Genomic DNA, 144,179 nt, shown 5'->3' on the forward strand with positions numbered 1-144,179 from the left:
TACAAATATATATATATATATATACATATATATATATATATATGTATATGATAAGTAGGTATATATATATACCTACTTATATATATATATATATATATATAAAGCCCTATAAAGATGTGTCCTCACTCCCTATAATATACAGTCTATGTTTTATGGTCCTCACAATTTCATTTTCATTTTCCTTTATTTAACCAGGTAAAAAAAAACTCATTGAGATTTAAAACCTCTTTTCCAAGAGTGACCTGTCCAAGACAGCAGCACAAACACAGAAATATAGTTACAACAAGTACAACAAGTAGAATACGATCACACACTACAGATAAAACAAGAGTGGGATTTCACTTTCTCTGGCTTTTATAATTGACTTGAATTCCCCCAGAGCTACGAGATGCGTCAATTTCAAGTCCTTCTGCACAACGTTTCCAGGTGGACGGGGCGGAAAATTTAAAAAGACTTTTTGCCCAGTTCAGTTTTGACTCTTGGAACCTGCATTTGTATAATGTCCTGAGAACGCAGGCCATATCGGTTTCTGTGGTTTCTACACATATGTAAACACAAATATGTAGGCAGAAGTCCAAGAATGGATTTATAAATAAAAGTCAGCCAGTGAGAGAGTCTGCGGACATACAAAGATGGACAATGTGCATCTAAGGCATATAAGGAACCATGATGTACACGATAGCTGCAGCCAGTCATAAAACGCAGAGCACAGTGGTAAACAGAATCCAATTTCTTTAAAAACTGATCAGGAGCAACAACGAGCATTTTAACAGACCCAATTTACTCATCTGCACGCAAATACATGCCGATTCATGTAATTAAACCAATTTTATTGATGCGTTTGTGTCATTAAGGATTAGACAAGATGTTGATCTTTAAGTAACACGTGCGTTGTTGTTGTGAGGAGCTGTAACGGAGTGTGTGCTGCGTGACTGTGTTTTAAATGTGGTGATAATTCAATGATGAAATAAATGAATTCTCCGATAGCTAAGCTGTCCCTGCTCACTTTAATAATAATAACAATAACTACTTGACTAATCCTCTTTGAGAACACGTGTTGTTTGAATTTTTCCCCCGTTTTAACTCCTTTCAACACTCAAAAATCGACTTCTCCCCATTGAGATGCGACGTGTTACTTAATCACCGTTGAGTGTCGTCTCCTTGGATCCAGATACAAGCACAAAATTGAATTTGACACTTATCCACTCGTCCATTTCTCGACCGATTTATCCTCCACCGAGGATCAGCTGACAATGTGAAAGGCAGGGTGAGCCGGGAGCCACTTATATATATATAAAAAAAAAAATGTCTTCACACTTAAATCTTCAATCAGACTGGTAATAGCTGCTGGAAAGACAAAGTGAACACTGTCAGCACTACATTTATTGAAAGAAATCAGAATCAGGAACTTGTAAACATTAAATACTGAAAACGAGAAGGTACAGACAAACAGAAGTGGAATAATGATAACCAGCGTTTTTATTAAAAGTAAAATTTTACAGAAAAGTAGCTCAAACCTATGCCAAGGCTGTTCAGTTTCCCAAAGTGTCAGTACAGACAAAAGATCTAATCATTTCTTCTACAAAACTACATCCCCAAAAACATTCATCAAAATCTGACTTTTACTTTTTAAGATGCGCAGCTCACAAACAGACACATGCTGACAAAAACAGAACCTGAACCTGAACCTGAAGTGTGATCAGAGGAAAACTGACGACTGAACATCAGCCTGCAGTCGAAGAAAGTGGTTCAACGTGAGAGGAAATAAACTCACAGTTTATTGTTTACAGGGATAAAACGGTTCAATGTAAGACGATTTTAGGAAAACATGAAATGACCAAAAAACCAGTAAAGACTTTATGGCTTGGAATTATCGTTGTGTTCACATTTGTACCACGTTTTTAATCCTTTATAGCTCCATAGTTCTATTCAGGGCTGCAACTGGCGATTACTTTCACAATCTATTTAATCTGTCCATTAATTTCTCGAGCAATCGAGCAATTTTTTGGTCCATAAAATGTCAGAAAATGTAGATCAGTGTTTACCAAACCTGGATCTCATGATGTTCTCAAATGTCTTGTTTTGTCCACGAAACCAAAATGACTCAGTTTGAATGATTTCTTTGTTATATTATATTGTTTCAATTATTGAAAAAAACACCCAAAACCGATGAATCAATTCATTTAGTAATCAACTATAAAAGCACTCGGAGAACGCAGACCTTCCGCCAAGCCAGCTCAGTTCCTTCAAAATACACCCTGCCGGAACGCAGCGTCTAACGGATCACACCCAAAATTGAATCACTTGTCCCTGGTCCCACTGCGGACATTTCCTGAAAATTTCATCCAAATCCGTCCGTGACTGCGCTCTCCAAGTGCTTTTTTAGTTGATTAATAGAATAATCCCTGCAGCCCTACGTCTAACAATATTGTGAAATAATCATTAGAAATATCCTGGACCTGAAAAAGCAGCAGGAAACTGATGGATAAATAGCGTAGATGGATTAATCAGTTAAAAATGTATTTGAGTTGGCGTATCTGAAACAACGGCACTAGTGGTTTTTCTCGACAATGAGCATCAGTAAACATTAAACTTCTCCATTAAAGGTGTTTCTATTATTTTGTCTCTGGGAGAAAAGATGGTTAACAGAAACACCTCTATGTAACGGTGCTTTCATACCTGTCTTTCGTTCTGATTCAGGGAGTAATACGGTACATTTTTGTTTTCGCACTGCAGCCTGGACTCTGCTACGCGCTTATAAGCAGAAAATAGGTTACCACGAGCGAGTGTGGGCAATAGCATTTATTTCCGTTCTCTGGATGACGATACATCAGTGATCAGTATATGGACATTTCCAATTTGACTAGAGAAAAGAATATATCTGATGATGATAACAAGAAGACGCACTGCTGCTGCTGCTGCTGCATCAACACACCTCCAAAGGAGAAGACGTGTTCTGGAGGCACATAATGACCTATTCACCAGACTGTTTGTATTCTGAAGACGCATCAGGTGTAAAGGTGTTTGGTCTGTGTGTAAACGAACATCTCCGGGGAGCGGCTGCAAAAGAGCTGGTTGATTTGTTTCCTGGAACGATCGCTGTATGCACACAAACACCCCCGGTTTCAAATCAACAAGGTAGGTATGAAAGCACCCTGAAACACAGCTGAAGCCTCTGAAACCATCTAAAAATGGTTTTAACTGAACATTAGATTTAACCAACTGCTATTAAAGTATTAAATGAGCGCATTTCATTGAACTGCTGTAATGGCACGCGACGAAACACGGCGCCTTCACTTGTAAAGCTTCATCCAACATAAAAAACATTCAGACAGAAAAGAAAATATAAGATAATATAAAAAGACATGTATGGGATTTATAAATGTAAATAAAAACAGAAGTAATAAACACTCCACAGAGTAGCTGCTAAAAGACATCACATCAGATCCCAAACATCTGTAAACAAAGTTTCTAAACTACACTTTAAATATGGCATTAGCACTTCCATGATTTATTAAGGTTACTGAGATTAACTGGCGAGTTAGAACTCATGTTGTAAACACACATTTAAAGACGTGAAGCTAAAAAAAAAATTGTCATCACTTCCTGCTGCAGGACGTGAAGCTTTGTATAAAACGAGCGAACTCTCCGTTCTGTTCAGAGTTGCAAAGTGGTCATTTAAGAAAGTTTCTGGAGGAAACGTCTGCCTCAGATGTTGGTGAGCACCGAGCTGGTCACTATGGCAACAGACAGAGTACCGGGGAGATCGTTGTCGCGGCGATCGCCCTTGTCCCTCAGGTGCAGCGTCTGCTGGAACTCACCTTGCTCCGCTGGCAACGTCACCTGACCCAGGAAGGAGTCCATCAGCGCGTTGTGGTTGTAGATCTGAGCGACAACGAGCAGAGAGAGAAAGAGCTTTTAAACCACGCTCTAACCAGCCAAAAGACAGGTTTGTGTACATATACTGTGTACATATACACAGAGACTTACTCTAACCTTAACCAAAATGACTACTGGCCTAATCTTAACCCTAACCCTAACTTTAAAACACGTCTTCATCTTCATATTTACCACATAAGGGATACCAGGTAAACACACACACACACCTCAATGCTGATTGACTTGTTGGCTTTCTTCCTGTAGAACAGCCCCTTGGTGTTGAAGACGGGGCTGCGCGTGTTTTTATGGACCGCAGAGCGAACTTTCTCTCCTTCGCAGCGAATGATCACGTACGGGTCCGACACTGAAGACAAGACGAGGACATGATCATGTACATATCACTGTCAAGTTTCTTTTGAGTCATTGTTGAAAAACTCAAAAGAATAAATAAGTGAAAGTAGATAAGTTTACCTCCATCTGAGTCTTGTCCTGCCAGTCCATTTGCCTGCAGCACGTGGACCTGAGTGACCAGAGAGGGGTAACCACACAGGCCGGACCAGCAGGTCTGCGGAGGCTGATGCTGGGTCAGCTCTCTGCAGGAGAGAGGGATGTGAACTTTTATTAGTTCTTCTAATTATCAAGACATATAATTTATAAATGTGTTTAAAAAAAAAAAATTTTTGGTAACACTTTAGATTAGGGAACACATATTCACCATTAAGTAGCTGCATACTAACATGCATAAAAGTAGCATACTAGCTCTTAATTAGTACATATTAAACGCATATTAACACCTTATGTAGGAAAAATCTTAATTCATGTTGTAATTGAGGTAGAATAAGGTTAAAATACATGATTACTTATAAAGGGCTAGTATGCTACTTATAGCCCCTAGTTAATGGTGAATATACGTTCCAAATATTGCTTTAAAAATTGCTGTTTTAAATGTCGTAAATGCGGACTGACTCACGGGGTTGTAAAATGTTTTACAAGTACATACACAAGTCTTTACTGGGCGTGACTGTAAAATACTACTACATCAAATTAAACTAATTAAATAAAATAAATTGTCCCTCTAACACAGGGGTGTCAAACTCAAATACAGAGTGGGCCAAAATTTAAAAACTGAACAAAGCCGCGGGCCAAGGTTGAACAAATTAACCTTTTAATAGGGACCCAAACAAGTTTTGCATTGAATATTGAACAAGCAAGGCTTATATAACTTTATAGTGACATGCAAAATCGAGTTTCAAATAATAATAATAATAATTAAAAATGATCAATGGCATATCAAATAAAATTTAAATAAAAATTGAATGCACCCTAAATACAGGATAAGCGGTAGATAATGGATGGATAAAAATGTAATGCCTCTTTTCTATTTGCAGCCTTCTGAGGTAAATATCAAAATGAACTTTTTCCACAGGCTAATAATACATTTGAAAATAAAATAACAATAATGAATGAATCAAACATTCAAGCCTTGAAGTAGCAAGAGAAAGTGCATGAATAAAACGTTAATTATTGCTCAGTTTGCTACACTGATTTGCTTTAACACTGAATATGGAACAAGCAACGCTTATATAACTTAAAAGTGCAAAATCAACTTTCAAAAATGGAATGCCTCTTTTCTATTTGCAGCCTTCTGAGGTAAATATCAACATTAACTTTTTCCACAAGCTAATACATTTGAAAATAAAATAACAATGAATAAATCAACCATTCAGGCCTTTTTACTGCTCAGTTTGCGACACAGTGATCTAATCTGATGTGCCCAAGACAGATACCTGGCATCTTTTCTTGGATGCTAGTTCATAAATGTCGGGGGTTCAGGCTTTGAGCTGAGGCAACCTTCATTATCGAACGAAGGTGTTCATCAGTCAGACGTTTCCTGTGAGACGTTTTCGTCATCTTCATTGAGGAGAAAAGTTGCTCACATAGATAAGTGTATAATAATACCGACGGGCCAGCTCTAATGTTAATTTGATATTGCCTCAAGGGCCAAATGAAATTACACGGCGGGCCAAATTTGGCCCGCGGGCCAGAGTTTGACACCCATGCTCTAACATGTCCTGATGCTCTTTCAGATGAATCAGTCCGACATTCGCGCCTATAACATCGCGTTTACACACAAATAGAACAGACAAAACAAAAACAAAATAACACTGATTTGTCAATGGTACTTAAAAAGAGCGCTCCTACGTGCAATCCGCAGACACGTCGGTGAAGATGCGGAGCAGGAATTCTCCCTCCAGGCCGGGGTCAAAGGTCGTCGGTATGACAACGTAGCGCCCCTCTGTCAGTTCGATGCGCAAGAACACGGACCTGGAGTTGATGTAGACGCTGCCGCCGACCTTCTGCTGGGTCACATGCATACGGTACGTCCTGTTTAACTCCACCTGGACACACAGAGAGGCAGCGGCACGTTTCACCACGTATCGGTCAGACTGGTGACAACCTACTGTCAGTGATGCGAGCTGGAAATCAGCTGACTCTGTGTATTTCGAAGCCCATGGCCAGGTTTTCTCCTCTGCCCTCTCTCAGTCTGGCTCTGCGGTCCTGCTGCAGCAAACAGATCAACGCCTCGTCCTCTGGCTTCTTCACATCAAACACGTACTAATAACAACACACAGCACACACACACACACACATAGATAAATATCAGTCTTTCTTCCACTGTTTCAAAACAACACCAAATCGGAGCAATCGCAAATGAACACCTGTGGGTTTTGGAGGAAGCTGTGCTTGTTGTTAGTGCACCCTCCGGCTCGGTTCAGAAGCGGGTCGTCATGGCGACGCCAGGAGCCGCGCTTCACATCCTCTTCCCAGGTTTTATGGAAACTCAGGTAAGAGGTGTTAATGAGACGACACAGGATGATGTCGGTGAAGTTAGCGATGAAATCATCAAAGGTCATCCTGCAGAGAGGGAAACGGAGAGGAAGGGTGAGAGGGAACTCGGGTTTATACACACTGACAGTCATTTTACAGTGTGACCAGTGATATTTGTGATAAAACAAAAAGAGTTAAATTTAACATGTAAAACAGATGCTCGTCAGTCTACAACTGCAGTTGCTGAAGTCACCTGTGCCACATGCTGGCACCTCTAATCTGCCAACAGAGGGCAGCGTTGCTCCAAAACTCACCAGAACTCTCCATCATCCTGCACAACTACGCCGATGCTCTCCCGCTCGCTCTTACTGACCTTGTTCCACTCTTCAGAGCTGGTAGAAGAGCAGACGCAGGTCAACAACTTCAACAACGTCAGTGAAAAGTCAAAAAGGAACATATCAGTAACATATAAGTATTTCCACCAAGAGTAGCATAAACTACAATTATTACAAGAGATTCTGTCATCAGTTTTAGACTGTGAAGAAAATAAATGATCTGAGATTAATAGTGATTTTTGTTTTTTAAATGTGAAGGTTGTTTATAGACTACTTCAGACATGACTGGATATTAACAAGTTGAAACCAGCTCCAGAAGTAAAAACAAAACAGTATTTTCTTGCTCCTGAACTTTCCACAATATTTTGCAGCCACTATTTTATATCATATATCAAGTATCAAGTATTTTACATGGTTTTACTGCGTTTGACATTGTGCATGAGTCAAATGTAAATAATCAAAACAGCAAACAAACAAACAAGACAGTCTGCTTCCTCCCCTTCCTCACCCGTCGCTCCAGGGCCCGTTCCACTCTCTCTGTCCCCAGGGGTTCCTCATGCGGATCATGGTGAGTTTGTCTGACCTGAAATAGGCCAACAGCCCGTGGCCGAGTCTCACCCTGCGGACGTCGGTCACAGCGTAGGCGTGACCCTTCACCAGTCCACAGGCCAGCCTGGCCTCCATGTCTGCTGCAGTGGTCGCCTGGAATGACACAGCGGAGGATTTGAGTGGTTCTGTTCAGTCTAAGGATCATTTGGTCATTTTACTCACTTAGCAGTTGTGAGTTTTGAGCGTTTGAGCGTTCCTCACCCGGATGGAGCAGCTGATGAGGCCTCCTCTGTTGTGGACCTTCAGGACTCTCTCAAAAAACTCATTCCGTTTATCTTCGTCCTCTTTGAATCCATTTTCTAGCAGGTCCATCGGCTCGGACACGCCCCCAGTGAAATCCACGAGAGCGTCGGCTGTGTTGCCCCCGTCCAGGCCCTCGTAGCATCCACACATTCTAGAAGATGCATTGTGATTCAAGTGTTTGTTGTGTTGCAACCATAGACCACACATAAAAAGTGAACATAGTCTTCCAGGAAGTTTGTTGACTGGAGCCAACTGAGAAAAGAGAATATATTAGACAGCCACAAGAGGGCGTCTTCACAGATTGAAAAAAGAACCCCGTCTCAGTCTATGGGGAAACTAGCTTACTTATCACTCGATTTATGTCAGTGAATGTTTTCCCGAGAAGTTAAAGGCGCCATATGTAAGAATGTGGCCAAAAACAGTTACTACATTCAAATTCAAAATACAGAGGTCTTTTAGGTTTCGTTTTCTGACGTAACTGGCAACCCGTGGTTGCTCGGCAGCTGAGACTCTACTGACTGCAATGATTGGTAGAAGGCGGTAGGTGGCGCCACATGCCAAAACATGATTTCAAAACATAAACATGATTTGCAGTCTGCAAAATATTTTTTTTAATGCAAATATTTTGTCTGTACTGTTGTTGTTGGTGAGTTCAGTTTGTTATATGAACATTATTCCTGAGTCTCTGTGACATATTAGGAGGATTCTAGGGCCAGTTGCATTAGATTTATTACATAATGCACCTTTAATGTCTCAATTGGTAGTTTGGGGTCTTTGTTAATAGCACATGATGCCAATTTTGTAAATGATAATCCCATTTAGAGCAAAGTAAGTCAAATATGGACACCAGTATAACTGTATAACAGGGCCTGGTTGCAGGTGACATCTGTGAACTTCCAGTCAACATGCTGCTGACAAATACAAGAATCTAGAGTTCAGGTTCCCTTTTCCAAGGTTTTGTAAGTGCTTACTTGGCGTATGCCTTCTCCACCAGCGCACTCCAGAACTCATTGCTGTCCTTGGAATGGCAGTACACCAACGTTCCGTTGGCGGTGGGCAGCCGGTCGTCGATCACCACGTCCACCCACTCACCAAACCTCCAAAAACGGAAGTGGAAGATCCCAGCGTACAGCTCGGGTTTGTCTTCCTCCCACTCCTGGTCCTTCCAGTCAGGGATCACCTGGGAAACACAACGAGAACGTCATCAAAACAAACATAAAAGTTTTGTTTACCGCGTTTGCTCACGATGAGAGTAGTAACGTGCAATGAAGGTTTTAGACGTGTTGGCTTGTTAGGAGAGGAGGTGCCCTCAGAACTGCCGAGTCTTCAAGAGATTCTTACTAGGACGCTCCTGCTCTGATATGATTTGGCAACTTGTTCCTCTGTCAAGGAACCACAAATTAGCGTGGCACGTGACTGATGTGAGCAAGGACGATAACAACAAGGTTATGTTCCTCAGAGAAAGGAAGAAAGAAGGAGCAAAATGATAAGCCCGTATGATGCAGACCAAGAAGTGTCTCTGAAGGCAAATATTAGCGACGCAGATTTGATCCTGGTGATCATGGAGAGTCAGTGGAGGTCGATGAACAGCGTCTGCAACAAATGAGAAGACATGCGGCAAAGATCTATAACCTGGGTCAGTGCAGGAAGGATCCAGCCTTCAAGCGTGTGCTCTACCAGCGAGTCCAAGCTGGTTCACAAGCTAATCATCAGATTCTGCAACACAATACACAGACGTCTTTGACATCTAACAGCCAAACTGTTATTTATTCACATCCTACCAATTATCTTGAGCATTTACAGTGTTATAAACTAAAGAATGTACATATCGCCTCATTAAGAAGAATAAATTCCCAGAGAAACTTCACATCAATAAACTGTTGAACAGTATTATAGAAAGTACAATGTGGAAAAACAAGTATAAATCACCAAAGCACTAACCAGCAGACAAAATAACCATAATAACACCAAGCTCTTACTGTTGTATATGTCGCTTACTAATGTTCAAAAACAACCGGTTTGTTTCCCCTTAATTAACCTTAAGAGGCTAAAATTAACACAAGCATGTAACGTTTTAACAAGGGAAAGTTGTCACCTATATCCTGTCCCAAGATCCCCGCTGTGACACAAACACACACACACACGATTTTATATCTTAATGAGGACACATCGTTGACATGATGCATTCCCTAGCCCCTTATCCTGACCCTAACCATCACAGCTAGTGTCTAACCCTTAAACCTAGACCCAGTTGTGTGGACCAGTCAAAATGTCCCCACAAAGACAGGTTCTTGTGGCTGTTTTTGGACCTCACAAAGATACAAATACAATACAGATCCTCAGTGAATGATATAAATAAATAACTGATCCATTGAGCTAAGACCAGCTGAGCTCCCAGAAGCCCTCAGGAAACTCCCAGAGTTCCCTCTCCTTCGTCATCAGCACCTTCTGTTGCTAAGCATCCTCACACATCACCCACCTGTTTAACACTTAACAAAAAAAAAAGGGGAAAAAAAATTAAAAAAAACACTCTGCAGTTTTTCATTTGATATTCAGACATTTCAGACACGTTGTGTACTTTACACCTCGGTTACTGCTGCTGATGGTTTCAGTCGTGTTCAGAATGAGGGTTAAACAAATGCAAGAGCACAGTATGTGTTAATGTGGAAATCTCCATAATCCAGTCTGGTGCAGAAATGTCACAGTGCAGGTTTTTAAAGGACTGATACTGTTTTCACATCAATACAAACTCCCGGTCCTCTCTCTCTCACTTTATGTAGCACACCACACCGATCAATGTGTCCTAACCAAACCGCCCCGTGGGCAAAAGTGAGACACCACTACACTGTGATGGAAAGAGTTGTAGAGGGGAGGCGAGACAGAGAAGCCTATTAGTGGAGAGGGAAAGAGAGCGAGGGAGGGAGGGATTAAAAGAGAGAGAGGATGAATCAAAGAGAAACTCTTGCAGAGCTCCATCTCTCAGAGCATCCTTGCAGACAAGCGACTTCTCTCTTTAACCCAGGATTAGCCACTCGACATCGGACATGAACAAGACCGAGGCTCCCTCCACAACCATAGTCCTGCCGTTCAAAGAAGACAGAGCGCTGACAGAGGTGAGATTACAACTTTGAAATGACAACTTCTTGCAATTTTTTTTTTAAATCTGTCGCTCTGTCTGTGACGGTTTGAGAGGTTGTAGCCAATCAGCCACGGTGAGGTGATCAAGTGCAAATTTGCACCTCGTTTGTTGTCCAGAGAAGGATCATTTACAGCAATAATAATCCAGTGAGTAACAGATTATTGAATCTTAAGAAGACGAATGAGTAGACTGGCTAAATGAAGTCTGACAGGGACCCGTGATTGGACTGGAATGACAGTAAAGCGAAGAAGTCTGGGTGAGAAACACCCAGTGTCCACGCTGTCCTACAGGCTGAGCTACATTTTTCCTGACTTGAAAATATTTGACCATGTGTGCCACTTTAACGGAAAGTGCACCAAATACTCACATCAAATACAAAGCAAATGTATGTAAGCGATGTTTATAATTTCAAGGTTCGTGAAAAAAATTAATTAAAATAAGTTTTTTTCTGTTTTTCCAGATTATCAGACGTCACCTTGTGTTCTCGAATATTGCGATATTACCGTTTGTTGTCTTTGCATTTTACACACTAAAGTGATCAAACATGGATTTGGTCAAGGAAAATGTCAATTAATTAAGAAAATGATAATTAGTTCCTGTGCAATGTACAGCCCTGAAATCGTTCAAGTGTCATTGTCTCAATGCTTTCTCCTTCATCCAATCCCGTTTGCTTCTCCTGTTACTCTCTAATCACCTTAGAGGCGAGTTTATCAAAAGAAAACAGAAACCATTCAGGTCACGATCTTGACCCAATGACCTATTAAGGTTTTATGAAATTGTCATTGCATAATCTAAATTGCACAATGAGATTTCGAGGTCAAGTGGTGATCAGAGCAGCTGGGGCTGAGCGTGCCGCCACGAGGGACCAGCCTGACCAAATGTGTCTGACATTAGAACACGTTTTGATGGTAGAAGCTTGGAAGAAACCCACACAGGCACGGGGAGAACGCGCAAACTCCACATAGACAGGTCCCAGACCGGGAATCGGAGGCAGCATCTTGTTGCCGTGAGGCAACAGTGCTACTGCTAGCCACTGCTAACAAGTACGCCACGCCAGAAGAGAAGTTATTGGAGTGGGCAATCGAATTTACACTCCATTTAACAATAATACACTTAATCACAATCTCACTCAGATGTGTGACGGATGAGTGTGTGAAACGTATTCGTCACCAGATCACATCATTCACCTCTCACTTGCAGTGTGAAGTTTTCTGTCTCTGGTCACCAAATCTTCAAATCAGTTGTTGTGTGGATATGACCGTCGGACTGATTTCACCACGTTTCTTTCTGTGGACTGTCGTTAAAATAGAAGCCGACCCTTCTCAAATCTCTTTCCTGTCGTTCTTTATTTCCGCTGCAGATGATGCGCCTACGCGTGTCGTCTCTCCAGCGGTCGGGCCAGAAGCGTCAGGATGGCGAGCGCCTGCTTCTTCCCCACGAGGCCGTATATCGGCTGGACTTCCACAACCAGCAGCTGAACTTCTCCCGCTGGTATTTCCCCCTCTCTGGCCACGGTCGCGTCACCATCACTGGCATTTGCCAGCTCTGGACACCCGACCTCACCCACCTGATGACGCGCCAGTTGATGGAACCCATCGGAACGTTCTGGCGCAACGCCGGCGACCCGGAGGACTCTCCGCTCAAATACCTGGAGGCGGACATGCAGGAGTTCGGCGAAAGGATTGCCGAGCTGGCAAAGGTCAGGAAGGTCATGTATTTCCTGTTTGCGTTCAAGGACGGAGCGGAGGCAGCAAATCTCAGCTGCTCAGTGGAGTTCACGCCAGAGAAATGACAGAAACGCAAGTGCAATAGTTGGTTCATCAACACCACACTAGAGCAGGAAGCAGCAAAAAAACACTAAATCTTAACAAAAACAACAACAAAGAACAATTTCATTTAGTAGAAAACAAACAAAAACACCATTGGAAGAACAATGTTAAAGAAATGTATGAATGCACTTTAACTTGATTTATACTTTAACAAATACATGCATCATCAGTGTGAATCATTCATGTACAAAAATATCTAAAATCCATACAGAAACATGCACATTCGTAAAAAAGTTCAATTTTTTACGAATCACGATGAAATCCTCAGACAACAAAACATTAAAACATGTAAATAAAACAAATCTTAACTGATCAGCCGATGACTGGGATCATGTGAAATGAGTGTCTTTGATGTTGTTTCTTTTCTTTTTTATTATTATTATATTAATTTTATTTTTGCTCACTGAATATCAAATATTCACATTGTATGACATGACATGATGCTACTGACACAACGCAGAGATCAATGGAGTGACATTAAAAATCGACTCAAATCTGTCTGTGTGTTCTCATTGACTGTGATTATCACTGGAGTTACTCGACAGAGGGGGATAGAAGGAGAGTGGAGCCAAAAAATCACAAAATTGCGAATAGACTTAGACTGAGGAGAGAAAAGGTAAAGACTTCAGTCCAGATGAGAGATTCAGTCTGTGTTTGAGCTCTTGATAAGTTTTCTGATATACTGCCGTTCAAAAGTTTGGGGTCACCTATACTAATTGTTTTCGGTTTATCCATTTTTGTGATTTGTGTTTTCCAAGTCACACTCAAAAGAGTTGCAAAATGAATAGAAAACATAGTCAAGACATTGACAAGATTAGAAATTATTTTTTTTAATTTTGCCCTTTCGTCAAAGAACCAGCAAAACTGTTTTCAGCTGTGCTAACATCATTGCACAAGGGTTTTCTCATCATTCAATAGCCTTCTAATGCCATTATCAAACACAATGTACCATTAGAACACTGGAAATGGGCCTCTATACACCTATGTGCATATTGCATTAAAAACCAGACGTTTGCAGCTAGAATAGTCGTTTACCACATTATCGATGTATAGAGTGTATTTCTGATTTATTTTTTTTTTTCATTAAACTTCAAAAATAAGGAATTTGGAATTTCTAAGTGACCCCAAACCTTTGAATGGTATGTATATGATGTCAAAAATGTGTTGTTTCCTTCCCATGCAATGACGGATGCAATGAGAAGACCCTTCCTATCCCAAACTACTATAGGTCCTTTGAGGGATGTGGCCCATGAAATATGACACAGCTATGACCAGTCACCAACATACATTACCTCCATAACATGTTTAATTTTGACACTTTGTTTTGTATTTTTCCCTTAATCTGGGCAAAAATGCATAGACACGGTTGTAACGTTGATGACCAGTGGGTGTCAGTGTCCGCATGCACAACTTGCACGGGCGTCAGTAACCGATTTTCAAGGCAGCACAGAGATTTAACAGCCATAGAACGTCAAGTTATGGACATTAAATATACGCAAAAACAAACCAAACAAACACAACGTCAAACAGCCTGTGCAGTTTTCCTCCATCACACCTGAGGCTCAGTCAGTGTTTGAGAACCAGTGTGTTTGTGTTTTAACATTTGACTACTGTCAAGACAACTGTCTGCTCCACTGAGGCAATGACATCTAAAGCAGACATTAGTTCTCCTCCAGCTGATGGAAAACTGAGCTGCAGAGGACCTTGGAGACCAGAGAGGAGGAATGAAGTAACCGACAGTGGAAAAAGAAAAACACTGTGGAAACACAGAATGCTCACTCACACACATACACTTGCCGTGACTCCAGTTAAGACTCTCTTATCATGTTTGTAATACATACATGTAACTGAATACTAGAAACTGTTCACTCACTTAAAGGTGACATAGAGTGGTCCTGTTGCACATAAATGTTAGTTATGGAGGTCTACTTACATATATGAACTTGTTTTTATGGTCAAAAACCTCTAGTTGCTGTAAACGAGCCGATAGAAATCCTCTTTTCTGACTGTGTTTTTCTGCTGCGAGATTTCAGAGTGAACTTTCACCCCCAGAAGACAGAGTCTTGTGATTGGCCAGTACTATCCAGCACATCCGTTCTCAGAAGCGCAGCGCCCCCCTCTGGAACGGTGGATGCACTGCTCCTCATTATCAAAACATTGTTTTAACAGTGTTTAAAAATAGCTTCTTCACGACTCCCCGCCGCAGTCCCTTTTATGACTTTAAACCGGAGTCAGACCCAGAGTCAGAAGACACTGTTGCTTGTGAAACACCTCCACAACGGACGTTATTCTTCTTCTGCGGTTCAATGTACGCAACCGGATGTGCCCGGACTACCGCCCGGAGCAGGATGATCGGTTGTTCAGGAGAACCGCTGTTTACGTAACTATTACGGGATTTTCAGTGATCTCGTTGAGCCCCGAGATTACAATAAAACACAACGTTCTCAGCAATGGCTGAACTGTTTGTTTCGAACCGTCAGGGCTTCATAAACAAGGTAATGACGCAGATATACAATAGGAACTTCCGGTCTAGTTCCGCTTTAAGATGATCAATAATCATTTCACGGTCCAGTGTGCTGATATTAGCAGAAATTAAATTCACTCCCCATAAGTACGTTTTTTTTAAGTGTATAAACGCTTTAAAATAATAACTGTTTTGGTGTCTTAGCCTTGTATAAGTAAACAAAGGTCATGCTTGAAGGCCGCTGTAGTTCACTGACACACTTTAAAAGACAGTGATGAGAGGAGTCCACTGTTTATTACAATCTGCTGTAACGCTATTAGCTGTCGCCAGTGTTTACACACTGATCCTTTAATGGACCACTACCACGACAACACCGTGTAAGAGAGGCCTGTTATGACCACACGCACTCACATTTACTGTTGTTAAAGTAGAAGTGAGTTGTCAGGTTGTTTATTACCACAGTAAACTCTCACTTTAAACAATTTATGAAGCCTCACAATATTAAGATTATTTTTCCATGATGCTGGACCATCGAGGAGGAGCCTGGTTGGCCTCAATTCATTCTGCAGCATAAGACGGCAACTCTTTGAGAGGAAAGAGTTTTCCTCTCGATCAACTTTGAGAGGAAAGAAGAACATGGAGCAAAGAAAAATGTGGTCAGACCCACACACACAGATCCTGGAATGTAAAATCAAATCCAAGACAATAACTGTGTGCAGACGAAGAAGCCCAGAACAACCAAATACCTTTAACAGAGTGGAGTACGAGCAGTGAATATTGATTCCACTGACTGCACTTTTAACCAACCCTACATCATACACAGAGCTGAGTCATATCTGAATAATGGGGTTGTGAAGGTTAATGGTGCCACCTTATGGATAAAAGATGTTATTTACTGGCGGCTTCAGTCATCAGTTCAAACATGACATTTTTAACCTTACAGATTACCTGTGTGTGTGTGCTAATCTAAAGTAAATACACACCCAGTCACACACTGAAAACCAGATACTTGCCCACACCCATCTATGGTCTTACACAAACACAAGCACACACTCCTGCACAGCTATTTTAGTGAGGGTACTGCTACTCATAATGTATTCCTTAGTCCCTAATCCTAATCCATCACAAAACATGCTTAAAATCCTAACCTTGACTGTCAACTGCAAGCTCACTGTGTGAACAGGAGCCTCTATAGATAAAGGTGCTAAAGGTGGTCTGGTCCGATGATGGATTCTGATACTGGAAAAAACAGTGTTTTCTCTAATGCAGCCAAGTTTCCAAACTTATTACACAGCTGCCACAAAAATGAAAATAAAACATAAAACGTGTGTCTTTGTCTCACCTTCTGCCACAGCGCCTCTCTGGAGGCCAGACTGGAGCAGGCAGCGACGAACCAGCAGTTTCCCAGCTGGCCTTGGTGCAGGTCATGGGCGCTGATGCCGTCCACAAACAGATGGGGGTCGCTGCATAATTCCTAGAGGGATTAAGACAATTAAAAATCAGCGTTAAGGTTTTCAGTTTAATTTAAAGGTGACATAGAGTGGTCCTGTTGCACATAAATGTTAGTTATGGAGGTCTACTTACATATATTAACTTGTTTTTATGCTCAAAAACCTCCTAGTTGCTGTAAACGAGCCGATAGAAATCCTCTTTTCTGACGGTGTTTTTCTGCTGCGAGATTTCAGAGTGAACTTTCACCCCCAGAAGACAGAGTCTTGTGATTGGCCAGTACTATCCAGCACATCCGTTCTCAGAAGCGCAGCGCCCCCCTCTGGAACGGTGGATGCACTGCTCCTCATTATCAAAACATTGTTTTAACAGTGTTTAAAAATAGCTTCTTCACGACTCCCCGCCGCAGTCCCTTTATGACTTTAAACCGGAGTCAGACCCAGAGTCAGAAGACACTGTTGCTCGTGAAACACCTCCACAACGGACGTTATTCTTCTTCTGCGGTTCAATGTACGCAACCGGATGTGCCCGGACTAGTGCCCGGAGTAGGATGATCGGTTGTTCAGGAGAACCGCTGCTTACGTAACTATTACGGGATTTTCAGTGATCTCGTTGAGCCCCGAGATTACAATAAAACACAACGTTCTCAGCAATGGCTGAACTGTTTGTTTAGAACCGTCAGGGCTTCATAAACAAGGTAATGACGCAGATACACACCAAAAAAACAGAGTTAATAGGAACTTCCGGTCTAGTTCCGCTTTAAAATTAGCTGTATTATTTTAACCGCTGGTATAGTCAGGGTCATTATCTACTGTATTTCTATCATACTTCTATTGGACAAATCTACAAGCGTTCAGTGGCCAACTGTCGTAACAGGGTGTGTTCTTACTCGGCAGCAGTCAGGTGTAGATGAACATGAATCAGGGCGTGACTGGAGCACTCCGTCAACCATTTTAAGGTAAGTGCTGGTTAGAGATACTTTACATTTAAGTAGAAGTCACTTTTAAAAGTTCAAAGTCGGAACAAGAGGCGGAATGAAAGGATGGCGGCCAAATGATAGAGCTGGAGTTGAACCAGAGGCACGCACACATGCAGCATGACCACGAATTACAGACAGACATAATGTATAGATTTGATTTTGTTACTTTTACACGTGTCAGTTTTTATCCTAAAGCAATCACCACACTGAACTCTGCATTAAAAACACATGCATCCCATCCATAACCCATGTAACCCCATCTACAGTACATTATGTCCTATATATAGATATATAGATATATACACAAATATACTGTATATAGCCGTGTGCTGATGTGTTTATGTTATGGACGTGTCTGTTTTCTACTGAATTTCATTGCATATACAATGACAACTAAGTTATTTTGAGTACATGTGTCTTTCATATTCAGTAGTTATACATTAAAAATATGAAGTATACAGAACAATAGTGGAACTGCAACAAAACAATCATACTATATACATATATACACAGTGGTAAACTAAGTACATAATCAAACTGTTATGCACTGTATGTTATGTAGTGTTTTTCTAGTGTTAATTCACTTGCATCTGTATAGAAGTCCTCATTCATAAACTGCCAGCACAGATTTCAGAGCAATTTGTGTTTCAGTGTCGTGTCGAAGGCACAGGACGCTGAAACACTCTCGAGCAGGTAAAACAGACAGTCTCTGTAAAGTACATGTGTTCTGCTTCCTGCTGTAAAGTCACATGACAAAATGACTGACGTATATAAAAAGACACTGGAGAGAACTTCAAATGCTCTCAAATTAGACGCCACTATTTTAAGTGTACATACTGTATTTATACACATACACTCCAACCTCAGAACACACGCGTCAGATCCGGTCTGGGTGGTGCTCGTCAAGCCACATCTTTTCTTTCTCTGAAGTGATCGTTCAGGGAACAAACCTGAGACACTGACACTCGCTCTCACTGAAAACATGGCTGCCAGAGAACGGACACAATGGAAAGTGATAGAACTCAGAATCTTAAGATCGTGTTCACTTCTAAATCTCACTGTTAAGACCGTTTTCTGACTGGTAAGTGACATTTGTAAACCACTCACTCTCCCACACCAAAGTCCATAGAGATGCTGGTTTACTCTGCCGCCACACTTGCTAAGTTTGTGTCACTTGGGTAAAACCAAACAAAGTGACAAAATAACAAACATGTTCTAAACAACACTCCTGTGTGCCATGATGTAAAATCACAGATGTTATCTCTGGACTTTGGTGCAGTGGGCGTGTGCAATTTGTAAAACAACACGAACCTCACATTCTTAAGATATTATAGTTTTAAGCAGCTTTTGTCAAGTGACTAAAATCAGTTAGTTATTCTTTATGTCGTCACGGCAGCAGAGACTGTATGCATCAGGACAAACTATCCTTTTAACACAAACACACACACACACACACACCGTGGATGCTAACCGCTAATCACTGTGTTTGTTGTGTACTGACAGCATTTCACAATGACTGTTACTGCCATTATGTGCAGATCAACAGAATAATTACAGGCTATTACGAACCAACCATCTCCTCTCCCTCCTTCCCTCCTTCCCTCTATCTATCTATCTATCTATCTATCTATCTATCTATCTATCTATCTATCTATCTATCTATCTATCTATCTATCTATCTATCTATCTATCTATCTATCTATCTATCTATCTATCTATCTCTGACAGAGTCAATCTGTATTGTGATAAACTCTCCCACCAAATATTATCAGCGACTACTTCGCTCTGTGGTTGTGTTTAATTGTATCTGTGACAAAATGCCACAAATGCCTCACTGAGAATTGAGAAACAATGTCCTTACATTTTAAAAGTAAGAGAACAAATGTTGTATCTGTTTTACATGAAGATACTGTGTGCCTCAATCGTTAAGGAGAAGTTCAAATGTTTTCAAGTCTGTACAAATGCAATATTCAACACACCCTCACTGTTGTGAAGTCATTGCTCACAGTAATTCCTCTTTTCATTGTGATAAAAATGAATCAGTGAGAGATAATGGACACAGTCCACTCTGTCTTAAAATACAGATCATTTATGCAGAAGTTCACACATACACTCTTAAGGCCACATTATACTTCTCCGACTGCGTAATGCGTTATCCGTCTGCGTCACCACGGAGACGCCTCGAGCCTTTATACTTCTGCGTCGTGGTGACGGACAAGCGCTGCAATTTCCCGCCCGATCAGTAGGGGTCGCTACGCAAGGTTGTTGTGCTTCTGGCTACAGTGAGCAATGGCATCCGAGAGAGAAAGAGAGAGAAAGACTGTTGTTGTTGAAACAGTGGCCGTTTCTCACTTTTCTGTGTGACGGAACGCAGTTTTAAGATAATTTGAGGCGAGAAATGGGCCATTTAGAGTCCAAACATGTGCTGTGTGTGTTAAGATATGACGTATTTATAGTTTGGCAGCGGCGTTATCGGCGGGGATCAGCTCCGCCACTGTGGACGCTCGGGTGCTCACTGTGAGCCGGCACAGAGCAGCTTCGCTCGGCCTGTCCTAAGGACCAATCGCAGCTCTTGCCGTCTCCGTTGTCCCTTGACGGAGTGACGGACACTTAAAAAATATTTCGTGCAGTCGGAGACGACGCAGAGACTCTTCGACAGGCTCTACGTCGACGCAGAGTCTCTGCGTAACCTACGCAGAGCACTTTACGCAGAAGTATAAATTGGGCTTAAGAAATAAAAGTGCTAGTATAGAACCATATAAGGTTCTCCGGCTTATCCTCATAGGAGAACCCTTTTTGGCTCCAGGTAGAACCATTTTATAAAGGTTCGACCAAGAACCCTTTTAAAACCCTTTATTCAGGAAAGGGGTTTTAAAGGGTTCTTTGGATCAAAGTGGTTCTTACTGGAACCATTAGTGTAACCAAGAACCCTTGAAAAACAATTTCTTCAGGAAAGGGTTTTTCAGAAGCAAATGGTTCCAGGTAGAACCTCAGCCCTTGTAGAAGGACACTTTTGGAACCCTTATTTCTAAGAGTGTATCTGCATTACTGCATACTGAATACAATTTAAGACCCATTTCAAATCCATACTGGCAAAAATTGGAGCCACAAATCGTGAACTTGCAATTCAGCTTAGCTGTGGGCTTTCATTAAGTTTACTCCGCTGCTATGCTAAGCTGTAACACACCGCGGCGCGCGCACAATACACTAGCTAGTGGTGCTCGATGAATTCTCACCGGGCAGCACAGGTGGACTACTTTATTTCCGTGTTGTAGTTATTGTTGTTATCACATCCTCAAAAATAGAAACATTTCAAAGCGAGACTGAAGTTAATGCATGTTTTACATAATAGTAACGTTCATAGATTTTTAAGACCTTTCAAAATTGTATTTAAGAACTTTTATGAGATTTCTGGAGAATTTAAAGGGGAAATAAGTAGTTTATAGTGCCATCTAGAGGAGAGGCTGAAATTTACAACAAAGACCTGCTGCTCTGCTCACCCCCTCCCTTCCCTGAGAGCTACGGTATCCTCAGCCGGTCAAATGTCGTCCTCGTCGTCTTTCTCCGTGTCAGCAGATGAGGTTCGTGAGGCGAGGGAGAGGGCGGAGCTACCGCGGCCGTAGCAGACGAAGCGGAGAGAGAGGAGGCGGGACTTCAGCTACAAGTAAAGAGACGCTTGATTTGTTCTCTCGCGTTTGTCCTTACAGGCTCCTGTAGAAACATGGCGTCTCTCTGCTAACAGTGGCTATGCAACCGCGGTCCGCGGTCATGTTATTTTACATGACTTTTTGAAACACTACGAAAATGAAACAAAAACTATTATACGGCACTAGACAATGCAGGAGCACATAATATGTATAAAAAAGTGGATTTTGGGTCATATAAACCCATAAATACTACACATTGTACCTTTAAGACATTTAAAGGCCTTAAATTCAAATTATTGGATTTAAGACTTTTTAAGACCCCGCAGATACATTGTAATATAAGTGTGATAAATCAAGTGGATTTTTTTTCAGAGATTTCACAGACATTTGGCTTCAAATCAAACAAAGCTTTTGTTTGTGGAAACAGAAAGAACTAACATCAGCACCAGCTCAACTCTGTGGTTCCATGAATCCACAGGCATTCAGTTTTCACATGTCATCCTTACTCTCCAGTAAACAAAGTATCCCATTGCTTTTGCACAACAAGACCAACAATAACGTCCCACAGCCATTCAACTGTATGAGTGTCAAGTTTGACGAGTAGCGTAAGGTTATCTGCACTTTTTTAGCCTATCAAAGATACATTTGATGCCCACTTTATTAGGTAAACCTGTTGCAGTGCTTACCAATGCAAAAAAGATATAACAAGTCAATCAGATGGAAGCTACTTAGAGCATTTAGATCATTAGGGTTAAAACTGAGCATAAGAGTCAGTGGGACATTCCCTTGGTGTCCATCCATCCGTCCATCCATGGTCATGTGGACAGGATGTCTCTGCCATCCCTTTATGTCTGATCCAACACTTATTGACCTAAATGTTGGTTAAATATTTGACACGGTGAATCTGACACACCTTTATTTTAACAAGCCGTTTGAGCCGCCTGACTTTTATAAATCAAAGATTAACCTGGAGGAAGCGAGTCCTGAAACTGACAAGAAACACTCTACAGCCTAATAATAATAATAAGAATACAGCTACTTTATGCTACTGTTAGTTGTTTGATGGGGAGGCTGGAGCGACTTCATTCTGTCACTGATCCACTGCGGTGTTAAAGAATGATGATAAGTGCAAGTTGTAAAACATGTTATCAGCCTGCGGTAACCTAATTTCCCCTCTCCCCACCTGCACTCACTGTACGAATCAATATGATATTGATTCATCGGAGTGCTCTCAGTTTCCTGTTTAATTATTTAGCAGCTCAGATCATCAATGACTGAGAGTAAAAAGTGAACTAGATACAGCGACAGGGAGTTTTCAAACTGAGACGCAACTTTTCACAGGATTTGTTGAGTCGGACATTTTTTGAGTGAGTGAGTCTGTCTTTGATGTCCACACCTGCAATGAATACCTGAGTGGGAGAGGCTGCGTAGGCTCAGAACGGGAGGAACAAGAACGCAGTAACACTAAGCTGCAGAGTGGAATAAAGACAGTGGGTGGCAGCAGAGGCTCAACTGACATGATGCAGCGGTGCATATCACACATACTTCCACTAACAAAGTTTAGTAAAGCAGCTGTTGTTAGTCCTGTGTAAGATATCAGTTTTGCAATATGTATTTTATTGTACAACAGCCTTAGTCCTTAGGCCTCAAGGACCGACTGTGAGAGCTCCTCAAGGTCTGTGAATGTGGACACCGGGATTGAACCAGTCAGTATTATCACACCCCTTTAGTCAATTATTATTTTTTTTAAAAAGCACCTGGACTCTCAGGACACACCTTTGCTACTATGCATTGAGGAGTGAGTCACAGCAGGTGTTGTTGTTTGAGTGAGAGCCTCACCGTCAGTGTTCACACACTGTGTGTGAGAGACAGACGCAAAGCTGCACACTTTTGCAGACAGACGTCATCAGAGAAGCTGAATGTAAGAATGTTTAAAGGTGACATAGAGTGGTCCTGTTGCACATAAATGTTAGTTATGGAGGTCTACTTACATATATTAACTTGTTTTTATGGTCAAAAACCTCCTAGTTTCTGTAAACTAGCCGATAGAAATCCTCTTTTCTGACGGTGTTTTTCTGCTGCGAGATTTCAGAGTGAACTTTCACCCCCAGAAGACAGAGTCTTGTGATTGGCCAGTACTATCCAGCACATCCGTTCTCAGAAGCGCAGCGCCCCCCTCTGGAACGGCGGATGCACTGCTCCTCATTATCAAAACATTGTTTTAACAGTGTTTAAAAATAGCTTCTTCACGACTCCCCGCCGCAGTCCCTTTTATGACTTTAAACCAGAGTCAGACCCAGAGTCAGAAGACACAGTTGCTCGTGAAACACCTCCACAACGGACGTTATTCTTCTTCTGTGGTTCAATGTACGCAACCGGATGTGCCCGGACTAGTGCCCGGAGCAGGACGATCTGCTGTTCAGGAGAACCGCTGCTTACGTAACTATTACGGGTTTTTCAGTGATCTCGTTGAGCCCCGAGATTACAATAAAACACAACGTTCTCAGCAGTGGCTGAACTGTTTGTTTTCGAACCGTCAGGGCTTCATAAACAAGGTAATGACGCAGATACACACCAAAAAAACAAACTGCGATAATAGGAACTTCCGGTCTAGTTCCGCTTTAAAGTTGAACTAGTCATAAATGACTTAATTCTGTCAACTGCTTTGTACAAAGTCCATGTCAAGTCTTACTAAGCTGATGTGCAAACAGATAGCTGTCCACAGGTAGAAAGTAAATACAATGACATCATGAGAGAGTTCATGTGTTCTGTGCACACACTTACTTGTATTTGCTACCTCTTTAGGGACAGTTTCACAGAGATGACCATTCAAATAAAAACCTAAAAGCCAGGTTTTAACACTCAAAAAGCTGTTCCTAAAAACAATGTTTCAGAACCATTATGTGGAGTTGTTCAGTCTTTACCACAGGAGGTTCAGCCTAAATCACAGGGTAACACACGCATTAAATAACAAACGTCTGTAAAAGTCCTGCTTCCCGGTTACTCTCTCACCTTGGGCCTTTTCCAGGTGACGCGGCCAATGGTGTTTGACTGGTAGAACAGAGACTGGTCGGACGCAGGAAACAGAGGGTCTTCAAACAGTTGTCCGTTCTGACGGCACTTTGTCCGCAGTGCAGAGAAAGACTGGCCCTCGTACGGAACAGCCATCCCTATAAAATAGACAGACACAGATTAACAGGGATTTTCATAAAGCATCATCCACAACAAGTTTATAATGGTTATCATTTTTCTATAGATGTCTGAAATGTGTTTCATCTAAGAATCACGATTATCCTAAGCAAAACACTGAGATATTGTGATATCAGGTTCTTTTTTGGTCTTCATGAGGACTACTAGTCGTGATGAGGTAACACACACACACACACACACACACACAGAGGCATGCACGGGTTCATCATGTGTTTGCTCTGCACATGATCTGTAGTCAAACACTGTCCGTGTGTCTGTTTGTCATCCTGTCACATGGTGCTTTGAACCTCTATCATGTATCGTTTACTTTTATCTTTTATATAACCAGGACATCTGAAAAAGAGTTTCCTCTTACTCTTTCACTTCACAGTATTTAAACTGTTATGGCATCAAAAAAAAAAGGATTTGTGTCTTAAGCAAGGGTGCAACCAACAATTCATTTCATTATTGATAAATCTGTCAGTTATTTCCACCAATGATTGATTGGTTGACGGAAATATTGATCAGTATTTTAGTTATATTTACTGTTTTAGTATTAACTAATGTCTATTTAGGAGTTTAAACATCTTCAAACTGCATATAAACCTGCCTGCAAGCACGTTCGTTTCACAGCGGTACATAATTACCATGGCAACTAACTCAGAGTTTAGGTCATCACAGTTTCTGACACAGAACACCGTCATCTTAATGTTATTATCAGAGGACAAAAAAGTCCAAACAGGGATTTCCTGAGATGACCACAGAAAGAGGAACTGGTGCATTTGTGTGTGTTTATGATGGAAACGTGGGACGTCTGTCCTGGACTACGGTTTACGCAAAAACACAACAAAAGCAGTTTTGTTTTATCTGAAGTGTGGTCTGTGCAACTCTCTGAGGTCAGGGACGATTTCCTGTTTAAAAACGACAACAAAACAGTGTTTTTGTTAAGAGATTGAAGCCTTTATTAAGATTTTGGCTTTACTTCAGTGTGAAGAAAACATCAGTGAAGTTGAAAACAATAAAACGTTCCTACACATCTTTCGCAATGAAACTGAAACTAACAAACATAAACTGATTATCAATAATGCATAGGCCTTGTTATGTACAGTGTTTTACCTAAAGTGGTGGGTGTGACGGGCAAATATCTGAAAAAGCTGAACAAATGAGATGATGACTTCAAATAAAACCACAGTATGTTGCTTTGTAATGGAGGGAAATGAGCCGTTATTGTGGGTTAATAAGGAAAAGAAAAGGAGACTCTACAGAAGGGAAGAGACTGAATTATTCAGCACTTCTTCGGTCATTTGTCAAATGTTACGTAGAGAAAAGTTGACCGTTCGTGCAGAGAAAATTAGTGCAAATTTTAACTTTTGCGAAGAAAAACAATGGAGTCAGAATCTGAACAAACAGGCTGGTTAAAGGAGGGCCGTCTTCAGAAAAACCAGCACGGCTGGGAAATGACTCATCAGACAGGGGGGAGGGGGGAGACAATGGGTTGGTGTGCTGTTAAGTGCACACAAAACCGTAGTGCTTATAACATTTAATATAAACAAACGTCCATTACATTAAAATCATTGTCATATTAGTTCACGCGATGCCGATTAAGCTTACTGGCTCCACATGACGCTCTGCACACAGTCAGTGATTCATTGTATGTAAACACAAAGGGAAGCAACAGCAACATTGCTAATGCAAACAGGTTGCATGTCAGAGTCGCGTCCAAACTGAGCGTGTAGCCGACGCATCGACCGTCCATCGAACGCGTCACGCGAGTGTGTCAAAGGTGGCCATGGACGGAAAATATAGTTGGACATTATGAGAGAGGCAGGTAACACCTGGACAAGTCACAAGAGCAGAGGTTCTCAAACCGTTTATACCAAGTAGAACCTGAGAAAATACTGAGCTCTTGTAAGTAAAACCAACCGCCAACGGCGTCAACGTTAACGCAAGGAAAAAGACGCGCGTGACGTCATGTTTACGTGACTCCGTAAAGTCTCTAAAGTAACGCTAAACTTTAAAGCGGAACTAGACAGGAAGTTCCTATTAACGCTGTTTTTTTGGTGTGTATCTGCGTCATTACCTTGTTTATGAAGCCCTGACGGTTCGAAACAAACAGTTCAGCCACTGCTGAGAACGTTGTGTTTTATAATAATCTCGGAGCTCAACGAGATCTCTGAAAATCCCGTAATAGTTACGTAAGCAGCGGTTCTCCTGAACAACCGATCGTCCTGCTCCGGGCACTAGTCCGGGCACATCCGGTTGCGTACATAGAACCGCAGAAGAAGAATAACGTCCGTTGTGGAGGTGTTTCACGAGCGACAGTGTCTTCTGACTCTGGGTCTGACTCCGGTTTAAAGTCATAAAAGGGACTGCGGCGGGGAGTCGTGACGAAGCTATTTTTAAACACTGTTAAAACAATGTTTTGATAATGAGGAGCAGTGCATCCACCGTTCCAGAGGGGGGCGCTGCGCTTCTGAGAACGAATGTGCTGGATAGTACTGGCCAATCACAAGACTCTGTCTTCTGAGGGTGAAAGTTCACTCTGAAATCTCGCAGCAGAAAAACACCGTCAGAAAAGAGGATTTCTATCGGCTCATTTACAGCAACTAGGAGGTTTTTGACCATAAAAACAAGTTAATATATGTAAGTAGACCTCCATAACTAACATTTATGTGCAACAGGACCACTCTATGTCACCTTTATAAAACAGCGGCACACATACGCAGTACACAGATACGCTGGTTACTTGTAGCGCTGCCCTTTTCGTTTAATAAACAGACCGCTCCAGTTCGACTGTAGGCGCGCTAACGGCGCTAAAGGAGCTAATGCAGCTAACAGAGCTAACCGGTTCCTGGACGCCAGTGTCGTCGTGCGTAAAAACATGATATCGCGTGTGTCTTTTTGCGGTCAGTCGTCATGGAAACACGCCGTGCGTTAACGCGCATTATTTGTATGTGTTTGTATATCTGTATTTTTTGTTATACGTTTAATTTTCCACGCACTACAGTCAAATTCCTCAGCTCCACTCCGATCACATACCCTAGTATACTGTATATGCAGTAAAGCAGTATTTCTGATTTTCCACCAAGTACCACTAGAGGAAGCTCCCGTACCACTGGTGGTACACGTACCACAGTTTGAGAACCATGGCACTAGACAATTACAGAGCTGACATACTGAGAATAAACAACCGTTCACACTCACAGTCAGATCTACAGGCAGTTTAGAGTCAGAGAAAATGTACACAGACGGGAGCAATACAAGCAAACTACACACAGTATGTCAACCAGGATCCTCTTACAGTGAGACACAAACCGCTGCACCACCACGCCGCCGCCCCCCCCGTGTGGCAACATCTGGTTTAAATTCCTTCTCCGTTATCGGATGTCAACACATCCCACTTTACGTTCATGTCGCATGTGAATATTCAGAGTCCCAAAGGAAAACAAAAGACAAGTGAATTAAAAGTGACATCTACAGGCACAGAGATTAGTCTGTGTGGAACAAGTAAAAACAGATGAACACCAGCCAAAACATGGGTGTGGCTTCATGTGGGCATCAATAAGCAGACAAATACCAGCCTGCACATGTGACACCCAGAGAGAACAAACCCATGCAGATGTCAGGACGGATCATGTGTTCACGTTTTAAGCGACGTGTGGTATAAAAGTGTCGCACAGTGACTCGGCCTTGAAGAAGCAGCAGACCCTAATACAGCTGAGGAGAACTTTAAAAAAATCACAATTTGATGGAAACGCTTCAAGCACTTTTCAGCTGTGTAAAGACGCCCACATTGCACCCACAAAACCACAAAGGAAATGAGCAAAATGTACCTTCAAAATAAAACAGAAATGCAGTACAATCGTGTAGAAGACACACAGCTGCTTCCACAACAAATATGTACGAGGAAGTTTTCAATTAATAAATAAAATGCCAACTATTTTTGATAATCCATTAATCATCTAAGTGGGATTATGGTCAGGTGATTTATTTTTTCATCTTAGACTTTGAACTGAATATATTTACTTGGTGGACAAAACAAGACATGACACAATGTCGTCATTTTGAGGTTTGGACAATACTTTTTCTGTAAATGTTATGACCCAAACAAACAAAAAAGAAAATAATCTAAAAATAAAGTATAAATAAAGTTACCTTAGATAGATAGATCCTTTAATAATCCTTACAGGAAATTACATTACAGAGGTACCTTGACCTTTTCATAAGGATTAAGGATAAAACAAAAAGAAGTTTAGAGATCTAACAATTTTTGGATTAATAAATTAATGAATTAAAAACATAACTTGCCAATTGTATAAATGAGGCATTATTTTAGTAATTTTTCATAGGAAAAGTCAAACATTTGCTAGTTTGAACTTCCCCGAAACAACAAGGTGCAACATACTTTATCAAAACTGTAGAATAATTTTATGGAGCATTTTTAACAAATAAAAAAAAAAACACATGCACCAATTTAAACTTTGAACTTGGGTATGGTTTTACTTCATGACACTATACTGTCTTAGATATTAGGTTAGAGTCTGAATTTACTCGTGAATGTTTATTTTGAAGGCTAGAGGCGGAAGTGTGTTTGTTTTAAAAGACTTTAGCTTGAAAACAAAACTTTATTTTTTTTTTCCAGATTCTTATCCAAAGTCGATGAAAGCGCAAAAAAGAACTGCTGCCAAAAATCGTCCTGCGTCACAAACACAGGATGTTCGGGTTATACGTAAAGTACGTAAAATGACAACAGCGATTCAATTTTAACTTAGTGAACGTTTATGAGTGTAAACATGAACGGAGCAGAGATTAAATGTCATCAAGCTTCAGTGAAAACAGTTTCACTTTGAAGAGAATGAAACTTAAACTAAAGCTAAAGTTCAGTTAAACAAATTCAGACTTTACCTGTGTATGTTATCTGTTAGTTCTGGTTTTAACGGCAGCTCCGTGACTCGCACACACGCCGCTGCTCCGTCTCCGTCTCCGGCTCTGTCCGGGTTGTTTCTCGCTGTTTTCCCGGCGTTTCTCCTCTTCTTCTTCTTCTTCCCTCTGACGGAACTCGGTTGTGAGAAGCACTACAGACTTATCTGTGTTTCCCAGGAGAAAAACACGGAGGAGGCGGGAGGCGGGGGGGGGGGGGAGCAGGAGAAGCTGCGGCTTCTTCTCTCCTCTGAAGCGGCCACCAACACTGGAGCCTGGTGACGCCTTCACGTGCGGCTCGGACAAACCGACATCACATCACATCACATCACCGAGTTCAGCGCACTTTTATCAGAACCGCGAACAGGTGTTCTGGCAATCCGTGCTGCCGATCTAAAGCTGCTACGTTTCTGTTCTGCACATGCGCAGAACCACAGCCCCCCCCGTCTCTTATCGCCACGCCCACACACACTCGGGATATGTTTTCATGTGATAACACTTTTCAGCACCCGATTTACATGACATTTGTTTATCGAATGACCCACACTAACAAACTCACTCGCGTTTCCTACTGCACTCAAACGTCTCAGAGAAGTTATTTCCAGGTTGTTATGATCAGGTTTCTGAAACCTGAAAATGTGTTGCACATGTGAACACAATCATTCCAGTTTAATAACCTGACTTAATATTATTATTATTTTATTTATTTATTTTTATTATTGTGTTATTATTATTTGTGACCAAATTCACTTGGGATCCAACATCATTGAATTATGCATAATCTGTTATAACCTGTTAACCCTGTATTATATGTAAATGTCTCACTAAGCACAGGAAAACTATGTTGTGAAGAGAGACGTGTCCGTCCATCACCGCTGTCATGTGACCAGGATGTGAGCGAGATCTGTCACAAAGCTGAAGCATCATGTTATAGCGAGGGGGTAAATGCACAGGCACAGATGTCTTATTATTAACAATTAATTAATTTAATAGAAGTAAAAAAAAGAAGGACAATATCAGACTGATATCAATGAGAATTCAAGGAAGTGACACAAAAGTGGTGACAAAGTACAATATTATTAAATGTAATGAGTCACTTGAATGGTGCACATTTCTAATAAATGTATCATCTGTCAAAATTGATCACGACAGTATTTAAGGAGAAATATGTCATGTAACTGATTCAACAGTAAAACATAGGATGTGGAATCTTAACATCAAAGAACAAGTTGAAGAAATTCCCACAATAATCTCATTTTTGTTCACTTGAGTGAACTTTGACCCTCTATCGCTCCAAAAGTACAGAGTAAAGGTTCTCTATGCTACTTGTCCATGAAGTATGTAAAGTGCAATGACATTTGAATCATAGACTACTAATAGAAAAAATTGAGATATCATACCATGTCAAAGATTTTGACCCTGGATTACTAAAAGCTACTTGTTTGAAATGAATTAAAATCGTCAACTACTAATTAGAATTCTAAAAATTAAAACCACTTCAAAATTTTAAAAAACAAACTATTTTCAACCTATTTTGTTTACACAGTTAAAATACTCCATAAATTGTATGCATTAAGTCCAATAAAATGTTTCTAATAAACCTTTTAGATTCAAAACCCCTTAAAATATTTTCTTTTCAATACATTTTGATGGATATTTGCCAAAACATACATCTATAGAGAGCCTCGTGTGGAGGGTAAAGACACAGGTCTTTGTGAAACACCACTGACCTCTGCTGGACTCTCGAGTCATTACAGGAATATCACACTGTTCACACTGCTTCATTATTAACGTTCATATTTCAGTAAAATGTAAATTAATTAAAATTAAAATTAAACTCATTCAGAATGCTGAAGATGAAGTTTTAACCACTTTTAAAGTCTTTACACTGGCTTTGAGTCACGTATAGAACAGGCTGCTATTTATAGTTATAATTGGGTTTTGATCAAATTGTAAATGTTAATGTTTCCAAATTGTGAATGTTATTTTGTTTTTAAGTGACATTGTATGTGAAATGTGCCAAGCTGGATTGGGGAGAAGGTCCTAGCAGAATGGCCAGATTGCCTGTTACATCCAAGAAGAGCATCAGAAGGTGCCAGCTGCAACTGGCTGATCACAAAGGCCTGATTTCAGGTCCATGTTCAGCGTCAGGTGAAGCAGGGATCACTTTGTGAATTTGAAGTTCTGTACTGACTTATGTACGGTGCACGCGTTAAAAAAACCCCGGGGGCGATTATGAAACAGCGCCTCTGTCTGTGTGATGCTATTAATCTTTAACATCATCACAGCAGAAGACATCCACAGTGTCATGTGAGGAGCTGCACTTTACACTTTACCAGAGGAGACAGTTACACAGACGCCGACACGTCCATCGAACATGTTCGTCCACACATGAACAAGGGAGAACAAGGCTGCGTTCACCTGTCACAGGTAAATATCACAGAGTTTGTCAGATTATTACAGATGATCACTCATGCACTTTAACATCTTGGTCACTGTTGGACTTTGTCTCCTACTACTCTGCACTTTAAACGCCTTTAACTTCACCTCTTATTATTCTGCACTTACATTATTTAACAGTGCCTCTTATCATTCTACACTTTCATTTTCACTGTTATTGTCACATGGTGTTTTGTTGTGTTATTATTATTGTCTGCTGAGGGACTGAAGAATCCACACATATTCCTGTGTCGCCTGCATCCTGGACTGTTTACTGTCTCTCATATTTACTGTGGTACATTATGACAGAGTGTGCTTCAACAGTGCAAACCACATGGTTAAAGCGTAAACCTGCACTGTTAAGTTAGGGAGTTTATTTCCTGACAGATCACATGGTACTTGCATGGTAATGGAGAGGTAATATCATAGTATTTACTAACCAGGAGCTTGGTAATAACAATGACAAATGTGTGTGAGAGGATGAATTCCAACTTTAACTTTTAAGGTACGCACCAAGAAAAAAGCAAAGGAAAAAATATTTATTTGCATTTTTTGTTATTTTATCATTTTTACTTATGATGACAATAACAACAAACAATATATAACGACAATCAATATATATATTAGACCCTAGAGCAGGGGTCACCAACCTTTTTGAGATGAGAGCTACCTTAAGGGTAAAAAATAATATGGAGGGCTACCATATAATATTTTTTTGTTTGTTTACCATTTAAATGATTAATATTATGCATTCAACTGCATACACATTCATTCCAGTGCTTACTCCTAACGATTACCAGTTTTTATAAACAATATCAAAGATATTTTACTGAGCGATCATACGGATACATGCAAGTGAAGTGAAGTAAAGTGAGCCCGCGGGCACCGTATTGGCTGCCTGCGGGCTACCAGGTGCCCGCAGGCACCACGTTGGTGACCCCTGCCCTAGAGTATTTCAGATACAGGACTCTACCAAACGGTTGAGATGTGTGTTTATAATAAACCTGGTTTGCATAATTCATAAAGTACAGTGAGATATAGTGACTTAAAGTGTGGTTGACCAAATGGTTGAGTAGTACCTTAAAGGGTTAATATGGTAATTATCAGTTTTTCATTTTCAGGTGAAGATATTACACTAATTGTGAAAGTAATTGTCATTACCAAGCTCTTACTTTGAAAATAACATCGTATTACAGTTACATTATCTACGTATCACCACACTATTGCACTGTTGTATTACGAATAAGATGAAATTACTATAATCTCACTTACCTTTTATAGAAATAGTATTACCATACTATGACTATGCTGTTCCTGTACTGTTGTGTTGTCGTGTGTCTCCGCCTCCAGCATCCAGAGCGGAGCTCATCGTCTGCCCCGAGATGTTAACCCGGTGGTTAACGTTCACCGCTCTTCTGGCTGCTTCGGAGAGTCTCCTCACTGTTGCGCCGACCTGCAGGGTCAAAGGTCATGCAGAGGTGGAGCTGACTTTATACTGTGGAGATGGAGAGAACAGAGGTCAGTGATCCGTCACAGTCACTTTGTACAACAGCTGGACAGTTATGTGTTGGCAAACATTTGTCACTTCTTTATGTCTAAAAAACAGAGTATTTGGTAACGCTTTCTTTTACAGTCCCCTAATTACCTGGTATTTAGCTGGTAAATTCATGGTAACACTAAAGTGTTGCTAGGTAATTACCAATGGTAATAAGATAAGTAAATACAGTGAAACCGTTGCCAAAATACTGGGTAATGCACGGTAATGTACTCGGTAAGTAAAGTAAAACTGTACTGTAAAAGAAAGCCAAGCTTGTTTCCATGTAATTACACACATTTTTAGGGTTAGGTTTGTTAGATTACCCCTTGGGTAAATAGCTAGTAATTAGGGGACTGTAGGTACCTGCTTATTACCAGTTTATAACCCAATAATAACTTACATTTACCATAGTTTTGCCATAGTTTAGCTGTACATACCTTCTTATTAACAGCAGTAATAACACGCTATAATTAACTATATAGTTACCAGGTAAATGCCCAGTATTTTGGCAACATTTTCACTGTATTTACTTTCTTATTACCATTGGTAATTACCTAGTAACACTTTGGTGTTACCATGAATTTACCAGGTAAATACCTGGTAATTAGGGGACTGTAAAAGAAAGCGTTACCGAGTATTTGATACTTATTCTTTCTTCGTAGTCACAGAAGTGGCTCTCACATTTCCAGAAAGCATTCCAGGTTCATCCAATAAAATAGTAAAAAATAGTGTGGCTATATGAGCGGGAGGAGAGGAAGGAAGGAAGGAAGACGAGGTCTGAGGGAAAGGGTGTGAAGAAGAGAAGGAAAGAGATTCTATCATCAGAGACGATAGAAGGAGTGAAAGTGAAAGAGAAGAGGAGAGGGAGAGTGAGGATGGAGAGAGAAGGGAGGAGATGAAGTTGTGTGGACAGGAGGAGGAAGAGGAGGCAGATGAGCAGGAGGAGAGGAGAAGGGAGGTTAGAGAAGAGGAACAGAGCAGGAAGAAGAAGGAGAAATTGAGAGATTATGAGGAGAAGGAGGAAGAAGTTGGTGAAAACGGGAGACAGCGAGTCCTTGGCTAAGGATAAAACAAGAAGCTCTGATGTCGTGTGTGTACTCTCATGTGCAGGCCTGGTCCAGTACTGGCACACTCCCTTTGGACACCTGCAGACTCCAGGCTTCCAGAGTGAACTGGACCCAGTCTTCATGCACCAGGACGGAAGCCTGGTGGTCCCCAACAGCAGCGAGCTCCACAGCGGCCTGTACTACTGCCTCCTGCAGCACAGCGAGGGCGCCACACTGTGGCCATATGAGCTCCACATCATCTCTGAAGGTCAACAAAACCAAGACCATGATGATGAATACGAGCAGTGTCACCAGCTCAGGGTCAGGAGAGATGCTGAGTCTGAGTCTGAGGAGGAGGAGACAGCTGTTACAGAGCAGCAGTTTGCAGGAGCTGTAGCAGCATCAGTGCTGCTCACCTTTGTGGTGGGATTCAGCGCCGGAGCTCTGACCAGAACTCGTGTTCTCAGGTGAGGAATGTAACGTAAGAAATGACGGAAAAGTGACATTTAGAAGCAAAATTCACGGCAAATTACAAACTAATTAATCTCCAGGAGAAAATAGACAATGTCTTCAACAAAGGTAAAATCTCAAGACTAAGTTTGCCAGTCAATACAGCTTTATCCTGACAGGAAACGGAAGTTTTGTCACTTCCAAAGTCCACAGAAGCTCACACCGAGCAGTCACTGCTACTTATGCGTTAGGTCCTCGCAAAGTCACTTAAAAAAAACCCAAACTAAACAGCGAGTAGCTTTCTGTGGTGTCTCGGGGAAAAGTTGCATATGCTTTTGCAAACAAACCATGAAGAGGAACCTTTTTATATAACATAATGAAAAAATATCCCTTTTATGTTCATTTCCCTCTAAATTAGAGAGACTACTCCTTTAATGTTTGGAAAAGAATGCTCATTTTCTGCAGGGATAAATAATAGAAATATAAAATCATCTTTAAAGGAAACTAACTATAATTAACTATAAGCACAATAATGTTAATGTTTGTGTCAAACCTCTTGCTTCACTCAGGTGTTTCAGGGCAGTCGCTGCTAAGGTGCGATCAACTCGACGACAACCGGGCACACCAGACCACTGCTCAGAGGTCTCCATGGCAACGCTGCCATCCACGTACGACAACAAGGCCTTGGCAACGGGACAGGAGCAGAACGATGTAACCACGGAGGCGACTCCGACTCCGTCAACATCCCCAAATCCCCCTGATAAACCTCGGAGAAGCTTCAGGCTTAAGCGAGACGAGCAGGAATCGGCAGCCTATCTGGAGGGATGCGACTATGAGGAGGTGGAGACGAGGAAGAAGGAAGAGGAGGAGAAGGAGGAGGAAAGAGGAAGACAAAGGCTGAGGGAAATGGGACGTGAAGACGAGGAGGACAGGGAGGTCAGGGGTTTCTATCCGGTAGAAGATGATGGAGGGAGTCAAAGTGAAAGAGAAGAGGAGAGGGACAGTGAGGACGGAAAGAGCAGGGAGGAGATGAAGGAGTGTGGACAGGAAGGAGGAAGAAGTCTGGAGGAAAATCAAAAATGGTATGAAGAAGAAAAAGAAAGAGAAGTCAGGGGTTTCTATCTATTAGAAGACGATGGAGGGAGTCAAAGTGAAAGAGAGAGCAGGGTGTGTAGACAGGAGGAGGAAGAGGAGGCAAATGAGCAGGAGAGGAGAAGGGAGGATGGAGGAGAGAGCAGAGGAAAAGAGCAGGAGGAAGGAAACGAGGAGAAAGTGAGAGATTATGAGGAGGAAGATGTTGGTGAAAAGGGGAGCAGACGGTCATCAGACGTGGACGATGAAGAGTCAGGGACTAAACATGACGTCGTGAAAGGAAGAGGAGGAGGAGCATCTTCATCTCCCGGTTCAGCCCGTCGCAGCCGCGTCATACGCTTGTACCAGTACGACGAAGAAGGCCAGAGATACTCCCACCTTCCGGACCCCTCCTCCTCCTCCTCCGACGATCCAGCTCCGGCCCCGAGACTGAAGCAGCGCTCCCTCTCTCTGACACGCCTCAACGCAATCATGGCTGCTGCCTCAGCAGGGCCACTGGACAGGGGGGAGACAGAGGGGGAGGAAGGAGAGGGGAGGCCGCACTTCCACATGGAGATATAACAGAGAGCCACATCTTCAGCCACAGAGCAGAGAGACAAAACCAGGGTTTCATTTCACAACCAGATACAGCGTCACGATAACACGAGTAGTAATTAAGAAACAGCTCGTTACATTTCCATTTTTCTTTATTATTACTGTGAAACATCAATAAACAATACACAAAATTGAGGGGGGGGGGGGGGGGGGGAAGTAATCATCAAGACAACAGATTCCACAGCATCGTTTTTCTCTCAGTCCTTTTCTCCCAGAAACGTTTCCTGTCTTTGTGATTCTTAACTGCAAATTAAAACTATTAAAAAAAAAAAAAAAAAAAAAGTCCAGTCGGTGAGAGAAAAGCCTCCTGACAACAGTTGGCTGACGTGCTCAGATGCATAGAAACGATGTCTGATGTGATGGGTCTGTATTCTGTGTGAGCGTCATTTTCCCTTTTTCTCTCCTTCCTTCTCATGTTTGGTGTTGTGACGTTCTCTGCTCAAATGCCGACCGCGTTTTTAGCCATTCCACAAACTCGTCCAGCAGCACAGGCCCTGCAGACGGACAGATGGTCAGAACTTTACAAATACTCAATGAAATTAAAAGTAATTTGAAAAACCTAAGTCGATGTGTGTTTGTGATTCAGGTTGTTTGGTATTTGCTTCCATTTTCCTTTAATCTTTCACAATCACTCACATTATTTATTCTGATTGTAATATGTCTGAACTGTTTGGTAAAGTTGAGACATTATGTGATGAAATATTTTGTATTTTTTTTACTTAAAAATCACTTGTAAAAATTGGCAACAATCCATACTCACTCAAAGGCCTACCCAGGTGCATTCTGGTCCCTTTCAATTAATTAACAAAAACATGAAAATATGCTAAACAAAACTAGAAATTCATTAAACAACATACAGCTAAAGAATGTTCTATAAAATACTGATAATCGAAAATCTAACCAACTAACCTAATAACACTATGAAATCAATATCTAAATACCAAAAAACCTAACAGCTTTCACAACAAAGAGAGACGTGTCCATCGTAACAGCAGAGTTCACAGACAACATCAGTGTATATAGGTATGTAGCAATGTCATTTGTTTTCAAGGTGCAAATCTTCACAGTTTACTGTTAAAATGACAAATGATCACACATCAGCTACTGTCCATGATTGCGTCACCAGTAAACGCTTTCCTCAACTCCTTGTCTAACCAGCACGAGGGTCAATTTGTGTGCAAACCTCACGTAAACCACTCACGGCCTTTTCTTACAATAGCTTGATTCCATCATTGACGTGTATAAAGTGTAACATGGACAGTACAAATCCAGGTTTAGTCACGGGAGTCTTCGAGCTCCATCTGTTTGTCAGGAGGCGTGAATTCAGCAGCTTGTGTGACAGAGCAGCCAGAATACTCACAAGCTCCGTCTTCATCGTAGTTACTGAGGTCTGTCGTGATGGTTCTGCTGAACTCCAGAACGTTGTACCACTGGTCCTTATTCATCCCCTTGTACTTGGACTGCTGTGTGTGGGGGGGGGGGGGGGGGGAGACAAAACATATAGGGGTCAGGCAGTGAGACAGTAACAGAGAAACAGAGTGTGAGGTGAGGAGAAGATAACTTTGCTTTACAAGAACAAGAATAAAGAGTTTTACCTCCAGGAATTGATGAAAGACTGGGAAGAGAGGCCACGTTCTGCCCAGCAGTAAAGCCAGCATGGATTTAGCCGTGTCCATGTCCAAACTCCTCTGGTCCTTATCCTGATCACAAGACGGTCACAAACAAAGTGATTCCTCATGCCTCATGGTTGTGGTTTACATCCACCTGTCCAGGCTCATGTCTCATGAACAAACCAAATCTTAGTTACTTCAATTTTATTTCATTCCTTCAGTGTGTGGAGTAAACTAGAGAAGAGATTTAACTGAAAAATAAAGGCCACATTACACTTCTCTGACTGCGTAATGTGTTATCCGACTGCGTCACCACGGAGACCCCTCCAGCCTTCATAGTTCTCCGTTGTGATGACGGATACGCGCCGCAATTTCCCGCCCGATCAGTAGGGGTCGCTACGCAGGGTTGTTGTGCTTTTGGTTACAGTGAGCAATAGCGTCCGAGAGAGAAAGACAGTTTTTGAAACAGTGGCCGTTTCTCACTTTTCTGTGTCACAGAATGGAGTTTAAAGATAATTTGAGGCAAAAAAAAAATTCCATTTAGAGTCTAAACATGTGCTGTGTGTGTTAAGATATGACGCATTTATAGTTTGGCAGCGACGTTGTCGGCGGTGACCAGCTCCGCCTCTGTGGACGCTCAGCACGCACTGTGGCTGGCACAGAGCAGCGTTAGCTCGGCCTGAGGACCAATCGCAGCCCTTGCTGTCTCCGTTGTCCCTTGACGGAGTGACGGACACTTAAAAAATATTTAGTGCAGCCAGAGACGCAGGTAGGAGTAGAGTCCTCTGCGTAACCTACCTACCCAATTTTACGCAGGAGTATAAATTGGGCTTAAGTCAGTAGGTCCACAATAATTTTTCTTTACGTGCATATAATGACTCATTCTTGGGCCACCAATAACAACTATTTTTCCTACGAGTCTGAAGCAGGCCTCAAAACACGGCACAGGCTGTTTGTTAATAAAACGACCAGATTTAAAGGATTTAACAACAGAGGTGCTGCTTTTTACGGTGTTGCTTGTATCGTTGGCAACAGTCAACAAATAAAAAGCAGAAAAACAATAGTACAAAGTGGACACATTCCAGCTTTTACAGAGAAACTTTACCACAGGCTGTAAAAAGGTTTCATTGACGTCTCTGGTTCAAAATGACAACAACCTTGTTTCTTCTCTTATGACACACTCGACATCAGCAGTGGATTAAAACCGCAGCCAGCAGTGATGTCAAGGGGTTTCTGCAACAATCCATCACTGCAGAGAGGGCAACAGACTAAACTGCTGCACGGTCAGCCAGTGTTTTCACCTGTTCTTTATACAAACAAATGAAGGACAGAAGAAAAAAAAAAAAAAAAAGCAAACTCACTCTGGAAAAGTCGAAGGCGTATCTGTAGACATTTTTGAAGACCACAGAGTCGTTGAGTTCACCGCGCAGGTAATCCAGTTTGCTCCGCAACCGTTCTGTGCTGTCACACCTGCAGGTGGGAGAAGAAATATTCACACAGTTCAGCAGTTTTTAACAACACATCTATGACCTGAAAGTGGAAGATTAGAAATGACAAAGACTCTTTCCTAATCAAAATTAAATGAACTTACTGTAATACTGTCATTCCCCTGAGCCATTCTTCTTTGGTGAAGAAGCCCATACTTGCTGCTTCTAGATGCCACGCTAAAACTAACATGATAATCTGAAAGAAAGGGTTTCATCATGTTAGCATCATACTCTATTGCTCAAGTGAAGCTCACAAGATTTCAAGCTTTTTATATTTAAATTAATTATAATTTACAATGATCTCAAAACATTACAATACTTAATTTAAAGATTGAGGAAATTAAAACTTCACTATAAATATGGAGTGACTCTTGGACTAGTTCAGTACATGCAGCCACTCACATTCTCTGGTTCTACACCAATGTCTTCACAGAATTTCTCCATGGCCTCCGGACCGACAATCTTGTCAATGCCGGCGTACTCGTGGAACCAGGCTAGGCACTTCTTACTGGAGAAAACTTTCTCACCACTGATCGGCCTCGCACCACGGATCTGAGGTCGAGCGAAACTGCAACATAGTGCCCAACAGACGAAGGAAGAAAGTCAGTCACTAAATGGGGTCACATTAAAACATCTTGGCATTTAGAGCAAACATGTGGTGGCACATATACAGCACTGTGGAAAAGCCACCATTAGATTTGTTGTTTTTTTCATTCATCATCTCCTGCTTTATCCTCCACATAATCGTCGGTTTGTTGTTTTAACAACGCTATAATGGCCATACGATGATTATTTCATTGTGTTCCAATCACAGGAAACACGTATGCAGTTTTAAAATAATTAAAAACAAAACACAAAACAGGTACTTTTACAGACTAGAGGGTAACGATGCAGCAAAGGGCTGCAGCGACAGGGGAACCCAGCTCTACCTACAGAGCTATCCAGCGCTCCCAAGAGGTAATGTATGTTTCCATGTCCAAAAATAGGTGAACCCAGTAAACCCAAACCAGAAGGCGTGTTTGCCTGGACTTGGACTCTTCTCCTTCCCTCAACACACACTCAAACACATTGCAGAGGAAAATGAGAAGGTGAGGGGTTCTGCGAATCTACTGCCAGATGAAACGCAACACTGCCAGTCCTTTTTCAAGAAACTGCAGGTTCAGCTCCAAGCTGTCCTCTCCACTCTCCAGCAAAGAGCTTATGACTCATAAGCCAGTCATTAGGAGTTGGACTCATGTGTTGCAAAGAGCCAACCAGGAGCTAAACTGAGCTGTACACTACAAAACAACTGACAAACATGGAGGACAAATGGACAGCTCTACAGCGAGTGAATGTGTGTGTGGTTTTCTTTTTACCTTGTAATTTTACATTTTGGCTCATGATCATCTGCATCAGGGAGTTTCCTCTTCTTTTTCACAGGCATCACTGAACCTTTAATGGGCTTTACTAGCTGGGCTGCACAGGGAAAAACATTTATTTTACAAATCACACGTTAAATCAATAATCATCTACTTAAGAATGACATGAAATGCAGATCATACCGAAAGTACAGAAAAACACACATTCACTACATTTTTAAGGCAAAATCAACAAAATAACAAAAGCTTGCAAAAAATAAATCAAAATCTCCCAGTATTTCATTTGATATAGTAATATTTTTAGAACAGGGCTCTTCCTCAGAGTTGCCATGTTAAGAAAAACACTGGTAGCATCATAAATATGATAATAAATATACACAAAAGTATTTTAATGAAGATCATACCTGTGTATTTATGCCTGCCTCCATTCAGATCTAAGATATTCTAGGGAAAAAAAGTAAAAAAAAAAAAAAAAACAGCATTAAAACATCAGTGTAGTGCACACATATTGTATATTTATGCTGGAGGCAAGTTACTGAATTTAATTATGTTCAAAAATTAACACAACACTACTTACGAGCTTGTCCAGTGTTTCTGTTAAAGTTAAAGTCTGTAGAGACATAAGGGAGCGAGTTATTTCTTAACATGTCAAGTCAAAGAAGAGTCCCTAACACACGAGCTACACCTAACTTAGTGTATTCGTATGTGGCTGCTGTTTCCTTCAATATTATATTTAAAAAAATAATTTAGAAAAATAACTAGCCTACGCTGTCGGGGGCCGATAGCAAGGGGTATATCCGCGAACTTGTCCAATCCTCAACTTTCCAATATACCCAAAGTATACACACTCGCACCTGCCACTAACTGTTTTAATTAATTATTAATAGATTCAACAAAATAACTGTTAAATATTATGATATAATGCTGACTACACTTTATACATGTTCAAAGTATCCATATAAACTCGAAGTGTCCAAATGTCATGAAAAAGCATACACTATGTTTATTAAATTTCATGAAAAAGCATACAATATGTTCAAACTTTCCATTCAATGCATTAATAAAGAAATGGAGGCTTAACTATTTTTTTATATGATAATTAATACATTTATATTATAATGTAATAAATATTATGAATAAGTGCTAAATAAACCCATGATATCCTCAATGTGTCCAAATGAGCTCAATAATAAAGAAAAAATGCCTTAACTATTTTTTCTGTGTTCACTAATAAGTGCACCAGTTAACTTATTATGTAAATATTACCAATCATAGCCAAAGTAATAATGATTGTACTTGTAGATAGTTGTTACATGAATAATTGCACAACATTTGAAGGCAATATCTCCATCAGTCTGGAAGATAAAGCCGAAAATGTGTTTTTAGCATAATAAATAATTTAATTTGCTTATTAATAATAAAGCTACAAAGATAGGGATAATTCTCAGGTGGTATATGGTTTGTTGCGGCTTCCAAACACAAACCTTTTAGCCGCTGAGAGTTTATGAGGTTTGGGTCCTCAGGTACGTAGATTTGTGACGCGCTATAATAGATTATGATAAAGATACGCTGAGATCCAAATATGCTTAGGTGCATTTATTGTAACAAAACAGCACAGATCTATCACAGCGCAGCAAGGATGGATAAACGTGAAAATGAGACTGGCGGATTAAACAGGAAAAAAGGGTGATAAATGAATGAATGAGTAGCGGTAGCGGTCAACAAAAATTACGGCTACTCCCAACCCTGACTCTCTCTCTCTCTCTATCATCTGCGTCACCGGTGAGTGCCCACCTTTACGCACACACACTTCCGCACGCACACACGCCCACTCCCAGGTGAACCACCCCCTCTGCAACACACACACACTCTAACACACCGTGCTGCTCATCTTCAGCCTGTATGTCTCTTACATGGTTTTTATATCATTAATTAATTAATTATTTAATTAATTAATCAATAATAATGGTAGACAGCTCTAAATCAATAGGGATCATCTAAAGGGGGTATGTGACCCATAAAAAAAAATAAGAAAATTCAATCTCAAACGACTTTCCAGTTATCGCGTTAACGGCTAAAATCTGCGGACGCGCGAGACCTATTCCATAATATCCGCGCGCGTTTCTCGCGGATATAATAATCAGAATATTGTTGAACGCCACTGAAAATGCAGGAGACCACTTACTAAGTATCAACAAATGCTTGCTTTTTGTTTTTTCATTCAATAACATTTGCTGAATTATGACGTGAACCAGTGACAAACTACACAGACATCCTGCAGGAGGAGCCAACAACCACGTACATGGCCACAGGAGAGAATAAAGGAGATTTCATCCCAAACAGGCTTGGTTATTAAAACCACTCTTTAGAGGCATATCCATACCCAGAGGTCTAACCGGACTATTTAACCCCTAAATACATGTCCCGTTTTATTCTCTATGGTCCCCATATCGTAATCGTGACCCGCCCATGAGTAGTTTGGAAGATTACAATAACTACGCCACTGTTAAAATGGATCATGCAAATGACCAACCACATACAAATTCAGCCCAAAAACCCCATCACGTTTACACATTAAACTAAAATACAATACAATACATAAACAGTAAATGGGTTAAAGTCGGTTGGTCCTTTATAATGCTAGTAAGCGTTAAATATTATATACCAATAACGTCACCGCTAACCAGGTTAGCATGACGAACATAGCATTGATGAGCATAGCTTCCATCCGTTGGTGGATAGTTGGGCACATTAACTTAAGTTGAACGATATAACGCGGTTTGTTAATTTAATTTAGTACCAGTCTTCACTGCGGGGACTCTTCTTTTGTTTGTTCGATCGGCGGGTGTACGGTCAGAGCTAGGCTGCTAACGTTAGCTAATATGTCAACATACACTCGTCGTATCCACAGTTCTCACTCGGTCGATGATAAAATAAAAAAAAGTACTTTTCGTTGTTATAATCGACTCTGGCTTAAGCCCAACTAATTGTTAAAACACTTACTTTAGTGAAATTCTTCTTTTCAACGCCTGCGAAATCACTTCCACCTGCTTCTGCGCCGGGTTTAGGGCTGTCTGTCGCCGGCACTTCCGGGGTAGTGGAAGGTACCATTAATTTATGGGAATTGTTTTTTAAAGCAACGTTCTCATGGAGAAGCAAATGTTTGCGGATACGTTTTTTGTTTACAAACCTAAACATATAGATATATTTTTGACATATTAAATGGAATGTATTTGCTAGCGAATACTGAATCACGTGGGTAACATGACGAAATATTATAAGACTCCCCCCGAAAAAAGTGACAATGAGGTAACTCGTATATACCGGCGTACGTGTGTGTGGTTTTAAATGTTGATCGCTGTTCAAGTAGTGCACCAAACAGACATCTCAGTTTTTACGTTTGTCTTTATTTTTTGCCAAGAAATAACTTATTCAAACGAAAAAAATATTTGAAAACAAAACAATGCAGTCCACGGAAGCATCTGCAACTCTTCTCCCACTCCAACAACACAACGTGTAAACGTCACACACAGACATTCAGCTGAATGGGGCTGTTACCCCCATTACGTTATATTATAAAGGTGTTTCTAATATTCTGCCTCCATCATGTAAGTTGAGTATATAAACACACTTCTCACTGTAATGTTTACCAGCTGACACTCACATTCCATTGTTGTTAATCATTGTACAAAAAGTGCTTTTAAACAAACAAACAAAAAAACAGATGTGTAAATAAATGTGCCTTCTGAGGTTGAATAAGAGTCAGAGGAAGGGATGGAATGATACATCATTTTATTGTGTATTGCGATAACAAAGCACTCACACAAGTCAATCATGGTGAAATTCAATTATGAGGATAATCTCGAATTAGGAAATTGCCAATATTCCATGTGAGTGGAATCCTAGTTTATTTTTGAAGTGCTACAAGAGGGAGCCTCCGTCTTTACAGTCATTCAAGGATCTCCTGCCTAAAACAGATGTTAATTGAGATTTACTTGTGTTTCAGAGCCATTTTAAGAATTTTAAAAAGATATTTTTACAATTATCGCAATTCTATGGTCATGAATAACATCTTTTATGGGCAGTATAATCTTGACAAATTTTCATATTGTGTTGCCTCTTATCAGAGGTCGTGAGATGAGGTTTGGCTAACACGCCTGAGCCAAGTCTGTGCATAAGGAGATACATAATAGTGTCTCATTTACAATGAATATTCCCAAGAGGACAAAAAGAGATCATGATAACAATACAACTCTTGTGGCTCTGTTTTTGCAAGTAAACGTGTTAAATGTAAAGGAGATAATTAGCCACAGCCTGATGTGCAGTCACAGAAAATAAAAAGCTTTTTCAGCATTTTGACAAACAGCAGATAAGAATCAAATCATTAGCCAAAGTTTCTTTTATGTGAATAAATAAGGGGGAAAAAAAGTAGCAGCTCATTCACATCATTGTCTCTTAGATTGTGTTTGTGCATAATGACATTTTACCAGGATGAGACTGTGCAAAGGATCACACGCGCAATCTGTGTTTGTGTTTCGATTTTTACTGCCGCACTTCAACAAAAGACAAAATAAATAGAACAAACACCTGATCATGATGTTAGGAACAACATCCCTCTTTGATTCATTCTGTTGATTTTTAACTCAGGATTTTGCACACTGAATAAATAGCAGTTTGAGAATAGTCTCTCTCTCTCTCTCTCTCTCTCTCTCTCTCTCTCACACACACACACACGCACGCACATGAACACCCACAAACCTGAAACACAAGGGTCAAAAAGAAAACATCTGCATTTAAAAATTTTTCAAAGTGTGACAGATTCTCCACGGAACAAAAAGAAAACATCATAGAGCAGCATGCTGTTGAAAGTGCACACACATACACATGTAAAAGACACACTATGCACTCAAACTCCAAACACACACACACACACAGACCATGACTCACGCACACTCAGAAAATTTGGCAAAATACTCGTCGGTAGTTTGAACTAGTCTCTCCAACATGTCCACTCGTCGTAAATGGCAGGTTTCACTTGCAGCTTGATGCATCCTTTGTTCAAACATTAAGATCAGTGTAAGATAACAGGAGCGATGCAAAATGGCTGCCGCTAAGATGACAGCTGTAGCATCAAGGGAAAGCAAAGGATTGATATCAGCTTGCAAGATTTTTCCTCCTCCTCTTCGTCTGCAGTCCATTGCTGATGAAAGTAAGGCAGGAAGTAGTTGATTCCGTATCACTATTTATTTTCTTCTGAACTGCTGGCAATCAGCACACACCATTGTTCTTCTCCAAGGACCTGACACAAGGGGGCAGCAGAGACGAGCTCAGCCCAATGACTCAATGCTATTATGCCTTGAAATTAATAACACACTGGTGTCCCCAAAAAAATACAAAAAATTAACCACACCGTCTTGTCCTTCAACACACACACACACGCTCCTCAGCATCATCCCTCTCTTCTTCTTCAAAGACTTCCTCACCAACTCTCGTCTTGCAGTCTTTTTGTAAGTGCCAGTCGCAGGTCAGGAGTAAAAAACAGAGCATGAATCACAGCCCAAATCGCTGCCTAGGCCATGTAGAGGAAGGTGTTGATGTCTGTCTCATCCCTCTTTATGTACTTGTGTTCGATGAGCCACTCGATCTGCTCCTTGATCATCTTCTTCTGAGGCAGGAACATGTTCTTCAGGATCTCCACCAGCTCCGTCTGTAGCTGGGCGTTGCTGATCCTCTTCCTCATCTTCATGATTTGGATGATGGCCTCCTGAGCAGGGGGAAAAAGTTACATTCATTCACTATTGTGAAACCAGAAACCACAACTTCAATTAAAAAAAGTCAAAGATCATATGATGGCTCCCACACGAACAGTAACGTACAGTGTTATTAGTATTCAGTGTGTGGGATTTAGGGGGATCTCCTGGCAAAAATCAATAATTGCATTCATGATAATGTTTAACCTGGTATTAAATCACTACATTAAACTACATGAGTCTTAAATAACTGCATCAGGAGCAGTTAATTTTAACACAGTCCACCATATTGTTCCTCTAAATGGGACCATAATTAACTCGAGCCAAATAGACTATAAGAAGGGCGTGGCTTGGGTATGATTGACAGACGGGAACGTCAAATACGTGCATGGTTGCAGGTGGATCTGTAAGGGATGACATGATCGTTGAAATGATTACTTTCCTAATGAGCATTTGTTCAAGGTATTTTTTTTTCTAAACCTGAAACGAGAAATAAACGGAGTGTTTTCCATTTCGAGACAGTTTGACAGTTACGTCCTCGACAACCCGACATCAGTCGACAGTCAAAAACGATGTTGACTGTTGTTTTTTTCTAACCTGAGTCCTGAGTATTCTGAGCTGGACAATTCCTTCGTTTTCCTCCTCCTTCATTCGCTCAGTGGTTAGCTGCAGCCGACCGATCAGATTGATCTTTCCCCGCTTCTGGACCTTGGAGTTTTTGCTGAGAAAATAAGAGATGCAAAAAAAAAAACACAGAACATCACTCTCCTTTCCAGATTTACAGTTTAACAGATGGTCTTGGAAGAGAGAGAACATGCATATTATGTGACTGCGCTCTCACTTCGACACTTTCTGGTAATTTAATTAGGGAGTTCTCACATACAGCTTCACTGGACTCATTAAGGTAAAGATCAAAACAGGACTGACCACAGTTAGAACTTACACATTCTTCCATATCAATGTAATCTTTGGGGAACTGTATATATTTTCAAACAATATTTCTAGAATCACTGTAACATACATGAGGGAGAAGTCCTGGTTGACGTAGAAGAGTGTGCTGTCAGTGAAGTCCTTGGGCGAGTTCACTGGAGGCTCATATGACAACACCTGTCTCTTCAGTTTGGGGAAGGCAACGAGCGACTGCAGGAGCAGAAAACAGCAATAAATACAATAACAATAAATAAATGAAAAAATGACAATACTTGAGCCATTAAGTTTTACCAATGTGCGACTTCCATTAATAAAGATATCTACAGCTATGATATCTGAATTTAAAAAAATGACTGAATATCAGGAACAAACAATGCTTTTAAAGACTATTGACACAAAGAAAGCTGATTATTTCACACTTTTGCCTCTGGGGATGTGCTGCGGTTACTTTTCCCACAGATTACCTGTGTTTTCTTGTCTGTACATGGAAGAAGCCTCTGCTTACAAATGTATATCAGTGACTCCGACTGCTCTAAACAGGGCCAGCTAGTTTCAGAGTCCTGCCAAACTACGATGTCAAACATCTGCTTGCACCGTGGCATGTTTATCAAGCAACGACACCATTTTTTGCAGCTAAAGTAAAGTCTGACCCAGAGTGTGCGGCGCAGCTCGGCGTCTGGCAGCTCTGTGGCCAGTTTGAGGTTCTCGAAGCTGATTCTCTCTCGGGGTCTCTGGTTCCAGGCGAACAACACAGCGAGCTGGAACGTCGTCACCTCCAGGTCGTACTGACCCACCTCGTTTTTAAAGGTGATCTGAGCAGAGAATGTTATTATCATGAGGAGACAATGAAACGTTTTAGAGGGAGATAAAAACAAACAAAAAAAAGAGTATGGCCCAGAGATTAAAGGGACACAACACACATTTGAGAGTCAGTGCTGTCAGTGGCCCGTACAACCACAAAAACCTGAGATATTATTATTATTTAGGTTTTGGGAGAAAAGCGTGTTGGCTCTCCTTCTACAATCGACGTATATAATTACAATGCCGTTGGACATCAGGTGATGCCAGTGGAGTTTGCGGCCGCTGTGGTTCCTCTTGTAGAAGTCCTCCACCTCAGGGATCAGGTCCTCCAGCTCCGTGGGCAGCGAGACAAATACCTTCTCGCTGCTTCGTGACCACGCTCCTGCGTTCAGGATCTTGATGTTCACGCTGTCGGCTGCAGAGAAATCAAGAAGAAAACAAGTTGGATAAAAAGCAACCAAATACATTCTTTCATCAGGGGAACCAGTGTTATTAGAGGAAAATAACCCACATATTATAGACCTGTAAGATTGTACTGTTAAGTTTAGCGATGTAAATACATGTGTGTGTGTGTGTTACCTGGCAGTGCCAGCCTGTTGTGTTTGTGCATCTCTTTGAAGACCTGATTCAGGTCGTCTGATACTTTGATGTCCTGGAACATCCGGGCCAGTTTATTCACGTAATCTGCCGGCATTCCTACTTCCTACATCAACAACAAACACACAGAAGATTTGGTTGTTAAACTGAAATGTTTTTTGTTTTTTTTGTAAAAAATATAAGAAAAATGCAACTCACTCTCAGCCATTCCACCATGTTCTCCTCAATCTCACTGTCAGCTGAAATGTCCAGAATCAGGCGCCTGGTCAGGTGAGCTTTGTGGTAACGCATGAAAACGTCTTTGTTCTGGACATACTTCAACACTAAGAGCTGAAAACATGGAAAAAGGAGTCGAGCGTGAGAAGAGAAGGACCTAAATCCAAGAGTCAGAATGAGGGGTTCAGAGACGTACCACTTCTTTGAGTTTGAGCTCGATTTCCTCTGAGGTGAGTTTCTTGCTGAGAGGAGTTTTCCTGAGCAGCATGTCGCAGTAGTTTGCCAGCAGCTCTGGACACTTTGACTCTGGCTGAGTCTTCATACCCACACTGAGTGAATGGACACACATTCACACACACACACACACAGACACAGTTTGATGTTGCTCTCTCATTTGGGACAAAGGCACCCAGAAACAGGAGCAGATGAGAACAGGTTGGACTCACCCTTTCTGTTTCAAAGGCAGCTCCAGTTTAAAGATTGTGGCATCATTCACAACAGCTTTGTAAGCCTGTGGTGACAAAATGACAAAATCCCTTAACCACAGATGTCATCTGAATGATTCTCTTTTTGATTTAGCCGTTTCTTCAGGTCAAATAAACTTTAACAGTCGAAAAAAAACACAGACCTTATCTCTCGCTGTGAGGAAGCGAGGGTCATCCTGGAAGGCTTCCTTCACCAGCTTACTGAAGCGGTTGAACAACGTCAGCAGCTGGTCCACATACTTCTCAGAGTCCTGGACAAAAAAAAAAAGTCAGTGTATTTCCAACTCTAATCACATCCAACAATACAACGTGTACTGCCAACATTTCTGGGATTAGAGGAAGGAAAACGCACACCACCATCCCTGTAAAAACCAATTAAAAAACCCCACTAAAATTACAGCAGAAACACATGACATATGTATAAAGTGAATGTGTAGGAAGTGTGTACTGGTGCACATACAGTAGTGATAGTCTCTGCAGCGGCCACCATATCTGCAAGTCCAGCATTGACGATGTGTTCTTCCAGGTCTTTCAGCATTGGCTCAATCCCACTGGGAACTTTGTCCATGAGTGAAAACATGAGGTGCAGCTCTATTCAATGGAGATGTTATACAAAAGGTCAGGGAGCAAATGGACTGAATCCAGAGCATGGTGCACACATTGGAAGGTTAAAACTGCTTTCAAACATGTACTGAAGTCTGAACATTTTCTGGAGATTGCTATAAGGCTATACGTAGGAGCCAGTATTGAGTTCATTTAGATTAGGATTTAGTTAAAATGATTAATGCAGGGTTACTTGGACAGTGTAATATGTTAACAGTTATAGTAGTTGACTGTTGGTCTTAAGCCCTTGAGTAAAACCCTTAGAAGGAATGTGGCATTTTGGACCTGGACGTTATTAGATAAAGGGTACCGTGGACCCTTGATACCTTTGGTAGCTATATCTCGTAAATTTGCTTCTGAAGCTGTGCTAGGTTTGGTGTCTATCTACATCTATAAATTGTCATTCATAACCTAGATCATCATTGACTATTTCTATGTATTGTTGATCTGAGCGAGGCTTGGATATAATGTATGTATGCATTATGTATGCATATGTGTCCTAAACCCAGTCTTTGTGAATCACAATCATAATTAGCTTGTGAATTCTACATTTATACACATTTCTGGTGGATTCCCTCAGTGACAGGACAGATGGATGAACAGGAACATATACAGTGTAAACGTTTTAATTCACATGACTCACTGTCTGTCTCGTTGCGTTTGATCATCCCTGGACATTCAGCCAAGATGGTCTCTTTGAACGAGGTCACCAGAGCATTCACACAACATTCCATAAGCTGCGAGGACAAAAAGACTCACTGTTAAGAGCATCTTGGATATGAATAGAGACACCACATTTCTGAGAAATAGGCTTGAAAGAGATTTTAAAAAGTCAAGTCGAGTCAGTGAAAGAAAACCCAGTCTGATCTTACAACATGTAAGTTCATGTGACTCTTCACACACCGTAAATTGAAAGAAAAACAAACACCAAAAATGTATGAAACAAGCAAATGGACAAAATCCTTAAAGGAATATATCATAGACATGTAAAGAGTAATGCATCATCTGCATAGAAGGTTAAGTTAGAAATGACTATTATGCGTTTGAGTTAATTATAAACCATATTTAATTTTTGACAACTTCCTGCTAACTACAAATCTGAATGTCCTTCGTCAAAATGTTAAAGCTGCTGCTAACTTCCTCCTCCCCGAGTCACTCTCGAGTGAATCTGGTGACATTGGCATTAATGTTCCATAAAACAGCCACTGTTCTTAGGGAGCTCCATTAAAATGATCATATTATGGGCCGTATATTATTATTATTATTGTATATTATAGGCCTGGATCTTTTTTCAGAAAAGGCTTCAGAAAAAAGAATGATTTTTCATTGTTTAATCTGAAACAATTTATGTACATAAAATAGAGAAATAGCTGTATAAAGTAATTCAGATCCGCTAAAAGACACTTACTGCTTGAACAGAGTTACATTCACGACGTGTCTCTAGATATCTCAGTGCTCTCTTCTCTTCTTCTCTCAGCTTTGTCTCTGCCTGAAGGGAAAGATGCATCAGAAACACAACAATAAAAACTCCATCATTTACACGCTCAGCCGAGGTTGCAACTGTGACTCTTGTCGTCTGTAAAGTTTAGCTCAGAAAGTCATATTCTATTTAATCTGAAGAAGAAAAAAAAAAAGTGTCAAGGCCTTTGCTCCACAGTCGCATTGTTCATCCTACTTATTAGCAAGTTAATATCTTCTTACCCGTATCAGTCAATCATAGATTTCACATTAGCGAGTGAAATCAGACCAGTCCGGGCTGCATACAAACAAACTGGATTGATTTGTCACTGCCAAAGGGCAATGTGATAAAGTGTAGCTCCTGATCCAAACAAGCGCTCCTTTATTCTTGTGCTAACTCCACCTGTTCATTTCCACGAGGTGCTTTTCCCCCCCCGGTCGTAATATAATTCGGTCACTTATCACATCCTGCTTGATGTGAATAGTGAGGGTGCATCTAAATTCACCTCAGAGTTCTGTGTGTAACCACTGATGCACATAGGCCTGTTACATACTTACACCTAAGATGGAAGAACAACACATTTTATTTTTTTATTCCTGATCTTGGGTGAAGAATTGAATTAGCCGATAGCACAGATATTCCATCTGTCAGTTAAAAGCACTGCTGACTGTAAGCAAACTACACAACTCTCCTCCCTTCACATCATACCAGCACTCCTACTTATATTTATCAATATTACTGTGTCTTACATATTTCATGTAGTTCTGTACGCCATTTTGTTGCAGGTAGGATGGTGCCTGTGTTCTGTAGAACCTCTCTGTGGAGTCCAGGTAGGCTTTCTCAAAGTTATCCCTGTAGATTTGCATCTTGTCCTCCGGGTTAGAACAGAGGTTCACTGGTGTGAGACGAGCACAGACAGTGGGACAGATGAGTCTACAATTAAGAGGCAACAGACAACATTTGTATCCGTAGCAGTTCCTGTTCCTGGGCACAATTTTTTCTGCACTTACTCCATCACTGTGGCAAAGGGAAAAGCAACAAGATAATGTTATCAGAACATCAAAGCCTTTAAGTGTCCTTTTCAGCTCTTTCCTCCTACGCTTACTGCAGAGTTAAATGTTTGTGCGTGTGCTGATTTCCTAATGTCCACATTAGCAATGACGTGCGAGTCCTGTATTTCTGAGACTGGTCACGTTTTTTGTCCATCTTACCATATGACTCTCGTACTCCTATCACCAGCTGGGAGTCGAAGGCCTCGCCCAGTCTCTCAGCATGTACCAGCTTCATGGCACTATCCTGTAGGCGACTCTTAATGTTGGAAAAGATGGACTCGTTCCATGTGTCCAGCATCAGCTTAAAAAAAAAAAGAAGAGCAAATAACAAAATGTGCATCATGTGCAAAAACTGTTAAGTAGAAAGTTATGGCGGAAAACTTTCTACTTCCAATAATCGTGAGGTCAAGTGTTTCTTCAACCACTTTTAACTTGCTCCATTTGTAACTCTTTATCTCAAAAATGAAGAACATATCACATCATTTATACATAAGCTGCCATCTACAAGACCATGAACTGTTGACTTCTTCTGTCCTCTCCTGCTTCCATTTTTGGTGCTCAGGTTATATACACATCAATACTATTTGAAAATGGCGTTTTCAATCAAAAAGACAAGCATATTCATATGGATCTATACCAACACACCTGAAAACATGCATCATGTGACAATTTAGGTACAGTGGGTATGCATTTGCTGCTGCTAGGCAAGTGTCAGAAAGTTCTGCCTAATGAGAAACATCAAGAGTGCAGGGATTTCTGTTTTTAATCCAGAATTAAGTGCTACGAGCCCATTTCATTCACAACTGATTCAGGCAGCAAATGCAGGTAACAGTGTCTCCGTTGCCTGTTCAGACTAAAACACAGACCATAACTGAGACTGAAGACTTTTTCCAAGTCTTGCAAATGTCAGGGCTCAAAAGCATCACAGACGTAATGTGAATCCAGGAGAATAATTTACACATTTTTAGATAAAAACAGAGCTGTGCGGTTGCAGAAGTCACTTGTCATGTTGTGCGATTTCCGTGCCTCCTGCACCCACCTTGCGGACAATGCTGTCCTCCATGTTTGCTTTCTTGTTGCTACCCTGTTTGCCCATGAGTGTGATCTCCAGCTGACAGAAGGGTTTGGGCAGGATGTCACACTGGGTGAAGAACTTCCTCCACTCAACAATGTAAGCCTTCAGCAGCGCCGTGTCATCCTGGTGGCTCAACACCCGCTGCCATGGCAACAGGTGCATGCAAAAAAACAGAGGTGATGCAGGTCAACCAATAAGTACTTTTGTCCCTTACTTACTCCCTTGACCAGATTGTGAACAATTTAAAAAAGAAAAAGAAAAAGGAAAATGTCTTTAAACTTGCCAATATGCAAATCTGATAAACAAAAACACACAAATAACAACAAAAAATGCATTACTTACAGCTTGTGCTTGTTTGATGAAGTCTAGAATGTCCTCTTTGAGCGCTTGGTGGATCTTGGCTGGTCCTTTGTCATCCCATAAACACACAGCATGGACGTCTCTGACAGACAAATTCACACATGAAGCGATCAGTGAATGAGACGAAGCTCATTTTCAAATGAAGGATGCGGATATCACTAATGCTGCATTGTTCCCGTTTACGCAGACTAAACAGAGGTAGAATAGTATCATCAACAACAATAAAAAAACAGTTCAGCTTTCAAGTACATGAACAAAGTTTAAAACGTTCTATTTGCTAAGTACAGCAGCTACATAAAGTTAACACATGAAAACCGGACACATTTCCATTCACGTTTATGAACAGGACACATTGTACAGGCACATCTGCAAAGTTATGACATTGTTCTGGGATTATGTAACGTTCAGCACCTATTTAAAAAAAAAAAAAAAAGGCTACATCCACTGAATGAGTGTGCTGCTGAAATGCACCAAAATAGTATGTTCTGTGTGAGAACTCGGCAAAAGTGACCATTGCTATATATAAAGCAAAGAGCGGGGACTCTTACGAGAACAAGTCGAACCACTGTTGCTTGGTGACGGCCTCCTGTCTGAGCAGCTTGAGAACAATGGGTCGCATCAGATCCCATTTGTCCTCAAACTGCAGGGACCCCTTGTTCTGGAGGAGAGGAAAGAGGTAAAAGGATGGGTGGAACACAGCAGTGAGAGGAGGAGATGACGAGAGAGGAAGCGAGAAAGGTCAGAGGCGCAAAGATATTTTTCAAAACTGAAGATAGGCCAAGGGCTAGGGTCATGTAGGCTAATTGGGAGCTTGACTTAACGAACGCTCACAGCTTTGTTTAAATGAACCTCGACAAAACCTATTGACCTGTTCCAATGCATTATTTTAACCATTTCAAACATTTTTTAATGTATATATCCAGTTAGCAAAGGCCTGATTTTACAGTCTATTAAACGCCAATCAGATTAAATCACTTGCCCAACCAACATCATCTCCCAGTAGATAATCCATTTATAAAATCATCACAGTGTCCGAGTGCTTTCTCTAGCTGTTGGTAGTGTTGTTTTTGTTGATGATGAAGTTGTTGTTTACGTTGGTGTCGTTGAGATCCCTCACACAGTGAACATTTATCATTCACCATTAAATAGGTGTTTAACATACATGGGATTAAGTCAAAGGTCCTTTCACTTTATATCAAGTTATTTCTGTGTGGGTTTTTTTTTATTTACAGATTAATTGTGTATCATAAACACATTTTTATTGTGAATTACTTGTGCCATATCAAAGGGACATTTAAATTATTTAAAATATCGTCACAAATATCATTATTACGATATAGGATGATCATATTTTTTAAAAACACTCGCTACAGAACAGCGTATTACCCACAAACATGTGATTTTCCCCCACCCCACATCACCGGTGACCTGACCAGACTAGACTCTGGTGTGGCCCCGAGGGTCATTTTTAGTTTGAGAACCCTGGATTAAGGCGTTAACAGACAATTACGACATTATCGATCACACTCGTGGTATTAGCACATTTTTGGTAGCCCTAATGTTAAAACGTGACATTAGCATGTGCGATGTGAAGCACTGTAGTGTCTGTTAACGCAGATTAGGATTATTTAGCCTAAAAAAAAAAAAGAGTGGGTTACCGCTGCGATACAGACGGGAAAGGAGTGGGTTTTCCTCTCGAACCGGTGTTTCTGCTGTGGCGTTTGGGGGATTTAGGCGGCTCTTGTTCGGGCAGCAGTTACCGTGGTCTCTGCGGCGGACCGGCCTGGATACGGCTAAGAATCGGTGAAAAGGACCGGGGCATTTCAAGAGCACCGGCTCTCTTCCAGTCCGGAGGATAATGTCGTTAGTGAAACGGACACCGGAGTTCGACAACGACAACGGCGACTGACAACTGTGTGACTTCAGTCGCACAAATGTGTGCTTTTATTTCACGTATTCACGCGATTGGAGCCGACGTTTGCACGCCACGGTAAAGACAACGCGTGTATCCACACATAAAGAGCAACTGCGTGAAGGCGAGCAGTTCAAATCAAGACATAACTGTAAGAAACACCAAATATTGAAGTGCTTCTTACCTTTAACAAATTAGACGCCGCCATGTTTCTTCAACTTATCACCTCGCAGAGTCTCGCGAGACAGGTGCTACAGCTGTGCCGAGATTAGGTCATCGGAAGTCTTCCATAAAAAAGAGTCATCATCTTTAAAATGATAATAACACTAATCACAAACGTGTTTCATATTCAAATATATTTTCTTACAACTACAGCTCAATCCTTTTGGACATTTTCCTGATATTAATCAGGATGATTTGCTTTATTTATTTATCTCTAGGTCTACATTAATTAACATCTTCCTCATTAATTCATCTCTTGATTATTTATTTAATCGATTATTAGATTTTTCAAAATCTTTTGATTTTTTTTGTATATTAGGTGCGGAGTTTTACCATTTTTACTTTATTCCGTAGCAATATTTGACAGCCACTGCTTTTAATCCTGCCATACGCTGCCCCCTAGTGGTCATTGAGTGCCCTGTTGTCCTTTTAAAGGGGACATATTATGCAAAATCAACTTTTAAATCATTTTAATACTTATATTTGCGACACTGGAGGCCCTACGCCTCAGTCACTCATTATACAAGAGCTGAATTGCATAATTATTATTTATTTGTGCAAATAATTAAATGTAAATAATCAAATATTTACCGGTGAAAGTTCACAAATAAATAATAAGATCATTCATTAATACATTTTCTTCATTGCTAATACTAAAATATTAGTCCCGCATTAATAAACCCACTTAAGTAGTGTACTGTGTCTGTGAGCTAAATGGGCTTTAAATTGGGCTGCAAAATACTTTAATTCAGTTTATCAAATGGTTCCCAACATAGGTTTGGGCCCCTGCAGAGGGTCACCAGATAAATCTGCAGGGTCATGAGATGATTGATGGAGACAATAAGATAATCCAATGTTTATTTCCCTCTGAATTAGAGGACTTTAATTCACTTAAATTGTGCTTGAATTGATGCTCTTGATGTCTTTCCATTGTTACCATTTCTAGTAAAAATCAAACAAACAATAATGGAGCACTTCTCGTTTTATCTAATCAACAGGTGACCGTGAAAGTAAGAGGAAGCAGACCGATGATGACATCTCAAAATATCTTTTATTATCAGGCCTTAGGTCATTTGCAAGTGCTGCTGACTGTCTTCAACCCATTAACACATCACACACACACACACACACACTGATAAGTCAAAGAGTAATCTTTGGCCTCAGACGCCGTTAATCATTCAGCTCCAGCCCACGAGTTAAAAGCTTCTCACAGGTGACTCCTCCATCACAGTTGTGGCGACATGGAAACGAAACAGTCTGAGGACGAATCCCGCTACGAGGAAAGCTACGAGAACCGGAGCACAGCACTCATGATGAAGATTCGGAAATTCAAGATGAAGGAGGTTCTCACCTGGTGAGTGGACCGAGGAGATTACAGGAGGGTTAAAGGTTTTTTTTTATTTTATATGACTTTCTGCCATTCAGTAAATGAGTCCATGTGCATGAGCACTGATTTAATCAATGTCTTATTCAGTAAATCAGTCCTTAAACCAGGGGTGGGCAACACTTTTCTCTACAGGGCCATGGTGAAGTCAATAAAGGATATTCATTATATGCATTTTCAAATGTAAAAAAAAGTCTATAAATAAGGAGAAAACAGAAAGTAAGAAAAAATAAAATAAAATAATAAAATAAAATGCTACAACTAAGCAGCCATGGCCACATGGTCTCTTCTTTTGGTCAACTTATGGTCATTTTTCATAATGTAAATTTTTTTTGAAGTGCAATATATTGTCATTTTTCATACTGTCAAATTTTTTATACTGTAGTTTTCTCATCAGTGCAATATCCTTATCCTTATTTATTATCCTTATTTAATAGCTCAGCCTTGTTTCCTTACACTATAAATACCATGTGCATACTGTGTATATTCTGCAGACCGGTTGTAATGTACATTCTATTTTTAAACCTATTTTTATAGTCAGTGTTAATATCTTTATATATTGTACTTTATATATTCTATTTCTTTTTGGTAATGCATGTTTATTATTTATTATCCTTATCCTTACTGTCTTGCTGCTGTAACACTGTAAATTTCCCCACTGCGGGACGAATAAAGGACTATCTTATCTTATCTTATCTTATCTTATCTTTCATCATTTACTTTCAGCGTGCACAAGCAATTCTTTTACGATATAGACGGTTCTCTACAGATAATCTACAGGTAATGAGCATCGTCTCACCTTAATGTTTGGTGTAATCAGTGACTAGTCGAGCTGCATGCATGTGTAAGGTGGCTTAGGTCAATCATGCTGCTTTTTTATTGTCTTTTGAGGGTCCAGATAAAGCTGGAAATGGCCCTTTGGCCATACATGGTCCTTGTGTGCCCTATATACATAATGTGCATAAGCTTTGATTTGCATTACATTGATTTACATGAATGATTTGTTCAGTAAATGCATCTTTATTGCATATTGCAACACACGGCGTCGCAGTGGCTAAGGCCGTTGCCTCGCACCGAAAAGAGTTTGCATGTTTGTTCTCCCGTGTGTGCATGGATTTCCTCCTATTTTCTGACATGCAGAGGTTAATTGGACACTTCAAATTGACTGTAAGTGTGAGAGTCTGTGGATGATGTATAAATAAACTGTAAAAATCCTCTCTCTCTCTCTCTCTCTCAGGCGACTGGCAAAGACGTTGGCCATGGGTCAGGGCCTGGCTGTGGTCATGTGTGGCACGGCCATCAGCTCCCAGTATCTGGCCACCAGCTTCCACGTGAACACACCCATGCTGCAGAGCTTGTTGAACTACGCCTTGCTATGTGTCACTTACACAACCATGCTGCTCTGCAGAAAAGGTAATCCTAACACTCAAAGTCTGAACACCTGGAATAACACCAATAACAGTACAATCAGAGGGTGGTACTGAAATATTCTAGTAAAAGTAAAAGTACCATTATTTGGATAACATTTACTTCAGTAAAAGTACTGGTCTAAAAATGTACTCAAGTTTAAGTAAAAAAAAAACAAATTGAACAAATCTGGGGTTCTTTATTGTGTCGTGCAAAAAGGACAAGGGGACACAAATCTCAGGCAAACCTTTACCATAGTAACTGATGTGATTTAAAATGTACACGTACAATTCCATTTACAAAAAACCTAATCAATTACAGTAACTAGTAAATAAATGCAATGGATTACTTTCCACCTCTGATTATAATCACTGAATGACGAGAACAGTGTGATATGAAAATTCAATCAGTGCGATATAAATAGGCAAGTGTAAATTAGATTTGACTGATTTTGTGATTCATCCGTGTCAAACTATGCTCAGGATGAGCGACGAACAAATGAAAGGCACTGAAGCTCATGGCTGTTCCCCTTTAAAACATAGGGGACGGCAATATTTTTCAGATTCTGAAGCGCCGATGGTGGAAGTACCTTCTGCTCGGGCTGGTGGACGTGGAAGCCAACTACGCTGTGACGAAAGCCTATCAGTACACCACCATCACCAGCATACAGGTGCGTGCTCAAGAGTTTCACTTAAACCGACTTCACTTCACCGGCACAAGTCTGTTATACAAGATTTGTGTTGCTGAGCTGTGTTATTTGACTTCCTGAGATGATGATATCATCTAAAAAACCCGGCTCTGTTTGTGCTCCTGTCTCCAGCTGCTGGACTGCTTTGTGGTGCCGGTCCTAATGCTCCTGTCCTGGTGGGTGTTGAAGACGCGCTACAGAGTGGTCCACTATGTCGCCGTCTGCATCTGTCTGCTCGGGGTGGGGGCGATGGTGGGGGCAGACCTGCTGGCAGGACGAGACCAGGGATCCAGTAAGACGTGTTTTCACTTTGTTGGACCTCAATAATGACATAAATATGCGCTGTTGGGCAGTGGACACACATATATCCACTACACGGTGCAGTAAGTAAGACCTGGTTACACTCTTAGAAATAAAAGTGCTAAGTAGAACCATAGGTTCTTCGGCTTGTCCTCATAGGAGAACCCTTTTTGGCTCCAGGCGGAACCTTTTTATAAAGGTTCCGCCTGGAATCCTTTTTGAGGGTTCCACCAAGAACCCTTTTTAAAAACCCCTTATTCAGGAAGTTTTTTTAAAGGGTTATCTAATGGCTCTTACTGGAACCATTAGTGTTACGAAGAACCGTTGAATAACCCTTTCTTCGTGAAAGGGTTTTAACGGGTTCTCTGGATCAAAATGATTCTTACTGGAACCATTAGTGTCACCAAGAACCGTTGAAAAAAGAGGAAAGGGTTTTTCAGAAGCAAATGGTTCCAGGGAGAACCTCAGCCCTTGTAGAAGGACACTTTTGGAACCCTTATGTCTAATAGCTGAGGTTCTACTGGAACCATTTGCTTCTGAGGGTTCTTGGTGACACTAATGGTTCCAGTAAGAACCCTTTTTGATCCAGAGAACCATTTAAAACCCTTTCCTGAATAAAGGATTTTTAAAAAGGGTTCTTGGTGGAACCCTCAAAAAGGATTCCAGGTGGAACCTTTATAAAAAGGTTCTAAAAAGGGTTCTCCTATGAGGACAAGCCGAAGAACCTATGGTTCTACTTAGCACTTTTATTTCTAAGAGTGTAACCAGGTCTTACTTACTCCACCGTGTAGTGGAAATATGTGTTTTCAACGGTTCTTGGTGACACTAATGGTTCCAGTAAGAACCATGTTTGATCCATAGAACCATTAAAAACCCCTTTCCTGAATAAAGGGTTTTAAAGGGGTTCTTGGTGGAACCTTCCAAAATGGTTCTTCTATGAGGACAAGCCAAAGAATCTTATATGGTTCTACTTGAGAGTGTAGTGTTCATCACTGTCCACCTGTTCTTAACAATTGTGGACAGTGATGTAGAAGAGGTAGACGACTTTAAATAATAAGAGAATACTTAAAAAAAAAGCAATACAGCACTTGTATCTAATCAGGAAATTGGACTCAGGTGATATAAGTAAGACAATTAGGTCCAGGATAATAAATATGCCCATTTAAGTCACTGAGAGAGCAGCAGCAGTTTAAGTATATAATGGACACAAAACACGGGTGAAAGGAGGAAAAAAACAAATAGCATATGATCCTTTTTTAAAATTTTATTTCAAGAATGTTTTAAACAGCCCTCAGGAAGGCACTTGAGAGCTGTTACAACAAAGAAGAAACACAGCTCACACTGAAACCCTCCATTACCTTTATTGCGTATGTTTCTGTTTCGTTCACATGATGTGTTTTTTCATCCAGTCAAACCAAAGGATCATCATTATTATGTTCATGTTTATAACTGTGTCTCTCTCCTCTCCGCTGCTCAGCCTCAAACATCTTGTTAGGTGATGGATTGGTGCTGATCAGCGCGACGCTGTACGCTGTGTCTAATGTGAGTCAGGAATACATAGTGAAGAACCTGAGCAGAGAGGAGTTCCTGGGCATGATCGGTCTGTTCGGCACAGTCATCAGCACCGTGCAGATGTAAGTGTGTGTGGAACCAGTCTTATTATTCAATTAAAGGTGCATTATGTAATAAATCTAAAGCAACTGGCCATAAAACCCTCCTAATATGTCACAGAGACTCAGGAATAATATTCATATAACAAACTGAACTCACCAACAACAACAGTACAGACAAAATATTTGCATTAAAAAAAACATTTTGCAGACTGCAAATCATGTTTTGGCATGTGGCGCCACCTACTGCCTTCTCCCAATCATTGCAGTCAGTAGAGTCTCAGCTGCCGGACAACCACGGGTTGCCAGTTACGTCAGAAAACGAAACCTAAAAGACCTCGGTATTTTGAATTTGCATGTAGTAACCGTTTTTGGCCACATTCTTACATATGGCACCTTTAACATTTATGATAGATCTGTTATTGTTTTTTTTTTTCTTTATGCAGGGTGATCCTGGAACGTAATGAAGTCACAAACATTCAGTGGAGCTGGGAAGTGGGTCAGTGCTCGTGTCTCTCCACTAAGATGAAAGCATAATCAGTCGTTTTTTAACTGCTTGGAACATAACGGGGCAAGAGATCATTTTTGACATGTGAAAAAAAATCTTAGAGATTTTAAAATCCTTCTATTTGTGCATAAATGTCTCTGCCCTGCCTCTGATTTGCTGCAGCCATGTTGTGCCTCTGCAGTCTCTAAGATCAGCTGATCAGCTGCTCTTAGTGGCACCTAAATCACAGCTGAAGCTCAGAGGGGATCAAGCTTTGGCAGTTGTGGAATGGACTACCATTACATATTATTAGGCACATCACACAGGCTCCTTCACTGTCATTGTCAAATGCGCTTTATTTGGATTGGATTTGATGTAAAATAACATATGGTTGTTTCTGCTCTCAGGGCTCCTGTTCGCTGCCTTTGCGTTGTGTATGTACACTCTGTACAGCTGTATGCCCATCGTGATGAGGCTCAGCAGCGCCACCTCTGTCAACATCTCCCTGCTCACTGCTGACCTCTTCAGCCTTTTCTGTGGAATCTTCCTCTTCCACTACCATGTGAGCACACACAACAGACACACACACACACACACACCTGATCGCCTGATACATTTATATATTATCCTCAAAACAGGAAGAACCACATCAGTGAGATTTCTGGGGGCCAAATGGTCCCTTCAGACATTTTTGAAACGGTACAGGTTACTTATAAATGCACCTTTATTTTCATTGTCACAATTATCATTAAATGGCAATGTAACCAACAATGTTTCAATATTTTACATATGGAGTCAGAAAACATAGTAAGATAAAGCAATAACAAGTTTGCAGTTGTTCGATGCAGGTAACCTGGACTCAGCTACAGTTTCAGGGTTCAACTACTTACCCTATGCTAAGCTAATAGGTGACAGCGCGTGACTCCCATTACAGTGGTGTTTAAAATGTAGAAAAATTCCAAAATGCCAAGGGCTGATTTTCTGTCCCAGTCTTTCTCTGGCCATAAATAATACATTATAAAACTGAACTGAAGCTGCAGGCTGTATAAAAGCGGGACAGACTTTGGACATGACTGTTTATAGCAGGGGTGTCAAACTCAAATACAGAGTGGGCCAAAATTTAAAACTGAACAAAGCCGCGGGCCAAGGTTGAACAAATTAACCTTTTAATAGGGACCCAAACAAGTTTTGCATTGAATATTGAACAAGCAAGGCTTATATAACTTTATAGTGACATGCAAAATCGAGTTTCAAATAATAATAATAATAATTAAAAAATATCAATGGCATATCAAATAAAATTTAAATAAAAAATTGAATGCCTCTTTTCTATTTGCAGCCTTCTGAGGTAAATATCAACATTAACTTTTTCCACAAGCTAATAAATTTGAAAATACCACTATACTGACCATCAAAGTCGTCAAATCGCCGGCTAAACTCAGCGCGATTGCCGCTGTATAATACCGGCGGGCCAGCTCTAATGTTAATTTGATATTGCCTCAAGGGCCAAATGAAATTACACGGCGGGCCAAATTTGGCCCGCGGGCCAGAGTTTGACACCCATGGTTTATAGGAATAGAATATGCTAAGAAAATCCTTGTATTTTAGCAAAATTAGATAATATAATACAGTACCAGTTTGTTATATAAATAGCTCTTATTTCTTTAAAATGTAACTTTATACTGTTTTTTTTTTATTTACAGTAGGCAGGATTTTGGAGCATTATTGATCAATAATTATATAACAGCCTTTCAGCATAATGAAAAATCAAGTGACTTCTAGACTATTTACAGCCTCACAATAACATCTGTAGCAATAACAAGGCAGTTCAAAGAGAAAGAGAGAGAGAGAGCCCACTTACTTTGCACACAGACCCCTTTGGTGGAAGGATTACTACTCTAGCAGTGGCAACAATTTTATATATTTGCAAAGAAAATTAGACAATAAAATACATGTCACTGTGAGCGTAGTCTTTCAGAGGTTTTTGAAGTATAAAACCAGTGCATCTGCTTGTGCTCATCTACAGAAAAGAGCTCTTGACAAAGCTGAAATATTTCTTTAATCTTGCTAAAGAACCTTAATCACTCAATTCCCCCCCCTCTGCAATCCCGCCTACTGCAGCTTTTATCCACAGTTTGAAATAGTAAATTAACAAATTAACTAACCTCCTATTTGACCAATTTCACCAATGGTGGCAGTGTTGTTTTGAAAGTAATATGGAGCCTTTTTTTTAATGGAATTACTGATTTCCAATCTGTAATTAATTATTTATGCATCTTCATCTGAGCTTGAGTCTAAGAGCAACAGTCTGTCAGGGGAAAGAGAAAGACGGACTGTTAATAGTTTCATAATTTAGGTCTTTTTTAGCTGTTGTTATAAGCAAAGTGTAAAACATTAACAGATTTTTCTCTTAGCGCACGGTGTAGTCAGCTACTGTTCTTCTCTTCGCCCACTATCTGGGTCACGGAGACCTGCTAAATGTTACTATAGTGACACACGACAGTGTTAATGAATAATAAAGAGTTAAAGTGTAACTTTAACTCACTGAGGCACGTGACTTTCTACAGTTCAGACATAACCCGTTAACTCTTTGCCCTGCTTCAGTTCTCTGGACTCTACCTGGTGTCACTGGTGGTCATCCTCATCGGCTTCATCACCTACAATGTTGTGCCAACGCTCACTGCCCCCGCGGAACCCTCCTCTTTTACCTCATCTTCCTCCTCTTCCATCTGTGAGGAAGGACAGTGTGATGCGGCCTCTCAGAATGAAACGACAATGCAGGAAGTAGCTGTGAAGATCACCACTGAGGGAAGAGGTGATGAAGAGGAGAAGAACGAGTGGAAAGAAGAGAAGAAGAGGAGCAGTACAGGGCCACCAGAGTGTTTTGAAGGAAAGAACTTTGTTGTTGTTAGACACAGCACTAAAATGTGAATAACAGCACTATCACCTGTTAATATGCCATGTATATATATTTTTAAACACATGCATTTATTGAGTTTTGCTTGTATAAAGAAGTACACATCCAGATATTCTTGTGAATAAGAAAAATGGAAATAAATGGATACAATCAAAAACTGATATTTTGATTCTTGTTTTTGGTATGTGGATCCAGGTGCAGAAATATTTCCTGAATTTGCTACCATGCTTCATGCCACTATCAGGACAATTAGCTGCCATTTGCAAGTCACAAAGTTTTGCACTGGACCTGTAAAGCCGCTGCTCAGGGCCCCGTGACCACTAGAGGGAGGGGGCCCACATGCAATTAACTTAAAAAAAAAAAACGTTTGGATTGCCGTAGTTTATTTAGAATTTATCTCCCCATTTTTACCAAAGCTTTTTCACAGTTTTTACATAGTTGTCAGATGTGATTATTTAACTTTATTTTTTATTTATAAACCATTTTTATTACCTTGTTCCGGGTGCCTCTGTTGATTTACATTATTATTTAAGTATTTTATTTAAGTGAATAAAAAGATTGTCCACATTTTTAGATTTTCAGACCATAATATCTTAATATTTTAAATATAAACCGTTTATGTTATATGTTATGTATTGATTCTCTGTGTCACCAGTAGGGGGAGTTGCAGATTTTGCCAAATATTAATTGAAAGATTATTCTGTAAGTTTGCTGCTTCCATGCAACAAAAAGTTCTCACATTTAGTTTTACAAGTGTATTTGTATTTGTGACAGAGTATAATAAGTAGAATATCTTTAGTATAGTAGGTGTGCGAATGATCAATAATCTTTATTATTGGCAGTAACAGAGGGCCCCAAAATCAAATTTTGCTTAGGGCCCCATGGAGGCTTGGGCCGGCCCTGCCTGCCAGTTCTGACATACAATTCTGAAATGTTACACACTTATGTAAGACACAGTCTGGAGATGTCCCGTAGAAAGTGTCGCGCTTCGTGTTTGAACCACTGTAAAGTGTAGTCTTATTTCATTTCGGATTTAGACGCAGTTCAAAGTAATCACATTGAGGAAAACGTATCCAACGGTAAACCCCGTGTTGACATATGACGTCACCGGGTGACGGCAGGCGGGGCGGGGCTGTTGTTGTTGCTGCCGTCCGTCACTCAGGAAGCTTCACGCTCGCATCCTCGGTCCAATTCGGTTAATCTTCGGATAAATCGCCAATCTGCTTCACCAGCTCCGCGAAGGATCGCATTTCCCCACTGTTTGTTGTTCTCTGCCCGCTGCTGCTGCCCGCTCGCCATGGGGAACTGTTTGACTGTGGGTCCTAACGAGGCTCTGGTGGTCTCCGGTAAGGTGCTTCTCGGTGCTTGTCAACGGAGCCGTTCGCGGGCTCGTCGGTTACGGTTAGCTTGTGTACGGGATTAAGTGGCTAGCTGAGCTACATGTTATTTATCTCCTTCTTTCTCTCTTGTTTGAAAGCACGAGCTCCTGCTGCCGCGACGTTAAATCCACGTTCGTCACTGACATAAGCTGCTGTTAGCTAACACCGTTAGGTTAGCACCGTTAGATTTGACAGGCGCTATCGACCGAGAAATGATGGTCTAGCGGATTAATAATGAACTGCGGTGTGTGTGGAGGCTAGAGACAGATAATAATGACTTGTGTAATCTGTCAACACAATCTTAAATGTCTCACGGGATTCTCCACAAGCCGTTTGCCACATATAGTGTTTCTCATTATATTATATAATATAGCTCATTAAATTGCATTTCACACTGTGGATACCTACCACTGAAATATGACTATCCGTGATATGCTCAATTTAGTCACACATGCTATGGAAGCTAGTTTATGCTGTTCGGTGGTGACACAGTCATTTTATTTGTGTGTATTTTTTAAACTTGTCTATTATTTAATAAATTTAAGGCCCAGTGTGTGACTATAACTCCTCCATTTTACAGCACGAAGTACACAACAATACACACACACACACACACACACACACACACACACATATATATGCGCTGTTTGACTGCTACCCATGTGCTTATTGATCATATTGATAATTGACTAATCCCCAAATCTGCATGTTTTTGGACTGTGGGAGGAAACCATAGAACCAGAGAAAACCCACACATACATGGGGAGAACATGCTTTATATATAATTCTTTTTTTGGGTAATATTTCGTACGTTCTTTCTTGTAACTGTATATACACTACAGTGTATATATATGTATATATATATATATATATATTTTTATCGTGTGACGATTCTGATTTATGGTGGTTATTGGTAGAAATTCATGTTACTAGTACCCATGAATATGTCTATATTATTTGTATATATATATATATATATATGTATATATATATATATGTGTGTATATATATATATATTACATATTACAGCTGAAAAGACTCATTGATTAATCAATTATTAATCGATTACTAAATTAATTGTCAACTATTTTGTTAATCGCTTAATCGGTTTGAAGCTTTTTTCATGATTAAAACAAGCTTTCTGATTGTTTTAGCTTCTTAAATGTGAATATTTTCTTCGTTTCTTTGCTCCACATAACAAAGAAGTCATTCAAACTAAATCATTTTGGTTTGTGGACAAAACAAGACATTCGAGAACATTGTCATTTCCAGGTTTGACAAACACTGATCAACTTTAAGAAACATTTTCTGACATTTTCTGGACCAAACGATTAATCGATGAATCGAGAAAATAATCAACAGATTAATCGATTGCAAAATAATCGTTAGTTGCAGCTCTTAATCTATATTTTGTCCATGTAGGGCCTTGCTTTATGGAGCCCACCATCTTATGCCGCCATGTTTTTATTTGTGATCAATGTTTTATTGACACAATTTAGAACATGCATGTGTATGACATGTTTTGATGCAAGGTTGGATTGAAATGGTGTACCCTGGAAATATAAAGTACCCTTTAACACCTGCCCCACCCACCTTCCCATAAACACACCAACAAAAATGGAGTAAGTTTCCATTTTCCTTTGATTGTAACTTCTGTGTCTGAAGGGACAAAAAAAACGTATGCGGTCAGAACAGACATGGTGAAGTTACTTTTCTTTAGGGCTGCATGAATATGAATTGATCTTCAATCATTAATCAATTTAATTAAAACAAGTTCTCTGATTTTTCAGCTTCTTAATTTTCTGCTTTCCTTACGCCACATAACAAAGTAATCATTATAACTGAGTCATTTTGGTTTGTGGAGATAACAAGACATTTGAGACCATCATCATTTTACTTATTATTAAATTTGAATCATGAAATTATGAAAATAATCACTTGTTGAAGCCCTACTTTTCTTGCTTTTTCTTACCAATTCATGTGTTTGAGATAATGTGCTGCATCATGTTAATTGACCTCTGCTGCCACCCACTGTGCAACTTAGGTAATGTTTTAGGTTTCGAGAAAAACTAACATCGCAGCATTTGCTGCATTATCGATTCCATCTAGGTGTTGTTTAACGATCATCTATTGGTCTGGTCTGGATCAGACCTTGTCCACGATGCACCATTAAGTCACCTCTCCGCCAGACCTTTAAAGGATTTCCTTTACATTAGACAAAGCTACAATTATATTAGTGTCATCAATAATTTTCCACATTCACCAGATGATGTACTGAGAAGACTTGTTTACAGTGAACACGAAGCCTTGTCTAAACTGAAGTGCTGCTCTTCCCTCAGGTGGCTGCTGTGGATCCGATACTAAGACCTACATGGTGGGAGGCTGGGCCTGGGCTTGGTGGCTCATCTCTGACACTAAAAGGTGACACCATTGTATTTATAAGCAGTTTTATGTTAACTTAAAAATGGCCTTAAGTGGCTGCTTTACAGCCAGTAAGTCCTACTCAGCATAGATAAGTGGATGATTACTCTTAAAAGCCCTTCAGAGCTAACTCATGCAGATGAAAAAAAACACCATGGTTTTTAAATGAACCACAGTTGAAATGGGCTTTTGATGTCTTACATTTCCTCAGGGACGTTGGTCCCATTATTAGGCAGTCAGTAAGCAAGCAAATGATCAACGCTGCTCCACTATACATTGCCCTGTCTTGAATTACACACTTTACACATGTCCTTTTGTCAGCCTGTATTACATAGAAGCATTACCACGGCTCAGAGCTGTGTGCCGTGTGTTTGCGCCGCCCCTCAGAGTTGTCCAGTTTTTTTAAAGCCATTTTTACAGTCCGTGTGAAAGGCTGGTGTAATACTAGTCAGAGATTGTGCTTTTATTATGACAACATTTTTATTACCACAGCTCTATTCATCTGCTCTGTCACATGTCGGTGTTGAGATTGTGAAATGTTGTTCCTTGCTGTTAGGATAAGCCTGGAGCTCATGACTCTGCAGCCCCGATGTGAGGACGTGGAGACGGCAGAGGGAGTCGCCATCACTGTTACAGGAGTGGCTCAGGTAACGTCACGTTCAGAAAAGTGTTCCAAACACAGACATGTCAAAAAATTCAAAAAACACATTATAAAAATCCTTAAAATAGACTTGTGTACTGTTGGAGAAGTTGCTTTGACCAGTCAGTAAACACTTGGCTTATTCTGTGGTTTTTAGACAGCTATGTTTATGTATGCGTTCAAGTGTGAGCCATCAAAAAAGTTATTATGCTATGAATATGTTGATATTTAATGTTTGTTGCCGCTCATTTTTATTTGATTTCTGTGTAGTTTTCAGACACTAACTGGTTAAGCGATTAAAGTAGAAAGAACACTTCTGACACTGCTAATAGATTGTTAGCAGTCAAAATAAACAATTTAAAACAGTTTAATTAAAAAATATATACATATATATATATATATATATATATACACTGTATTTATATTATAAACAAATATCACAAATCCAAAATTGACCCAATTCACTTTTGTGATTGCTGTGTAAATGTTGAACAGTGTTAGATAGAACAGAGCACATCTCATCACCAGATTGTTTGCCCTCACTTTGTCCACCGTGTCTTCCTCCTCAGATAAAAGTCATGACCGAGCAAGACTTACTGGCAGTGGCTTGTGAGCAGTTTCTGGGTAAATCAGTGATAGAGATCAAAGCTGTGGTTCTGCAGACTTTGGAGGGACATCTGCGCTCCATTTTAGGTACAGACGTTAATTCCATTTTGTTGTGCATCGTTTTAATCGTGTTTCTTTTCGTGCCTCTGAACGCTATCTCCACTTTTCTACCAGTCCTAAACTGAAGGAACTATCTAAATCCAGAAAACATTCAAATGACGGTTGGAAACATTGTCATTTTTGCTTGAAAATTTTCATTTCATTAACTATCAAATCGGCTGTTGTTTTTCCATTTCTTTGAATATTGCAGTTATTGTCTTGTCAGGAGTGCAGTCCGTCATGTACGCTCTTTGTCAATTATGTCCCTATATTTAAAGGATTACCCACTTCTTAAAAATGTATGTTGTTTTTATAACACTGGAGATCTTGTTTAAAAAACAAATAACTGCTGCAGGAGGTTTGGATTGACAGGGCTTTCTCTCTTGCAGGTACCCTGACTGTAGAGCAGATCTATCAGGACAGGGACCAGTTTGCTAAACTGGTGAGGGAGGTGGCCGCTCCAGATGTGGGCAGGATGGGCATCGAGATTCTCAGCTTCACCATTAAGGTAGGCAGAACATGAAAGACGTGGGAAGACGCGACAGCAACAGAAATAACGGTTCTAATTCCTGAAACAAGATGCTAATATGGCTACTGAGCACGGACAGGTCATAGTAATACAGATCGACTTAGACGTTGACATGATGTCGTCACCGATACAAAAAAAAGGAAAACATTGCACAATAACGTAGAAGTAGTTTGGGAAACTGTGGGAAAAGCAGCAGCTCTTGTCACTTATATCTGACGATTGCCAAGAGTTTCTCATTGACTTGCTGTGGCACGACTTTTTTATGAGCGCTGATTTTATCAGCAAACACTCATGTGACTGGGGAGCAAGGCTTGAACACATTCTTTGGTTTGGCCAGCTGTAAAAACATGAATGCACTAAGATCCAAAAGACAAAGCGTTGCTTTTAAAGTCATTTCCAGCCAACTGTCATCAAGGTTCAGCAACTGTCCTTGTGTTCTATCCCGTTTGAGTTGTAAAGAAAACAAATGGCGATTATGTTGTGGTTACTTTCAGCTTGAACGGTAATGTCTCAGAAAGAATGATCAAATCTTCAGTTGTAGAGAAAGCCAAAGTGAACATGAAAAGACCTGATCACAGGTTCAGGACACACTGTGTATTAGGTTATGTTTCATTGTTATGCAGCTCAGTGCGTCATTGTGTTTGTCAGTTTCCATTTCTGTAAAACACATGAATCGCCACCACCATCAGATCAGATGTGTGTTTACCTTCTGAGCTATGGAAGCCCTTTGCCGCCACTTGAAAAATAAAAATATATTAGTAAGTCTTACTATTATATATTTGATTATATAGCCCACACTGTAAAAGTCGCATAAAATGCTGCCTCTCAATGTCTTATTACTGAACGTCCTCAACTGGGTTTCATTAGTCTGATAAGTGACTGACTGCTGCCTCACTCCGTACTGATCACTGTTGTTAATTAGAGCTAATTGATGAGTGGTGCAGACATGACGGGTTATGTACGGGTTATGTGCGGGTTATGCACCATTGTGCTTTGCTAGAAGCCCGTCGTCCATTTCTGTCACGTCACCGTGTTCAGATGGTTTATGCAATGCGTCACGACCAGTGAGCTCATTCGTGGAGGCCTGAGACATTATGTGGCTTTTTCTTCTTTGCGGTTGTTTTCTACTGGACAAACTACTCTTCACTTCATTCAGCCCAGCCTCCTCTGAAGAATACACTTTTATATTCTGAAAGTCAAGCTTTTGTTCATTTTTTTTTTTGTTTGTTTAAGGTATACTTTTAATTTTTAATCTGAGAGAAACCAAACCAAAGGAGAACAGTATTTTTTATGTCACATTATACTGCAAATATTTTACTGAAGGACAAAATATTTGACCGTGTTTTGACAAATACATTAAAACAAGCATCTCAGTTTAGTTTTGTCTGACACAGAATCAGTTTATGTTTTACTTTGAAAAACCAAACAAGAGTGTTTTTACAGGAAGCAAATAAAATGTGATCTGAATCTCTGTGTTTGCAGGACGTGTATGATAAGCTGGATTATCTGAGCTCTCTCGGGAAGACGCAGACTGCCGCTGTCCACAGGGATGCAGATATCGGCGTCGCGGAGGCAGAGAGGGATGCTGGGATACGGGTAAGGATGCTGGTGTGAGACTGTGAAGCGGTTTCTGCCGTGCACCACAGCAAACCGATCACAGTGCTACTTCTTTACTGTCGTTTAGGAGGCAGAATGTAAGAAGGAGATGATGGACATCAAATTCCAGGCGGACACCAAGATGGCCGATTCCAAACGAGAACTTGAGCTGCAGAAAGCTGCGTTCAACCAGGAGGTCAACACGAAGGTGAGCACGTTTCCATTGCCTGACAATCGGCGAGTCACTTTAAACAGACACGGATCAGAGCTGCGGCTCTTAATGTGTCAAAAAAGATTCAAAAATGTTTTTTCGTGTCCTGATGTTTTCAGAAAGCAGAGGCTCAGCTGGCCTACGAGCTGCAGGCAGCCAAGGAGCAGCAAAAGATTCGTCTGGAGGAGATTGAGATCCAAGTCGTGCAGAGGAAGAAAGAGATCACCATTGAAGAGAAGGAGATCGATCGCACAGACAAGGAGCTCATTGCTGTCGTGAAGAGGCCTGCTGAGGCTGAGGCCTACAAAATGCAGCAGCTGGCTGAGGGTTACAAGTGAGTCAAATACTGTCATTTAACAAGGATTTCAGTCAGTTTAATGTTCGATCATCAACCAGTGGAAGATCAGCCAGAACGAGCACTAGAACATGAGAAATTCACACTCCTCTTTTCTGACACAGTGGATCTGGGATGACGGTCAAAAGAGATATTTTTATCACTTACTGGGACAAAATGAAAAACAAAAATAAACAAATTCAGATTCACCTTCACCATTACAAGACACTGCAAACTCATTAAATATGCATATGATGGATTTGTAGCAGAAGTCACCAAATTTGACCTTTCATGGTTAAAATATTTCTCTGGGTGGGGCATGAACCCAGTTCCCCCCAGCTGGATACTCCCCGCCTTGTAACTGTGGTAACAGAAAAAGTCTTGTGAGTTTAATTTGCTCATAGAAACATCCTCTGTTTCTGAGCTGTGAAATTACTGGGGGGGGGGTATTTGCTGAATACCATGAAAGGCAGTGTTGAGAGGAAAATGAATATGAACAGTCTCTGCATTTGATGTGTTAATGATTCATATGCAAATGTGGTAGTAGAGAGAGGAACAATGAAATCTCTCATGAAGTCACTTAACAGTTTCAGTCCGTTCTAATTTGCAACATTTTACGCTTCAAGCCAATTATGTTGTTGACCCGACTCTTTAGGGGGGTGAGAGGTCAGGAGCCATAGAGAGCAGCACCATCACTGTACGTCTGGTATTTATTGTCTTCCTTTAGGACACACTGACATGGGGATCATTCTGTCACACAGGCTTAAAACTCATCCTTCCTGTTTGCATCTGTCCTAACAACAGCAGAGAAATTCTCCCTGACACATTTCCACGTGCTGTGATCACACGGCCTCTGTTTTGCGACGCATTTGCACTTTGTGCCCTTGCTCTTTGGCCCATATTTCAGCCGCATTAACATTTTGAAGAGTTCTCTGTGAGGCAGTGCGTACAAATCTCAAATGTCTAAAAAGTCTAAAATGAATGTCAAACAGACACATAGTTTGTAAATGTTGTTGTGGTGGTAACAGATTATTTCAACTCCTGCGTTCCTCCTGCGACAGGATGCAGACAGTGCTGATCGCTCAGGCAGAGGCAGAGAAGATCAAGAAGATTGGTGAGGCAGAGGCTTCTTCTATTGAAGCGGTTGGAAAAGCAGAGGCTGAGAAGATGAGGCTGAAGGCAGAGGCGTACCAGCAATATGGAGACGCAGCAAAGACTGCCATTGTCCTCGAGGCCCTGCCTAAGGTAACGGACTGACACGTTCTCATAGTGCACGTCCAGCTTCATTCACTATCTTATGTGGAGCTGACTGCTTTGCTTATGTTACAGCAGGAGGAGTGTGTCACCACTTTGTTTTCTATTTAACAGATGAAATTTTGGAAAACGTTAATCTGCAGTCATTACAGATACACCAATGACTCTTTTTTTCTAAGTATTTGCAAACCTCTTAAGGAATAATTTTAATGAATTTTTGAAATTCAGGAAATGATCCATTTGCCCTGATGCACTTTGACAGTGAGCTGACTTTCTTCTCGAAAACAAAAAGTATCTCGGAATGACTTGAAATTTACCATGATAATAGTCAGCATCGCCCTGAACAAGGATCCGTTGAAAATATTTGCAAACCTCTTAAGGAATCATTTTCATGAATTTTTGAAATTCAGGAAATTATCCATTTGCCCTAATGCACTTTGACAGTGAGCTGACTTTCTTCTCAAAAAAAAAGTATCTCGGAATGACTTGAAATTTACCATCATAATAGTCGGCATCGCCCTGAACAAGGATCCCTTGAAAATATTTGCAAACCTCTTAACGAATAATTTTAATGAATTTTTGAAATTTAGGAAATTATCCATTTGCCCTGATGCACTTTGACACTGAGCTGACTTTCTTCTCAAAAACAAAAAGTATCTCGGAATGACTTGAAATTTACCATCATAATAGTCGGCATTACCCTGAACAAGGATCCCTTGAAAATATTTGCAAACATCTTAAGGAATAATTTTCATGAATTTTTGAAATTCAGGAAATGATCCATTTGCCCTGATGCACTTTGACACTGAGCTGACTTTCTTCTCAAAAAACAAAAGTATTTCGGAATGATTGAAATTTACCATCATAATAGTCGGCATCGCCCTGAACAAGGATCTGTTGAAAATATTTGCAAACCTCGTAAGGAATAATTTTCATGAATTTTTGAAATTCAGGAAATGATCCATTTGCCCTGATGCACTTTGACACTGAGCTGACTTTCTTCTCAAAAAACAAAAGTATTTCGGAATGATTGAAATTTACCATCATAATAGTCGGCATCGCCCTGAACAAGGATCTGTTGAAAATATTTGCACACCTCTTAAGGAATAATTTTAATGAATTTTTGAAATTCAGGAAATGATCCATTTGCCCTGATGGACTTTGACAGTGAGCTGACATCGAATTGAGAAAATAATTGACTGATTAATCAGTTATGAGTTATGAGTTGTAGCTCTATTGCTCACCATACCAGGAGGAGTATTTCATAGCATTTTTAAGTGATGTTGGCACTAAAACACACCTTGTCTGTGTTCCTGTGAGGTGTAGCTTCTGCTGCAGCAGTAAAAACACTTGATATTTCTGCTGGTTTTTTATGATGCGGTTGACAGTTGTCCATCTGTAGTTTTTGAACTCACTCCCTACAGATACTCACTGAACTCTAGTAATACTACTACTACTAATCATCTAATATCATACTTATAATGATAATCATAACAAATGAATACTTGGGGAATCACTGAGCCCATTGATATTCATTTTGTTTGCAATTTTAGAGATGGTGAAAAGAAGGAAAAACACTGCAGAATGGTGTGTGGTTGTATCGGAGTAGTTTTGTGAGTACAACATGTTTCTGTAGTGTTAAACTACATAACAAAACTTATAATTTACCCACAGTGCGATGCATTATTATTTCCATGTAAATATTTTGTGACACTGTTTAACCCTTGAACTCAAATTAAAAACGAAATATGGTTTTAAAAATGATTTTCAGGCAGTTGACTATGGAAGGACAGTCTTATCTTGAGATTGTCATGTTCTTGATGACTCGCATCATAAGACTTTGTCAGCAGATCACATGATCACTGATTGCCTAATATGGAAGTTCTGATTATTTGATCACTTCTTGTAAACACTTGACTGTATTTTTTGCAGATCGCAGCCAAGGTGGCAGCACCGTTGTCCAGGACCAATGAGATTGTTATCCTGAGTGGGGAAAACCACCGTGTGACAGGAGAGTTGAACCGCCTCTTGGCTGAACTTCCTGTGTCTGTCAACGCTCTCACTGGAGTGGATTTGTCAAAGGTATGGATGTTTTAGAATAGATTTTTTTCAATTTTTATTATTATAGGATGTTAGGGTTTGAAGCAGCCAATCCTATATAAGGACTTAAACACACAGAGGGGAGGTGGTGGAGCCTGAGGCTACAGCATTTTAGTTTACTACACCCAAACCGGGGTGTATTGTTGCTGAGCCAGAGGCTCTCAATTTGTTTTCTGAGATAATGACCTCCAACAAGATAAAAAAAAATAATCTCTCTCTAACTCTAAACATAAGACAAAGTGGTAGAAGACATTCACCGTCTTGTCCCATGATGTAAAATTAAATCTCTGTGATGATAGTTCTTGATGTCTCACTTGTATCCTCATGTGAGAACTAGGGGATACAACATAATAACTAGGGGAGAAAAAGATAATAAATAGTGTTGTTTTTGCTTAAATCTTCTTCACTGGGCTTCTCCCTTTAGGGCTCACTTTAGAATATAATCAAAACACACAACCAACAAAGAATTACTTGACAAACAACATACACCCTCCCTCAGCAAGGGAGTAACTCACACACATACACAAATCAAGAATAGCTACCACTACCACAGGACAGATCAGCAGTCATAGGACAAAACAAAAAACACAAGTCACAACAGTCTCTAATCTAAACCTCAAAGTAGCTGAAAGCAGCCTCTGGGTAAAAAAAAACCCCACTGTGAAAAATACTGAGTGGAGAATTAAGATGTGGGTCACAGAAAGCATTCCAGTTTATGGAAAATTCATGGGGGTTTGTTTCACAGTGGTAGTGTCAGGGTGAATAACACGTCCTTGTTTCCACAGATCCCGTTGCTGCAGAAGATGACCAGCACTTAAGCCTGAAAGCCGAAGACTCCAAATGACTCCAGTGTCTGTCGTATGCACTCTCAGAGACTGCCTTTAATACACTTGAAATATGTTGTTTTATACAAATATACTGGAAACCAAGTGAATTTCGGAAACCTCTGGTGCCTTACTTTATACAGGACCAGAAAATCTGCATGCACTGCTGCTCATTCAAAGAATATTTATTTAGTTTTCACATGGGAACATGTTGTGTTGTTTCGATTTGTGTTGTTTTTCTTTGGGTTTTTTTTTGTATTTGACTATCATGTTAATGTATATCAGCCTGTTTGTATGAAATGACAATGACGAGGAGAGCTGAGAGTAGAGAGTCGTGATGACTGACAACCTGCTGGTATGATACCGTGTGACCTGACAGCTGCTGCTGTTTAACATGACAAGGCTCCTCCTCGTATGTCGCAGGCCTGTTTGTGTTCATTTATATACCTCTTTCTTCAATTGTTGGACACTTCTGCATTCCCTCAATATTCAGAATTTGAACTTTATTTGTGTTTTGTATCAAATGTTTCTGGTGATGCAGCCCATTGACGAGCGCCTGGGGGCTCAAAACAAGAACATGGGTCATGGGGTCGTAGGACCGTAGTGGAGAAGTTGTGGTTTGGGTGGCAGAGGCCTCTTAGATGCTTCCCTGGCAGGGGTTTCGGGCATGCCCATCTGGGAGGAGACCCAAATGTAGACCCAGAACACGCTGGAGAGATCACATCTCCTGGCTGACTTGGGAAAAACCTCTGTATCCCCTAGAATAGTTAGTCTCTGTGCTTCCTCACTGAGACAGCAGATGTTATTCAGGTTATTTTTTGTCTCAGTGATATACTTTTACAACGTGACAACGGTGCTCACAATCACAACATAAGCCCCTTTCATTTATTCTTTTTTTTTTTTATCATTGCAAAGATAAAGAATCAACATACTGTTGGGTACATGAAGTAAAATCTAAACAGTACCCAACCTGACAAAAGACAAATGCCAAGTAGAATATAGGTTATCTTTAAATATTTATTTTACCACAAGGAAGGACTTGGGATTCCGCAGAATTTATCTGACTTTTGTGTTTGATTTCGTACTATATTTGTAAATGGTAAGCCATGTTTAAACTTGTAAACATTTCACAGAAACACTATTTGTGTTTTGTGTGCATCAGTGCACAGGTGCTGATGCTCAGTTACTGTCAAAGATGTAGTGATGATGTTTTATCCACATTCACCCCTGCACTCACCTCTACTGAACCCAAATCCTCCTGACACTGAGATTTCGGTTGAAACTCATCTAAATGTTGTAGTTTTACATTTTAGAATACAGAATGCCACAGGATTAACAGAGGACTGTTATGATTGTTAATATTATTTTGTAGCTGTTGTTCACTCACACAGTCGATTTCCGTTTGTAACATTTGTTACGGGTTTAGTGACTTGACAAATACTGTGATCGTATTGATTGTTTGTTTTTTTTTGACAGGCAGACATTTGAACTTAAGATGTGTTCAGAGTATACACTTTACTCTGTCTTTGTGAAATGATTTGATATATTTATAACGTTATTTGCAACATGCGTCTCAAATGGCCATGAGTTCCTGTATGCTCTTGCTGCATGTCATCCATCTGTACTCAAAATGATCAGTTCTAAGCTAATTGTCACTCTAATAAATCAAAATGTCATAATTTATTAGTTTGCCATTTTCTACTTCTTTTGTAGGAGTTAGGAGAGCACAGCCTTATTATTACTCTAAAGTAAGGAAAAATATTACATTTAAACGTAAAATAAAACATGTATGTCTGCCCCTGACCTCTCTGGGCCTACTAAATACTAAAGAATATTTAAATTTCATTCATTTTAGGGACTTTTTATAGAGTTCGGGCTCATAAAAGCACGGAAATGTGGGTGGGGTCTTTATAAATGTTGCCTTGTGGATGAAAGATTGAAAGAAAACATTAATCATTAGGTCCAATGTTGTGTTCTCTATGATTACACCACAACATTATATCATTATCCTTTATAGTAGTAACAACCCTGTAAAAACTATCCACATGAGCTTAAAATCACATCACAAAATGACGTCATGATATCGCTACGACAGATATTTCATAGAATTTCAAAATAAAAGTGTCTGTGTGGAAAACAATATATAGGTCATGATGAAAATGTATTTATGATGCACAATTAATCTAATACTAAAAAACAAACGCAAAAAAACAGCTCAATCATAAATTAATATTAAGTCACATGAAATGGGGAGCGAGTTTGTTTCCAGACGATAACTGCACGAAACAAAGAGATGTTCTGTTGTTCCGATATGGCTTTTACAAAAAAAAAAAATTTTCAAACACATATTAGTCATCTATTTTTGTTTGTGGTAAAGAGGATCAAAGGAACACCCTCTCGAACCCGTGATGGAGTATTTTAAATAAAGTTTACCTTTCGCCGCAAAGAATCAACATCACAGTTGGTTCCGAGCCGTAAGGGGTTTTTGCGCAGGCGATTACATTTGACTCCTCAATATCAGAACCGGGGTCCTCTGTGTTTGCGCATGCGCGACAAATGTAGCTGCCGTAGCCAGACAGCAGCAGCGCAGAGAGACGAGACACCGGGATGGCCTCTGCTTTTTAATGACAAAAACACGTCAGATCTCCACAAAATGAAGTTTCCTTTCTCATAGATTCACGAGGAGTAAGTATATTCCTCTTTCATTCGAGTTACGTTACGTGTTCTGGGTGAGTGACGCGCTGAAGTTTGCTGAGCAGCTGGCCTGGTCTTAACAAGCACAAAGAAGCTCCTTATTTATTGTGGAGCTTGACTCGAGCTAATACTCTCTATGACGTTGTTACACCGTTTTCATCTCCGGGAGATACGGACACAGGCTGTTCGCTGTCGGCCCGGTTTGTGAGGTGTCGTAACGGGTTACGTCGTTTTTCCGTCGGTGCTTACGTTTTTGTAGCTGCTCGGTGTCCAGCACAGCTCACCCGATGCTGGCTGGGTTGATGGCACAGATGCTAACGCTACCCAGCTACAGACGGACTGGACTGTCTGAAAGTTCACTGAAGAAGAAACACATCTGTGGTCCGACAGGGTCACAGGTCAGCACTGGGGGTGACCTCACAGTATTCAGTCCGGATTAATGAGGATCATTTTACTGAACACTCAGCAGGGAAACACTAGACGTGGAGCTTAAGGCACTTTAATTCTGATCAAATAGAAAGGTCTCATTACACATGGGATTGGATTCACCAATAAGAGGGGCTGCATTAGTGTATAAAGCTTTACAGGGATAGTTCACGTATTTTGTAGGCATGTATTGAAGTTACTAATGCTGAGTCAATGTCCTTGTCCCAGGAGGAAACCGGTAGTGGCATCACCCATAAGGATTGCATTGTGGTTAGCGTCATATTGACGTATTCCTACTGGACGTTCACAGGCATCACCTTCAACCAGACATCTATGACGCCAGCTGTCAATCACACTGATGTCCACTAGGGGTAGGAATCACAGGGTACCTCACAATATGACTCGCCCATTCCACGGTCCACGATACCATCAATATCACGATACGGCAGTTCTTTGATAATCAATATAATGGTAAGACGATCATATAGCGATACACTGTGATATTTGTCTAACTGAAGGAAACAAAATATCCATGACAGGATCTGTACACTCCCTCCTCAGCCCAAGTTTCATGAGTTTCATTCATTCCAGCATTGCCCCCATGAGGAGACGTCAATTAGTGATGCCTGGCATGACGATACATCACCAAATTGACATATGTCCCACCCTAAGTTTAATCATGTGAGAGGGAGCCTCATTTACCCATCAACTATTCAAATTGGCTTCTTTCCTCAACCAATGGTGTTGCCTCCTGGTGGCTATTAAGTGTATGTTACTTCACTTGTCGGGAATCAATTTATTGGATAAATTATGTCCGACTCTTTAGGTTAGGTTGGCAGTAGGCCCTAATTCCAGCTTGTTACTATTTTTCAACTGACTATTTACATCTTAGACCAAAACAACTACTAAACAGTTTAGCTTGTGGCTAGTTGGCACCATATTGTGTGGCCAATCAGCTTTATAGCTCTTTTCATTTTGCTGCATGCAATGACAGAGCATAAAGTATGACTGACTTTGTCAGTCAAAAATGCAGCAGGCTGGTTTCCGCTATGTTTTTTTCTTGCTGTTGCCATTTTCTACTGTGTACTGGCTCCTTCCGTTATCTCCTGGTCAAAACCCCCGTGGCTTTTGGAGGAGCATTCACAGAGCCCTAGGACAGTTAGGATCCACTTGAATGTATTCATGCAATTGTAATTTGACTCCCAACTGCATTATCTGGGTGTGTTAGTTTCAACTCTGAGAAGTTTGATTGAGCAAATTTTAGTTGGAACAACATATTTACATGCAATTTGAAAGTTTTTAGTTTAGGTTTTTAGACATTATTCTAATGTAATTTGTTTTCTCCTGTTTGGAGAGGGAGACCAGAGAACCAGAACATCATTAACACTTTATTTTGAACGTGAATTGGGACAACAATGAAACTGTGATGTAGCCCTGTAAAAGAAGGCCCAACTGAAGAAAAAAATAAATGTCACAAAAGTTGTGTTTCCACCAAGTGGTACAGTGCAGATCAGCTCGCCATAGTATGGGTTCAAACAGTAAACCTGGTCTATATTGCAATTACCCAGCTAGAGCATTTTTAGTGTCGTATAAGGTTGTAACACCTTTGTCTCCCTTAAGTGATGATTTTCTGCTCATCAATTCACAGCCTGCATTTAGCTTTTAGCTCCATTTTTAAGGTGCAAGACCACTGTGGTGTGATGAAATGATGTGTAGGGATCAGGTATTCTCACACAATGGAAATGCATATGAATGTATAAATGGGGCTATATAAATAACGCCCCTGCATCTTCCATGAATTATGCTTGGACCTGGATAAGTAATAATCCAGGGTTTTATGAATCTGTTGATAACTATCTTAGTAGTTCCAGATATGCAGATGGCTGATGTTTGGTTAATCCGAAACAGGAAAAACGTACGAATGTACTGGGTTTGTCACATTTACTTTCAGTACAGGTATGGTTGTGGCTGTCGGCTGGGGAATGTGTCCCGTGTGTCCCTGTTGTTCATGATGCTTCTATATAAGTGTGATATAATTCTACAAAATGTATTTTTCAACTGTGATGATTTAGCTTATACATACAGCTGAAACAACTGATTATTTTAGCTTCTTAAATGTGAATCTATTCTTCATCGCTTTGTGCGTGTAGTGAATACTTTTGGTTTGTGGACAAAACAAGACATTTGAGAACAACATCAACACCAGGTTTGACAAACACTGGTCAAACTTTTTTATTATTTTCTGATATTTTATGGACCGAACGATTACTCGATTAACAGTGAAAATAATCGACAGATTAATCGATTATGCAAACAATCGTTAGTTGCAGCTCTGCTTATATGATAGGGTCACATCAATGCCTAAAGGACACTTTTCACTCTTTCCTGATCAAAAGTTGGGTTTTCTTTATGGTTAGATTAGACATTATTTTACAAATTCACAATTATTCTATAGTGAAAGTATATGTGCATTCAGGAGAATTGGTTTGGTTCCTGCTTTCTATAACCTCAGCAGAGGAAAGTGTGTTTGTTGTTCTGGCACATCCTCGTGCTAGTTTGGTAAATTGTAAGCTACCGTCTTCCTGTGTTTATGTGCTGCTTTGTTGGAGGAACAATTACCTGTCCTCCTTATCTCTCTGAGAGGTGCACTGCACACACTCACTCCCACAGAGCTATGGTTTCAAAAGTTAAAAGTTGGAATTTAAAATGCTGCGAAACTGTCGAAACTTGGTGAAAAGGAAAGTCGTCTCCTGCAAAACGTAAGTGTCCGACGGCAGCTGACCACCACCTGCTCTGTTTCTCCACAGCATGGTGGTGAAAAGGCGTCTCATGCTTCATTAGTGGAACAGTGACATGCTGGCCTGTCTGCCAGCATCAGGTGACCCTACCATCAGACTTCTCTCCCGCACGCAGATGAACACTGGACTTCAGAAATGTGAGTGCTTTGCTTTTGTCAGTGGTCAGCTGGCATCATCATCATCATCATCATCATCATCATCATCGCACTGTGTTAAGGTTCACGTTACCATTTATGCACCAAGTATAAAGGGAAAGTTCCCAAGACTTACTTGACAACACGTTGTGATTGTACAACATGATGTCGCAATTTCTGACTTTGAACACTTACCAAACACTTGTTTTTTCTTCTTCTTTAGACTGGGTTTAGACTGCACAATATTTCTATCGGCTAACGTTGGCTTTAAAATTAATTAATGGTGATATTGGCAAGCAGGCCAAGTTCCCCTGATATGACAAATAACCAAAATGGTGGGCAGAACTGACTTATGCTTGCCTTCTCCAACTTCTTCTTTATGTTTTTGTATTTTATGTAGTTTATCTATACCTTGTGCAACATGAATATGCAGGATATTATGTTAACTGCACTACAGAAGAGTCTAAATCCCCACACTATTGAAGATTTATTTTATCATCATTGATCAATAATTCCGTAATTCACACCATTTGATTCACATAATCCTAAAATAATGCTATCGATCGTTGGCTACAAAAATAAATTGCCTACCCCAGCTTTAATACAAGTCATTTAGGAGAAATAAAATGTCAGCTGTTCAAAGTTTAACAATTAAAACCACTGATGCAAATCTGGAGGTTCTTTGTCAACATGGTGCAATTATCCATAATTAAAGTGTTATTCAACGTTCTCTCTTTTAGTGATGTACATCATCATCATCTCACTCACTGTTATATTGTCTGACCTTGTATTCATTGCAGGGGAAACTACACAGAAGATGAGATCTGCCAACTATCCAACCCCAGCAGAGTTGGATGCCTATGCTAAGAAAGTTGCCAACAACCCTCTGAGCATCCAGATATTTCCCAACAGTGTCAAAGTACCTCAAAGGAAGCACATTCGACGCACAGTAAACGGACTTGACACATCTCAGCGCCACAGTCCCTACCCCTCTCAGGTCAGCGCCAGCGGGGGCCTGCTGGCCGTCCTCCGTGCGCCTCTCAAAGGGGTCATCAAAGATTCAGACGGCAGCCGAGCCCGACAGCTTCACAAGGCCATCATGAATCCTCACAGCGGGCCATACGTCACTCAAAGCACTTTAAACCTTTCCCAGCCTGCGCCTCATCTCCAGGGCCCATCCCAGGCTGTCCAGAAGCAGGCTATGGTTCACCCACAGGTGCTACAGCAACAGCAGCAAAGTTTGACTCATCCAATAACTCTACAGCAGCCTCAAACGATGCCGCACCCACAGGCTTTACAACAAAGGAGCATGGCTCACTCGCAGGCTCTGCAGCGACAGCAGAGCTTGACCCAGGCTCAGACTTCACAGCAGCAAAGATTGGTTCACCCACAAGGAATCCAGAGGCAGCAGAGTCTGCCTCACAGCCAGGCACTGCAGCAGCAGCAGCAGCAGCAGCAACAGCAGCAGCAGCAACAACAGCAGCAACAACAACAACAACAGCAGCAGCAGCAGCAGCAGCAACAGCAGCAGCAGCAACAACAACAACAACAGCAGCAGCAGCAGCAGAGCCAGTCCTGCCCATCCGTTGTACCACAGCAGAGAATTTCACATCTGCAGACAATAAGGCATCAGGCAGCTCCTCCGCAAGCTTTACTCACACAAGGAGTGACTCAGGATCTGCGCCACATATCTGATGGAGCTCAGCTACCGAGTCTGCAGCACACCCAAGGGCCCGTTAGCTCACAGCCACTCCCCCAGGCTGTTGGCGCAGGACCCCCTACCATGCCCCCTAACAGCCTCCAGCAGCCCCCACTGGGTCCGTATGGGCCCCGGAAGCTCCCGGATGCAGATGCCCCACCAAATATTACTGTGTCTACCTCCACCATCCCACTGTCCATGGCAGCCAGCCTGCATCAGAACCGGCCTGGTGACCTAAGCAGCATTGTGCACCAAATCAACCAGCTGTGTCAGGCACGGGCTGGCATGGGCACCACCTCAGTCTGTGAGGGGCAGATCGCAAACCCTAGCCCCATCAGCCGCAACCTGTTGATAAACGCCAGCTCAAGAGTGTCCTCGCACCACCCGACTCTGGGCTCAGTGTCCAGCTGCCTCATGGTGGGACCCCCAGACAAAGCTGCAGCTCAGACTCCCAGTGCTGTGCTGCACTCACAGCCAAATATAGCTGCTGCTAACAGTATAACTGCCTTTCACTCCGACCCGGAGAAGGTACAGCTGCAGCAGCAGCAGCAGCAGCTTCAGCAGCAGCAGCAGCAGCTTCAGCAACAGCAGCAGCAGCTTCAGCACCTTTTACATCAGCAGAAACAGCAGCAGCAACAACAACAGTTGCAGCAGCAGCAGCAGCAGCATTTACAACAGCTGCAACAACAACAGCGCTCCTGGGCACAGCACCAGCTGGCCCACATGCAGCAGCCTCCTGAGGGGGCTCATCCCTGTAAGAACCCAAGAATAGAGGCTCCAGCTGAGTGTGCTTTCCCCTCTGGAAACCTAAATTATTCCCACAAGTTACCAAACACTGCACAATCCTTCCCCCTGAAACACCCAGCAGAAAAAACACGACCTTCATCCCCTGTTAACTGCCCAGTAGGTTCCATGCCTTACATTAATAGCCACTACATGCAGCCTCCATGGGGGAGCCTTCCAGCCACAGCAGGAAACAATGGATCTGGCCCTCAGGACGTCTCAGGGGCTTACCAGGGAGGACAGGCTTCTGCGTCCACGGACCGCATCCCTGGAGCAAAGTATAGGCCAGGGAGGGAGGCTCCTAGTGGCCCCTCAAAGTTAATGAAGAATGTGGATTTCTTAGGAGGGGACTACCAGATGCCCAGCTTTCAGGAGCAGAACTTGGATGTTCTAGAGAAGATGCACAGGTCAGCCATGGGCCAGGTTCAGGAGCCCAGAAATGGCGGCACTGTCCACACTCATCATGCTGGCTACCGTTAAAGCGTGTGCTTATCCCCTTGGTGTTTTGAGTTTTGTCTCAACGGCTACTTTAAGCTTCTGTGGTTTATTCTTTAAGATCTTGCAGGTGATCAGTTTCTGTGTCAGAGCTTGATTTGTAGGCCCCCACCAGGTTGTGATGTTTCGAAGTAATTCTCAGGTCTTAAGCCATGTCGTACCTTTTGTTGCAGATGAAGGGTTTTTGAGATTGTTGCGCAGAACTCCTCTTTTCATCACTGGCATGTCTTTGCTGCTTGTTTTCATGTATATATGATGTTTTAAATATTAAGTTTGCAGCTGAGAATATGCTTGCCATATAATCGCAGTGCTTCTCCTACGTTGACAACATGGGACAACTTTAGTTTTCTTTTTCCAGCATTTGTGGCCTTACAACTGCCCAAAGGCAAGACTTGAGATGTCCTTGTGAAACGATTTTATTTACAGTAATTTATCGCCTGAAAGGATTTGTGTACCATTTAAATAAGAAGGTTATTTGTATATGCAATTAACAAGACTGTTGATAAGGGTTTTTTTTTTTTTGCCCAGGAGCGCTCTCCTGCTGTTGAGGTGTACACTGTCAAAGGGCCTGAGTTAGAGCCACAACTCTTATCGGGAATACAACATGGCTTCTGAGCTGAGCTGTGATTGGTCCTGGTAGTTTTTGCTTCGTTCCACGTGCAAACGGCGGCAGTGGACGAAAAAAATGGCCGACTCGTTGTTTTCTGTTTCTGAGCGGAATTCCCTTGTGTATGGAAAGTTTAAAGTGCCCTCATGAGTGTAATATTTGTTGTAGTATTACTTTACGACAGTTTTTATTTTATTTCTGTAGATGGTCCAACTTGAACTGTAGAAATTACTTTTAAATGTTATGATTAATATTTGGCAAAAGGAGCAGAGTCTCCGGTCGGCCTCTATTTGTCTAAAGCTAATGTGAAACCGAACAGCATCCCATAATTATTATTAAAATAGTTTGTGTGTGTCGGTATGTGAAAAGCAAAGTGATCACTTGCAAGCGTGCAAGGTCTTCGAAAAACAAAGTGCAAGCTGGGGAAATGATTTGTTCCCTCACCACTTTACTACTGTAATGCAAGTGAACGGATGTGGTGTGGCCTGTGTCTGTGTGGCTGTTCACCTGCGAATCACTGGCCTTACCTGTGTCGTACATGTGCTACCTATGAAACAAACAAAAACATTTACTGCAGGTCATTCTGCTGGATGCGTCGAGCACAAAGCTTTGGACCCATTTCCTTCTCCTGTTCTGTGTTTGTTTTTGTTTTTTTGGGTCAAATTTTGTCCAAGCTTTTGTTGCTCTGTTGTCATCGAGCCTTCTGGAAAAAGCCTTAAACGTCACTGACTTTCTCTGCCAGGAGCTTAACTATGGCATCGTTTCCCCCGAAGCTTTTGGTCATTTGGAATTTGTTAAAACTGTGCTGTCAGATCTTAGGGCATTGTTAATATGTATAGGCAGTCGGACCAGGTGATTCTTTTTGTCCTTTAATTGGAAATATTAGGGTGAAACCTGTTCATAAATCACCTGTTCTGCTGCCTTAAATGTTGCCTAACTATCAAGGATTTAAGATGATTTTAAGAGTAAATATAAATAGTATGTATTTAGCAGAATTAATAGATATGTAGATCAGGGCTGTAGCAGTTATCTTAAAGTATTTGGACTGTGTTTTAGTTGTTATACTTATTAAATATCCTGATATCGTTTAATTTATTTCTTTGGACCACTGCATCCTGAAGCCATAGGTGATTTCACATTAGGTGCCATAGGTGACACACATTGATGATGCAGACAGCGGGGGAAAAAGAAACGGACTCAGCAAAGGTTTGCATCTGTGCTTTAATCTTACACAAACACCCAGTGCGTTTCCCTGTAGAGACACAAAATGGCGTCGCGCTGAGGCGTCGGTCGTCTTCAGAGAAAAGGTGGGAGAGAAAAAAAAAAAACCGTACCATTTCTGGATTCTGCTCTTCATACTTGACGGCAGTTTGTTATTTTTCCTGGCTCTTGTTTTTGACGTGCCTGCCCCTTGAAGCTGCTATTGAATTTAATCTTAACACACACTACTATGATTTGTGTGTGTGTTTGTGTGCGTGTGTATACGTGTGTGAATAGTAATGATGTACGGGCTGTTAAACGGTGACAAACAACGGGGATGGGTGAAAGACGGCCGCCTCTCTCTGTCTGTCAACATGGCTGTCATTGGATTATACCAGGAGATGACTGTACATGTGCGATTACCGAGCGGTGTTAGAGGTGGTGGTGGTGGTGGAGGTGGAGGTGGTGGTGGTGGTGGTGGTGGTGGTTCCCTCGTGTCCGTCTCTTCACCTCAACAAGAACAGACGCCGAGTGAGAACGACGAGACCATGTGACCCCACACCTGTCCTCTTCATGTTGAACTGCCTCGTTACAGCCCGACACAGTCAGGTTCTACACTTTCATATGAAGTGCCTCCACTGGGCTTAGTATGGAGAAACGTGTGTGTGTGTGTGTGTGTGCGAGCGTGTGTGTGTTTGTTGAGCTTGGGTACTTGCACACGGGTGTGCACGAAGTTAATCTCTGATGGGGGACCAAGCTACTTAGTGTAACTACTGATACTGTGTCATGGACTAAAGTCCTGAAGTGTGCCACGATTCCTCGACACTGTCGGGATGTGTGAACTGTTTGCTGCTGACTCACTGACCAAAGTGACCAAGCGTTCCTCTCTCTGTAAACCCCCCCACCCCCCCCCCTCCCTTTCCCTCTCTCAGCCAAAAGCCTCAGCAGGCTTTTCGTGGGGGGAACTTATTATGTTCTAACAGTAATAAGCAACAAGCTGGTGACATAAAGAAGAGCTGCTGCCCTCATTTACTGGTCGAAGAAGTTGTGAAGTAAAAAAAAAAAACTGTAAAGGTGTAAAGAGAGCATGAAGAAATCTAAAGAGAGTGATTCCTGCCTGCACAGAAAAAAGCTAATCACCAACGATTTACGAGAATCGAAGGAAAATAATTTGAGGTTATGAATATTTTCTGGGATCGTTATCAGAAAGAACTCTGGAACAGATCGACGTCTGAGGACATTAACCAGACGTTAACATTCCGGACAATCTGTGGACCCGTGCTCCGACGTCGGTCCGCGCCTGTAAACAGATTTTGACCCTAAAAAGAACATCTTTTGGTTTGTGGACTGAACACAGATATTTGAGGACATTTGTCATCTTGAGTTTTTGGAAAACACAGACTGAAGTGTTTCTCTGTCTGACAATAATCAATAGTGGAAATGATTGGAAAGTTGCAGACGAGTTTTGTCGTCCACGGGCACTGTGAGAGGTCGTTTGGTGGTTTTATTTCGGTGCAGGTTTGTAACCGCTCTCTGTAGATCGATCTGGACTCCAGCAGTGGTGGAGGGGGCTCACTGTCTCTACTTTGTGAAAATGTGATATTCCAGTTTTGCCTAACCTTCAGGAATAAAATGTCTTGCACAAACATTCCCCCCCCCCCCCCCCCCCCCAACCAAAATAAAGTTTGCAAACACAGTGCGTTTACCGGCATTTTGTCTTTATTTCCACACGTGAGGACAGTGAAGATGATTCGAGTCCCTCCAAGTGTTCATGTGTGAACTCTTTATTCATTATTGTTTAATTTCGTTTGGAATTCAGTGAATCTGCCGAGTTAGACTGAAAATTGGGACAGTTGTAGAACAAGTGGTGGAACTGGATAGCCCAGTTGGTAGAGCTTGTTCCCTGAGGGATGAGGCCCCCCAGCGTTCATCCTGAAAAATGGCACTCCCAGAATTTGTAAAGTACGTATGCAAAGAAATTCTCGGATTTATAAAACCGGCGAACGAGTGACACCCCCCATTCCTGTTCCACCCACAAATTAATCTACAAATGACTCTAAAACGGGTCTCTGTCGTTGTTTTTTTCCAAATTGTTATTAATATTTCTTTTTAATTTATAATATTCTATATATTTAGTTATTTATAATTTGTTAAATTGTTGTTTCTCTTTTGTTGTTGTGATTTGTACTTCAGGGCCACCGTAGAAGAGGGCCCCTGATCCGCCCCCTCTCTCAAATATCTGTCTATAAAATGTTTCCATCCTGAATACCACAGTTGGAGGTGGTTTGAGGACAAATGTCCACATTCTTGAGCGTGCAAGAACACAATAATCTGAAGATCTAAAGATTGGAGAACGCCTCGGCTGAAGTTTCAGGTTTTTATAAACGCACACCAGTCGGCACCCATATATTTATTTATCTGCAGCCACTCTCAAAATATGAAAAGTGATTTATTTTTCCTCATGTTCAAAATGTGCACACGGTGAGTGCGTTTACATGCGCACTAAAACACTGATTATTATCAGGTTTTTGTAGTTTTCTGGTTATTCCAAGTGCTCACGTAAACGGAATAAACCGATTTCATTATCAGAAAAACCTGTTTAACTCACCTAGGTTTCTGTCAATAATCTGGTTTCCACGTGTGTCAAACTCGAGGCCCGGGGGCCAGATGTCATGTCATTTTATGATTGATTGGTCTTTTGATTGGCAGGTGATTAATTGATCTTAAAAATCTGTGTTAAAATAGGTCTATGCTGCTTTAAGGTGTGCGTTGACCATAAACTACATTTCCCACAATGCACGGCAATTGCGTTACCCGCAAAGTGACGGCATCCCGCCACTAGATCGCAGTGTATCATTGTATGTATCTATCCAAGTCTTTTTTTCTGAGGGTGTGTTTTTGAAGCAGTGCATGCTGCAGGTGTGTGAGCAGGTCTCACCCTGACCACAGACAGACTTTTAAAGCTGTTAGTTTGTCAAGAAACACCATCGCGGCCCGGGTTACATCTCTAATGCATCATATGTGTAACTTTACCTTTATATTCGGTTCCATTTAGTTCCATTTATACTGTATGACGGGTTACATCTGACCATTTGAGGGTAACCATTATGCTGATGTGGCCCTCAGTGAAAATGAGTTTGACACCCCTTAAAGGCTTAAATGGTTTATTCCAGTTACCCGATTATTGCCAGTAATCGATTTTTAGTGTGCATGCAAAAGCACTCGCTCACACACTTAATTCTTGGAAAAAAGTCAGTGTGTGTTTATTTATTTCCATGTTTATTTAGATGTTGAAGACTGTGGCCGTGTGCGATGACAGATCTCAAAGGAGGGATGTTTATCCTGAGAGAGAGAGGCCCCAGAGTGAATTCAGTGTTTAGATCCCACAGTTTCCCTGACATGAATTATTTTAGTATATCTGTAAGTATTAGGTCGGGGAACGTATTAACGTCAAATACAGGTTCTGCTTGTGGTACGGAAATGACACCGCAGATACTCGGTTGTTCTTGTTGAGTCAAATGAGTAGGTCTGGGATTGGCTAAAGCAGGAACAACAGTATTTAAAGGTAAATGACCCACAGCAGAGAGAAAGTCATACACTAACACATGGGTGTCAAACTCTGGCCCGCGGGCCAAATTTGGCCCGCCGTGTAATTTCATTTGGCCCTTGAGGCAATATCAAATTAGCATTAGAGCTGGCCCGCCGGTATTAACACCGCTAATACTACAAATCCTATAATGCTCTGCTGTTGTTTTGTATTCATTGTTATTTTATTTTCAAATGTATTAGCTTGTGGAAAAAGTTAATGTTGATATTTACCTCAGAAGGCTGCAAATAGAAAAGAGGCATTCCATTTTTTATTTAAATTTGATTTAATATGCCATTGATGTTTTTTCGTTTGTTTTTTGAAAGTTGATTTTGCACTATTAAGTTATATAAGCGTTGCTTGTTCCATATTCAGTGTTAAAGCAAATCAGTGTAGCAAACTGAGCAATAATTAACGTTTTGTTCATGCACTTTCTCTTGCTACTTCAAGGCTTGAATGTTTGATTCATTCATTATTGTTATTTTATTTTCAAATGTATTATTAGCCTGTGGAAAAAGTTCATTTTGATATTTACCTCAGAAGGCTGCAAACAGAAAAGAGGCATTCAATTTTTATCCATCCATTATCTACCGCTTATCCTGTATTTAAGGTGCATTCAATTTTTATTTAAATTTTATTTGATATGCCATTGATATTTTTTTATTATTATTATTATTTGAAACTCGATTTTGCATGTCACTATAAAGTTATATAAGCCTTGCTTGTTCAATATTCAATGCAAAACTTGTTTGGGTCCCTATTAAAAGGTTAATTGGTAACGCTTTCTTTTACAGTCCCCTAATTACCTGGTATTTAGCTGGTAAATTCATGGTAACACTAAAGTGTTGCTAGGTAATTACCAAGGGTAATAAGATAAGTAAATACAGTGAAACCGTTGCCAAAATACTGGGTAATGCACGGTAATGTACTCGGTAAGTAAAGTAAAACTGTACTGTAAAAGAAAGCCAAGCTTGTTTCCATGTAATTACACACATTTTTAGGGTTAGGTTTGTTAGATTACCCCTTGGGTAAATAGCTAGTAATTAGGGGACTGTAGGTACCTGCTTATTACCAGTTTATAACCCAATAATACACTTACATTTACCATAGTTTTGCCATAGTTTAGCTGTACATACCTTCTTATTAACAGCAGTAATAACACGCTATAATTAACTATATAGTTACCAGGTAAATGCCCAGTATTTTGGCAACAGTTTCACTGTATTTACTTTCTTATTACCATTGGTAATTACCTAGTAACACTTTGGTGTTACCATGAATTTACCAGCTAAATACCAGGTAATTAGGGGACTGTAAAAGAAAGCGTTACCAGTTAATTTGTTCAACCTTGGCCTGCGGCTTTGATCAGTTTAAAATTTTGGCCCACTCTGTATTTGAGTTTGACACCCCTGCACTAACAACTGAAAACAAAGACTGCAACACTGGTTTGGGGAGCTTGACTGGCTCACCAGCTGAAACTCAGATGAGTTTCTGAGGAAGGCGCGGGGGAGAGGAACATATACCACTCTTATGGGGGGTGAGGCGGGGAGTGATGACTGATTCACAGCCAACACTGAAAACAGGTAAAACAGAGTTTCTGCATCATCCAGGCAGAAAAGGAACACTTCGGTGTGACAAGTCACGTTGTATTACCTGTTTATTTCTGACACCATTCCTACATAAAGCGTAGAAACAACAACAACAACAAAACGGATTGGGTTTCAATGATAATATTATACGTATATATATATATATACAATAAAGCTCTGGTGCACAGGTCCACCCTGGACTCACTCATTAGTTCTCTTTCTCAGGAGCCTCAGGCATTTTCCTGCTTCAACCTCACCCTGATTATTTACTCTCACTTTATTTGCATGTCATCAAGCTTCTTTTTTTGTTTTTAGAACTTTGTCTTTGTCAGTGTTGTTTAAAGCAAGGCTCTCAAAGGTTTACTACCTGAGAAAAGTATCGCCGACAGTTTCGATCCCAGCTCTGGTCCTTGCATTCTATTTCTTCCTTTTCCAATGGGAAAATGTTGTATCGACAACAGGCACGTCCTCTGGGCACAGGGAGGGGCTTGACCACGGGCTACACCCTTCCCACCACCTCAAATCATGCACCTGAGCAGCAGCCCCTCAACATACCTGATGAGCCGCCTGTGGAGTCGCACACTCTCGTCTTCACTACATTGAACAACAAGCAAGATGGAGAGGGAATCATCGGAGGATGGCGAGCAGCTCGATGAAGTCTCCGGCGGTCTGGACGAGCAGCTCGATGAAGACTCTGACAGTCTGGACGAGCAGCTCGATGAAGACTCTGACAGTCTGGACGAGCTTCTGAGCACAGATATCACTCAAATGGATTCACCTAAGTTTCCAATGAATAGGTAACCAATTCTACTTGGGAGGAAAAGGAGTTTAATTTCAGTTTGACAAGCCCATGCATGTGCACTTGAATGATTCACTGATGCAGATACAGGAGTCATCAGCTCGGACACAGCTGTGGTTCAAGTTTAAATAGTTTTTTTCGCTTTTTGAGACTGGGCTTCACATGGTTGGTGTAGTGGTGTGGTTAGCACTCTTGCCTTTGCAGCAAAAAGACCCGGGGTCCGAGCCTCGGTTGGAACAACGGCCTTTCTGCATGGAGTTTGCATGTCCTCCCCAGTGTGTGTGTGTGTGTGTGTGTGTGTGTGTGTGTGTGTGTGTGTGTGTGTGTGTGTGTGTGTGTGTGTGTGTGTGTGTGTGTGTGTGTGTGTGTGTTCTTGTACTTGCAGCATACTGAGGACCAGTGAGGGTTTTTAACCAACAAAGTGAGGACATTTTTACGGAGTGAGGACATTTTGGCCGGTCCTCGCTTTGTATTCATTGAAATAACTTCCTTAGGTTGCTATAACATGCTATACTCAATTTGTAAAAATTAAAAAAAAAAATTTGGGGGAATTTTTTTTCCAAATGTTTTTTAATGTTTTTTTCCCAAAAAAAGTTCACTTTTTTTTTTCAATTTTTTTCCCCCCAATTTTTCTTTCAAATGTTTTTTAAATATTTTTTTCAAGAAAAAAGTTCACATTTTTTTTCAATTTCTTTTTTCACATTTTGGAAGACATAGTATAGTTTGACTTTTTTGTCAAATTTTAGACCAACATTTTTTTTTTTTCTTTTTTTCAAATGTGTTTTAAATCTTTTTTTCCAAAAAAGTTCAAATTTTTTTTTCATTTTTTTTTTCATTTTGGAAGACATAGTATAGTATGACGTTTTTGTCAAATTTTGGACCAAAAATTACCAAAAAAAAAAATTTTTGAAAAAGTTTTCCAGCCCATTTTGCTCTGGGGCTCCACCTGCAGACATCTCATGGTACTGCAACCACTAGTTCTTTGTAGATATTCGTAATTGTGTTGATTTATAAAGTGGAAATGCTGGTCCTCACTTTGTCAGCAACCCAGTCCTCAGTATGCAGCAAGTACAAGAATGTGTGTGTGTGTGTGTGTGTGTGTGCGTGCGTGTGTGTGTTTTCCTCCCACAGTCCAAAAACCTGAAATATGGGGATAAGGTAAACTGGACTCTAAATTGACCGTAGCTGTGAGAGTGAATGGTTGTTTGTCTCCATATGTGGCCATGCGATGGACTGGTGATCTGTGCCTCTCGCCCTATGAGATTGGCACAGCAGGATAAAGCAGTAGAAGATGGATGGATGGATGGATGGATGGATGACTAAAACCCCAGGAATGATGCATTCATGATTTGTGTGTTTCTCTATGTTTCAAACCATACAGTGTCACCACTGACAGTGTTGCTGTCACGTCAGCGTTCACCAGGCAGCGGCTCTTTGAAGCAGCGTCCCAGGGGAACAAGACTCAGCTGGATGGTCTGCTCAACTACCTGCTGGTTAATAAAAGACGACTTACGAGCCCAGAATTCACAGGCAAGTAGGAAGAAGCGGTTTGTTTGTCCCACTGTGTGCTACCTACCAATGTGTGCGAGTGTGTTAGTTTGAATCAGTGCAGCCATGTTGCCCTAAAATGCATTCTGTTGGGGGCCAGAGTGCGGTGAGACTGAAAGTAAAAGTAGGGCTTGTTCTGGTACGTGAAATCTCACTGATGTCAACACCTATATGGAATCGTGTGCACCGCTTTCAGATAGGGGGAAAACAGTGCTCCTCAAAGCTCTGCTGAACCTGAAAGACGGAAGAAACGACACCGTTGACGTTTTCCTCGACATCGCAGAGAAAACTGGAGATTTAAAAACACTGATCAACGCACCTTACAAAGATGTTTGCTACAAAGGTAGGTGACGGCATGGATTTGTTTTGCAGAGGGTATTTCAACAAAAGGCAAAATATCACATCTTTATATTACTCACATCACGCGCCTTTTGTCAGTTTGTGTACCGCTCATTCCCCCTCACCAAGGTCCACAGTAAAGACTGCCTTTTTTTTTAGCTCTCGGAGAAACAGGAGTTGCTGGTTTACTGCTGCCTCATTTGTGTCACTTAAAGGACTGTCTCACCTCATGCGACCACAAAAGCTTCCATGAGGTCGATTGCAACTCTCTCTGTTTCTCAGTAAAGTGTGACGACGTGAATTATCTCACGCCATGACTGACGGAGTCAAGGCAGAAGCAAACGAGTGAAGACAGCCAGTGTCTCACACCACATGTCTCAGTGTGGGATTTGTACAAAATCCTGACAACAACTTTGTCTGTTGTCAAACGCACACGTCACAGGTCAGACAGCGCTGCATGTCGCCATTGAAAGACGGAGCTTTGATCTCGTGAAGCTGCTGGTCCAGAAAGGAGCTGATGTGCAAGCCAAAGCCAGTGGAACCTTCTTCCAGCGTGATGCAGGACTGGGCTTTTATTTTGGTGAGTAAAGCTACATTAGAAACATCACCGGAAGCATTTTAAAGACATTAAAAATTGAGTGTACATGATGGCCCTGCACACTCTAAACACAATTTGTTCTTGTTAAAGGTCCAGTGTGTAAGAATTACTCACATCTACTGGTGAGACTGTGACAAACGTGCATTCACCACATGCATGAGGAAACAATGGTGTCCTTTTCAGGGGACGTTTCACAGCTCTCTGCAGTCTCCTCCTTCTTCTGGGCGGAGCTACTCTTCTTTGTTTGTGTAGTAACCGTTCACTTCAAACGCAAAACTGGCTGGTTTGTCCATTCAAAAACACTGGGGTGCAAGATGGCGACCTGTGTAAGACCAAGGCCCTCGCCTGAAATGACTATAAAAAAACTTAGATAATGTAATTACGCACAAACATTCTCATCAGTTGCTTGTTAAATTTCTGTAAATAAATCCTCCTAAATATCACACGCTGGACCTTTAGTTGGAACCTACCTCACCCAACCCTAACGGTGGCTAGAACTGTTGTCTCAGCAACAAGGTCACCAGTTTGAATCCCGGTTCAATAGAGGGCCTTTCTGAGTTTGCATGTTCTCCTCTCGCAATCCTGTGACCCTCATGTGGACGATAAAGTGGTAGAAGATTGTTTGGCTAAGTGAAGGTTTTGTTGGGCCATTGAACATTTTCAGAATTTAAAATGAGCCGTGACATTCTTAAGTTTTGGAATGACTGTCCTCGACTTTACAAACCCATGGTATTTTTTTTTAGATCATGTGTGTCGTGAGTGGGCAGTTTAAAAAATACATTTTATTCAATTTGGTTATTGTTTCAGTTGAGCGCGACCTCATAAATAAACTCGGCTTTGCTTGTTTCCTTCAGGAGAACTTCCACTGCCGCTGGCTGCCTGCACCAACCAGCCCAACGTTGTGTCCTTCCTCATGGATAACCCGCACAGACGAGCAGATTTGACCGACAAGGACTCACAAGGAAACACCGTCTTGCACGCTTTGGTGGTCATAGCGGACGACTCACCGGAAAACACCGAAATGTTTGTGACGATGTACGACAAGATCCTCATTCAGTACACCAAGATTAAGAAAACAAGACAAGTCAATCTGGAAGAGATTGAAAATGACCAGGGCTTGACTCCTCTGAAGTTAGCGGCCAAACTGGGGAAGATTGGAGTAAGTTTGTTTTGATACCCAAAGAATAATTATCACACATCGCTCGGATGTTTTCGGTTTTCCCTTCTTGAACTTGAAAAATCTGCCATATGTGTGTAAGGTTTGAGATTCTAACACCACATCATCTCTGTGTTGATCTTTCACCGAAAAAAGCTCTTCAGGCACATTTTGCACCGAGAATTTGTGGATGAGGAGATGATGCCGCTGTGCAGGAAGATCACAGAATGGGTCTATGGACCCGTTCACTCCTCACTTTATGACACAAGCTCCATCGACACCAACCAAGACAACTCTGTGTTGGACATAATCGTCTTTGGTAGCGAAAGTCCGGTTAGAACATGTTTGTTTCTACAGAATTATTGCTGTCATTGTGCTGCTCTTTTCTAATGTTCTAAGGTTTTTCATGTAAAACTGAACCTTTCCTCAGAATCGACCAGAGATGCTCCAGATCGAGCCTCTTAAAAGTACTCTCATGGACAAATGGGACAGGTTCGCTTCCAAGTTATTCTTGATGAACTTCATCGCGTATCTGGTATACCTGGTCATCTTCACTCTTGTGGCCTACTACAGAAAAGACGGGGAGGTGAGACTGAACAAAACCATCTTCAAAGAAATATATATAATATTATATATATATATATGAAGTTGTTATGTTATGTGTTAAATTACACATACTCAGAACCGGAAAGCAACGTTTTCTAAGATCAATCACCTTTTTCGCCTGCAGCCACCGTTTCCCTTTGAAGACGTCACGGTTGACTCCCTCCGTGTCACCGGCGAGCTCATCACCGTCTTAGGAGCAGTGTGGTTTCTCTACAAATCGGTGAGAAAGTAGAATCTAGAGTCTCGTACTTCACACAGAATAGGTCGACATTCATTCAAATGTACGGTAACGCTTTCTTTTACAGTCCCCTAATTACCAGGTAATATTTACCTGGTAAATTCATGGTAACACCAAAGTGTTACTAGGTAATTACCAATGGTAATAAGAAAGTAAATACAGTGAAACTGTTGCCAAAATACTGGGCATTTACCTGGTAACTATATAGTTAATTATAGCGTGTTATTACTGCTGTTAATAAGAAGGTATGTACAGCTAAACTATGGCAAAACTATGGTAAATGTAAGTGTATTATTGGGTTATAAACTGGTAATAAGCAGGTACCTAATTACTAGCTATCTACCCAAGGGGTAATCTAACAAACCTAACCCTAAAAATGTGTGTAATTACATGGAAACAAGCTTGGCTTTCTTTTACAGTACAGTTTTACTTTACTTACCGAGTACATTACCGTGCATTACCCAGTATTTTGGCAACTGTTTCACTGTATTTACTTATCTTATTACCCTTGGTAATTACCTAGCAACACTTTAGTGTTACCATGAATTTACCAGCTAAATACCAGGTAATTAGGGGACTGTAAAAGAAAGCGTTACCAAATGTACTTATATGTTTGAAATCTGCTTCCACAGATAACTATTTTAATATGGAACCCACCAAGCTTTAAGTCTCTGTACGCGGATGGAGTATTTGACATTCTCTTGTAAGTATCACCATGTCATACAAGGTTTGCCTGCTTCATGTCATTAGTGTTTTCACCGCTCCTTGTTACCGCACTTGCCAATATGACCAACAGTGTAGTCTGCCGCCTCTGATTGCCTTGTTGTGTTTGCAGTTTCCTGCAGGCGACACTTCTCCTGATTTGCACAATCGTATACGCCACTGGACGGAGGGAATATGTTGGACTCCTCGTGTTGTCTCTGGCTCTTGCCTGGATCAACCTCCTTTACTACACGAGAGGCTCTAAACAAATGGGGATATACGCTGTCATGATGCAAAGAGTAAGAATTGGTTTATAAGACGTATCAGCGAGCGCCATTGTCTGGAACTTTGGCGTCAGTCAGTTAAATCTAAATCCAAAAATGTAACGTCTGATACGATTATTTATCCATTCCTGTCTTGGAGTTGTTTCATGGTTGTTAGCGGTCCAGCGCTGAATCATTTTCAAGTTTAAAATCAACATTCCTAACCTTTCAAATACATTTTCTTTTTAGATGATCCTGAGTGACCTGTTGACCTTTTTATCTGTCTATTCGGTCTTGCTTGTTGGATTCTCAGCAGGTAAAACTCTCATGGTTTCCAAATTTAAAAGGTTAATTAGATGCAGAATAAAGTCTTCATCATTTATCATCTCCTCATCCTCAGCTCTGGTTTCTCTGATGGACGACTCCGATTCAGCTCAAGATCAAACAGCAAACAATGACTCGCTGCCACGGGAAAGGAGCGTTGATGCCGAGCCATTAAATGTATGCGAGAAGCCGACGTACGACGACCTCCGTTTCACAATACTGGAGCTCTTCAAGTTCACCATCGGAATGGGAAATCTGGAGTTCACCGACCACGTCCAGTATACGGGGGTTTTCTACATCCTGCTCATCACGTACATCGTTCTCACTTACATCCTGCTTCTCAACATGCTCATCGCCCTGATGGGCAACACAGTCGAAAGAATCTCCAAAGAAAATATAAACATCTGGAACCTGCAGGTGGGAAACTGTCAGTCAGTGCATTTTTTTAAAAGAAAGTCTAATGTTAATGTGATGATAATTCTTAACCCTTATATTGAAGCTGTTTTTTTCCATTACTATGTTAAAAACATAACGTATACATAGGCTATAATATATTATAATAATAATAATAATAATAATATAATGTATATATAGGCAAGTAGTGTATTTGTGAAATTTGGTCACAGTTCAAAGTTCAATAATAATTATAAAATAAAAACGGTCAATTTCGTGACTTTTGCACAAGTGTTTTGCACAAGTGTCACTACTTCACTAAGTACTACTATTACTGCCACTAAGACATATATATGCAATATACAAGTAATCATAACTTTGACTCAACAACACATAAGTAGATTAAAAAAATGCATTTTGTAAAGCCTGAACACATGACCTATAGACCCTTTCATTGTATACAAACATTCCAAGCCTAGCAAGGACGCACGCGCGCAGTTTGGGGTCAGAAAACAGTGCTAGCCGACGGCAATAGTCTGCCTGACCTAGCTTCCATAAAATATTGGGTAGATGATATTAGCAAGTAGCCAGATATCCGGTGGCCAACTATTCACTCTTACCTTAATAGATATACCTAGCCTGTACACACGAGGAAAGTCAACCTGAAGCCAACAAGCCCCCCTAGCAAGTCCCTTAATGCCTGTAATAGGGTTAGCTGGCGCTAGCTACAAGCTAGCTACGTCCAAGACCAGTAGTCATCTTATGTGTTGGACTGTTGACTTGGTACAAGTTAATGGTACTAATGGATGTGTTTTCTGAAACTGCGCGCACATATTCCTGTGACGTAGCTCTTGAAAGGGTCTATTAGCACACACCCCAGGGTGTCCATAGGCTATAATGAATTGTCTGTTTATTCTGTGTGTCTGTGAGCGCCGAAACAAACAACACAGTGTGTTTACTTTTCCATTTGCAAACAAAGAACACATTTCCAGATAACGTGAACAACGACACAAAGCATAGGCAAACGTTTGAGACGCTTAAAAGATCATTTCTTTTATTTCTTTTTGTCCTACATCCTCAGAGGGCGTCTACAATTTTGGACATAGAGAGAGGACTGCCCAAGTTTCTGAAGAATTGGCTGTTTTCCAGTGAGTCTTTTCTGACGCTGTGTCTGAAAAGTGAAGAGGGGAAGAGTCGCACATTTTTCAGGTAAACCATAATAACGATGAATGGTATCTAGGTAAGTGCTGTCATTACATCTATCTATAAACTCCAGGAACGTCTGTCTGCCTGTTATTCGCACTGACCTCAAACTTCACAGGCGTCTTGCTAGGGGCACGAGTTTGATGTAGTTTGGATAAGTAATGCAAAAATATATCGGTAGATATATCGGTAAAATAAGCGCACGTTGACAGCTCTACTGTAGCCACTCCCCCTCTCACTCACACAGCACTGTGGTCTACCTGAGAGGAGAATAATTGAATCTGTGGGTAAAAAGGGGGTCGTACCTATGTTCCCCGGGGTCCTATGTTCCCCGTTTTTTTTCCCCAAGAAAGGTCCACTTTGTATGTGACAGGGGAACATAGGACCAGCGGGGAACATAGGTATGGTCCCGTAAAAAGTTAAGCGAGTGCAAGATGTGTGGGTGATTGTTATGGTCTGACCTGTGCCTGCATCACAATGAGTCAGCGGATTTTGCTAAATGCGGTTTGCTTGCGTCACAATGAGCCAGCGGATTTTGCAAAAACACGGCAACAAACACATGCAGTGGCTTTTCAAAGCTATGCAAAACAAGACGTGCAATAAACTGACACTTTATAGCCCAGCCTACTCTAGACAGTCCTTAGACTTTGAATAAACAAACGACAATTCCGACTGCAAGGTCCCAAATTGAAATGGTCCCCAATTTAAGGACCTTTCAGAATCCCACACATGCAAAGCACAGCCAGCTATGTATCTAGCTAAGTATCAGTATTTGCTTTCTACCATACAGAAATAAAAATGTCACTGAACCTTTTCTGTGTTAAAGTAACAATGAGCACTCAAACACATTCATTCATTCATTCATTCATTCCAGGGTGCAGGAGATAAACTGGAAAAGATGGAGCTCAGGGCTGACTGTGATCCACGCAGAAGACCCAGTGAATCGCAGGATGCAGCTGCCGTCTCGCTCACGCTCTTCAGGTAGGATGGAACACAGACACACACACACACACACACACACACATTCTTGTACTTGCTGCATACTGAGGACTGGGTTGCTGACAAAATGAGGACCAGCATTTCCACTTTATAAATCAACACAATTACAAATATCTACTTCATGAACGACATCTATAAAGAACTACTGGTTGCAGTACCATACAATGTCTGCAGGTGGAGCCCCAGAGCAAAAAGGGCTGGAAAACTTTTTCGATGTTTTTTTTTTTTTCTTTTTTTTTTGGTCCAAAATTTGACAAAAATTTCATACTACAATATGTCGTCCAAAATTTGAAAAAAAACAATTTGACCCAAAATTTTTGGTCCAAAATTGGACAAAACGTCATAATATACTATGTCGTCCAAAATTTGAAAAAAAAATGTTTTGCCCAAAATGTTTGGTCAAAAATTTGACAAAAACGTCATACTATACTATGTCGTCCAAAAATTGAAAAAAAAATGTTGGTACAACATTTTACAAAAAGGTCATACTATACAATGTTGTCCAAAATTAGATTTTTTTTTTTTTTTTTTTTTTTGACAAATTGTGTATAGCATGTTATAGCAACCTAAGGAAGTGATTTCAATGAAAATAAAGTGAGGACCGGCCAAAATGTCCTCACTCCGTAAAAATGACCTCACTTTGTTGGTTAAAAACCCTCACTTGTCCTCAGTATGCCGCAAGTACAAGAACACACACACACACACACACACACACACACACACACACACACACACACATACTCACTTGAACTGCAAACATGTTACTAATATGAGTTTCCATGTGATTTGTCAGTGAAACTGTGGGAGAGGAGTGCACTCTTGGAGAGGATTCGTGCCAGATATCGCCAAACTCAAAGTTCCATCTTTCCCTGATTTTACATATGAAATAATAATAGTATATTAGTTATAATATATAATTATATATAATATATATATATTTCTATTTCTACCATTTATCTTGGCAACAGGACAACTTTTAACTGTGAATGAGTGATACTGTGAACCGACACAGTGTGATGATGCTGACCGCAGAAGAGCACTCACACATCTGTGTGTCTGATGGAAGGGTCACCTGACAGACACGTACTGTGTATTGGAGGGAGATGACTTTCCTTTTATAGAGATTCAGCGTTATTTAAATTGAAACTTTTTTAATAAAGAGACACCATGGCTCTGTCAGAGCTCGGTGTGTGTGCACAAAGTCGAGATTAAACAAAATGTGGAAATGTGGATGAGAACCATTAGTGTCCTTTAAGACCGTCATTCTCAGAGACAGCTTGACGGATCGCCGGTCTTCAAATATGTTGACTGAATTTTACCCAGCCGTTTATTTAAAGCTGTAGTTTGTAAGTTTTGAATTTTAAAGCAAAATGTCTGGTACATGCAAACACTCAGCTTGATCTCCCTCAGATCGCATTTATTTATTTTCTTTTATTTTGTTGAGTCACATTTATTTCCGGGGATACTTTTATTTTGAAGCGCCACATTTATATCCAATCACTACACTTTATTTCCAGGCTCTTTTTCATTTCCAGTCCTTGTATGCAAATTAGGGGGCGTGGTTAATCATAGATCCAGACCGAAGCAACAGCAGCTAACCTGTCGTTTATTATTATTTCATAGCCAAATGTATTTATTTCAGGGTTATATTTCTTTCTTTCTGATTTGTTTATTTATTTATTTGTTTATTTTTATTTTATTTTATTTTATTTTATTTTATTTTATTTTATTTTATTTTATTTTATTTTATTTTATTTTATTTTATTCAGACTGAGATGGCTCTCGATGATCATTACTCAGTTTCCTCAGCAGGTGGCGGTGTTGTTGTGCTCAAAATAGATTCAACATGTTGTGTAAAAGACAGGGTGGAGTCAATGTTTATGCCCAGGTGTTTAAAAACTTGTCACTGCTAAATGGGTTGACCCTGGATACTGTAAAAAAAAAAAAAAAAAAGTTTATCTGTGCTTCCTCAGCACAGCTCCCTGGGTCTTTGTGGTATTTAATTATAGTGAGTTTTGGTTAAAAGTATGGGCTCGTTTGTTGAGATGTTGTGGAGATGTTGTTTTTGTACACAGAGAACACAATCAGGGATAAAACACAACCCTGAGGGAGACCTGTGTTTGCTTGCTGGATGTAAAACCATTTAAAAACACTTGTTGTGGCCTGTCATATATACATATATATATATGTATATATATATATATAAAAAACATGCTTGTATTACATGTTCATTTGTGACATCATTCCTACATAAAGTATAGAAACAATAACACAACAACAACAATAAAAACTGATTGGGTTTTGTGTAGCAGAGGAACAAATGGGTTTTTAATGATAATATTATTATAATAATAGAGCTCTGGTAAACTCTAGTGGAGAGCAGGGGTAAGTGCACAGGTCCACCCTGTGTGTACAAAAACAACCAGTGATGGATTATATTTAAGCATCTGTCAGGAGAAATCATGAAAACTTTAGCTTAAAGGCTGTTCCCACAAATGTGTTGTTGCTGTGGATTAATGTAATGAGTTCTCTTTCTCCGGAGCCTCAGGCGTTTTCCTGCTTCGACCTCACCCTGTTTATTTACTCTCACTTTATTTGCATGTCATATCAACCTCATTTTTTTTTTTTTTTTTTTAAAGGAATGTTCTTGGTTTAGACGTTTGTCTTTGTTAGTGTTGTTTAAGAGCAGGGTTCACAGGTGTTTACTATACCTGAGAAAAGAACAGTTGACCGTTTTGATCCCAGCTCAGATCCCTCCATGCTCTTTCTTCCTCCAACGGGAAAACTGTTGTGTAAACAACAGGCGCGTCCTCTGGGCACAGGGAGGGAGGGGCGTGACCATGGAAACACCTTAACCACCACCTCCAATTACATTCCTACCTCCTGTCTACACCTGAGCAGCAGCCGCTCAACATACCTGCTGAGCCGCCCGTGGAGTCTCACACACACACTCTCGTCTTCACAACACTAACAACAGGCAAGATGGAGAAAAAACCACCAGAGGATGACTATCAGGTCGACGGCATCCCCGACAGTCTGGACTGGCTTCTGAGCACAGACACCGAGGAGATCACTCCTATGGACACCAACATTCTAATGAATAGGTAACCGGTTCTACTCGGGAGGAGCTGGAGTTTGATTTCACTTTCTCCAGCTCACGCATGTGCACTCGAACGATTCACCGATGCAGACACAGGAGTCATCAGCTCAGACACAGCTGTGGTTGTCTATTTAGCCTTTTGAGACTAAGTTTCAGGTTACGTGGTTGTAGATATATGGTAAACGAGCATCCAGAGACAAAAGATCCTGCTCTGACCATAAGCCGTGCAAGAAGAAACACTCTTACACGTTGTTTTCTAAGGTTAATCTTACTATAATCTGAGACCTGAATGATGCATTCAATGATATGTGTGTGTGTTTCCCTATGTTTCAAACCATACAGTGTCACCACTGACGGTGTTGCTGTCACGTCAGCATTCACCAGGGAGCGGCTCTTTGAAGCAGCATCACAGGGAGACACGACTCAGCTCGACGGTCTGCTCAACTACCTGTTGGTTAATAATAAACGACTTACGAGCCCAGAATTCACAGGCAAGTAGGAAGAAGCAGTTTATTTGTCTCGTCTCTGAAGGACAACGTCCCACTCTCACATGCGTGACATGCGTGTTAGTTTGAATCAGTGCAGCCATGTGTCCTCAAACCTGCATGTGCATTGTTATATATTCTGGCGGAGCCAGTTTGGAGTTGACCTGAGTAGAAAGGGCATCGGTGAGGAGGAAGATGTTTTCTTAAATAGTTAAACCAGAGGAAGTCGGCTGTGACTTGTGCTACTGGCACATAACACTCTCTCATCAATAATAATAATAATTATAAGCGTCTCGTTGCGTGTTGGGAAAATTTGGAATTTTCGCCAACTTTGGCGCCACCTATCTCGTGCGCCATGCAAGATTTCAAAAAACTTTTCAGATTATATCGTACCTCAACTGGTCCAAATCGATCTCGCCAAGTTTGAAGGTGATTGCTCAAAAACTGTAGATTTTGGTATCTACGGCAAGTTATGCTGTAAATTCGCCAAAAACGCCTCCGTTTTCGCCTTCAATCCAAGATGGCGGCCTTCCTGTAGGTTTCACAGAAAACTTGTGATTGACTTTTGCCCATGGCACAACCTAATGAACGTGTGTACCAAGTTTCGTTCATGTACGTTATTCCCGACAGGAATTGACCTAGTAGCACTTTTTTGCGTCAGTCTGAAGCCCCGCCCACTTCCATTTTTTGACGCACATTCACCGAACCACTTTTTTACAAAATTTTCAGCGAGGTCTGATGTTGTCCCGAAAATTCGTGAGGTTTGGGATACGTTTAGGCCTTCAAAAAGGCACTTTTTTTGTGTGAAGAATAATAATAATAATAACTCTTTCAATTACAATAGGGTTCTTGCACAGTTGTGCTCGAACCCTAATAATAATAACAGAGTGTGGTGAGACTGAAATTAAAAGTTATGGGTTATTCTAGTATGTGAACTTTCACTGATGTCAACACCTATGTAATCGTGTGCACCACTTTCAGATGACATCACCGGGAAAACAGTGCTCCTCAAAGCTTTGCTGAACCTGAAGGCTGGAAGAAACGACACCATTGACTTTTTCCTGGACATCGCAGAGAAAACTGGAGATTTAAAAAACTTAATCAATGCGCCTTACAGGGATGATTGCTACAAAGGTAGGTGACAGTACACATATGCTCACATAGGTATTTGGACAAAATGCAAAAAAACAATTCACGCCGTGACTAATGGAGTCGAGGCGGAAGCAAACCGGCGGAATACTGTGGCTGAAAACAATGACATCTTTTAAGGTATTATCCTGCTAAAAATAAACCTGCACGTTCAGTCAAGCCTTTGTTTCTAGAGCACATTTAAAAACAACAAAGGTTGAACAAGGCGCTTTACAGAGTTACACGCACAACAACGTAAAATGTATAAAATCAATAAAAACACATAAGTAAAAAAGGTCAAATCTAAATAGAAGTGTCTCGGTTGACTATTCTTACACTGAAGTGATGACCCCGTCAGGATCATGTGCCATTCACAGATCCTGCTGTTCCTTCACTATGCAGCTCCAAGTTTCCTGGATGCAGTCTGGACAAGCTAGTGCTATTTTAAAAGACAGACATACCACACATATTGTACTATATGAAGCAGTGCAGAGACTAAACTCTAACGTCTTTCTCTGTGTGAGTGTGAGAGAGAGAAAGAAAGAGGAGCAAAAGTCATGTCGATGTACTGGCAGTGTACGAGTCAGACGTCCTCAGGGGATGATATTATTTCTCTGGAGCTTTACATGTACGGACTTGTATACAGTCACTGTGAGAGCTCTGTGGACGTGTCTCACACTTCATGTCTCACGTTAGGATCTGTACAAAATCCTGACATCAGCAACTTTCTTTGTTTTCCGTAACGACAAACGCACACGTCACAGGTCAGACAGCGCTGCACGTCGCCATTGAAAGACGGAGCTTTGATCACGTGAAGCTGCTGGTCCAGAAAGGAGCCGATGTGCAAGCCAAAGCCAGTGGAACGTTCTTCCAGCGTGATGCAGGACTGGGCTTTTATTTTGGTGAGTAACGCTACATTTCAACTATCACCAGAAGCATTTTGGGACATTCTTTATCGCTACCTGGGAATGGCTGTCCTAGATTTTTACCTTTGCGTGTTTGTTTTGTTTTTTGGATCGTGCATGCCAGGGGTTCTCAAAGTTTTGATACCTGAGGGCCAATTTAGGAACCCAACATTGGACTGAGGGCCGCCAAAGAAAAAAAAAACAGAAAGAAATCCCATTTGTAATAATTTTTATGACCAGATTGCAGTTCTACAGTTTAGCGTTGAGTAATATAAGCGTTAATATAATGTAATTTAAGCATTGATATAATAACGCTTTATAATTTACTGGGTAATTACCCAGTATTTTGGCCATTGTTCTTACCTTCTAATTACAGGTTAATACCAAGTAACACATTTCTGTTACCATATATTTACTGGGTAAATAGCTAGTAATTGGGGGCTGTAGCTACCTGCTTATTACCAGCTTATAACCCAATAAAACACTAAAATTCACCATATAGAAACCAGGTAAATACCCAGTATTTTTGTTTACACTTATTGGTCTGTATCCAGTAATGTCCAATAAACATTTAACAAGCTTAGTCGCTCCTGGATTAAAACTATCAACTGTAATTCATTGCGGGGCCGCCAGAAATGTTTCTGCGGGCCGCCATTGGCCCCCGGGCCGCACTTTGAGAACCGATGGTGTATGCCATGATTTGGCAGTTTAAAAACAAAATGTATTTAATTTGGTCTGGTTTTTGCTTGTTCCCTTCAGGAGAACTTCCACTGCCGCTGGCTGCCTGCACCAACCAGCCCAACGTTGTGTCCTTCCTCATGGATAACCCGCACAGACGAGCAGATTTGACCGACAAGGACTCACAAGGAAACACCGTCTTGCACGCTTTGGTGGTCATAGCGGACGACTCACCGGAAAACACCGAAATGTTTGTGACGATGTACGACGAGATCCTCATTCAGTACAACAAGATTAAGAAGACAAGACAAGTCAATCTGGAAGAGATTGAAAATAACCAGGGCTTGACTCCTCTGAAGTTAGCGGCCAAACTGGGGAAGATTGGAGTAAGTTTGTTTGGTTTAGGTCTAGGAGGTGCACAGAAAAATCTCAATCTTCGATGGGATATTACATTTGTAGATAAACAATCTGCCATATGTGTGTAAGGTTTGAGATTCTAACACCACATCATCTCTGTGTTGATCTTTCACTGAAAAGCTCTTCAGGCACATTTTGCACCGAGAATTTGTGGATGAGGAGATGATGCCGCTGTGCAGGAAGATCACAGAATGGGTCTATGGACCCGTTCACTCCTCACTTTTTGACACAAGCTCCATCGACACCAACCAAGACAACTCTGTGTTGGACATAATCGTCTTTGGGACCGAAAGTCCGGTTAGAACATGTTTGTTTCTACAGAATTGTTGCTGTCATTGTGCTGCTCTTTTCTAATGTTCTAATGTTTTTCATGTTTTTTTTACCCTCAGAAACGACCAGAGATGCTCCAGATCGAGCCACTTTACAGTCTTCTCACGGACAAATGGGACAGGTTCGCTTCCAAGTTATTCTTGATGAATTTCATCGCGTACCTGGTATACCTGGTCATCTTCACTCTTGTGGCCTGCTACAGAAAAGACGGGGAGGTGAGACTGAACAAAACCGTCTTCAAAGAAATATATATAATATTATATATATATATATATATATGAAGTTGTTAAGTGAGAATCAGCTAATCCTACCACAGAAACATGTAAAATGTTACTTGCTAAATGTTTAATTATACTTTGAAAATGAACGCGAACTGTTGAAAAAAGACATAATTCCACCGCCTGTGTTAGCATTAAAATCTGACGATGAGCTCAGCTGAGCAGACACAGACAGTGGCATCACTGAGCCTGATCTGCTCTGGGGCAGTGTTTCCCAACCGCGGTCCTCAGGGAACACTTCCCTGCCGTGTTTTATATGTTGCCCTGCTCCAAAAACATCTGACTCAAATTGATATTTGTTGTTGTTGATGTTTTTTTGTTCAAACAATTGAATGTTTAAACTTAAAAAAAAAAATGTAATGTTTCAACTTTTGTATATATATATATATATGTATATATATATATGTACATATATATAATCATCTTTCAACTTTTGTCAAATTTCTTCTTATTTTTTTAATTTTGCGTTTCAACTTTTGCCTTTTTTTCAAAAAAATTTCAACTCTTGTTAAAAAAAAATTGAATTAAATGTAATGTTTCATCCAAATCAGGTGTTTTTGGAGCAGGGCAACATGTAAAACATGGCAGGGCAGTGTTCCCTGAGGACCAGCGTTGGGAAACACTGCTCTGTAGAATATGGAGAATAAGGTTTAGAGGGGAAACCTTTCACAAATCAGTGTTCCGTGATCTCATGATCCAAAAAAAAACATGTGACCGTGAGCCTCGGACACTGCACTCACTCTTCATGTACAGTGGTCGGGTGTAATGAATGTGGGGACTCTCCAGGTGTGTCTTAGCTTTTTAAGTCTGTGATTGAATGATAACGTCAAGCCATACATTGTTGAAACAACAATAAGCATTTCTCTGTGAATGAGTCATATCACACACACACACACACACACACCCCTACTTCAAACTCAGAACCGGACAAGCAGCATCTCTAACTAAACACAGATCAATCACCTTTTCACCTGCAGCCACCATTTCCCATCGAAAACAAAGTTGACGCCCTCCGCCTCGTCGGCGAGCTCATCTCCGTCTTAGGAGCAGTGTGGTTTCTCTACAAATCGGTGAGAAAGTAGAATCTGGTCTCGTACTTCGCACAAAATAGGCCGACATTCATTTAAATGTACTTACGTGTTCCCATTGTGTTTGACATCTGCTTCCATAGATAACTAGTTTCATGAGGAACCCACCAAGCTTCACGTCTCTGTACACTGATGGAGTCTGTGACATTCTATTGTAAGTATCACCGTGTCAGAGAAGGTTTGCCTGTTTTATGTCATTGTGTTTTCACCGCTCCTGGTTGTGTTTGCAGTTTCCTGCAGGCGACACTTCTCCTGATCTGCACAGTTCTGTACATCAGTGGACTGAGAGAATACGTTGGACTCCTCGTGTTGTCTCTGGCTCTTGCCTGGATCAACGTCCTTTACTACTCCAGAGGCTCTAAACACATGGGGATATACGCCGTCATGATGCAAAGAGTAAGAATTGGTTTATAAAAAGTATCAGCGAGCACCATTGCCTCGAGCAAGAAGGTTGCCGTTTATCTCTGTGAGTGTGTGGTTTTCTCAGGGTTCTCTGTTTTCCTCCCACAGTCCAAAAATCATTCAGATGTTACTCTAAGATGACCATAGATGTGATTGTGTGAGTGAATGGAACAAGCTACATAGAAGTAGTCTTGGAACAGCATATAGACCATGGGTGTCAAACTCTGGCCCGCGGGCCAAATTTGGCCCGCCGTGTAATTTCATTTGGCCCTTGAGGCAATATCAAATTAACATTAGAGCTGGCCCGCCGTTTTATACAGCGGCAATCGCACTGAATTTAGCCGGCGATTTGGCGACTCTGATGGTCAGTATAGCGGTATTTTCAAATTTATTAGCTTGTGGAAAAAGTTAATGTTGATATTTACCTCAGAAGGCTGCAAATAGAAAAGATACATTCAATTTTTTATTTAGTTTTATTTGATATGACATTGATATTTTTTAATTATTATTATTATTATTTGAAACTCGATTTTGCATGTCACTATAAAGTTATATAAGCCTTGCTTGTTCAATATTCAATGCAAAACTTGTTTGGGTCCCTATTAAAAGGTTAATTTGTTCAACCTTGGCCCACGGCTTTGTTCAGTTTTAAATTTTGGCCCACTCTGTATTTGAGTTTGACACCCCTGATATAGACTGATAGAGGGTGGGTTAGAGTGTCGAGGTGGATCGTGCAGAGGAGAGGGTAAGGTGAGTGCTAGGACAGAAGATGTGCTTGGAAGAGCTGGGTTTTCAAAGGCTTGTTCAAGATAGACAAGGTCAGTTGTTCATTCCGCCAGCATGGAACGACACATGAAAAGTCTGGATTGTCTTGTGCGGGGTGTTGGCACCACCAGACGACAATACATAAGCTAGCATTAGCCTTTAGGAGAGCATTTATGTTGGTGGGAGCAGACCCATGAGGCACTTTGTAGGCTTGCATCAGTGATTTGAATTTGATGTGTGCTAAGGGTAGCCAGTGGAGCTCTACTTAGGTCAGCCTTATCTAAAGCCCAATTTAAGGCCACATTATACTTCTCCGACTGCGTATGCGTTATCCGTCTGACACTCGCTGCAATTTCCCGCCCGATCAGTAGGGGTCGCTGCGCAAGGTTGTTGTGCTTCTGGCTACAGTGAGCAATGGCGTCCGAGAAAGAAAGAGAGAGAAAGACTGTTGTTGTTGAAAAAGTGGCCGTTTCTCACTTTTCTGTGTCCCGCAACGCAGTTTTAAGATAATTTGAGGCGAGAAATTGGCCATTCAGAGTCTAAACATGTGCTGTGTGTGTTAAGATATGACGTATTTATAGTTCGGCAGCGGCGTTATCGGCGGGGATCAGCTCCGCCTCTGTCAGGACGCCCGGAGCGCACTGAGAGCCGGCACAGAGCAGCTTAGCTCGGCCTGTCCTGAGGACCAATCGTAGCTCTTGCCGTCTCCGTAGTCCCTTGACGGAGTGACGGACACTTAAAAAATATTTCGTGCAGACGGAGACTACGCAGAGGCTCTTCGACAGTCTCTGCGTCAACGCAGAGCACTTTACGCAGAAGTATAAATTGGGCTTTATACTCCTGCGTAAAGTGCTCTGCGTAGCTACGCAGAACCTGTCGAAGAGCCTCTGCGTCGTCTCCGGCTGCACGGAATATTTTTTAAGTGTCCGTCACTCCGTCAAGGGACAACGGAGACGGCAAGAGCTGCGATTGGTCCTCAGGACAGGCCGAGCGAAGCTGCTCTGTGCCGGCTCACAGTGAGCACCGAGCGTCCACAGACGCGGAGCTGATCCCCGCCGACTTCGTCTCTGCCAAACTATAAATACGTCATATCTTAACACACACAGCACATGTTTAGACTCTAAATGACCAATTTCTCGCCTCTAATTATCTTAAAACTGCGTTACGGGACACAGAAAAGTGAGAAACGGCCGCTGTTTCAACAACAACAGTCTTTCTCCCTCGGACGCCATTGCTCACTGTAGCCAAAAGCACAACAACCTTGCGCAGCGACCCCTACGGATCGGGCGGGAAATTGCAGCACCTATCCGTCACCACGACGCAGAAGTATAAAGGCTCGAGTGGTCTACGTGGTGACGCAGACGGATAACGCATACGCAGTCGGAGAAGTATAATGTGGCCTTAAGGGTAGCCAGTGGAGCTCAATGAACAGAGGGCCTTTTAGGCATGTGGCCTTTTAGGCATGTGGCCTTTTAGGCATGTGGCCTTTTAGGCTGATCGAAGACCTGGCACACCACCACCTTCTGGACCATCTGTAGTGGTTTCACAGCACAGGTCAGGAGGCCTATTAGTTGCAGTAACCAACGTGGGAGATGACCAAAGTCTGTGCTAAGAGCTGGGTAGCCTGTTGGGTTAGGTACAACCTGATTTTTCTTATATTGAATAGTGCAAAGCAACATGTCCAGGTGACAGAAGCAACATGATCTGTAAAGGTCAACTGGTCATCAATCATGACACCCAAGTTTCTTGCTATCTTGGAAGGAGCCAGAGATAGGGAGTCGATATTTACGCAGATGTTATGATGCATTGTTGGCTTGGCTGGGAAGACCAGCAGTTCAGTTTTGTAGAGGTTTAGCTGGAGGTGATGGGCTTTCATCCATGCGGAGAGACTACCCGAGATTTGTGCTGAGACCGTGGGGTTGTCCGGTGGCCGAAAGACAGATACAGCTGGGTATCATCAGCGTAGCAGTGATATGAGAAGCCATGTGAGTAGATGATCTGGCCCAGCGAGGTGGTGTACATGGCAATGTGTAGCGGCCCCAGCACTGAGCCTTGGGGCACACCTGTGGCAAGGCTGTGTGGTGCAGATGTGTGACCTAGCCAAGACACACAGGACGTAGGACTCGAACCAGGAGTGTTCTTTTCCTGTGATGCCCATGTTTGAGAGTATGGATAATAGAATATGATGATGGTCTTGGAAGAGTTCTTCGTTTCTTCAAGATAGACTGTTCTGGTAGCGCTCAGTAGGTCATTCCACCAAATTCCAAAGCTGAATCACTTTCAAGTTCAAAATCGACATACCTAACCTTTAAAATACATTTTCTTTTTAGATGATCCTGAGTGACCTGTTGACCTTTTTATCTGTCTATTCGGTCTTGCTTGTTGGATTCTCAGCAGGTAAAACTCTCATGGTTTCCAAATGTAAAAGGTTAATTAGATGCAGAATAAAGTCTTCATCATTTATCATCTCCTCATCCTCAGCTCTGGTTTCTCTGATGGACGACGCCGATTCAGCTCAAGACACACCAACACCAAACAATGACTCGCTGCCACGGGGAAGGAGCTTTGATGCCGAGCCGTTTGAATGCAAGAAGCCGACGTACGACGACCTCCGTTTCACAACACTGGAGCTCTTCAAGTTCACCATCGGAATGGGAAATCTGGAGTTCACCGACCAAGTCCAGTATAAGGAGGTTTTCTACATCCTGCTCATCACGTACATCGTTCTCACGTACATCCTGCTTCTCAACATGCTCATCGCCCTGATGGGCAACACAGTCGAAAGAATCTCCAAAGAAAATATAAACATCTGGAACCTGCAGGTGGGAAACTGTCAGTCAGAGCATTTCTTTTTAACAAAGTCAATGTCTGTGAGCACCGAACAACCAACACAGTGTGTTTACTCTCCATTTGCAAACAAAGAACACATTTCCAGATCATGTGCATACAACACAAAGCATAGGCAAAAGTTTGAGACGCTTAAATGATAATTTCTTGTATTTATTTTTGTCCTACATCCTCAGAGAGCGTCTACAATTTTGGACATAGAAAAAGGACTGCCCAGGTTTCTGCGGAACAGGCTGTTTTCCAGTGAGTCTTTCCTGACGCTGCGTCTGAAAAGTGAAAAGGACGAGAGTCGCACATTTTTCAGGTAAACCATAGTTACGACGAATGCTAACATGTACTTACACTAAGTACAGTCATTACATAAACGTGTGTGTGCAGTTCTGGAATATGCGTCACTATGTCCTTATATAATGCAAACTTATTTTAAATCAAATGACTCCCACTCGCCACTGCGTGTTTTTTATGTTTATGTTGCTGAACGTCTTCTTCGTCTTCAGGGTGCAGGAGATAAACTGGAAAAAATGGAGATCAGAGCTGACTGGGGTCCAAGAGGAAGACCCAGGGAATAACATGATGCGGCTGCCGTCTCGCTCCCGCTCTTCAGGTAGGATGGAACACACACACACACACACATACACACATTCTTGTACTTGCTGCATTATGAGGACCAGGTAAAATTGCTGACAAAGTGAGGACCAGCATTTCCACTTTATAAATCAACACAATTACAAGTATCTACTTCATGAATGACATCTATAAAGAACTACTGGTTGCAGTACCATGTGGTATATGGAATGTATAGCCCCAGAGCAAAAAGGGCTGGAAAACTTTTTCGATTTTTTTTTTATTTTTGGTCCAAAATGTTACAAAAACATCATACTTATACTATGTCGACCAAAATCAAACAAAAATTTGACCAACATTTTTTCGTTCAAAATTTGACAAAAACGTCATACTATACTATGTCGACCAAAATCAAAAAAAATTGACCAATAATGTTTGGTCCAAAGTTTGACAAAAACGTCATACTATACTATGTCGTCCAAAAATAAAAATAAAAATTGTTGGACCCAAAATTTGACAAAAAAGTCATACTATACTATGTCATGCAAAAGTTGAAACAAATTTTGACCAAACATTTTTGGTCCAAAATTTGACAAAAACGTCATACTATACTATGTCGTCCAAAAATGTAAAAAAAAAATTTGACCCAAAATTGTTGGTCCAAAATTTGACAACAACGTCATACTATACTGTGTTGACAATTTTTTTTTTGAAAAATTGACAAAAAATTTGGGTCCAAAATTTGACAAAAACGTCATACTATACTATGTCGACCAAAATCAAAAAAAATTGACCAAAAATGTTTGGTCCAAAGTTTGACAAAAACGTCATACTATACTATGTCGTCCAAAAATGTAAAAAAAAATTTGACCCAAAATTGTTGGTCCAAAGTTTGACAAAAACGTCATACTATACTATGTCGTCCAAAGATAAAAATAAAAAATTTGACCCAAAATTGTTGGACCCAAAATTTGACAAAAAAGTCATACTATACTATGTCATGCAAAAGTTGAAACAAATTTTGACCAAACATTTTTGGTCCAAAATTTGACAAAAACGTCATACTATACTATGTCGTCCAAAAATGTAAAAAAAAAATTTGACCCAAAATTGTTGGTCCAAAATTTGACAACAACATCATACTATACTATATTGACAATTTTTTTTTTGAAAAATTGACAAAAAATTTGGGTCCAAAATTTGACAAAAGCGTCATACTATACTATGTCGACCAAAATCAAAAAAAATTGACCAAAAATGTTTGGTCCAAAGTTTGACAAAAACGTCATACTATACTATGTCGTCCAAAAATAAAAATAAAAAATTTGACCCAAAATTGTTGGACCCAAAATTTGACAAAAAAGTCATACTATACTATGTCATGCAAAAGTTGAAACAAATTTTGACCAAACATTTTTGGTCCAAAATTTGACAAAAACGTCATACTATACTATGTCGTCCAAAAATGTAAAAAAAAAATTTGACCCAAAATTGTTGGTCCAAAATTTGACAACAACGTCATACTATACTATATTGACAATTTTTTTTTTGAAAAATTGACAAAAAAATTGGGTCCAAAATTTTACAAAAACGTCATACTATATGTCGTCCAAAAATTTTTTTTTTTTTTTTGACAAATTGAGTATAGCATGTTATAGCAACCTAAGGAAGTGATTTCAATGAAAACAAAGTGAGGACCGGCCAAAATGTCCTCACTCCGTAAAGATGACCTCACTTTGTTGGTTAAAAACCCTCACTGGTCCTCAGTATGCTGCAAGAACAAGAACACACACACACACACACACACACACACACACACACACACACACACACACACACTTGTACTGCAAACATGTCACTAATATGAGTTTTCATGTGATTCGTCAGGAAAACTGTGGGAGAGGAATCCAATCTTGGGGAGGATTCGTGCCAGATATCGCCAACCGCATATTTCTGGCTTTCCCTGATTTTGCATATCAAAATAATAATAGTACATTAGTAATAATAATAATTAACATTCAGATTCAGGTTTCCTGTGGATCACTTGTTTTTGGTTAATTTCTATGTCTACCATTTATCTTAGCAACAGGACAACTTTTAACTGTGAATGAGTGATACTGTGAACCGACACAGTGTGATGATGCTGACCGCAGAAGAGCACTCACACATCTGTGTGTCTGATGGGTTAGGGGTCACCTGACAGACGCGTACTGTGTATTGGTGTGAGATGACTTTCCTTTCCTTTTTTAAATAAAGAAACACCACGGCTCTGTCAGAGCTCGGTGTAGAAATGTGGATGAGAACCATCAGTGTCCTTCACCCCTTCCACCTCCTCGCATGCTGCTGAAATCTCAAATCCTGCCTCCTGTCCCTCCTTCCCTTCATTTCTGCCATCATCTGCTCCTCACCCACCACTGGAATTGTTCCCTCACTCTGTCACCCCAATATTGACAACAACAACAAAATAACTGGTTATGATCCCGACAACTTCAATCACTTCACCTCAATTTCTGACCTTCCTTTCGTCTTCAAAATACTAGAAAAAAAAAAACAGTAGCCACTCAACTAAAGTCACAGATGACCTACTCATGGCAGCTGATTCTGGATAACTCACCATTCTCATATTCCTTGACCTTCTCACTCGATCCTCCTCCATAGATTATCTTCCATATGCATCACTCACACATTTGGATCTTTGACCAAATTGATTACATGTTGATGCCGTTGCCCAGAGGTGGAAAGTAACAAAATACATTTACTCAAGTTACTGTATTGATTATTTGTGTGTAATTTGTATTTTTTAAAGGTACAATATGTAGTATTTATGGGTTTATATGACCCAAAATCCACTTTTTTATACATATTATGTGCTCCTGCATTGTCTAGTCGCTGTATAATAGTTTTTGTTTCATTTTCGTAGTGTTTCAAAAAGTCATGTAAAATAACACGGTCGCGGGCCGCGGTTGCATAGCCACTGTTAGCAGAGAGACGCCATGTTTCTACCGGAGCCTGTAAGGACAAACGCGAGAGAACAAATCAAGCGTCTCTTTACTTGTAGCAGAAGTCCTGCCTCCTCTCTCTCCGCTTCGTCTGCTACGGCCGCGGTAGCTCCGCCCTCTCCCTCGCCTCACGAACCTCATCTGCTGACACGGAGAAAGACGACGAGGACGACATTTGACCAGCTGGGGATACCGTAGCGCTCAGGGAAGGGAGGGGGTGAGCAGAGGAGCAGTTCTTTGTTGTAAATTTCAGCCTCTCCTCTAGATGGCACTATAAACTACTTATTTCCCCTTTAAGTACAATTTAAAATCAGGATTTTGTATTTTACTTGATTACGTATTGACTCAAGTATTGTACTTTGTTACTTTTTAAATCCTATCCGTTAGTAAAGTAAAAATAAAAATTCAGCACAATGAAGACCTACAGGGGGGAAAAATATACACCAGAACCAGACGAATGATGATGTGATTAACACCAGCACTGGCGCGTGAACATAGAGGGCGTGGCCAAAAGTGATGCAATATCCTGTGTCGCGCCGGGCGTGTGAGCTCCAAAATAGTTTTGGATTTCTGACCCTTTGTCATATTTCTACTACCCTCACACCCCACGCAAAGTAACTAAGTAACTTTTACTTAAAGGTGAAGTAAGTAGTTTATAGTGCCATCTAGAGGAGAGACTGACATTTACAACAAAGAACTGCTCCTCTGATCACCCCCTCCCTTCCCTGAGCGCTACGGTGTCCTCATCTGGTCAAATGTCGTCCTCGTCGTCTTTCTCCGTGTCAGCAGATGAGGTTCGTGAGGCGAGGGAGAGGGCGGAGCTACCGCGGCCGTAGCAGACAAAGCGGAGAGAGTGGAGGCGGGACTTCCGCTACAAGTAAAGAGACGCTTGATTTGTTCTCTCGCGTTTGTCCTTACAGGCTCCGGTAGAAACATGGCGTCTCTCTGCTAACAGTGGCTATGCAACCGCGGCCCGCGACCATGTTATTTTACATGACTTTTTGAAACACTACGAAAATGAAACAAAAACTATTATACAGCGACTAGACAATGCAGGAGCACATAATATGTATAAAAAAGTGGATTTTGGGTTATATAAACCCATAAATACTACACAGTGTCCCTTTAAAGGTGCCATATGTAAGAATGTGGCCAAAAACGGTTACTACATTCAAATTCAAAATACCGAGGTCTTTTAGGTTTTGTTTTCTGACGTAACTGGCAACCCGTGGTTGCTCGGCAGCTGAGACTCTACTGACTGCAATGATTGGTAGATGGCGGTAGGTGGCGCCACATGCCAAAACATGATTTCAAAACATAAACATGATTTACACTCTGCAAAATATTTTTTTTAATGCAAATATTTTGTCTGTACTGTTGTTGTTGGTGAGTTCAGTTTGTTATATGAACATTATTCCTGAGTCTCTGTGACATATTAGGAGGATTTTATGGCCAGTTGCTTTAGATTTATTACATAATACACCTTCAAAGTATATTTAAAATTAACTACTTTTACTTCTACTTGAGTAATATGTCATCAAAGTATTGGTACTTTTCCTTGAGTACAATATTGTAGTACTTTTTCCACCTCTGCCATTACCTACATAAAAACACTGATTAGGTTTCGTGTGGCAGAGGAACATGTTTTCATCATCATCATCATCGTCATCATCATAATAATAATAGAACTCTGGTGGACTCTAGTGGAGAACAGAGGTAATGCAGGCGCTCATTCACACACACACACATTTTGTATTGTATGAATTAATTCATCATATTAAAAGTCAAATTAAAACCTTTTCTCTAAGTGACATAAAAAAGTATTATCATTAAACACATATTTAAAAGATCACCTGGGAGGGGGAGAGGGTCAGCTGACCTACGACCTTCTGCTCTGATGTCGTCATGACGTCAAAATAAGTGAGGAAAAAAAACAAAAAACCGGCGCCAGACACGAACATGTGTTTGAGTGATTAAGTCACAAACTGCGTGGAGGAAATAATACATACATTAATATACACGCAGCGCTTTTAAAGGTAAGACATGCGTTTGGTTTATGTTATGATGCCAGTTTTGGCTTTTATTATTATTGTTATTATTGTTATTATTAGTGATGAAATATTGTTTGGCAGTTTCTAATGTATTCGTAACGCGACATGCAGTGTGTGTGTGTGTGTGTGTTCGAATTTTTTTTTTGCGAATTGATTATCTCACTGTATTTTTGTTTGTTTGTCTATTTATTTATTTATTCATTTAATTAATTACTTGCATATGCCTTCTCACTGTATTTGCCTGTTATATAGACATGCTTTTTTTATTTTTCTTGATTAGCCGTATGTTTGTGAATTACACCTGTATTTATGTTTATTTATTTAATTCCCTCTGGTCTTAACAACATTAAGAACAAATAAGATGGAGAAAGAACCACCACAGGAGGACGAGAAGCCCAACAACATCCCTGACAGGCTGGACTGGCTTCTGAGCACAGACATCGCAGAGATCACTCCTATGGACACCAACATACAAATGATAAAGTAACTGGTTCAACTTGGGAGGAGCTGGTGTCTACACAGATTACTCTTACTGTAATGATGCATTCAATGATATGTGTGTGTTTCTCTATGTTTCAAACCATACAGCGTCACCACTGACGGTGTTGCTGTCACGTCAGCATTCACCAGGGATCGGCTCTTTGAAGCAGCATCACAGGGAGACACGACTCAGCTCGACGGTCTGCTCAACTACCTGTTGGTTAATAATAAACGACTTACGAGCCCAGAATTCACAGGCAAGTAGGAAGAAGCAGTTTATTTGTGTCGTCTCGAGAAAGGTGAGGCCATTTCTCTCACAAAAGCACTTTGAAACAGTAATCCATGCCTTTGTTACATCTCGGCTGGATTACTGTAACGCTCTGTATCTTGGAGTCAGCCAGTCCTCCCTCTCGCGTCTCCAGTTGGTCCAGAACGCTGCTGCTCGCCTCTTAACTGGAGCACGTAAGAGGGAGCACATTACTCCCATTTTGGCCTCCCTTCACTGGCTGCCTGTGCATTTTAGAGTCCATTTTAAGATTCTTTTATTTGTTTTTAAATCTTTAAATGGTCTTGCCCCGCCTTACCTCTCTGAGCTTCTCCATCCTTACACTCCTGCTCGGTGCCTCAGGTCAGCTGACCAGCTGCTCCTGGAGGTACCGAGGTCTAAACGGAAGCTCAGAGGGGAAAGAGCTTTCTCCATTGCCGGTCCCAAACTTTGGAACGCCCTCCCGCTTCATATTAGACAGGCCCCCTCACTGTCCATTTTTAAAACTCATCTTAAAACACATTTTTATTCTTCTGCGTTCAACTCAGCATGAGACTCTGCTCTTGTTTTAGTGTTTTATTGTTTAAACATTTTTATTGTTTTATAGTTTTATTGTTTTTTATTATTTAAACATTGTTACTGTTTTATAGTTTTATTGTTTTTATTTTGTCTCCTATGTTTTATGTGCCATGTTTTATTTATTGTACTGTTAAGCACTTTGTACCAACTTTAGCTGCCTAAAGCGCTCTATAAATAAAGTTGAGTTGAGTTGAGAGTCTCTGAAGGACAACGTTCCACTCTCACATGTGACGTGTTTCTTAAGTGAAAGTAATAAAACCAGAGGAAGCTGGCTGTGAATTGGGCTTCTGGGATATAAAATTCTCTCATTCCCATTCACTAATAACCTGGTGTGGTGAGACTGGAAGCGTGAACTTATTCTAGTATGTGAACTTATTCTAACATGTGAACTTATTCTAGCATGTGAACTTATTCTAGCATTTGAACTTATTGTAGTATGTGGACTTATTCTAGCATGTGAACTTATTCTGGCATTTGAATTTATTCTAGTATATGAACTTATTCTAGTATGTGATCTTATTCTAGTATTTTAACTTATTCTGGCATGTAAACTTATTCTATTATGTGGATTTATTCTAGCATGTGAACTTATTCTAGCTTGTGAACTTATTCTAGTATATGAACTTATTCTAGTATGTGATCTTATTCTAGTATTTTAACTTATTCTAGCATGTGAACTTATTCTAGTACGTGAACTTATTATAGTATGTGAACTTATTCTAGCATGTTAACTTATTCTATTATGTGGACTTATTCAAGTATTTTAACTTATTCTGGCATGTGAATTTATTCTATTATGTGGATTTATTCTAGTATGTGAACTTATTCTAGCATTTGAATTTATTCCAGTATTGTAACTTATTCTAGTATTTTGTCTTATTCTAGTATGTGAACTTATTCTATTATGTGGACTTAGTCTATTATTTTAACTTATTCTAGTATGTGAACTTATTCTATTATGCGAACTTATTCTATTATGTGAACTTATTCTATTATGTGGACTTATTCTATTATTTTAACTTATTCTAGTATGTGAACTTATTCTATTATGCGAACTTATTCTATTATGTGAACTTATTCTATTATGTGGACTTAGTCTATTATTTTAACTTATTCTAGTATGTGAACTTATTCTATTATGCGAACTTATTCTATTATGTGAACTTATTCTATTATGTGGACTTATTCTATTATTTTAACTTATTCTAGTATGTGAACTTATTCTATTATGCGAACTTATTCTATTATGTGGATTTATTCTAATATTTTAACTTATTCTGGCATGTGAACTTATTCTATTATTTTTACTTATTCTATGTGAACTTATTCTATTATGCGAACTTATTCTATTATGTGGATTTATTCTAGTATTTTAACTTATTCCGGCATGTGAACTTATTCTATTATTTGAACTTATTCTAGTATTTTAACTTATTATAACAAGTGAACTTATTCTACTATGTGAACTTTCACTGATGTCATACCTAATCGTGTGCACCACTTTCAGATGACGTCACCGGGAAAACAGTGCTCCTCAAAGCTTTGCTGAACCTGAAAGATGGAAGAAATGACACCATTGACATTTTCCTCGACATCGCAGAGAAAACTGGAGATTTAAAAAACTTAATCAATGCATCTTACAAAGACGTTTGCTACAAAGGTGGGTGACATAGCATGGATTTGTTTGCAGAAGTTATTTGGACAGATGCACCTTTTTATGTCTAGATAAAATAAAATGTAATATATCAAATCTTAATATTACCTACATCTTGGGCTGAACAATTAAGCACAATTTTGTCAGCGTAAATTGAAGTTAGTATACCACTCATTCTCCCACACCAAAGTCCACAGAGAAAATCTGCATTTTTAGCTCTCAGGAGTCAGACAACAAACAGGAGTTGCTGGTTTACTGCTGCCTCATATGTGAGTGTGTCACTTAAAGGTTAATGTGGATGCAGCCTCCGTCTGGTTGGTTCTCTGCACTGACCGTACATCCCTATGTGGAAGTATCTCATACCACATGTCTCAGGTTAACGACAAACCCACACGTCACAGGTCAGACAGCGCTGCACGTCGCCATTGAAAGACGGAGCTTTGATCATGTGAAGCTGCTGGTCCAGAAAGGAGCTGATGTGCAAGCCAAAGCCAGTGGAACCTTCTTCCAGCGTGATGCAGGACTGGGCTTTTATTTTGGTGAGTAAAGCTAAATCTGAAATATAACCAGGAGCATGTTGGGCCATATTTTATTGCTTATTTGTTGTCCTTGTTAAGGGTACAGTGTGTAAGAATCAGTGACATCTACTGGTGAGTCTGTGACAAACAGACTCCACCCTCCCTTTCACCAAATGCATTAGGAAACAATGGTGTCCTTTTCATGGGATATTTCACAGCTCGCTCCATTCTTCTACTCTCTGCTGTCTCCTCCGTCTTCTTTGTTAGTTAGAAGTTGTCTTGCTCCAACACCAGACTGAGCTGACCATTTGAATCAGGTGTGCTGGAGCAGCGAAACATCTCAAACATGCTGGACAGTGGGTCCACAGGACCATGATTGAGAAACACTGCTCTAAATGCACTGTATATCAAATAAACAATAGCTCATTTAAGGTTTTGTATTTAAAATGGGCCGTGACATTCTTAAAGGTGTAATAAATCTAAATCAACTGGCCATAAAATTCTCTTAATATGTCTCAGAGACTCAGGAATAATGTTCATATAACAAACTGAACTCACCAACAACAACAACAGTACAGACAATATATTTGCATTAAAAATATATTTTTCAGACTGCAAATCATGTTTATGTTTTGGCATGTGGCGCCACCTACCGCCATCTACCAATCATTGCAGTCAGTAGAGTCTCAACTGCTGAGCAACCACGGGTTGCCTGTTACGTCAGAAAACCTAACCTAAAAGACCTCGGCATTTTGAATTTAAATGTAGTACCCGTTTTTGGCCACATTCTTACACCTTTAAGTTTGCCGAAGGCTGGCCTACACTACTGTGAAGTTTACCATTGTGAGTTTTTTTGGGTCATGTATTTGTCAAAACAAAATGTATTTACTTTTTCTATTTCAGTTGAGCACGACCTCATAAATAAACTCGGCTTTGCTTGTTTCCTTCAGGAGAACTTCCACTGCCGCTGGCTGCCTGCACCAACCAGCCCAACGTTGTGTCCTTCCTCATGGATAACCCGCACAGACGAGCAGATTTGACCGACAAGGACTCACAAGGAAACACCGTGTTGCACACTTTGGCCGCGGAAAACTCGCCAGAAAACACCGAAATGTTTGTGAAGATGTACGACGAGATCCTCATTCAGTACACCAAGCTCGAGAAGACAAGACAAGTCAATCTGGAAGAGATTGAAAATAACCAGGGCTTGACTCCTCTGAAGTTAGCAGCCAAACTGGGGAAGATTGGGGTAAGTAAATATTGGTGAGAAAAGATATAATTGCTGTCTGTCTTCTTTTAATAAGCAGAAAATATGGTTTACAATAGGAACATAGGCTCTAACGCTATAACTCGATGTTCCCCCACTACAAAAACACAGTCACTCACACAGTTAAATACATGGTCTGTGTGGTGAGTCGCTGCTTCTGCAGTGATGAGATAAGAAGGTCTTGAAACAAACCTCAGACAAACTCTGCAAAAAATTGCATCACTTTGCACACATTTATCATGTATCAACATTACATGGTGCACACATTTTCCCACATCAAACAGCAATTTCCTCAGACAGCTCAGGTGGAATTGGTTGAGTTTCCTGACCACGCCGCTGGTAGACAGTCCAGGCTTCAAAATAAGAGTTGGCAGTGCGACTGCCTGGTAGACCTGCAGTTTAGTCTCCTGCTTGATGCCAGTCCTTTGTCACACTGTGTCCAAAGCCTGCACTGGATTATCTATGTGCACAGCACGAGACGGTGTACGCCCAAGACGGTGTACGCTGGATTGTTGCAAACACTCTTCGGCAAACAAGAGTTCTAGCCCAGTGCCTTCCTGTTCCTGCACTTTGGTTTTTGGCTCGTTATCCCTGCAGATTGAATAGCAACACCATCAGTCCCAGTGTTGTTATTCTGGAATGCATCTAGTGTTGGCGCTAAAATACAGCTTTGCTTCACCCCTGTTTGTGACTGGGAACAGATTTGAGAGCTCTTGTTCATCTCTGACACTGGCCATCATCCATCCATCGAGATGAAGTGGTGACCATATTATTAAGATAGCATACATAGTATAGGTCTATTTATTTATGTGGCTAAAATCAGTTTTTCCTTTCTCCCCCGCGCTCTGGCAGCCATGTTCACACTTCTGCCTGTGAAGTTTTGGTCCAGGAGCTGCACAGAAAATAAAAATGACCGTCCGTCTCTTTAATGTAACTTTAAATCTGATCATCTCTCTCTGAAAAGCTCTTCAGGCACATTTTGCACCGAGAATTTGTGGATGAGGAGATGATGCCGCTGTGCAGGAAGATCACAGAATGGGTCTATGGACCCGTTCACTCCTCACTTTATGACACAAGCTCCATCGACACCTACGAAGACAACTCTGTGTTGGACATAATCGTCTTTGGGAGCGAAAGTCCGGTTAGAAAATTTATGGTCTTTTCTAATTTTCTAATGTTTTTTTGTTCTTCCTTTCAATGCTCTAATATTTTTCCTGTATTTCCCTCAGAATCAACCAGAGATGCTCCAGATCGAGCCACTTTACAGTCTTCTCACGGACAAATGGGACAGGTTCGCTTCCAAGTTATTCTTGATGAATTTCTTGCTGTATCTGGTATACCTGGTCATCTTCACCACTGTGACCTACTACAGAAAGGAAGGGGAGGTGAGACTGAACAAAACAATCAAAATAACAAACATACATTTCAACAATAACATAATAACATAACATAACATTACATCGGGGCCCACGGTTGGTGTAGCGGTTAGCACATCCCGGGTTCCTGCGTTCGAGCCCCGTTTGGAACAACTTCGGAACAAGGGCCTTTCTGCAAGGAGTTTGCATGTTCTCCCCGTGTGTGCGCGGGTTTTCTCCGGGTTCTCCGGCTTCCTCCCACAGTCCAAAAACATGCGATATGGGGATTAGGTGAATTGGTCACTCTAAATTGACCGTATGTGTGAGAGTGTGAGCGAATGGTTGTTTGTCTGTATATGTAGCCCTGCGATCAACTGGCGAACTGTCCAGGGTGTACCCCGCCTATCGCCCAATGTCAGCTGAGATAAGCACAGCACCCCCCGCGACCCTCCGGTGGAGGATAAAGCGGTAGATAATAGATGGATGGATGAATGGAAGGGATAACATTACATTGGTAATGGAGGGGGAAACCTTTCACAAATCAGTCGTCCTGGATTTCATGACACAAAGAATCAATGTGACCACGAGCCTTGGACACTGCACTGAAACCGTACATTGTTAAAACAACAATAAGTATTTCCTTGTAAATGACCTTTTCACCCGCAGCCACCGTTTCACATTGACGACAGCAGTAGAGGAGTAGACTCCCTCCGTGTCACCGGCGACATCTTCACCATCGTAGGAGCAGCGTGGTTTCTCTACAAATCGGTGAGAAAGTAGAATCTGGTCTCGTGCGTCACACGAAATAGGCCGACATTCATTTAAATGTACTTACATCTGCTTCCATAGATAACTAGTTTCATGAGGAACCCACCAAGCTTCACGTCTCTGTACACTGATGGAGTCTTTGACATTCTGTTGTAAGTGTCACCGTGTCAGAGGAGGTTTGCCTGCTTCGTGTCATTAGTGTTTTCACCGCTCCTGGTTGTGTTTGCAGTTTCCTGCAGGCGACACTTCTCCTGATCTGCACAGTTCTGTACATCAGTGGACGGAGAGATTACGTTGGACTCCTCGTGTTGTCTCTGGCTCTTGCCTGGATCAACGTCCTTTACTACTCCAGAGGCTCTAAACACATGGGGATATACGCCGTCATGGTGCAAAGAGTAAGAATTGGTTTGTACGACGTATCAAAGTAGGTTGAAGATGTAATTGTACAACATTTGCCGCCAATCAAAACAAATCACTTCACTGGTCACGAGGTGAGGTTTGAGAAGATGTGTCGTGTTTATGTCACAGGGGACTCACGTATATTTTGTTTTTAGATGTTCCTGGGTGACCTGATGACCTTTCTATGTGTCTATGTGGTTTTGCTGGTTGGATTTTCTGCAGGTAAACATCTTCTGAACTTCCGTTTCCAAATGCAAATGCCATCCATCCATTATCTACCACTTTATCCTCCACCGGAGGGTCGCGGGAGGTGCTGTGCCCATCTCAGCTGACACTGGGCGATAGGCGGGGTACAACCTAGACCAGGGGTCTGCAACCTTTAGAGTGAAAAGAGCCATTTTTGTCCCATTTTCACCCAAATAAGATTCATCTGGAGCCGCAAAACCTATTTGATCCTAAAAATGAAGATAAAATCACTTGTATAGAGTATATACACATATATACTCAATTTAAAGAACCACAGTTTGTCGCAAGTTGATACCCAACCTTTAAAGTATAGAAAAACGACATATAAAACAATTTTTTTATAGTGTTTTATTTGCTTTTGGGGGAGGTTTTTCAACTGGATGTGACGGATAAAACATCAAAACATTTCTATTTACGCCTTTATCTTGTCAAAAAAGTGTGAAAAACATGAATACTTTTTTCTTCAACGCTAGAAGGAGCCGCTTAAAGGTCACATAGAGTGGTCCTGTTGCACATATATGTGAGTTATGGAGGTCTACTTACATATATTAACTTGTTTTTATGGTCAAAATCCTCCTAGTTGATGTAAACGAGCCGATTGAAATCTGTCCTTTTCGAAGCGCTTGTCAGTCGCGCTATTTTTAGCCATAAATCTCGCCCGAGAAGACAGAGTGTGTTGTGATTGGCCAGCCAGCGTAGAGCCTTCCCACCTGTGTTGTGATTGGCCAGGTATCTGGAAGTGACGTAATCTATCACGTCAGCTCTCAGAAGCGCAGCGCCCCCCTCTGGAACGGTGGATGCACTGCTACTCATTATCAAAACATTGTTTTAACAGTGTTTAAAAATAGCTTCTTCACGACTCCCCGCCGCAGTCCCTTTTATGACTTTAAACCGGAGTCAGACCCAGAGTCAGAAGACACTGTTGCTCGTGAAACACCTCCACAACGGACGTTATTCTTCTTCTGCGGTTCAATGTACGCAACCGGATGTGCCCGGACTACCGCCCGGAGCAGGACGATCGGTTGTTCAGGAGAACCGCTGCTTACGTAACTATTACGGGATTTTCAGTGATCTCGTTGAGCCCCGAGATTACAATAAAACACAACGTTCTCAGCAGTGGCTGAACTGTTTGTTTCGAACCGTCAGGGCTTCATAAACAAGGTAATGACGCAGATACACACCAAAAAAAACAGCGATAATAGGAACTTCCGGTCTAGTTCCGCTTAAAGCGAGGCTGAAGAGCCACATGAGGCTCTAGAGCCGCAGGTTGCAGACCCCTAACCCTAGACAGTTCACCAGTCCATCACAGGGCCACATATAGAGACAAACAACCATTCACTCACACTCTCACACCTACGGTCAATTTAGAGTGACCAATTCACCTAATCCCCATATTTCATGTTTTTGGGCTGTCGGAGGAAGCCGGAGAACCCGGAGAAAACCCGCGCACACACACGGGGAGAACATGCAAACTCCTTTCAGAAAGGCCCTTGTTCCGAACTTGTTCCAAACGGAGCTCGAACCCAGGAACCCGGGATGTGCTAACCACTACACCAACCGTGGGCCCCAAATGCAAAAGGTTAATCACATTGTAATGACGTCATTGCAAAGACTTATATTTGTCGTCTCCTCATCCACAGCCCTTGTTACTCTGATGGCCGACTCCATTTCAGCTCTTGAAGAACAGGAGGACAAGAACATCGATGGAGGGAGCGTCGGCGTCCCGACATTTGACGAGATGCCGACGTACGACGACCTCCGTTTCACAATGCTGGAGCTCTTCAAGTTCACCATCGGAATGGGAAATCTGAAGTTCACCGACTACCTCCAGTATAAGGAGGTTTTCTACATCCTGCTCATCACGTACATCGTTCTCACGTACATCCTGCTTCTCAACATGCTCATCGCCCTGATGGGCAACACAGTCGACAGAATCTCCAAAGAAAATATAAACATCTGGAACCTGCAGGTGGGAAACTGTCAGTCAGTCTAATGTTGTTAATGTACTAACAATTCTTAAAGGAGAAGAAGCAGCAGCACAGTACACCCAGATGACGTGCAAACAACACAAAACTTAGGCAAACAGAAAAAGTCTGATACACTTATAAGAAAATTCGTTTATTTTTTTTATTTTTGTCCCACATCCTCAGAAAGCTTCTACAATCTTGGACATAGAGAGAGGACTGCCCAGGTTTCTGAGGAACAGGCTGTTCTCCAGCGATTGCAGGACGGTGGTTGTGAAAAGTGAAAGCGACGAGAATCGCACATTTTTCAGGTAAACCATTACATTTACGCTGCCGTTCAAAAGTTTGGGCTCACCACCTATACGATTTTTTTGTGCGTTTTCCATTAAAAGTCACACTTTTATTCATCGAAAGAGTTGCAAAATGAATAGAAAATATAGTCGAGACATTGACAAGATTAGAAATAATGATTTTTATTCAAAATAATACTTTTGCCCTTTGGTCAAAGAACCAGCAAAACTGTTTTCAGCTGTGCTAACATCATTGCACAAGGGTTTTCTAATCAATAATTCAATAGACTTCTGACGCCATTAGCGAACACAATGTTAGAACAGTGTTAATGGGCCTCTATACACCTATATCCATTTTCCATTAAAAAACAGACGTTTGCAGCTAGAATAATCGTTTACCACATTAACAATGTATAGAGTGTATTTATGATTCATTTCATGTTATATTCATTGAAAAAAAAAATTGCTTTTCCCTCAAAAAATAAGGACAGTTGTAAGTGACCCCAAGTGAAATGGATGTTTACACGGCTCAAAGCCTTGGAAAATCCTGTTTTCTACTGATTACCTGGGATTTTCTTTCCTTAAATCTTCTCAGTATAATTCCTAATATTTATCTGTTGATATCTTTCCAAGCATCAATGAAAACCTTTCCTTCTTATTTACACAAAGCTGAATATTAGCTTATATTTGAGGACATTTTGGGGGAAGTTGCCAGACAGACAGACAGTTTTGCACAAAAGGAAATAATGCACAGATCTATACCACTGTGAGGAGCGAAGGTCTTTTTAAAAAAATTTAATTTAGGTAAAGCGACCTCTTAAGAAGTGTTATTTCAGTATATAATCATGTTGAGCGTTGCTAGTGTTTTACAGGAAATGTCTTCAATCTTTAACTTCAGGGTGCAGGAGATGAACTGGAAAAACTGGAGGTCAGGGCTGACTGTGATCCATGAGGAGGACCCAAGGAATCACATGATGCAGCCTCACCCCCGCTCTCCGGGTAGGATGGAACACACATACACACACACACACACACACACACACACACACATACTCACTTGTACCACAGACAAAATGTCACTAATACGGGTTTTCATGTGATTTGTCAGGGAAACTGTGGGAGAGGATTCGTGTCAGACACCATCAACCACCTCCTTCCAGCGCTATTTGATTTTACACATGAAACAGTCATAGTAATGATAATTAACGCTCAGCTTCAGGTTGAACTTATCTTGGGTCAATTTTTTTTTTTCGACTAGAGATTCTTTCTGGGGTGCTTGCTTATTTTTTATCCAAACTTTTTCTTAAAGCTGTAGTTTGTGACTTTTACTCTAAATATTAAATAAATGTATGGCACCGGTACATGTACAGAAGTTTACTCAATGCTGGTTAAAGGCCCATTCATACTCCATTATCTCCATCACTAGGCCTTCACACACAGTCTGCACGTCTTTTGCACGTGTATAGACATTGTGCAATACTTCCTCTAGAGGGCAGTACCAATTTGCAGGCGTTAGCATTCACGTGTTTGATGCGAAAATCAACAGAAAAGCGAGCAGATTTTGTGTGCGGTGGAGTGTAAGACCACTACATGTATGACATCTTTGAATTTTGTGAGTCAAGTGAGCTTTGTTCTAGTTGTTCTGTTCTTGTGTCAATAGGAGAATTTAAGGTGCATTATGTAATAAATCTAAAGCAACTGGACCATAAAATCCTCCTAATATGTCACAGACTCAGGAATAATGTTCATATAACAAACTGAACTCACCAACAACAACAGTACAGACAAAATATTTGCATTAAAAAAAATATTTTGCAGACTGCAAATCATGTTTATGTTTAGAAATCATGTTTTGGCGTCATGTGGCGCCACCTACCGCCGTCTACCAATCATTGCAGTCAGTAGAGTCTCAGCTGCCGAGCAACCACGGGTTGCCAGTTACGTCAGAAAGCGAAAACCTAAAAGACCTCTGTATTTTGAATTTGAATGTAGTAACCGCTTTCGTCCACATTCTTACAAATGGCTTAAGAATGATCACGTCTGCACATGTTAAATGGATGTTTAAGACCATATAAACGCACGTAGGCAGAGAGAGCTGGACATTTGGACATGGTTTATAAAGGTGTCGTCAGTGCACATGGATTTTACTTACAACTTGCTAATGTGTTAAAGCGGAACTAGACCGGAAGTTCCTATTAACGCTGTTTTTTTGGTGTTTATCTGCGTCATTACCTTGTTTATGAAGCCCTGACGGTTCTAAACAAACAGTTCAGCCACTGCTGAGAACGTTGTGTTTTATTGTAATCTCGGGGCTCAACGAGATCACTGAAAATCCCGTAATAGTTACGTAAGCAGCGGTTCTCCTGAACAACCGATCGTCCTGCTCCGGGCACTAGTCCGGGCACATCCGGTTGCGTACATTGAACCGCAGAAGAAGAATAACGTCCGTTGTGGAGGTGTTTCACGAGCAACAGTGTCTTCTGACTCTGGGTCTGACTCCGGTTTAAAGTCATAAAAGGGACTGCGGCGGGGAGTCGTGAAGAAGCTATTTTTAAACACTGTTAAAACAATGTTTTCATAATGAGGAGCAGTGCATCCACCGTTCCAGAGGGGGGCGCTGCGCTTCTGAGAACGGATGTGCTGGATAGTACTGGCCAATCACAACACACTCTGTCTTCTGGGGGTGAAAGTTCACTCTGAAATCTCGCAGCAGAAAAACACTGTCAGAAAAGAGGATTTCTATCGGCTCGTTTACAGCAACTAGGAGGTTTTTGACCATAAAAACAAGTTAATATATGTAAGTAGACCTCCATAACTAACATTTATGTGCAACAGGACCACTCTATGTCACCTTTAATCCAACCAGCTTCATTTTTAACTATCGCATTTTAACAAGTGCAGTGTCTTTGGCCACCCTGTCACCCCTCTGTGGGTCCAACACAGTGTCTGTGAGTGAGACAGTATACACTGGTATGTATGGACTAATGTCTCCATACAGTCTTGTTAGAGAACAACATGTGCCTTGACTTTGCCTCCCAGCGTTCTCTTGTCTCTTGTCTCTTGTCCCTCTCTGTGGCTGCTATCAGCAGATTCCCAGACTCTGTCTAACCAACCAACTGCTGCCCACAGTGCTGTCGGGAGCATGTGATAAAAATAAAAAAACAACCCCAAAAAAAACGTAACTCCTTTCCTCAGAATTACAGCATAGACCTCCTTCCTGTGCGGTGCTGTTTGTTTCCTCCCACAAGAAGAATAAAACTGTTGCTGTTCTTAAGTCCTTATTTCTACACAGTTTCATTTTATTATATTCAGGAGAGACAAATGGAAAATATAAATATTTACTCTTTTTTTTTTACAGATTCTACTGTGATGAGTCTTTATGTGTATGTGTGAGGCAGTGCATTATAGCAACATTAATCAACTAAAGCAAGAAGAGAACAACATATTTTTAATTATTTGACCAGGAAGTCATGGAGACCTGGTCAAAACAGCTCACAGGTTAAACTTTCAATTTCCCCTCAATCTTTTATGGGGAACTTCAGTGGTTGCAAGTGTGTGAGAATTGGTGACATCTACTGGTGGAACTGCAGAATGCAACAAACAAATGACTCCTCTGTTCTCCTCCGCAGAGGCGATTCTAGAGTCTGATGGGGCCCTAGGCAAAAATTCCCTAAATACATTACACTGTAAAGAACCCACACTATAAAACGATATAAATATATAGAACAATAAAATACTATAAATAACTGAAAAAAACATATATAAACCGAGAAAAAAAAGATATGCATTACACTGCAAATAATCCTCTTCATTTTCCAACTTGCAGAACGATAACTTCACACAGGTTATCGTGAGGTGGGGCCCATTTAGGGAGGTTTCCTACTGAGATGTCATTGCAAATCGCCCATTGGAGTGTCAGGGGCCCTATATAGGCTCGGGGCCCCAAGCAGTTGCCTGCCTTGCCTGTTCACAAGCTGCGCCTCTGCTCCTCCGTGAACCATCGTTCACTCTTCTACTCTCTCTGCTGTTTCACCTTTCTTCTTCATTATGGAAGTAAATCTGTGCCATCTGAGTTCAAATTCGAATTTCTAACACTGATTTTTTTTGCATCGAAATTAGACTTTGAATTTTAAAAACCATCAAATTTCAAGCACTTTTTTTTTTGCCATTCATTTTTTTTTCAACGTTAAAATAAATTCAGTGTAAAAAAATTAAATGTCTCAAAAAATTCACTTGCAAAAATTCAGTCGCAAAAAATTCACTTGCAAAAACATCAGTTAATATCCGGGTCACCAGAGAGAAGCAATCGATCCCTGTCTCAATTCATCCAAGTATAATTTAAGTATCTCAAAGCAGAGCCAAGTGGTCTCCTTTCTAAATATGGTCATCCTAATTAAAGTCCAGTAACTTTTAGCTGTTTAAAACATCATCTTTTTGCTACTGGTTTGTAATATCCTAATTTTTCTGTGCTGTTTATGATGACAGGGTCGTCAGCATTATGACATTTTGCAGTTAGCCAGGCTCTTATTGCATTTACTCAGTTCGTCTGATAGACAACAAGGAGCAGCCAGTGGTGGCGCCGCAAGTCAAGTTATGAGGTTTAGTATTAAACTGTAATTCATGTATGGCCAATGGAGCGTACGTTGATTGGTGTTGGATGAATTGAGACAGGGATCGATTGCTTCTCTCTGGTGACCTGGATATTAACTGACGTTTTTGCAAGTGAATTTTTTGAGACTGAATTTTCTGCAACTGAATTTTTTGAGACATCGAATTTTTTGCAACTGAGTTTTTTGAGACATCAAATTTTTTTACACTGAATTTATTTCAACGTTGGAAAAAAAAAATCAATGGCAAAAAAACAGTGCTTGAAATGTAATGTTTTTTAAAATTCAAAGTCTAATTTCGATGCAATAAAATTCAGTGTTAGAAATTCGAATTCAAACTCAGATGGCACAGATTTACTTCCATACTTCATCAGTTTATACTTCAGGTTCATGTGTGTGAAGAAGTTCACATCACGTGCTTCGTAAGCCCCTGCCTCAAATGCAAAAAAAGAAAAGAGAAAAAAAAGGCTTATTTATATCATCTGAGCTGTTCAGTTTAGAGAAATAGTGTTGTTCATATAACTCCAGACCAGTAGGTGGCAGTGTTTAGTCTCCTTCTTGCGTCAAAGAAGAACCCTTTTGCTATTTGCCTCTCTTTAATTTCAGATGCTGCTCAAACAACATTTGCCAGAATCTGCTTCAGTTTTTCATCACTTGAACTCAAAGTTTTACAATTCGACTGGTTGTTTTTCGAAGGTTAAACAGACACTATAGTTAATTGTAGGCCGGGCTTGGGTGTGGAAATGGTGCAGTGCATGATGGGAAACCGTGCACTGCAACGATGGGGAATTAAATAATCTTTTATTTAAGCCTTTGTGTGTAACACTTTGTTCCGTCTTGGATTCATGCAGCGTCACAGCACATCAGCAAGCTATGGTTTTGTTAGTTGACACTTTGTCATCACCACCAGTGATAGTGGTTTGTCTGTGAATGAGTCGCCTGTCTGTGATGTGTACAACTCATACTTACCTGGCAAGGGAGATACCATGATCAAGAAGGTGGTTCACCCAGGGCGAGGCTCAGCCATTGCACTCCGGTTGTGCTGACCCCTGCGAATTCCCCAAATGTGGGAATCTCGATTGCATAATTTCTGGTAGTGGGGGACTGCGTTCGCGCTCTCCCCTTATTATGTGTATAATAACAATGCGTTAAATCATAAGTACTTAAGTAGAGTGACATTGCGTGAGGCAGATCTTAACATTTAACACTTATCTTAAGCCCAATTTATACTCCTGCGTAAAGTGCTCTGCGTAGGTTACGCACAGACTCTGCGTCGACGCAGAACCTGTCGAAGAGCCTCTGCGTCGTCTCCGACTGCACGAAATATTTTTTAAGTGTCCGTCACTCCGTCAAGGGAAAACGGAGACGGCAAGAGCTGCGATTGGTCCTCAGGACAGGCCGAGCTGAGCTGCTCTGTGCCGGCTCACAGTGAGCACAGAGCGTCCACAGAGGCGGAGCTGATCACCGCCGACAACGCCGCTGCCAAACTATAAATACGTCATATCTTAACACACACAGCACATGTTTTGACTCTAAATGGACAATTTCCTGCCTCAAATTATCTTAAAACTGCGTTCAGTCACACAGAAAAGTGAAAAACGGCCACTGTTTCAACAACAACAACAGTCTTTCTCTCTCTTTCTCCCTCGGACGCCATTGCTCACTGTAGCCAAAAGCACAACAACCTTGCGCAGCGACCCCTACTGATCGGGCGGGAAAATTGCAGCGCCTATCCGTCACCACGACGCAGAAGTATAAAGGCTCGAGTGGTCTACGCAGGTGACGCAGACGGATAAAGCATTACGCAGTCGGAGGAGTATAATGTGGCCTTGAGCCGGCACAGAACAGCGCTATCTCGGCCTGTCCTGAGGACCAATCGCAGCTCTTGCCGTCTCCGTTGTCCCTTGACGGAGTGACGGACACTTAAAGGTACAATATGTAGTATTTATGGGTTTATATAACCCAAAATCCACTTTTTTATACATATTATGTGCTCCTGCATTGTCTAGTCGCTGTATAATATTCTTTGTTTCATTTTCGTAGTGTTTCAAAAAGTCATGTAAAATAACACGGTCGCGGACCGCGGTTGCATAGCCACTGTTAGCAGCAAGACGCCATGTTTCTACCGGAGCCTGTAAGGACAAACGCGAGAGAACAAATCAAGCGTCTCTTTACTTGTAGCGGAAGTCCCGCCTCCTCTCTCTCCGCTTCGTCTGCTACGGCCGCGGTAGCTCCGCCCTCTCCCTCGCCTCACGAACCTCATCTGCTGACACGGATAAAGACGACGAGGACGACATTTGACCAGCTGCGGATACCGTAGCGCTCAGGGAAGGGAGGGGGTGAGCAGAGCAGCAGGTCTTTGTTGTAAATTTCAGCCTCTCCTCTAGATGGCACTATGAACTACTTATTTCCCCTTTAAAAATTATTTCGTGCAGTCGGAGACGTAAAGTGGTATAAACTTTACGCAGGAGTATAAATTGGGCTTTTACGGTCCTTATCGGTTACAATGCAGACCTGAATGTTGAACTGCGCTAATAAACACTTAACCGTTGTTGCACGTCCAGTGTGTAATTGTCAATAATTGGAATAAGAATGACAGTGCTTGGTTGTCGTAGCCTTATAATAAACAGTGTTAGAAATGTTACTTTAAAAAAAAGTAATTTGTTACAGTTATTACTTTTCCCACAAAGCAACTACATTAGTTACAAATTATAAAAGTAACTCGTTACTCGGGAAAGTAGCTACCGCGTTACTTTCAAGTACATTTTAAATCAAAGAAGTTGGACCTCACCTCCACTCCCTCTTTAACAGAACTTAAAATTGTTCTATGATAAATCTGAACATTATAATGAAATGGACACATACCTGGCTACCAGTTTGTTAAGCTTGGTCTGAGGCAAAAAAAAAAGTCAAAATAAAAAATTGTGTGGTGTTCAAAGATGTTTCATTAGAGTCGGAATTGCTTCACACCAACGTGGAGAAGCACTTTTGTCTAGGGCACGTGTGTCAAACTCAAGGCCCCGGGGGCCAGATGTGGCCCGCCGAGTCATTTTATGTGGCCCACGAGTGATTAACCCTTTAAGATACGCACCAAGAAAAAAGTGAAGGAAAAATAATTTCTTTGCATTTTTTTATTATTTTATTTCATTTACTTGTGATAACAATAACGGCAATCAATATTTATTTATTTTTAAATTAGACCCTACAGTATTTCAGAAACAGGCCTCTACCAAACAGTTGAGACGTTTGTTCATAATAAACCTGGTTTTCATAATTCATAAAGTACAACATTCACTACTGGTGGCATGAAGTGTTAGTGAGTTCAGCTTGATACAGTTTTCAATGAGATATAGTGACTTAAAGTGTGGTCGACCAAATGGTTGAGTAGTACCTTAATTAATTGGTCTTAAAAATCTGTGTTAAAATAGGTCTATGCTACTGTAAGGCATGCGTTGACCATAAACTACATTTCCCACAATGCACGGCGATTGTGTCACCATCGCGGACCAGGTTACATCTATAATGCATCGTATTTGTAATTTGAATAAGTAATAAATACAGAAAGTTATTTAGCAATATGTTACGGAGTAGTTACCTTTATTTTACATTATATTTGGTTACATTTAAATTTAGTCTCTATGACAGTTACATCTGGCCCTTTGAGGGTAACCATTATGCTGATGTGGCCCTCAGAGAAAATGAGTTTGACGGCCCTGGTCTAGGGCATAATCTGCATTTAATGTATACATTCTTTAATTTAATTTAATTTAATTTAATTTAATTTAATTTAATTTAATTTAATTTAATTTAATTTAATTTAATTTAATTTAATTTAATTTTTTTTTTTTTTTTTTTTGAACAAAGTTTTTATTGTTTTTCAACATAGACACAGAACAAACAGTTTGCCATCATATCAGTTACAGAGATAGTTAAAATGAAATAAAACACAGTATTGCCATCCATCGAATCTTCCAGCCGGCCGCCCCCTATATATCCTCACAGCACATATAGGTGCCCCTCCCCATGTTGCTCCACATACATACATTTCACCCATTAATGTAGTCACAGTCAAATCAGTACCCTACGCAGTAAGCAGTGATAAATCAAACAGATTAAAAACAAAACAATATGGTAGTGTGTAAATGCCACACTGCAAACAAGGACACTTAAGGATTCATCTTAAGTGGGCATGACCAATGTAAAGAAGACTGGCCCCTCTCCACTAGCTGAGACAATTCGTCCGGTAGGTAGTTAAGCAGAGGAGCCCACATTTCATTAAAGGACCTTTCATTACCCTTCACGACTGCACTAAGTCTTTCATGGGGGAGGACCCGGAATATTTCCCTATACCATAGAGTGACAGTAGGTGGTTTATCAGTGATCCAGTTAATTAAAATGCATTTTCTGGCCAATAATAATAATTTGTCACATAATTTGAACTTCAAATGGGTTAAAGTCACCTCCCTTGAGGGAAGGCCAAGGATGAAAAGGCCAGGGTCCTTCCCCATCTTTACGCGAAAAATACCACTCAGTTCCTGCGAGATTGTAGCCCAAAATCTTTTTATCAATTTACATTGCCAGAAATAATGGTAGTATGTTCCAACCTCTCTTTGACACTTAATACACAAAGGTGAAATCTGACGGTCCATCTTATTTAGTATGTATGGCGTTAGGTGTAGACGGTGCAGTATTTTATATTGTGTCTCTCTCAGTCTGTTACATGTGAAGGTAGATTTAAATACTTTAATGGCCTCCTGCCAGCCATCTTCAATATACTCTGTGTCAAGATCTTTCTCCCACTTCTGCGCAATGCTTGTGATATCGCCTGTATTAAGAGAGTATAGTAGTAATTTGATTTAATTTAATTTAATTTAATTTAATTTAATTTAATTTAATTTAATTTAATTTAATTTAATTTGATTTAATTTAATTTAATTTAATTTAATTTAATTTAATTTAATTTAATTTAATTTAATTTAATTTAATTTACGGAAAAGTAATGGCTATACTTCCACTTCAAGACGTCTGCTTTAACAACAAAAATTGCACATGAAGCTGCAGCTGTGGACCAACTCTCCCTCTGCAACACAATGACACCACAGTGATTAATTCCTGAAATGATTTGGATGATGTCATAAATCACTCTGCTGCCCCAGTCCTGAGATTTGTGTGTGTTTTGCTGAACTGTCTGGATGGACGGACTCTCCACATGTGAGTATAACTTTGTTTGCACTTGTGTCATAAACTGACATTTCGTTCTTCTCTTAATAAAGAAGTTTTAAGTTTAAAAATGTATTGTTTTTGGGCGCTGGGCAGCGCTTATTTTTCTGTTTTATTGTGATTTATAACAACATATTAGGCTGTTTATTGGTGAATTAAGGCCGCACACTCTCACCAAACATGTTACCATGGCGATGATTGTAGAAGAAGCACACAGTACAAATGGACAGGATAATTAAAAATGATAAAAAGCATTTTGAACAAACTACACCCACACGTTAAACTTGCCCTCACACTCTGCCTGTTTACAAAAGTAAAGTTTCACATTACAATGACCTTTAGGGGCCGCAACGATTATTCAACGAATCGATAATTAACTATAATTATTAACTATTTTCAGTCACACTTTTATAACTTTAGTATTCATGCGTTATAAATGATGAAATCAATATTATTTATTAATGCTTAACTAATCCTAATAGCGTGTACTTATTATAAAGTGTTACCCTATGTTCATAATCTATTATTTGTCTTAGAGTTTTAATTGTACTCAATTAATCGAGAAAAATAATCGTAAGATTAATCGATTGTGAAAATAATTGTTAGTTGTCCTTGCTCTCTAAAAAACAGTTATATATATATATATATATGAAGTATATATGTGTATATATGTATATGTATGTATATATGTGTATATGTATATATACACATATATACATATAAAATGTATACATATATATACATGTGCATATACATATATATTATATGTATATATGTATTGTACGTACACATTCTTCACACTAATTGAGAACTAAAGTGTGTGTGTGTATATATACGTATATATATATAAATATATATGTACACACACACACACACACACGTATGTACTTTGAGGTTTGTTTCAGAAACAAGGCAGACGCTCAGAAGTGAACCAGGTGTCTGCCTCCTTTTAAAATGAAAGGTCAGTTCTTCTCTCTCTCTCTCTCTCTCTCTCTCTCTCTCTCTCTCTCTCTCTCTCTCTCTCTCTCTCTCTCTCTCTTCCTTTGTGTTTGTGTTTCATGGTGTGAACACACACTTCCTGTTTGACATGTTTAACCAGGTGTGTCTCTCTCACAAACACAGGCCGATTCCACCTCTCCTGGTTTCATTTTGCAGTCGTGTGGTGTGTCTGCGTACGCTCAGGTGAGTGTGTGTGTGTCTCTGTGTGTGTGTGTGTGTGTGTGTGTGTGTGTGTGTGTGTGTGTGTGTGTGTGTGTGTGTGTTGGGTGGAGGGAGGGGGCACTAATTAAATTGAGAAAGATGTGTGGTAACTCTAGAGCTTCTTTTTTCTCGTGTGTGTGTGTGTGTGTGTGTGTGTGTGTGTGTGCGTGTGTGTGTGTGTGTGTGTGATCACATAACCCTCCCTTCATGTTTGCTCAGTAATCTCTGGCTCAACCTGTCTGATAGGTGTGGGCTGGCTGGCACTGACTTGTGCAGGTATGAGGAGGACTCGCGCTCAGGCCTGAGAGAAAACTGCTGTGACCACCACTCTGATATCTCACACCAGGGGGAAACTCACACACACACACACACACACACACACACACACACACACACACACACACACAAGAACAACGGAGGAGGGACAAGCTTGGAACCAGGGAAGTAAGACACTGCACGGGACGCTGAGAGGCTTCAGCTTCAGAATGTGAGACAATCTGGAGGAGGTTCTTCTTCTTCTGTCGTTGGACCAATGGCTCTGGGATTCTAATATTCTAATGTGGCAGTTCAGGCTCTGGGATGTACAAGATGTTGCTGTGTTCCTCAGCATCACTTTATATATTTGTGACCTAGGTAAGCTCCTCCAACACATCTTTATTTTTTATAATTCCTATCATTATGAAAAGCAGCATAGTTTGTTTTTGAAGTGGAGGCTGTGTATGAGACACTTTCCACAGCATTCCACGTGCTGCCTGTTTGGAGATAAGGTGGACGAGGACATCATTTACATCTTGGTTTTGAAGTGAAACAGCAGAGGAAACCTGTTGCACGAGGCCCAAAAATCTATAACTCAATGGGCGTCTTTCTGTTAATGTTTGAAAGACTTTCCATTGTTTATCATGGCGTCTGACAGCCTTTACAAAGTATAAATAAACATCTGATAACGCACGTAACACAGCTTACCTGCATCGGAATGTTGAGCGAGAAAAGTTGCTGTCAAACAACACGGCGAACTTGTTTAAAATACAGCGTCACCAGGCCTTGTTTTACTCGCCTCCATTGTGTTGTTGTTGTTGTTGTTGTTACCAAGGTGTTTCTGGTTCTCCTGTGTCAAACATTATCTACTGTATGTAACACAACGATCCCTCATGGGGTCAAATATAGAAGGAGGCAGAACTCAGCTGAGAGTAAACATAGGTGTGCAGAAATCTGACATCTCACAGAAACAGAGAAAAAGAGCATCTCCATCTCCTAATCGGGAAAATCAACGATAAGCTGTTCGCGCTTCAGTAAACTGTGACGTCGTCTGAATGAAAGGACGCGCACCTTCTTTTTCCCACACATTGTGCTTTCTGTGAGTCAGCGTTTGGTATTCTCAGGTGAATTCTTTACCTGTGCTTCATCAGGCAGAACCAGATCCCCCACACTGTCACACATAGTTTGATCACAGATGGACACGGCTGCCTTTTTAAATTTTCTTCTTCTTTCTCAGCTCGTCTGGCAAGTTTCATTCCTCCAAACATGAGGCGAAAGGAAAACAGGACATCTCTGAGTGCCTGAACATGGAATTTAGTGCAGACGAGACGCATTTTCTTTTTTTTATAATGACGCGTCGTTTCTGCCAGAGCTCGATACAATCACACCATGTTAAACATTAGCTGAAAGTGTTGATAAAATACACTGATCAGTCACAACATTAGAACCAGTGTTATAATGCGTAGAAGTATAAATACTTTGTTACTGTACTTAAGTACAAAATTCACATATCGCTACTTTACTTTATTTGTACTAGTGCAGTGCCCGTAGGAAGTATGTATTCCTATAGTGGGAGCTGAAGAAGATTTTTCAGTTATGATAATGCATGATAAGGAACGTAAAGGCTAATGCTAATCGTAGCCTAGTAGAAGATTTTTCAGTTGTGATAATGCATGATAAGGAATGTAAAGGCTAATGCTTATCGTAGCCTCGAAGAATATTTTTCAGTTATGATAATGCATGATAAGGAACGTAAAGGCTGATGCTAATCGTAGCCTCGTAGAAGATTTTTCAGTTATGATAATGCATGATAAGGAACGTAAAGGCTAATGCTAATCCTAGCCTCGTAGAATATTTTTCAGTTGTGATAATGCATGATAAGGAACGTAAAGGCTAATGCTAATCGTAGCCTCGTAGAAGATGTTTCAGTTGTGATAATGCATGATAAGTAACGTAAAGGCTAATGCTAATCGTAGCCTAGTAGAAGATTTTTCAGTTGTGATAATGCATGATAAGGAACGTAAAGGCTAATGCTAAGCGTAGCCTCGTAGAAGATTTTTCAGCTGGGACAATGCATGATAAGGAACGTAAAGGCTAATGCTTATCGTAGCCTCGTAGAAGATTTTTCAGCTGTGATAATGCATGATAAGGAACGTAAAGGCTAATGCTTATCGTAGCCTCGTAGAAGATTTTTCAGCTGTGATAATGCATGATAAGGAACGTAAAGGCTAATGCTAATCGTAGCCTCGTAGAATATTTTTCAGTTATGATAATGCATGATAAGGAACGTAAAGGCTAATGCTAATCGTAGCCTCGTAGAAGATGTTTCAGTTGTGATAATGCATGATAAGGAACGTAAAGGCTGATGCTAATCGTAGCCTCGTAGAAGATTTTTCAGTTATGATAATGCATGATAAGGAACGTAAATCATAATGCATGATAAGGAACGTAAATCATGCATTACACGGTTAGCTGATGCTAATTGTAACCTCGTAGAATATTTTTCATTTATGATAATGCATGA

General features: G+C 40.8%; 11 protein-coding genes across 12 annotated transcripts in view; 8 read left to right on the top strand and 3 right to left on the bottom strand.

Moving 5' to 3' along the window:
* Positions 1-1,470: 1,470 nt before the first annotated feature.
* Positions 1,471-29,628, bottom strand: capn5a (calpain 5a). Its single transcript, XM_083887400.1, has 13 exons — positions 29,497-29,628; positions 24,415-24,572; positions 16,670-16,801; positions 8,867-9,075; positions 7,854-8,046; positions 7,552-7,745; positions 7,023-7,100; positions 6,600-6,795; positions 6,373-6,495; positions 6,082-6,278; positions 4,351-4,472; positions 4,107-4,243; positions 1,471-3,885 (listed from the first exon to the last, which is right to left on the bottom strand). Exons 2-13 carry the CDS (start codon positions 24,568-24,570, stop codon positions 3,709-3,711), a joined length of 1,914 nt encoding a protein of 637 aa, XP_083743526.1. The 5' UTR covers positions 24,571-24,572; positions 29,497-29,628; the 3' UTR covers positions 1,471-3,708.
* Positions 10,896-12,826, top strand: ompa (olfactory marker protein a; the record flags this gene model as incomplete). Its single annotated transcript, XM_083887401.1, has 2 exons — positions 10,896-11,008; positions 12,395-12,826. Exons 1-2 carry the CDS (start codon positions 10,940-10,942, stop codon positions 12,824-12,826), a joined length of 501 nt encoding a protein of 166 aa, XP_083743527.1. The 5' UTR covers positions 10,896-10,939.
* Positions 29,629-36,826: 7,198 nt separating the features above from the next.
* Positions 36,827-44,187, bottom strand: dcun1d5 (DCN1, defective in cullin neddylation 1, domain containing 5). 2 transcript variants are annotated; one of them, XM_083886199.1, is made up of 10 exons: positions 44,128-44,187; positions 41,702-41,734; positions 41,529-41,568; positions 41,122-41,221; positions 40,169-40,334; positions 39,871-39,962; positions 39,641-39,749; positions 38,265-38,369; positions 38,030-38,132; positions 36,827-37,163 (listed from the first exon to the last, which is right to left on the bottom strand). In XM_083886199.1, exons 4-10 carry the CDS (start codon positions 41,187-41,189, stop codon positions 37,081-37,083), a joined length of 726 nt encoding a protein of 241 aa, XP_083742325.1. In that variant the 5' UTR covers positions 41,190-41,221; positions 41,529-41,568; positions 41,702-41,734; positions 44,128-44,187; the 3' UTR covers positions 36,827-37,080. The 2 variants fall into 2 exon arrangements, with proteins under 2 accessions (XP_083742325.1, XP_083742326.1); XM_083886200.1 differs by lacking the exons at positions 41,529-41,568; positions 41,702-41,734 and having other exon boundaries at positions 44,128-44,185.
* Positions 44,188-44,911: 724 nt separating this feature from the next.
* Positions 44,912-56,572, bottom strand: LOC310925341 (cullin-5-like; the record flags this gene model as incomplete). The annotated part of the gene is made up of 19 exons (XM_083887284.1): positions 44,912-46,888; positions 47,472-47,595; positions 47,896-48,014; positions 48,455-48,616; positions 48,845-49,020; positions 49,185-49,308; positions 49,401-49,532; positions 49,615-49,747; positions 49,865-49,929; positions 50,047-50,154; positions 50,364-50,494; positions 51,150-51,243; positions 51,915-51,995; positions 52,715-52,860; positions 53,177-53,318; positions 54,057-54,233; positions 54,435-54,534; positions 55,001-55,110; positions 56,549-56,572. The coding sequence occupies 19 exons, from the start codon at positions 56,570-56,572 to the stop codon at positions 46,694-46,696; spliced, it is 2,343 nt and encodes a 780-aa protein (XP_083743410.1). The 3' UTR covers positions 44,912-46,693.
* Positions 56,573-57,827: 1,255 nt separating this feature from the next.
* Positions 57,828-65,393, top strand: LOC310925156 (solute carrier family 35 member F2-like; the record flags this gene model as incomplete). Its single annotated transcript, XM_083887030.1, has 8 exons — positions 57,828-57,940; positions 59,208-59,383; positions 59,920-60,047; positions 60,198-60,357; positions 61,843-61,999; positions 62,422-62,474; positions 62,870-63,024; positions 65,067-65,393. 8 exons carry the CDS (start codon positions 57,828-57,830, stop codon positions 65,391-65,393), a joined length of 1,269 nt encoding a protein of 422 aa, XP_083743156.1.
* A 1,207-nt stretch (positions 65,394-66,600) lies between these two features.
* LOC310925221 (flotillin-2) lies at positions 66,601-79,022 on the top strand. Its single transcript, XM_083887110.1, has 11 exons — positions 66,601-66,725; positions 69,098-69,179; positions 69,736-69,826; positions 70,389-70,512; positions 70,914-71,032; positions 72,536-72,649; positions 72,738-72,857; positions 72,980-73,194; positions 74,256-74,439; positions 76,381-76,530; positions 77,334-79,022. Exons 1-11 carry the CDS (start codon positions 66,677-66,679, stop codon positions 77,364-77,366), a joined length of 1,281 nt encoding a protein of 426 aa, XP_083743236.1. The 5' UTR covers positions 66,601-66,676; the 3' UTR covers positions 77,367-79,022.
* Positions 79,023-83,345: 4,323 nt separating this feature from the next.
* Positions 83,346-86,386, top strand: LOC310924479 (protein FAM222B-like; the record flags this gene model as incomplete). The annotated part of the gene is made up of 2 exons (XM_083886222.1): positions 83,346-83,427; positions 84,225-86,386. 2 exons carry the CDS (start codon positions 83,346-83,348, stop codon positions 86,384-86,386), a joined length of 2,244 nt encoding a protein of 747 aa, XP_083742348.1.
* Positions 86,387-93,998: 7,612 nt separating this feature from the next.
* LOC310925157 (transient receptor potential cation channel subfamily V member 1-like) lies at positions 93,999-101,562 on the top strand (the record flags this gene model as incomplete). Its single annotated transcript, XM_083887031.1, has 13 exons — positions 93,999-94,180; positions 95,564-95,716; positions 95,931-96,073; positions 96,512-96,649; positions 97,522-97,826; positions 97,980-98,156; positions 98,254-98,409; positions 98,554-98,649; positions 99,300-99,370; positions 99,503-99,668; positions 99,882-99,948; positions 100,033-100,373; positions 101,431-101,562. The coding sequence occupies 13 exons, from the start codon at positions 93,999-94,001 to the stop codon at positions 101,560-101,562; spliced, it is 2,127 nt and encodes a 708-aa protein (XP_083743157.1).
* A 3,971-nt stretch (positions 101,563-105,533) lies between these two features.
* LOC310925158 (transient receptor potential cation channel subfamily V member 1-like) lies at positions 105,534-117,505 on the top strand (the record flags this gene model as incomplete). The annotated part of the gene is made up of 15 exons (XM_083887032.1): positions 105,534-105,655; positions 105,994-106,142; positions 107,118-107,270; positions 108,029-108,166; positions 108,929-109,233; positions 109,385-109,561; positions 109,654-109,809; positions 110,850-110,942; positions 111,044-111,114; positions 111,191-111,356; positions 114,458-114,524; positions 114,609-114,949; positions 115,151-115,278; positions 115,472-115,578; positions 117,426-117,505. 15 exons carry the CDS (start codon positions 105,534-105,536, stop codon positions 117,503-117,505), a joined length of 2,253 nt encoding a protein of 750 aa, XP_083743158.1.
* Positions 117,506-120,949: 3,444 nt separating this feature from the next.
* On the top strand, positions 120,950-131,543 carry LOC310925159 (transient receptor potential cation channel subfamily V member 1-like; the record flags this gene model as incomplete). Its single annotated transcript, XM_083887033.1, has 15 exons — positions 120,950-121,071; positions 121,177-121,325; positions 123,420-123,572; positions 123,968-124,105; positions 125,035-125,333; positions 126,316-126,492; positions 126,581-126,736; positions 127,373-127,474; positions 127,556-127,626; positions 127,704-127,869; positions 128,029-128,095; positions 129,760-130,088; positions 130,270-130,394; positions 131,272-131,372; positions 131,482-131,543. 15 exons carry the CDS (start codon positions 120,950-120,952, stop codon positions 131,541-131,543), a joined length of 2,217 nt encoding a protein of 738 aa, XP_083743159.1.
* A 10,414-nt stretch (positions 131,544-141,957) lies between these two features.
* The window catches only part of vstm5 (V-set and transmembrane domain containing 5), a gene marked incomplete at its 5' end in the record, with an annotated part of 6,631 nt that continues 4,409 nt past the window's right edge, over positions 141,958-144,179 (top strand). Inside the window, one exon of the mRNA XM_083886728.1 lies at positions 141,958-142,033. Coding sequence (XP_083742854.1) covers positions 141,958-142,033 — 76 coding nt within the window. The remainder of the gene's footprint in view (positions 142,034-144,179) is intronic.

The sequence above is a fragment of the Microchirus variegatus genome (assembly GCF_963457635.1).
Source record: "Microchirus variegatus genome assembly, chromosome: 3".
NCBI lineage: Eukaryota > Metazoa > Chordata > Actinopteri > Pleuronectiformes > Soleidae > Microchirus > Microchirus variegatus.

Bases quoted from the DNA above. Each gene is read 5' to 3' on its own strand.
- capn5a (XM_083887400.1), bottom strand. From the start codon at position 24,570: ATGGCTGTTCCGTACGAGGGCCAGTCTTTCTCTGCACTGCGGACAAAG. The intron at 6,796-7,022 runs GTGAGTTTTGGA...CCCTCTCTGCAG, and splicing joins CAGGATGATGGAGAGTTCTG to GATGACCTTTGATGATTTCA. The intron at 6,279-6,372 runs GTCAGCTGATTT...CTGTGTGTCCAG, and splicing joins TGGGCTTCGAAATACACAGA to GTGGAGTTAAACAGGACGTA.
- LOC310925221 (XM_083887110.1), top strand. From the start codon at position 66,677: ATGGGGAACTGTTTGACTGTGGGTCCTAACGAGGCTCTGGTGGTCTCC. The intron at 66,726-69,097 runs GTAAGGTGCTTC...CTCTTCCCTCAG, and splicing joins CGAGGCTCTGGTGGTCTCCG to GTGGCTGCTGTGGATCCGAT. The intron at 76,531-77,333 runs GTATGGATGTTT...TTGTTTCCACAG, and splicing joins CTGGAGTGGATTTGTCAAAG to ATCCCGTTGCTGCAGAAGAT.
- dcun1d5 (XM_083886199.1), bottom strand. From the start codon at position 41,189: ATGCCTGTGAAAAAGAAGAGGAAACTCCCTGATGCAGATGATCATGAG. The intron at 39,963-40,168 runs GTGAGTGGCTGC...CCTTTCTTTCAG, and splicing joins TTGGTGTAGAACCAGAGAAT to ATTATCATGTTAGTTTTAGC. The intron at 38,370-39,640 runs GTGAGTTTGCTT...TCTTGTGATCAG, and splicing joins ACGCCTTCGACTTTTCCAGA to GATAAGGACCAGAGGAGTTT.